The 144,179-nt window shown below is 48.2% G+C and overlaps 1 protein-coding gene across 1 annotated transcript; it reads right to left on the reverse strand.

Annotated features, from left to right (window-relative positions):
- Positions 1-4,496: 4,496 nt before the first annotated feature.
- LOC138565712 (uncharacterized) lies at positions 4,497-92,656 on the reverse strand. The gene is made up of 3 exons (XM_069642999.1): positions 92,483-92,656; positions 74,608-76,092; positions 4,497-5,383 (listed from the first exon to the last, which is right to left on the reverse strand). Exons 2-3 carry the CDS (start codon positions 75,611-75,613, stop codon positions 4,701-4,703), a joined length of 1,689 nt encoding a protein of 562 aa, XP_069499100.1. The 5' UTR covers positions 75,614-76,092; positions 92,483-92,656; the 3' UTR covers positions 4,497-4,700.
- Positions 92,657-144,179: the final 51,523 nt, after the last annotated feature.

Genomic DNA, 144,179 nt, shown 5'->3' on the forward strand with positions numbered 1-144,179 from the left:
GAGTTGCCGACAGAATGTATCCTGGAACATATTGTGCAGTCGGAGAGTGAAATGCAGCTGAATCGAACACATGTTCTTATACTCTTTCATGAGATTCCCTGTCTGCGATTACTAACATCAAAGGACATTGAAAGAGTGATATAGTGGATTTTGCTTCTACGATTATTGCAAATATGTTATGGTCCGAAGTCGACACCTTAAATTTGATGGGATACGAGTTAATCCTTTGGTCCATTAACTCCAATGGTGTATTTAAAGGTGGGAAGATTGGGGCCAAGGAGGCTGGGGGGGCATCCAATGGTCAGTTTGGGTCTTTGACTATGACTTGTACCAAGGACCAGTTAGTAAACGCCAAGTGGAAATCTTGAATCCTGTAAAAAAATGCCTCTAATAATAAATCTGACGATTGCTTTTGGTTACCACAAACCCTTGTGGTAATTCTAAAAGGTTGGGGGATAGGGGCATGGAGCTTTAGTGATGAACTGTGAGAGTCACTCACTCTCCTTTCTGAGCTGGAACGCAAGGGGATTCAGTAGCTTCACAGCTTCTGATGATCGCAGGGAATGTTGCAGCAGCATGATGTGACTCACCTTCAGGAGGTGTGCTTAACCAATCACACTACTACAGATGGGAACAGCATCATCCAACAGCTGGCTGGACGGGGACTGGCTGGACGGGGACTGGCTGGACGGGGACTGGCTGGATGCAATTAATAATATGTACTTAGAAAAAACATGATTTTGGGTTTTCTGAATCCTTGTATGGCCTCTTTAAAAAAAAGGATATTTTCCCCCTCCCAAAATTGCTGCTGAATATCTACTGGAATCCGCTCGGTTCTAGTCTGGACTTATTCTTGGAAATGTTGTCTGAGGTCTGTGAGCTCCTCCTGGCAGAAGAAAATGGGCAGAACATTCTATTCGTGGGGGATCTCAATCCAGAATGTCTGTCTAGGGGCCTCATCACAAGTTGGGCGGAGCGGTAACGATATTACTGCTGCATTTACCACTCCGCCCAATCAGGAGTTGGGTGGAAAATGGGAGTTTTACCTCCAGCTTTTTGATGCAGGTAAAAATCACAATTATCCACCTGTTTTCAGTGCTATTAGCGCTGTGCAATTGCGCTGGCGCTAATAACGCCAAGGAACCACCCATTGGGTCCAATGGAATGGGGATTTACCTCCCTCTCCCATAACTCTGCATCCGGCGCATATTGCGCCGGACCGAGTTGCGGTAACGCGAATAGTGGTTGCGGTATCCCAGCGCAATTAGCATGGGGACACCGCCCAACTCCTGATGAGGCCCTAAGTTCTTGGATGGGATCGGCTGTGAGGAAAGCCAGGTTAGAGTTAACAGAAGAACATTTAGAGATGGGCAACAATGGGTTGAGTTTTTTTGACAAATGGAACCAAAAGCTTGTGAATGGATGCGTGGAAGGGGATGTGCCACCCAGGATACCATGGAAAAGTGACGAGACGTGTTCCTGTATAGACTTTTTATTATTGACCTCTATGTGCAATTTTGTGTCTTGGACTCGTTGCTGAATGATCACAATATTTTGTCGGCAAACTTTAGATTAATTGTGTATGAAGATATAAATAGCTCATTTAGTAATCTAACGGCTCCGGGGAGAGGAAATAGCATTGAAATGAAAATATGTCATGTGCAGAATTTTAAACAAAAAGTGCAATTGTTTGATTTGCACTTTGCACCTTGCAAGTGATACTTCAGAATATTAACTTGCTTCCCACACAAAGGGAGTTAGGGCGAATACTCATCCCTTTGACCCAACTATACAGATTAGGAAAAGAACATTAAGAAGCGAGTTGCGTGCAATGGCTAAAATGACGGGATGTGGGATTGATTACCATGAAAAAGCGAGGAAGCTAAGACAGAGCTATAACTACTGGATTCAATCCTACAGACGTGTCCAGTTACAGACTGAAGGTGAGAGGATGTAACCATCAAGTATTGGCAAAAAAGTCTACATTTCTCAAATTCACAAGACTCCATGCAAAACAGCCCAATATTGGAAGGAGTCGGGAAAATCACTTTAAAAATCTGTATAGGGAATCAGAGAATATTATCCACCTGCCGACATTGGAATGTGCGTGGTCACTCAGGCTGAGCTTTGAAGACAATGGGCCTCACTACAGGTCCGGTGGTAACCGTACCAGTAAAATTGGCAGGTTGCCGCCGGACCGGTAAACAGTTACTGACGCCTGACTTGCTGGTAACACAGGGATATTAGAACCCCAGCGGCCAGAAAGTCAGGTGCCGATAAAATGTTGTTGCCCATTCCCATAGAGTCCTATAGTACTATAGGACTCAATGGGAATGGGGACCACCGAAGCTGGAAATTGCTTGATCCCGTATTGGCAATCTTGATACACTTACTGGCGTGGAATGTGTTCTTGCACCATGCCTGTTCAGTCTATACCCCTCAGATCTGGGGGATCGTTGTTGCAGTCTTCTTTTGCCCCCCATCCCCTAGATTCTCTACTTTGGCTGTGTGGTGGCTCACGTATGCAGATGATCTGATTCTGATAGACCACGCACAGATAGAACTGAGCATTCGCTGCAGTCCTATCAAATGTACGCTAAAAATAATACACTGGTGATAAACGATAAGAAAACAAATATAATAGGTTTTTGTAAGAATTTAAAGAAACCCATGGGATACACATGGGATCTGGACAGTCCCGTGATTTCCGCAGTGCCTGATATTTTATATCTGTGCTTTGTTATGCATGCCACTCACAACAAAAGCTGTGCCGTTTCAGGAGTGATAGAAAGGGCGGGTCTATTTGCAGCACAAATGAGAAAAATAAACGCAAAGTATTGTAGATTCTCTCCAACTCCGTTGATGCAGTTTTATAAGATGAAAGTTGTCCCCTCAATCTTATATGATTTGGAGATTGACTCATTGGCCAGGACTATAGATTGGGACAGAGTAGAATCTAGAATATGGGAGAAAGTGCTGAGATTGCCAGATAGCCTCCCACTTTCAGCCCCTGGATCCAAATTAGGTATGGCCACCATTGAGTGCTGGTTCAAATGTGTTCTTGCTTTGTTGGATCCTCTGGAAAAATAACTGTATGCTATAGGAACAACTTTAAGCAACGTGCATAATCTATCCTTAGAGATTTCTCACAAACCCCGGCTACTCTGACTGGTAACTCAGGGTTAGTCAAGAGGATTTTGTTGAAACAGAGTGGATGAAGACTATGGGGAAAGCCAAGACTTACAAACTGCATAATAGTTTATGCCAATTGGGAACTACTCCTGTTTATTTTTAAAAATTCCCCAACGCCTATTGGCATAGTCAATTTCTCCATTATAGACGTACATGCACCAGGAGGATCAAGTTACTCTACCAGGACAAGGCGCAGCCAAGCACTCCAGGATATTGACAACGTTGAGACTAGCTAGCCAGGGATGGGAACCAGATTAATTAACTCTTAATTGGTGGAGATTTTAGTGTTTGCAAAGCAATCTAACAAAAGTAGAGTTGGGGCGGAGGGATGACAGAAACTTGGCTGGGGTTTGTGGAGGAGGTATGCAAGAGGTTGAGAGCTGCCTCTTCCAGGGGAAAGTTAGAGGATGGATCTAATGTATTTGATTGTTGGAATGCACAGGGAGGTGGATATTGTGATGGTTATAGGAACATTGCAAGAATCTTAGGGAAGAGTGGGGCGGGGAAATGATTAACAGGAAAATAAGCAAGAGTTTGATTTGTTGTTTCTGTGAGTGGGTTGTTTCAGTAAAGGCGTGCAAGTGAGGGACCTTCTTCAAGAGGGTTTCGGGTAAAACACAAATCTGAGATGGAGCTTGGTCCATCATTTTCTTAGGATCCAGCACCCAATGCCATCCTTACAGTAGCAGTTCTCAAAGAATGCACAGATCTTTAGCAGTGCTTATATCTGAAACTTTTTAACAGAGATTACGAAACATCAAAGGTAAAAGCCATGAACCACTCTACTGCTTGGGCATATCGCCTTATAACTTCCCATCTAGCTTTCGTCTGGACCAATTCAAACATTTGAAATCAGCAACCCCAAAATACAGAACATGCCTGCATCTCGCCACTCTTCTCTTCACAGCGCAAGAATACACTCACGTTTGAAATCTTGAACCTCTCCAAGTAGTCCGTAGGGGCCACTTTCCTAAATAATCTTAAATCATGATCTGTGGCCAACATTAACTATATGGCTCCCATCCAAACAGCTAAGGGCAGAGAGACCCACTCAAACTGCTGCACCTAGGACTTAGCTTTCCATGGAACCCATGTTCCAAGGTTTGAGACCAAGGGTCTTCATGACAGCTATGGTGACTATTTACCCATTGCAAATCGCATTGAAAGCGCAACCTATAACTGGGGACTATTTAAAACAAAAGAAAAGGAATTGTTTTCGCCATTGCCACTATACCTGCAATAAGGCCCTAAGCAGTGCAAAGGAATGCATCCTCAAACTATTCAATGATTTTCAGTGAGAAAAGGATGTTTTTAGGATTTAATAGGAACTTGATGTAGGAATTTCTTTCCTCTTTAAACTGGTTAGAAAGTGATACTTGAATGCAATAAAACGGGTATGTCCATCAAAAATCATTGACTCCTTCAACAAACCAAAAAGGGGTGATCTCCATTGCCAACATCCGGCTGTTTCCGGACCGGCTTCATGCGGTACTCTCCCCTCAAAGGAACTATGTAAGAATGTCCAAAAAACTGATATGTCCTGTATGGATCCTCTGATGCCTGTCTAGACTGGACTTCTGAGTGTAGCTTTTCTCACATGCAGTGCACTGGAATGGCCTCTCTCCAGTATGGGTCCTCTGATGTTTGATAAGGGTGGATTTCAGAGTGAAGCTTCTGTCACATGCAGTGCACCGGTATGGCCTTTCACCTGTATGTATCCTCTGATGTGTGTACAGATTGCAGCGCAGAGTGAAGAATTTTTCACACTCATTACACTTATAAGGTCTTTCCCCCCTGTGGGATCGCTTCTCCAGGATAAGGTTGGACCGGTTAGGGAAGTACTTTCCAATGACCCTGCCCGGAAAAGCTTGCTCCTCGAAGCAGTTCCTCAAATGTACCATAAGTTGTGAATGTTGGGTAAAACGCTTTCCACAGTACGTGCATTTTTGGGATTTCTCTTTAATAGGGCATCCCAGGTGTTCGGTGATGTTGGATGGATATGTAAAGCTTTCCCCACTTTCGGTACATGCGCCGAGTGTTTGACTATCCAGCAAGCATGTTGATTTCTTGCCCCGTGCAGTGGACTGGTCTAGTCCAACTTCACAAACGTTTCTCTTCTTCCTCTGGACAGCACTAGCACTCCATCTTGGGTCAGCTCGCAACCTCTTAGTCTTGGTAATGGCCCATCTTTCTGTTGAAAAAAGAAAAGGATTACAGAATCTATTTTACCCCACTACACAGCACAAAGGTTAATTTGTGTTCAGTCACTAGAACGGATAAAACATTACAACCTCTACTGACGCAACTATCACAATGAGTAAAGGTGACAAACTGGGCAATTTTGAGTGTAATTTCTTATGCAATAAGTAACACTTAAAAAGGACAAACACCTTTGGTGAGCTACGGGTGAAGCCAACACAGTCTGTTTTTGGTTTTAATAAACTGCATTATTTGTGTGTGTGAATTATTTTTATTGTTTGGGACTTGGATCCGCTGTCAGCGTGAATGTGGCCTTTCACCCGTCAGTAATGCCAGATGGAGTACAAAATAGTGGAGAATGTCTACATATCTGAAGAATATGAGCAAGAAACAAACAAAGATTTTAGTTGCACTGTACTGACGTTTGGGAGTGTAAAAGAAAAAGAAATAACACGCATGTCTAAAACAATATCTTTTTTAGAGCTTGTAGACAACCCAGGGTCAGACAGCTAAAGTGGCAAATGTGTACAGGTGAAGTAGAGTGAACATAATTTGTTAATGTCAAACAGTGATTTCTGCAAAATAGGATTCATGGACTCTCCCTTCATATTACCCTTTTCTCAGCCCAAACCCTACCATGATAAAAGAGATACATCTGCTTGATACCAAATATTTAATAATCCCATCTTATTTTGCTGGTTCTCACATTACCATCTCCACAAAGGCCAAGAGCTGCAGTGTTATAGGAAAGCTGACCTGAGAACAAACTCTTAAACTGGAGTGGTCGTGAAATTGTGCTTCTTGCCACTCAAGTCTTATTGGTTGCGCAAAAGAACTACACAGCAACTAGGGAGCTTTCATTGCTTAACAGAATGTCCTCTTCCTCAGCCACTGAAATTTACAAATAATTAGAAAGCAGAAACTTAGAGATTTATTTTACATTCATTAGCTAAAAAGCAATGTTTTGTAGGTGTTTTTCAGAGAACCTAGAAGCAAATCAAGATTACAAGAGTCAAAAACATTTTTATATCACTGGAAAACACCCTCATCCGCAAATGGGTTACACACAACACATTTTGCTTACCATAACTCATCTGGATGGCAAAGCCTTAGGAAAAGACCCATTCCTTGGCAGAAGGAATAACTGCAGGCAAAAGTGGAATACTGGAAAACATGCTAATAAGCGTTCACATGCCACTAGAATGAAGTACTTCACAGGCCATGAGAACATGCCTCCCAGTTTGTGTCAAAAGAATGCATCACAATTGCGGCACCACAATGTAGAATAATCAGAATGTCTGTGCCACTGCCCATCATCATTACATTTCCCTGATAACAGAGCAGGGACAGCACTCATTGTGCTCACCCTTCCTCCTTCCAGCATAAATAAGAGCCTCAATGAGTACCCAAGGAAATCCTTCAAAGAAACTCCAGTAAATACCTGTACTGCCAGCAGAATAACTATGCAGTACCTGTTCCTGTAACCTGGAGTACCTGGTAGAAGCTTTACAGATGTGATTATTGAAAAGCCTCAGCAGTTGCACACAGGTAGAAACCAAAAGCTGCAGTATCCTAGACTGTTATTAGAGGTCTCTACCCATCAATGCAAACAAACAGCACATGTGCTTAATGGTAGTGCACTGCTGAAACATCAGACCGTGCTTAGGATAGTGTGTAATATGTCCTTCACCACCAACGATTGGGCCCGTTGCCTCCATAATCAAGTTCACTTGATTGCCTCCTCTCTCACCACCCTGCTCCTGTGATGACCTACACGACCAGCTGACAAGGAACAAGAACACACGAGACAGGCGCAACTGGGGATTCAGCAGTAAACCACCCACCGGGTATTTGCATACCCATAATACTTTGCATGAAAATATTTAAATCCTCATCCTGATATTATGCGACAGGTTCTGAAGAACCAGAAAACCCATGAATCTGCATATACACAATTATTCTGCAAGGTAAACATGATTTTTTATAAAATCCCCTTCCCGTAATGTGGTTGGGCAGGATTATACAAGTGCTCTATGATGCATTGATTTACATGTGATGTATGAATGACCAAAGCCCTCGATGTCTGTGCCGAACTATGCAGATTGTCCTAAAAGCAATTTTGTTTTTTGAATATCTATCACCCTAATGCTAGGCATGAGTGCTGCCAGGAATGTTTCTATATCCGTAACCCTTTGTAGGCCAAACAATTGATATGGTCCTGCTGTTCTCCCCTCATAGGGCAATGTTAACATGGTTAAAATAGGCCTAGCATTATATGTGCCTTCCCTTAATCCTTAGAGGGCAATGTTGACACTGCTAAACTAGGAAAGACCTAGCATTAGATGTGCCTTCCCATAATCCTTAGAGGGCAATGATGACACTGCTAAACTAGGAAAGGCCTAGCATTAGATGTGCCTTCCCATAATCCTTAGAGGGCAATGATAACACTGCTAAACTAGGAAAGGCCTAGCACTAGATGTGCCTTCCCATAATCCTTAGAGGGCAATGATAACACTGCTAAACTAGGAAAGGCCTAGCATTAGATGTGCCTTCCCATAATCCTTAGAGGGCAATGATAACACTGCTAAACTAGGAAAGGCCTAGCATTAGATGTGCCTTCCCATAATCCTTAGAGGGCAATGATAACACTGCTAAACTAGGAAAGGCCTAGCACTAGATGTGCCTTCCCATAATCCTTAGAGGGCAATGATAACACTGCTAAAATAGGAAAGGCCTAGCACTAGATGTGCCTTCCCATAATCCTTAGAGGGCAATGATAACACTGCTAAACTAGGAAAGGCCTAGCATTAGATGTGCCTTCCCATAATCCTTAGAGGGCAATGATAACACTGCTAAACTAGGAAAGGCCTAGCACTAGATGTGCCTTCCCATAATCCTTAGAGGGCAATGATAACACTGCTAAACTAGGAAAGGCCTAGCACTAGATGTGCCTTCCCATAATCCTTAGAGGGCAATGATAACACTGCTAAACTAGGAAAGGCCTAGCATTAGATGTGCCTTCCCATAATCCTTAGAGGGCAAATTAGATAGGTGGGTGTAAAGTAAACCAGGATAGACCAAGATATGAATACAAGCAAAAGGAAGACACTGAGATAACCGCTGTGGCTTATGCATTATGAATGGTTGAGAGGCTAGACAGTTTCTATGTGAGCCGCTAATACTCTTTTGAGTGCCACCCAGAAGGAACACTGGGCATGTGAACATGTGACAAGCCTAGAGGAAACATAGGTTTGCACTATGGAATGCCCTCAATGCCAATCATCCACATTATTTAATCAAAAGCTTCAGGTGTTTCACTGCTGATCTGGGGATTAAATGTTAAAGGGATTTGTACCGCGCACCGTCACCAACGGAGTTGGTCCCCAGGCGCTCTGGCGGATCTGCAAATGAGAAGGTGGGATGGGTTAGTAGGTGAAGCGGGAGTAGGATAGTGAGAGGAGTGGTGTTCTGTTGGCAGCTTCAACTCGGTATACACCGGGTGCTGAGCATCGGTACGAGTGTTGGCTCGATGTCAGTCCTCGTGTGCTGTTGGTGTTGCATATGTGTTGTTGCGCTGTTGTGAAGTGCATGCGGGTTGTTGTGCGAGAGATGGTTGTGTGAGATTGAGTGAGATAAGTCTGCAGAAATGCTGAGTTTTTTGTTAGTTGGTTGTATGAAGGTTGACAAAAGTTCAGAAATCTGTCCGAGTGTGGTAATCGCCAATCCTCCCCATTTCATCAGGGTGGGCAGAAGGGTTACGCCTGGCAGGGTTTGGTTTGTGCCGGGTGCTCCCTGTGCTGTTCTAACACGCTTTGTAAGTGTTCTGATTGCTCCTCGCCGTTCTATTCTAGCGAACTCTGTAGGTGTTCTAATGCTGATGGATTGATTAATGTGGGTTGGTTGTCTATTCTTCAGCTTGGGTGCTGGGCTGGTGTAGCGGACTCCTCTCAAATTCCTATCTAAATGCGTCTGCCGGTTTGGATATGGTACGTCCGGAGGGAGTGGGTGAGTCATTTAGGTCTTTTGTCTGGGGCGGAGTATGTGATCAGTCTCCGGAGGCCTCCTTTTTAGGCCATTTCCCATGATATTTTATGGTACGTTGTGTGGTCGGTTCTTTGGGTTCAGGGTTTGTCCATTTGAGAGTGGAAGCGGTTGGTGGTATTTTCGTTGTTGTTTTAATGGGGCTGGCATTCTAGTGCGTCGCTGTTGTGGTTATGCTGTGAAGAGCCATGATTTGAGTTGTTTCCTGAATGTTAGGTGGTTTGTTGTGTTCCGTATATATTCTTAGGTAGGTCATTCCAGGTTTTCAGTGTCTGACGAGAGAAAGAGTATCCTCCGAGTTTTCTTCTGTTATAGGGTTTTGGTTCCAGCCGGATGTCGGTGCTTGATCTCAGTGTTCTTGTCGGTTGATGTAGGCATAGTTTATCGCTTAGGAATTCTGCGCCTTGTTTGTGTATTGCCCTGTGCGTGATGCACATGGACTTGAACTTTATTCACTGTTTTAATGGAAGCCAGTGTTTTATTTTTAGCGCAGGTGTGATGTGTTCTCTTCTGGGTACCTTGAGGAGTCGTCTGGCTGCTGCATTTTGTATGCATTGTAGGTTTTTTTTAGAAGTCGCTCAGGCATGCCCAGGTATAGGCTATTGGCGTAGTCTACTCTGGACATGATCAGAGCGATGATGGCGAGTGTTTTGTTGGCAAACGACAGGAACAGTAGGATCCTTTTTGCTGCTCGCAAGAGGAAGAAACATTTCTTGAGTAGAGAGTTTACTTGTGGCTCGTTGTTATCCATCACAACACCTAGGTTTTTTTTACAATTGATGATAGTTCTGGTGTGGTGCCGAGCTCTCTTGGCCAGGGGATGTAGCCGATGTCTCCTCCCTTTTTTGAAACAATCATTATCTCTGTTTTGCCTGGGTTGATTTTGAGGTGGTTGAAGTTCATCCAGTTGAATATCTCACGAAGGCAATTCTCTAGTGTAGTGTTTTCTTCTCAGGTGTCTTGTATGTTGAAGATTGAGTATCGTCGGCGTAATTGTAGCATGTGAGGCCGTGTTTTTTGATGAGTTTGATTAGTAGGTACATGTAGATGTTGAATAGAAGCGGCAAGAAGGATGATCCTTGTGGAACTCTGCACGTGGGCTCTCTAGGTTTGGATTTAAAAGGTTTCATCCATACGGTTTTGGTTCTGTTTGTTAGGAAGGATTTGATCCATAGTAGGGTGGTGTCTGTTATCCCTAGTCCTTCTAATCTACTTATCAGGATGTCGTGGTTGACAGTGTCGAAAGCTGCGGACAGATCAAGGAGAATCAGGGCGGTGCTGTTGTCCGAGTCTGCGTTCGTTTTTAGGTAATTGAGAGGAGAGCCGATTCTCTTCCTCTCATTGGTCTGAAACCAACTTGTGCCTAGTCTAGTAGGCAGAGCTCTTCTACAAATTCTTGGGTTACTTTGTAGACGTACGTTTCTAGCAGTTTGGCTATGTAGGGTATATTGGAGATTAGGGGTGTCACGGTATTAGTTTTATGATGGTACGATAACCTTCTTGCCAAATGACGGTATATCATGGTTATCGCGGTATAGCAGGTGGAGTTAACCAATCTTAACAAATATTTTCTAAAAGGTCATAAATTGTCAGATTTATCATCACAAACAAAACCAGGCACCCAGGGCCAGAATTGGGCTTTTCAACATACTTACCATTGAAATGCCACCCCTTGCTTCCACCAAACACAAACATGTGTGGAGGGGGGGGGCCCTGCTGCGACTGGCAAAGCAAACTGAATAGCATTTCTTAAGTGGTCATTTAGGCTTTTAGCTCCCCCACTGGCTAATGGTGAAGATGAACATGTTGCCATCTTTATATCCTGCATGGCACAGATCAATGGAGGCTGATGGTAGTATACGCTTGTGCGCATATACACGCACGCTCTCTTTACGTTACAGCCTTTAGTTTACTTGAGGGCCAAAAGGTGTTCAGTAACCACAGACATCTTACCCTTTGGTATGGCAGCAGGGAATACCCACAGATGAGTGAATTTCGCAGTGTGACTTATTATAAGTAAATTCAATGATAGAACCTCATCCCCCATTGTCATATTTTTAGCAAACATTATCGATTACAAATATATAAACCCCAAAGCCGCCAACCCAAAGTAAACCCTTTTCTTTCTTGGCACTGTATTTATTCTTCCTATTGCTAACATACTGATTTTGTGTCAGGCACGTGTGGTTTATGGATGGCATTAAAAACTGCTCCAACTGATACTGCTTGGCAGATGGCATATCCAACAGTGCGCAGCACTTGCTTACTGCACCCTTTCCAAATCAGATTGAAAAGCACACTTAACGGTATACCGGTATAAACAATGTGACGGTTATTATTGTGCAATTAAGTGGTTCACAGTATCTTTAACGGTATACCGTTACATCCTTATTGGAGATGGGTCTGCAGTTTGATAGGTCCTCTACGTTTCCTGTTGTGTCTTTTGAGTAGTGGCTTGATGTACGCTGATTTGAAGGCCTGTGGTACTTTACCCGTTGAGATTGAGAGGTTGAGGAGGTTCCTGTGGTATTCCATGGGGGTTCCTTGTTTGAGAATTGTTTTGTATATGTCCGGGGGGCAAGGGTCTTCAGGACAGCCTGATTTGTTGCTTTAGTTTACCAGTTTGACGAAAGCCTCAACTGATATTACTGGGAAGCTTCGTAGCTTGTTTGGGTGTTCCTCGTCGGTGTCGCTGGGGTTTGAGCTGTGATTGCTTGGTCTGTTTTGTATGGTCTGTTGGATGGAGGTTATTTTGTTTTTGAAGTGGTCTATGTCATCACAAAGTTTCATTGATGGAATTGGTGTGTTGTTGCAGCTTGGTGGGTTTTTTATTTCGTTTATGATTTTGAAGAGTTCTTTTTGTGCGTTTGGTGCTCTGAAGATTCGGTTGTCGTAATGTTTCCTCTTCGCTTTTTGTATTTCCTTTTTATATATGAGTGGATCTGTTGTAGGAATTTCAATTTGTTTGCAGTGGTGTTGTTGGTCCTCCATTCAGATTCTAGTTTTCAGTTTTTTTCTTTTCATGGCTTTGAGTAGCGGGGTGAACCATTTTGCTTTTGTTTTCTTACGTGATGGGGTGAAGGGCTTTTCTTTGGCGATGTTGTCTAGAGTTGTTGCGATCCAAGTGTGGAGCAGGGCAACTTTTTTGTCGAGGCCTGCTTCTTCCATGGTTGATGCTTGTGGTTTGCCGAGTTCTAGGACCTCGGTTAGGTTGGAGTTTTTTATGGTTCCCCAGTTTTTTCATCATGAACAGTGGTTTTTCTTGTTGCTTTTTCGTCGGAGCGGCCGTAGTGATTATGAATGGGATGATGAGGTGGTCGCTCCAGAGTATTTGAATTGGTGGTGCCGTGGTGATGAGATCCTTGTTGGCAAAGACTGCGTCAAGTGTGTGCCCTGCTGAGTGTGTTGCTCCTTTGACTAGTTGTTGTAGGTTCATGGCTGCGGGTTGGGCGGTTAAGGATTTGTGTGTGGTTGTGGTTTCTTCGTCAAACCAGATGTTGAAGTCTCCGAGGATGATCAGATGATTGTACTTGATGGCTAGGATGGCGATTGCTTCCGTGATTGCGTCTATGAAAGTTGCATCGTAGGTTGGTGGTCTGTAAATCAGTATATTTCAGGTTAGTTTTGGGGTTTACTGATAGTCGTAGTATTAAGGATTTGCATTTATCGATGCTTAGTGGATCTTCCAATTTGATGGCCAGTTGTTCCTTGTGGATGAACGCTAGTCACCCCCCCTCTTTTGGATTTCCTGTTTGCTTGGATGCATTTGAAGTCTTCAGGCAGGCATTTGTTGAGGGTGATCTTGTAGTTGTCATCTAGCCATGTTTCGGTTACAAATAGGATGTCTATGCCTCCTTCTGATAGGCCGTATATTTCCGTTCCGTTGAATGTTTGGACATTGACCTTGCGTTTATTAAGTTACAGTGGATTCTCTGGGTGCGAACGGCGACGGATGCTTCTTAATTGAAGCGGTCCATTAGGTTGATAACAGGGCTATCAGTCCTGGTGTTTCTGCTGTGATGCTGCTCGGATGAAGATCAGTGAAGGCTTCTTCATTGAGTCCGATTGTTGGGTCGGAGGTAGCATTGTTGGCTGTCGGGGCTTCGCCGTATTGTGAGGGATGTTGTGGAAGTCGATGGTGCCCCTCTGTTCTTGTGATGTAAGGGGGTAATGGGGTTGAGCACTCCCACTCTCTTGTTGAGTGCTCCCATCTTTTTTCCGGGTGTTTCAGGAAATTCTTTGCATGTCTCGAGGTTTACGTGTTGAGGCGTCGGTGTTCCGCGGTTGTCGCCAAGGTAAGGTGTGAGGTATAAGGATTTTTCTCTTACAGATTTTGTTCAGGTTATGGTTGCGTTAGGCGCGTTTCCCAAATACACCGGCATAAACTGTCTGATCATATTCCAGGAAACTCCTCAAGACATCCATTATTTGTCTATTTATAATCCCTTTCGATTTTAATTTGTATTTAGAAGCAACAAAGACATCAAATTATCGAGATGCTTCTTCTGGGTTCTGTCAGTGTTGTGTGTTCGCGTCTCTTGTTGCACGATCTGGTTCTCCTTCTCAGCGTCCTTTTCTGGGTTGGGCCATTTTTCAGTTTAGGTGCAGGCGTAGTACGGTAGTTGGTCCTCTATGGTGTGTTGTGTAGGGGCAGTGATCTTGTTTTTTTCCTTCTCAGGGTACGCTGAGGTGCTTTCTAGCTCAGTCTGTCATTTCTGTCAGTGGGTAGGGTGCGTTTCCTAGGGGTGCACTGTCGGAGAGGGTTAGGGTGTTAAGCGGTCTGGTGGAATGGGATTTGGTTAAGCTAGGTAGTGATGGGTTTCCGGGATTAATAGAGTACTGAACTAAGCACAGTTAGATTGGGGCCCTATATAATGGGAGAAAGGCTTGCGCGTAGGAAAGTGACAGAGTTCTGGACCTAACACAGCTGGATTTGGGGTCAGCCGAAACAGCGGTACTAAGCACAGGTATGCTCGAGGGTCCTGCACCGTAGGGAGGAGGCCCACGCCTAGGAGAGCAACAGGGTATCAGACTGAGCAACTGTATTGAGGTCAGTTGAAGTAGTACTGTGTGATACCCAGCACAGCTGGATCTGAGGATCAGTTGAAACAGTGGAGCACAATGCCAAACACGGCTAGATCTGGGAGTCCTGCACAGTGGACGTCTCCCTTGGGTTCACCGCGGTGAGCCAGCCATGCAGGTTCAGGGAGGCATGCACCGGTTATGAGTGAGTTTGAGGGCGCAGCTAGGATTTACTAAGTGTCATGCAATGCAATTTGGACACAAAAGCCCAACTAGATTTGAGAGACCTGGTGGGAGAGAGAGACCTATCAATGCAATCTAAACATCACACAGTGCAATTTGGAGACAGAACCCCTGCCAGACCCGAGAGACCTGTATAGTGGGAGAGAGGCCTATCCATGCAATCTAAGCGTCATACATTGCGATTTGGAGACAGAACCCCTGCTAGATTTGAGAGACCTGTATAGTGGGAGAGAGGCCTATCCATGCAATCTAAGCGTCATACAAAGCGATTTGGAAACAGAACCCCTGCTAGATTTGAGAGACCTGTATAGTGGGAGAGAGGCCTATCAACGCAATCTAAACGTCATACAATTTGTAGACAGAACACCTGCTAGATTTGAGAGACCTGCACATTCGGAGAGAGGCCTATCCATGCAATCTAAGCATAATACAATGCAATTTGGAGTCAGAACCCCTGCTAGATTGGAGAGACCTGCACAGTGGGAGAGAGGCCTAATCATGCAATCGAAAAAACATCATACAATGCAATTTGGAGACAGAACCCCTGCTAGGTTTGAGAGACCCGTGTAGTGGGAGAGAGGCCTAACCAAGCAATCTAGACATCATACAATGCAATTTGGAGACAGAACCCCTGCTAAATTTGAGAGACTTGTATAGTGGGAGAGAGGCCTATCAATGCAATCTAAACGTCATACAATGCAATCTGGAGACAGAACCCCTGCTAGGTTTGAGAGACCTGTACAGTGGGAGAGAGGCCTAACCATGCAATCTAAACATCATACAATGCAATGATGAGACAGGACCCCTGCTAAATTTGAGACACGTGTATAGTGGGGGGGTAGGGGGGAGGCCTAACCAAGCAATCTAAACATCATACAATGCAATTTGGTGACAGAGCCCCTGGTGAACTGGAGAGACCTGTATAGGTCTAAACCGGGGAAAGGCGTCTGTGCCCGGCTAGATTGGTACAGTATTAGATAATGATTAAGTTCAAGGGTGAGGGAACGAGATGCAGGGGGGGAAGGGGGGGTTAATTACCTTCTTTACTTTGCGTTTGGTAAGTGGCTCCGAATCTAGGGTAGAGTAGTTGCTCTACTCCTGTTCCACGGCCACTGCTACCTTACTAGTCCTTGTAGATGATGGTTGACGGCTGATCACTGCTTCCCCTGCAGACACTTCCTGGGGCCGCCTCTGTTGGAGCCGCCCTTGGCCTTGGGCCTTTAGCCGCAGGAAGACCAGTGATGAAGGTCCACGGACCAATGGGAGCGGGACAGGAGGCGGGAGTGAAGAGATGCAGGAAGTGGTCGCGGCGGCCTGGAGCTGGTTTGGAAGGGCCTGGGGGGAAGGGGAAGCTGGAAGGGACGCTGCCTGCGCTGGGGAGCAGGCAGGGTCTTGGGTGCTACAGGGGCACGAGGTCATGACCTGGAGGGGCTCAGGGGGTCACCCACTCACCTGCACGGCCCGGATGAAGTCTCGGTTGGCATGTGTGAACTGTTTCCCCCCCATCTCTCCTTCCTTGAGAAATCACCACTGGCTCCCAGTAAAAAACTGGGTCTCATTTAAAAACTCTAATGATGAACCTAAAATGTCTTCACAGATAAGCTCTTGCTCAACACAGGATTGAGCAACACCACCTACCAAAGACCTATTCTCTGCTGATCAGCTGCTCATAAAACAGATACTCCAGTAGAGGAGACAGGGGTGCCTCAGTGATAGCCACAGCCGGTTGGAACCTCCCAAATACACCGGCATAAACTGTCTTATCATATTCCAGGAAACTCCTCAAGACATCTATTCTTTGTCTATTTATAATCCCTTTCTATTTTAATTTGCATTTAGAAGCAACAAAGACATCAATTATCGAGATGTCTCCATCTCAGTTGTACAGTAAACATATAAAAGGTTAGCAACAAGAACACATCCCAGTGCCATTAAATGACCAATCCTTAGGGTGAATAGCAGTGCTTCGGAATACACCCTCTCCAGTGCTATTCCTTACAGCCGATCCAACAAGCTTCAGCCAGAGAGGACCCTAGGAGTGGTCAAGATTCCATATTTGGACAATAAACTGCATGAAATGCTGGAAATAAATAAAAAGATGCGTCCTGGGAGGCTGGGAAACGGTGGTGCAATTTCAGGGGGACCAATATTTATAGTAGAGTTGGCTACACATCACGGTACGTTCAATCTGCTCAGACCTCTGCTCCAATTAGGACAAACAGTGAATACGTTGTAAAATGGACTAACATCAGAGAAGGTATTTCCCTTTTAGAATAAAGTATTGTCGTAAGTCAGAATCCGGAGATGGACAAGATGACATCTTTGGAAGTGTGGTTGTATTTGAGTGCAGCAAAAACCCTATTCTATCCCTATGTTTCTATGCCCAACACCAAGGACAAGAAAGCACCCAAATAGGGGCACTTCAGGAGGTCTGTCTGTCGTCTAAAAACAATCCTAGTCTGATTTCTGTCCCTACCGCTATAAACCAATTTAAACAAAAAAGGTATAATAACAGTCTTTTGCCCAAATGATGGAGGGATGGCTGGACACCAATAAATGTCTCTAGGGCTCCTCACGGGGTACACAGTTCCAGTACAATTCTCATCAAATGGCATTAGAGGTTCCCACCCGATGCACAGTACAAGTAAAGTGGACGACACATGTCTTTCCTTCCCTCAAGAGGTCTAGAGGCCGCTTTCACCCCTTCCATTCCTATCCCTCTCTGGGGTCTCGGATTTCATACCCAGGGACATCATTTGGTAGCTGCTCGGGTGTGGCCAGCACCATGTGGCTGTTTATTTCTGGAGTGACTGGGTTCTTGTTCAGGCCACTTAAAAAAAAAGTGGTTCCACAAGTGTACACTTTGAGCAGTAACCCTAAATAGGCTAAGAGAGTAGCTCTGGGGCAACGTTTGTTTTGGCAGCAAGGCAACGCATAGGTTCCAAACCCGGTCTCATGCTTAGAAACTGGTCTCCGGTATTAAGTGCTTTATAAAAGAACAATAATAATAAGAATGAATAGGAATAACAAATAATTTGTCTTTCTGGAATTCTATACAATAATTCCTAGACTCATTAAAGGTTTATTTCAGGCACACTTCAGGGGGTGAGTCAATGATTTAGTCTGTTCTTAAACACGTCAAATTCACAAAATGCAGACAAAAACGTCCAAAAAGCATTTAGAGTATAATAAGCATCCATTTTGGACCATGGGCCTCATCACGAGTCAGACGGTAGCCCTTAAATCCGGCGGTAACGGTACTGGCACCGCCAATACCGCTCCACCAGATTACGAGTCGGCACGAATACCGCCGGACCCAAAAGGAACCAGCGATATTACAGCCGCCGCAAATAGCGCTGACACCACAAAGCGCAAATACAGCCATATCACAAGTGCATGCACGGCGGTATTAGCGCTGCAAACCGGCACGAATACAGATGAAAATTACCCCCAGCCTCCAGCTGGAGGTAAATGAACCCAGGTGCCAGGAGTGAGCAAAATGCACACCTGAGGCCTATACAAGACACACCCAGTGTGAGAAACCTGAAGGTGTCTCCCTAGCTAGTCCCCGGGGATCTGTCATCCAGGTGGTCAGGACATAGCCATCGCTGTTGGATCCAGTTCCTGGGGGTGGACCAGTGAAGGAGGATCACCTAGATAGGGGGGGGGGGGTCGTTGGGCACCCATGGGTGAGACGCAGTATCTGTAACGCTCACCTGATTCCCGTAGAGGCGCCGGTCTTGACTGGGCGTATACCGTATCTTCAAAGGGGATGTGTAACACACGGCTGGCTCTTTGGGCTGGATCTCTGTGCACTGTATACCTGACTCGAAGGGTAAGATGTCTGCAGATAGAAAATATGGGATTAAGGAACTGGGTTATTGAATGTCTCTCTCTTCTTCCCTTTCTCTTCTCCTGTAGAACCCCAAAGGTTAACGCTCTCACCTTAGGTAAGTGAACGCCGTGCTCTCCATCTGCCTCGGGGCAGGGTGCTGTAACCAGTTTCTTCACTGGAGAAGGGAGCAGGCCTCTTGACTTCAGAGGACTGCTGTCCGTCGTTTACTGCATTCTAATGTCTTTAAAGTCTTTAGTAATGATGTTTCTTGTTTTGCAGGGTTCCGGCGATGGCGGATGACGGGCTGAAGTGAGTTGAAGATGGAGCCCGTGTGATGAATAGAAGCGCCTGGAAGCACGTAAGTAAGCGCTTGTTGCCTGCTTCACGATGCGCTCTAACTGTCTTTTTATTTTGCAGGTACAAGTTCGGAGCGGCTGCGGGTGCCGGAATACCCACTGGGTTAGATGTGGAAAGGAGTAATGGCACGTGAGTATTAAAGTTCCCCAATGTCTTTAAACGCACCTTGTTTTGTCTTTCAGATGCGGGATGCAGCGCCGAAGGCCTCCGGAGCGTGCGAAGAGTTGGTAAGATTTTGTCTTTCAGATGCCGGAATGCAGTGTGAAGACCTCCGGAGCGCACGAAGAGTAGGTAAGCCTTTGTCTTTCAGATGCCGGAATGCAGCGCGAGGCGTTGGTGACAGCCGATGGACCAGGTAAGTGAAGAGCTGTCACTGAAGACCGTAATGCTAACCTGTTCTTTCTTGTCTTTATAGGTGTTGCTGAAGACTGGATTCAGGATGGTAAGCCTTTTTCCTTAGGCCCAGGATCAGATGCAGAAGACACGATGAGCGTTCTGCTGCAGAGGATGCAGAATAACGCAAAGCAAGATTCATCCATCGGGTGTGGTTTAAATAGCCTCCTGTAGTGCTTAGGTGTCTCCTTCCACAGCCACGCCTAGGTAAGAAAAGAGTTCCTGCTTTCCAGAAGAGTTCCAGTGTTCTGAATCTAGGGAGTGGCTCCTGCCCCACCCAACAGGAAAAGTAGTTCCAAACAGAAGAGGATCAGAGGCTCAACTGGCAGGCAAGTAAGCAGCATGGTTTGCTGCAGGTAAGTCCACCCAAGCATTATGAGCCCGGCGCTTCCAGCGCTGGGACTGGGCATATTTATGAGCCTGGTGCCACTGGCGCCAGGACTGGGTCCAAAAGGTCCCAATTGGGACTGGTTGGCACTCAGAACCTGGGTTATGGATCTGCTTCCAAGGGAGTTGGGAAAACCCTGACCTTTTGGAAGCAGAGATCATGACAGTATCCCCCTTCTTCCAATACCTTTTCCCTACCCTACCACGAGGACACTCAAAAATACTGCCCTACCACCCCCCTTTTCCGACACGAACACTTTTGCACAATACGAAAGACAACGGACTAACACCATACCGGTCATGTCCCAGTACAAGGGTCAGGCAAAGTCAGGAAACTGACCAGAATCGCACACATCTGACAGCCCTTTCCCTTCCCCACAGGGATAAAAGGTTGAGCATGAAAACACATTAAGAGCAAGGCAGACCGCACGGGGAGACAGCTATCCAGACCCGGCAGTGCAAGAGAAAGGAGAAAGGCAGCGGGAACCGAGAGGGTGACAAGGAGTGAAGCAACCTCGTCCTTTCTGTCCCAGACCCGCAAAGCCTTTGTAGGATGAAACATAAAACCGTGAACAATAGCCCAAGTGTTTTGCAGCAGATGTCAACGGTACACGGAGGGTGCCTACTCTGATAAGTCGAGGCAAGGGCGACTCTTGCTACCGTGGTACTGGTCTTGTCTCCAGAAACAAGGAAAGCCAAGTGGTTCATCACAGCCGTTGAGTCGAGGGGAGAGCTGATAAGATACCGAGCTGTGTTGAAAGTCGCGAAGTGGCGCTTTCAAGAAAGTTTAATGAACTACAAAATTGTCAAGGGAAAACTAGCTGCAGAGGGGACCGGCACCAAATGAGTGCTGGCTCGAGAAACCCTGGTTGATACCCTGTTTATTGAAACTACAGATACCAGAAGGCAGATCCAAGTACAATTGAAAGTCTTTGACCAACAAACTGTTAAGAAGGCAAGGTAAGTGAATCCTGTACCAAGAAGTGAAAACCTTTGAAAAGTAAAGGGGAGTGAATCCCGCTAAAATTAAATGTGAATGTCAAGTGGCAGGAGTGAACCCAGACAAGGCATGCTGATAAAGAGGGGCAAAGTCCCAGGAAACTGTGCGTTAAAGGTGAACCCCGCAGAGGTGTGTCCATGAGAACTGTTTAAAAAGTAATTAAGATTTTGTGAAATAGAGGAAAGCCATAGTGAACGCGGTGGAGAGAGGCTGAGATTCGAGAGGGGTCTGCGCCCGGACGAGGGCGACCCGAGAGGATGTCTCGGGAGGATAGCGAGGGGCAACATGTTCAACTTGGAAGCAAAACAACACACAGAACCACAGGTTCGATCCCAGGGTCCGCGCTTAGAAACCTCTCGGTATTAAGCGTGTTATAAATAAACTATCATATCATATACCGAGGGGTGAAGCCATCACCCAATGTTAACATGAAACATAACTTTGAATTTGTTTGTTGGATATATTAGGCCTCAAAGGCAAGAGACTTTTTACTTGATGAGATTTTACCATCAAAGAACCAGATAGTTGGAACGGAACTGTCAGCTCGTGCTGAGAAAGATGGTGTGTGCTCTGCTCCAAGTTCCCACTGTGTCCCGTGCTGAAAACGTGGAGAAGGGAGATGCCTGGAAATTACATCCTGACTTATTATTTGTGAACAATTCTTTCTTTATTGAAAACCCTATCCCACACTCTTTCTACATTTAAGGATTTGGCAATAGTTTTTGTTTTTTAGTATCGGCCATTTATTTTTCTTTTTTTTTTTTAAACTTTGTTTATTTTAAATCAAGGCAGAATGATAAGTACAGACATTATATGCAGTGGTTCTATTGGCATGTTGAACCCCAGTCCTTTATCCCCCCTGCGTCTTCTCCCTCCTCCCTCCCCCTGGTCCATCCGTCCCATAAGCCCTGTAGGCGGGCTCCTCCCTCCCGGGCAGTCCGGATTGAGCCTCAGCGACTATGTGTCTTCCTCCGGGCTCTCCTGTTTTTTTAAGATCTAGTGGGCCCTGGTGGGTTAGTAGGTCAGGGCGGGGAAGCGCTGGTCGAATTCCAGCACTGGGGCCCAGATGTTCTGGAAGCGATGTAGAGTTCCCGCTTGTGCTGCCGTCACCTTCTCCGCTATCAGAATGTCCCAAAGTTTGGTCCACCATTGGGCTATGTGGGGGCCTTCCGGGGTTTTCCAGGTTCGGGCCACCACCGTTTTCCTTGCTAGTAGGCAGTGAGTTAGTAGTTTCGCTCTGGGTCCGGAGCGCGGGTAGGTCCCGGGGATTGGAGCACCCAGCAAGATCGGTTCTGGTTCCAAGGGAATCGTTGTTCCGGTAATTTGTGAGATGGACCCTAGGCAAGCTTTCCAGAATGGTTGGATCTTCGGGCAGTCCCACCACATGTGGAAGAAAGAGCCTGGGTGGCCGCATCCTCTACAGCAAGAGTGGTCCACCTGGGGGTTCATATGGTGAAGTCTGAGGGGCAAATAGTACCACCGCAGCGTGATCTTATACGCACATTCCCTATTGGTGATGCAGGTGGACGAGGTATGTGTTCTAGTCCATAGGTCAACCCAGGTTTGATCCTCTATCGGGTGACCCAGGTCCGCTTCCCATTGGGCCATGCATCGGGTTCTTGTGGTCAGGAAGTCGCTTAGAAAGCGTCTGTACAGGGTGGATACACTGCCGCAGGTTGGAAGGTCTCCCAGGGTGAGTTCTAGGGCAGTAGGAGGGCGTGTTGCTGCTTGCAAGGTTTGGGGATGCGAGCACCAGTGGCGTAGTTGGATATATGTGAATCTATCCCGTTCCTGGAGTTGGAACTTCTCCTTGCATTGGGCGAATGTGAGAGGTCTCTCCCCCATATATAGCTGGTCTATGGTCTCCAGCCCACCTTTGATCCAGTTACGAAAATTGCGAGGATTCGTACCCGGTGTGAACATTGGGTTATGAAAGACCGGGGAACGTGGGCTCAGTCCTCTTGGCACTCCCTTTCGTTTTAGCGCCCAGTCCCAAGTGCTAAGGGTGTGTTTAATTGATAGCAGGAGCTCTCCCCAATGGGTCCTGAGGGGGGCGGGATGTGTGGTAGAAATCGCAGGGGTAGGGGTGCCCGTGATTGTTCCAGCTCCACCCATCTGGGGCGGTTTGTCGTATTTTGTCAGGCCTGGACCCGGGCCAGTTGGGCTGCCACTCTGTAGGCCTGTAGGTCTGGGACCCCCAGCCCTCCCAATTTGGAACTCCCCAGCATAGTTCTGAGAGGGATTCTCGCTTTCTTACCTCTCCAGATAAAGTTCAGCATTTTTACTCTGGATCCCTCGGAGAGTTGGCTTGGGGATTGCCACTGGTAGTGAGGCGCATGTGTATAGGAATCTCGGAAGGAGGTTCATCTTGCATGCAGTGATGCGCCCGAGCAGTGAGATCTCTTGGGTCTCCCAGCGCTTCAAGTCGCCTTCCAGGTCTTTGAAGAGTCGGGGAAAGTTGGCTTTGTATGTCTCCCTTGGGTCAGCCGGGATGTAGACCCCCAAATAGGGGATGGCACTCTTTTCCCATGTTATTGGGCACATCTTAGTCACCGGTTCTCGTTCTGCTGGGGTGAGGCCAATACCCAAGGCGGATGATTTATCGAAGTTTATGGTGAGGCCTGAGACTTCGCCATAGCTGGCGATTTCGCGTATCGCGTGTTCGAGGGATGAATGGGCCTCCGATATCGTAAGCAAAATGTCATCCGCGTATAGGGCAAGTTTATGGTGTGTGGGGCCACTTTGTATGCCCTTGGTTTGGTCATTCCGCCTAATTTTTTGTGGGAAGGGCTCCATGGTGAGTGCAAAGAGCAAGGGCGACAGTGGACAGTCTTGCCGGGTTCCGCATGATAAGGGGATTGGGGCTGAGTTGTGGCCGTTGATCCTCAGGCTTGTTTTAGGGCAATCATAGTTAGTTAGAACCATCGTTTGGAAAGCTGGTCCGAAGCCGAAGGCCCCTAGGGTGTGTCTCATAAACGTCCAATCCACCCTATCAAACGCCTTAGCTGCGTCGAGAGCCACCAAGACTAGTTTTTGGGAGTTCCGGGAGGCGAGGTCCACCAGGTTCAGGGTTCTCCGGATGTTGTCACCTGCTGTCCAGTGTAAGATAAAACCAGCCTGGTCGGGGTGGATGATCTTCGGCAAGATGCGATTCAAACGGGTTGCCAGAATTTTTGAGTATATGTTCGCATCGATATTTAAGAGTGCGATTGGTCTGTAGGAAGTTATGCTTCTTGGGTCTTTTCCAGGTTTGGGCAGGAGGATGGTGGTTGATTCCTGCATCGATGGGGTCACCACCCCCGTTTCCCTGAAGGAGTTGAATAGGGTAGCTAGATGGGGGGTCAGTTGTGCTCTGAATAGTTTACAGAACCTGGTTGAGAAGCCATCCGGGCCGGGGGCCCGTGTTTTGAGTGATTTGATGGCCTCCTCAATTTCCTCCCCTGTGATGGGCTCCTCCAGTTCGTCTCTCGTTGCGTCGGAGAGCCGGGGCTATTCTGCCTGCTGCAGGTATTCCTTCTGTTGTGATAGGTTTCGTGGGGTTGCCTTCATGATTTGGGCCAAGTAATCTATTGCGAGGCGTTGCTTCTCGGGCTCTGAGTATAGTGTGACCCCGTTGGCGTCACGCAGGCCCATGATCGCGTTGATGCGTCTCTGCTTGGCTAATTTGGCCACCAGGAACTTGTTCGCCTTGTTGCCCTTCGCGTAATATGACTGTTTGGCCTTCGCCATTAGTTGGGCGGTTTGTTCCGCATAGTGGGCTTCCAGTTTTTTCCGTGCCGTAGGGATGATCCGTTGTGTTTTGGGGGACCAGACTTTCTCCTTATGGAGTGCCTCGGCCTCTCTTAATTCGTTCTCTAGGGCCGTCCGGGTCTGACGTCTATCTCGATGGTAGGCCGCACCTTGGGCTATCAGGGAGCCCCTGATTACTGCCTTCATGGCATCCCAGTTGTTCGCTAATGAGGTGTCTGAGGCTGGGTTTTCATTAAAGAAGTTTCTTATTCCTGTTGCGATCTTGTCTCTGGTGGCCATATCGTTGAGGATCGGGTTGTACAGCATCCATTTACGCGGGATGTTGGTGTTAGGGTTATGAACCCGGAGTTCCAGGAGCACTGGGGCATGGTCGGAAATCGCTCTTGTGCCGATGGTGACCTTTTTGACTGAGGGGAACGTATGCGGGGAGATCAGGAACAGGTTGATCCTTGAGAAGGTGCGATGGACAAAAGAGTAAAAGGAAAAATCTTTTTCGTCAGGGTGAAACACCCGCCATGAGTCTATTATTTCCAGAGTCCTGAAGAATCGAAGGAGGCTGAGTGCTTGGGCGAAGTCGCCTGGAGTCGGGGGGTGTGATCGGTCTTTGGGGGGGTCGGGAACCCCATTGAAATCCCCGCCGACAATTGTTTGGCCCTCCACAAAGCTAGCGAGAGATGTGCCCAAGGCGTCATAGAAGTGTGACTGTCCAGTGTTGGGAGCGTATACTGAGATAAGGGTATATAAGTCTCCCATCAGGAGGCATTTAATCGCTGTAAATCGGCCTTCTGGGCATATTCTCGTTTCCAGAATCTGTGGGTTCAAGTCTTTCCTGAAGAGAATCGCCGTACCTCCTTTTTTACTTGTGCCAGAGGCGAGGAATTGGAGCGGGAATAGCCGGGATCGAAGGCGGGATACATCTGCCGGCAGCAGGTGGGTCTCTTGAAGCATCGCTATCGCTGCATCTTCGTCGCGAAGTTTCAGTAGAATTGCCTTTCGCTTGTTGGGGGGAGTTCAGGCCATTAACATTCAGGGAGAGGATCCGAAGCGACTGAAGGTCCTCTGACGGCTCACTCTCCGTTCCTTGGGTTAGGGGGGGTCATGGGGTGGTGGTTCAACTGCCATGTCGGTTAGGGAAACTCTTGGTATCATCCTGCACTTGAGGTTTTAACGCGGAGCCCCAACGGGGGGCCGCAACTTTAACAGGGAGGTAGACCGACATTGTCAGTACAGTCATACCTAAGGCCAACATGGCCAACTGTCCCATCACGTATCGAGTACTGTGGGTTCCCAAGGAACAAGAGATGGAAAGTATCTTTGGGGTGGGTATGAACCATGGGTGTGGCCCGCCGCCACCGTGTTCAAAGTTGCAATCTAGGTGGCGGGTCCTGCTTCAAGCAGGGGTATCTGTGTCCCGGCTTACTTGCTGGCGGAGCCTGGGACCGTGGAAGCGTCCCCGTTCATCTCTTTCTGTTATTCCGCTGGGTCGACGACCAAGGCGTGCGTTTGGGTTTTGGAGAGGGAAGCGGTCCAGAGTCTTCGGTCCCCTCTGGGATTGGCGTGGAAGGATATCGGGGTGTGGTCGGATGTAAGATTTTCTCAGCGTCTTCCAAGTGGCTGATTCGGCGTAGGGTGCCATTATATGTGAACTGGAGAGCTGTCGGAAACAGCCATCTGTAACGGATCTGTTGCCCCTGGAGGAACAATGTCAGAGGCCGAAGCGCTCTTCTTTTCTGGAGAGTGAGTGGTGAAAAGTCCTGGTAGATTTGAAGTGGAGTGCTCTGAAAAGTGATCTCTTCTCCTTGGCGGCTGATCGCTGATATTGCCTCTTTCGTCGTAAAGAAGTGGACCCTGGTAATCACATCTGGAGGGGGGTCCGAATCTGTCCCACGGCGCGGGCGGAGTCTGTGGGTCCGGTCCAGCAGGAGCTGGGATTTGTCCAGATCCGGGAGTAAAGCCTCAAAGAAACTCCCCACGTAGTCCGCTAGCTTGTTGTCGGGGATAGAGGACGGGATGCCCCGAATGCGGAGGTTATTGCGACGTGCCCTATTTTCAAGGTCTTCATGTTTGAACTCCAGGATCTCGTATTTGTGATGCAGGGAATCGATAGATTTTTGCATTTCCCCCAGTGTGGTAGCGTGATCCTGGGAATGGTCCTCGATCTCTCCGAACCTCTGTTCGAATTCTGTGACCCTCTGATCCGTTTGGTCAACTTTAGCGGTGAGTTCCCAGAGGCAGGCGCGGAACTCAGATTTGATGTCCGCCATGAAGGCTATCAGGTCTCCTTTGGTGGCGAGAGCACCCCTATCCTCTTGTGGCTTCTGTGGGGTCAGTTTAGGAGGATCCTGTTTCTTGGGTTTCTCTGGAGCCGTGAACATGGCGGAGATATCTGTGCCCTTGCTCACCTTCGTCTGCCTCGACATGCTGCTCGTGTCAGGCGGTCTTAATTAAGAGAATAGCAGCGAGGCCCAGGACGGCGGGAGACTGCAGTTGGGGAGATTCGCCCCCTGACCCCCGCTCTGGACTAGATCTGGGTGAGTGGGCAGGGGCGCCCCAGGAAACGTTGGTATGGGAAGAGGGTCTCCGTCGGGGATGAAGCAAGATGGCCGCGGGGGTCCCGACTCGCGTAGCGGGGGGAGGGGTGGAAGCCTGCTCTCTTGGTCCCTCAGGGTGTATGTAAGCCGTAGCCGCCGAGGCAGCAACCCGGAGTGTTCTGGGTCGCCTTGGTACGAATCGGATGATTCTGTTTTAAGTACCGCTCCCCCTCTCCAGCGCCTCGGTTTTCTAGGGTCCCGCTACCGCCGAGTGCTGCTGGGTTCCGGCTTGGCGGCCATCTTGGTTTCTTCGGTCGAAGACGGGGGAGAAGTTCAGCCGGTAAATTCTGGTAGAACGCCTCCTCGGTCGAAGGCTATGTTTAGCCAGGTTGTGCCATGTCGGTTCCCGTCGCTTTAGATGGCATTGGTGACGCGGAACCCTGCTTAGAACCCCCGGAATTCGACAGCGGCGGCGGGCATCCCACGGGCGGCCTCAGAGGAGCGACCACATCGATGGCGCTCCAAGCCACGCCCCCCTATCAGCCATTTATTTTAACAAGATACCACAAGGACTGACTTATTTTCATTGGATGGTCGACGCTTGCCCCCATCTTAGATTTAGGTTTAGATCGGGCGTTTTTCTAACCTGCATTCAGTTTAATGAACACCCTTGAACTGTGATCACTTACGTCAGACTTTACTGTTGCCACCCAGAGTTCCTTACACCAGGCCCCAAACACTGATTCCAACACCATGCTGCCATTCATCGCTGCAGGCTGAGACGGACAGCTGCTCATGCTGCGCCGGGAACTTGAGATGCAGGCCAACCAGGCCAGGGCACAGGGAGCATAGGGGGGCGGAGGGTGAGGAGGGTGAAGAGGAGGAGAACAGCCCCAGCAAGGCGAGCACCCATCCCCAGAGTCAGGCTATCACCCTGGGCCCTCAAAGACACCCAGCTAGTAACCGAGTACTGCCTGAACAGGAAGACCCTCACTGAGCTGCTGGCCACAATTCATGAAGACAATGGGAGCAGGATTAACATCGGAACAGCCGTGCCCCCACTGGTGAAGCTGGTGCCAGTTCTGCAGTTCCTGGTGACGGGCACCTTCCAACACTCTGTGGCCATGATGCACGACATGGCACAGCCCACATTCAGTGCAGTTCTGCACCAGGGGCTGGATGCCCGCCAGCACCATGTCAACCGACATATTGCACTGCCCACCACCCAGGCCCAGGTCAACGACATGAAGGCAAGGTTCCATGCCACCGCACACCTGCCTAACGTCATAGCAGATATTGACTGTACCCATGTTGCGTTGGTGGCGCCCTAGGCCCATGAGGCTGTATACAGAAAACGGAAGCACTACCACTCCCTCAACGTGCAGGTGACCTGCGGGCCTGACCTCATCATCACCCACTGCTGTGCCTCCTACCCTGGTTCCACCCACAACTCCATGGCCCTACGCAACAGCACACTGCCAGGATACATCGAGAGGCACAGAGGACAACAGACCTGGATTGTGAGTGAGTACAACCCCTGCCATATATGTACAGTGAAGCAGCGGAACAAAAAGGGGTGTGTGTGGCAACACATGAATGAAGCAAGGCATGACAAGTGGATGCACCGACAGCACCAGCACCAACGATAGGGGGCATCCAAGGGGGCATGATATATATATATGATATGATGTGGCATTTATAACGCGCCTGTACACAAGTGTTTCTAGGTGTGACAAGACAAGGAGAGAGAAACAAAGGGAGGACAAAATAACGATTTTACTAGGCATTGTGTCTTTCAGACCGCGCAAGTGCTGGGAAGAGAAAAGGGGAGAAGTGCCAGGGGGAGGGGAAGAGGGAAGTGCAGTTAACTCACAAGTGCAGCCAGCAGGTGGCTCATAAGTGCAGAGGAAAGGGACTGTAGGGTTGCAGATACAGACCCATAAGTGCTGGGGAGCCCGGGGGCATTGCGAGGGCAACTGAACATGCAGGAGCCTGGGCCCAAGTCCAGAGGGTGACCAGGTGACCAGTGCGCGCAGCAGTCAGGTGCATCAGAAGGGAAGAGGAAGAGAGAAAGCGGAAGGGAAAAGGAAGGTCTTGAGTTGGGGGTGGATGAGCGAAGGAAGATGTTTTGGAATAGAAAGTTGGAGGTAGAGCGGTCCCAGGCCCCAGAAAGCCTTGTGGACGACTCAGAGGGTCTGTAACTTGATCCTAGCAGCTACGGGAAGCCAGTGAAGATTCATGTACGCGTCAGACACACAATCTGACGGACATACACTGCTGCTGACACAAAGACACATCATACCACAATGCTCAGGAATGCAGTAGCACCCACCAGCATATCCACCCATGCCAAAGCCATATAGAGTCACCTGGGACATGGCACAGAACACCCACCACATAGACACAGGATGCATGTATAGGCAAAGGCATGCATGTCACCATACACAAAGGCTTCAGTGACAGCACACATTGCATAGGCGGGATGGACACATGCATGCACACGTTGACCAATGTCCAACACACAGTGTGTGAGCATACCCATTTATGAAACCAATGACAGTGTTCCACCCAATGCAGGTAAGTAACTCTGGATATTCAAAGCTGGCATGACTGATGACCCCTGTGCGCGGGTCTCAGGAGGATAGCTCCGGAGCAACATGCTCGCTTTGGAAGCAAGACGACACAGAGCAACACAGGTTCGATCCCCGGGTCCGCGCTTAGAAACCTCTGGGTATTAAGCATGTTATAAATAACCTATCATATCATATCCAGGTACACGGCACAAGACCGCCTACGACCAGGCCCACAGCCGGACCCGTGTATGCATAGAACGCACTTTTGGACTCCTCAAGGCACAATTTTGTTGCCTAGATCACAGTGGTGGAGCCCTGACGTATGCCTCGGACAAAGCAGGCAAAACAGCTCTGGTGTGTGCAATGCTCCATAACATTTAAGGAGGAATGTGCCACTACCCCACAACGCAGACATACCATACCCAGAGGAAGAGGCTTAGGAACAGCATGAGGCAGAGCGGACACTAACAGGGATGACGTGAGGGAAGGGAGACAGGCCCGGCAGGCACTAATAGACAATTCTTTCTAGAATACCCCGTCGCACTCCACTACCAGCACTGCGAATAAACTGCACATGAGCAGAAGCACGAATGCCCATGCATTTTTTTCATTCAACTAACTTTTATGTAACATTTGGCTTAAATGTACCCCCTCCCTCGCCCACCACACACCAGCACACAATACCACCACGCCTGCCCTATAACCGCCCCCCCAAAGTGTCCATGCCATGGCCATCCAGGCCAACAGTCAGCATGGCAATCACTGCGGCTATGCGCTCTTTCTCCGACTCCCAACAGCCGGTGATCTTGTGCACAGCTGGTGCAGGGATCAGTGCCTAGGGATGCTCCTCGGTTGGGTTGTTGACCGGGAATTAAGCCTGCACCCTGCAGCTGTTGCTGGTGGAGCACATTGCCCTCATGGATCTGCTTAGCAAGGGTTGAGACACCCTCTCATCTCCCGCACTCATTGCCCAAGCGCTGTCAGCGCTACGGCTCATTCAGTAACGACCCTGCAGGTTCTGCACATTTCTGCGGGTTCTGTACATTCCTTCCTGTTGCACCCTGGATCACATCCCGGATTTACTGCACATGGTCTGAGTGGGTGCGGCCGGTGCCCTCCATCTCCCTTTGTCTCATTTCCATTTCCCCCAGCCTCTGACTTACCATACCCAATGTGGTTGTAGGCTGCGTTGGTGAGGGGGTACATCGCTGGGGTGTGCTGTCAACATGTGAGCCAATGGAGGGGGTGTCCATGTCCGGCTCGAGGGTGTGCAGGCGCCGGCGGCATTGTGGTCTCTGGGAGCTCTGACTGGGTTGTCGGCCATGTGTTGTGCTACGTGCAGCTTGGGGAAGGGAAACCCCCCAAATTAAAATTGAAAGGTTTGAGCCCGGCGGAGGGAAACCTGTATGGAATTGTGGTAACCAGAAGGAAACAAACTTTTGTGGAACTGTACTACAAGCTAACAGGCGACCCCGGCTGGAGTGAGAGAAATCAGATAAACTAGTGAATTTTCATGTCGCAATGTCCAAGTATGCAACCTTAGCCCGTGATACAAAATGTGGTGAAGGGAGTTTAGTCAGCCATACTGACATTTCTTTTAAATACTGATTTTTCCTTTTTGCATTACACATTTATCATATTAGAAAGAGGGCAGCCATTAGGTTTATTAGTATAGGCCATTTTATTTTCACTAAGGACTGACTAGGACTGTAATACTCCCAATCTTAGTTATAGGGCAAGATAGGAGTTTTCCATCCCCTTTTAAACCATCAATAAAGGTTTTGAAAGTTGCAGCTCTTTTGTCAGTGTCTACGTATGATACGAGAGTGCCAAACGTTCTGTGAACCTAAAACCAAGGTAGCTGCCTCTAACACGCTCCGCAGCTGTGGACAGTCTGCCTTAAAGGACTACACAAGCCCACTGAAGAAGCTGGGAGAAGTACCTCAACAAACATCTACCACCATCCACCTTAAAGGACATTTGCAAGCCAGTCCAGTTCCTCGATCCGCAACCAACTGCAACTCTGACCGTTGTCAAGCCACAGTCGCTTAAATGCATCCGAGACGTCTCGAACCAGTGCTTCAGAACAGCCGATCAGCACAGAGACGATTCCCGACTCCGAGCTGCCGTGTAGGTCAGGCTGCAGTCGTTCATCTAGCTATGCTCGTCGAACCATCTTGCCACCCGATACCCGCAGCTTACTCACATCTCGAACTCTGTCACAGAAGCATGCCAAGTGCACTGAAACCGACATGCCCCTGTGGAGCACCAAGAACACCAACAGCAAAAGGTACATTGTGGTTCTGTCCCCCTGGCCCTAGAGATATTTTAAGACCGTTTTCCACCTTTATGCTAAAGCCAAGAAACCCCATCAAACTGTTGTGGTTATTACCCATACAGACTACCTTCCTGTCAGTATCCAGAGTGCATCCCTTTTCCTTCTTTGAAACGGTCTGTCCTCTGCATTCCTAACAGAGTGGGCTGTATTTCATAGTGTTGTTAGACTGTATGTTGTGATAAATGATAAAGTCGATATTTGTATACAACCTTGAATGGACACTCCTTTTATCATTGGGCAATAATTGTATTTTTGCTGTGTTGCAAGTAACCAATGATCTAGGACCTTTAGAGGAGATAAGCCTGCAATTCCGTCAATGTTACCAAAATTGCACAAGGAGGTTTATAATATCAATTGTATGCTTATTTAGTCCAATCTGTTAGGATCCATTCTGGTGTATTAGAGGTATGGGGCTGATTTATGGTTTAGAAACGGATATTGACCCCTAGACTAGATTACATCATTTAATAACGAATGACTATAAAATGAAAAATATATAATGAAAAAGCATAACACTTTGGAGGGGGGGGGTCTCCCCAAAACCTCTGTTTCCCTGAGCTACTACATGAGCTTCCCATATACATTTTCGTTATATAATTTTCGTAATATAGTCATTTTTATTAACTTTTCATTATAAAGACTGTATACCCTGGACTACTGGTACCCTGGAACTTGTCACACCTGGCGTCAGGGACCTCTCTCGTGTTCTTCCCCTCTGTGCCCGGCTTCCCAGGGGGCTAGCTCTCATCTCGCCCTCTGCTCTCCAGCTGGTCACTGCTGCTGAGCCTCTACGCCTTTGAAACTCCCACCAAGGATAATTATACTGCTTTGGGCCAATCACCAGTCTTAGGAGACCAGACTTCTCAGACATAATCCTTGTATTCGGAGTCCTTCTCCTCGTCCCAGTAGCAGCCATGAAGCTAGATGTCTGATATTTGCAAGTCTTTGGAATCCCATAGTTGTCTAAGCCAGATTAAATGCATTGGCAATTAAACATGTCAGTGCTATCTGAACAGGTATAAGAAGGATTTATAGAGGAAGAAGGTGTAGAATGAATTACATCAGATAGATCCTGTGTTCTCTGATAGTGTCAGTCTTTTTCGCCACAGGGTAATCTCTTCTCCACATGACCTCCTCCCTGTGCATAACCTGCAGGGTAATTCTTTATACTGTGTATGTACTTCCGAGATGTTCTGGGAGAAGTCTCCCCATGGTGAGGAAGGGGCTCCATCCTCAGATTTGTCACACTCTGGAGTTTCTCTGGAACAAGGCTTCACTGGTCCGGACCTCGGCAGGGGAGCCGGGCATTCTGTGGACTTCTCAGAGTCTCTTCCCACCATGCTGAATGTGTGCACTCCACCTCTGCCTCGCCTCCCAGGAAGTGGTCTTGTCTTCAGTCCTGTTGCGCGAGCGTCTTCCTGCTCTGTAGCCTGCAGGCTCCTCCATATCTCCTAGTTCAACCATTGTTGGGTCTCTTATGTTCTGTGCAAGAAGTGGGTGGGGTACCTCCCCACCATTCTTCGCCTGGAATAGAAGATGGTGCCTGCAAGGATTCAGAAACATACCAACCATCGGCGTAAAAAGGAGTATGTCATTACAAACATTAATTCCCCATGTAACTATAATGAAGGTGCAGATCCTGCACCAGACAGGAGGGGGGGGGGGAAATCGCACTTACCAATTGCAGGAATAAAGGGGAGGTGGGGGTTGGCCGGGACACACACCTAGAAGGGAACACGGGGGGGGGACACTCTATATACTGGATAATATGGACACAAGGGAACCTGCCAAATGAAAGACTAGCAAGGCGAAACTGCAGGTAAGCCCATTTTATGGGGGCACCACTGGTGGGCCTCGCCTCATGAGTCAAAGTTTCACACGCCCCCTGCACCATGGTTGAAGGAGGGGAGAAGCAGAACACAGGATGCTGGTCTCCAGCAGTCCACAGTCGCTGGGAACAGCGCCGGGTAATGTAATCAAGGTCGCCGAGTCAGTCCCACGACTATTCGTGGGAGCTGGGGCAACCAGCCAAATCCAGAGAGGCTCTAGCATGGCTCTGAGGTGGTTTCAAATTGCCCCTTGGCCAGTGGATATGGGAACAAGGATGCAGAATGGAGGGGCGCTCCAAGAAGAGCCAATCAGACGGTAAGATTTGGTGTCCCTGGAAAGTAACAAGCCCACAGAGTGTTCACAATAGTATTTACGAAGGTTAACATCCGGTAGGTGCCATGTGAATGTCTCCCTTGCCACTGGTTCAGGGTGCCTCGTGTTCCTTCTTTTCTGGTGCTGACCAATGGCAGACAAATAAAGACCCGGAGGTCAGAGCAGTTATGTTATAACTAATTGCAAACTGTTTGCGGGGAAGAGCGGGAAGCAATTTGGCACCACACGCCAAACAGTGAAACTGTTTCTATTTGTAAACACACTGTATTTGTATTTATTTGGTTTTATATAGCGCTTTACTGTATTAGTGATATAAAAGTACTGTCCGCTGTGAGCCAGTTTGTCAGCTCTCATCAACCAGTTATGTTCCACTGTGCTGTTTGATTTATACTTGCCCAGCTGTAATAAACAGCGTTACTTCTTGACTGGTGTGCGCACCTTTTTGGACTACTATTGGTAACTTATTTATTGCAGGCCTTAATTGACCCTGAATAAATTTTTGTAGGCCTCAGCGAGATCCTAAGTTCTCTTGGGTAATTGAGGGTATTTTTCGGCTGCTCATGCTAGGGGGGCGGGTTTGGTGATTACAGACCTGTTCCACGTGCAAAACCGAGGAGGCCCTAAAGACGCCGAGCTCGCGAAGGTCTGCCTGGTCCGGAGTGCCGCCAGTGCTCGGGGGGGGAGGAGTAAGCCTGCACTTAGCACTTAGCCTCTTAGACCCACAAGGGAAACTGTGCAAGAAAGCACTGTCCCGTGGTTGCATGCCCTGTAAGGAAGACATGGTATCAAGAATTGACAGACACACGTGATCACACTTCAAGGGTTGATTATTAAAATGTATGGGTAGGTTGGAAAACGCCTAATCTAAACCTAAATCTAAGATGGGAGCAAGCTACGACCATCAAATAATAATAAGGCAGTACTAGTGGCGTCTTGTCAAATAAAAAGGCCTCTACTAAGAACAACCTATTGCCAATACTTACAACTAATACAAAAGGGTGTGGGATAAGTTTCACAAGAAAGAAAGAAGTGTTCACAAATGATAAGTCAGGATGTGGTAGGTCTCCCTTCCCCACATTCTGAGCACAGCACATGCTTGAGCTTTCTCAGCATGAGACGACAGTTCCAGCTTCAGCTATCAGGACCTTTGGTGGTTACTCCGAGGACCTGATGTGGTCAAAACAACAAACAAAAGTTATTTTTCGTATGCTCGTTGGGTGATGACTTTTTCACCCTTATATACCCCTTTTTCGGGCCCATATCCGCAAACAGTTCTCAGCGATATCAGGCCCTTCGGTAGTTGGTTCTCTTGTTTCCGATGGCCTGATAGGTTCAAATAACAAACAACAAAAAGTTCCTTTCCAATTGTACTAGAGGTAATGATTCCTCACCCCTGGGTCCTACTCTTCTGGGCTCAGACCCCCTTCGATTATCAACCTCTGGCTTATGTTCAAAAAGATTTCTGGTTTGCCTTCATGGGTCGGTGGGTGATGTCTTTTCACCCTTGGATCCCCCCTCTTCCGGGCTCAGACCCTTCTCCATTGTTTGCCTCCCTCCGTCGGGTTCAATGCGGCTTTTCACAAATCTCAATGACCTTGTAAACGGTTCACTGTGGACATCCCTCTGTCGGGTTCACCTTTGTCAACACACTGTTCATTGGGACTTTAGACTTCGTCCAGTTCTGTAGACATCCCTCCATCAGGTTGACTCTTGCCAATTGTACGGTTCCTTTATTTCCTTTAGTTTATATTCATTTTCCAAAGACTGGACTGTACAGAGGATTTTGCAAGACCCCTGTATGACCACTTCAACCTCTCTTCGGGGCTCTCCTACGACTTCTGGTATCAGCAGTTTCATTTTCTTATTTCCCTTAACAATTTACAGTTTTTTAAACTTTCCTCAATGTGCCACTTTGCGACTTTCATTCAACACAGTTCTGTTTCTTTATCGGTTCCCCTTCGGCTGTGATGAAGCGCTTGGCTTTTCAGTATATCTGTAGCCAAGGCTGGTAGTGGGCATCTCCCGCTGTCTTGCTTATCAGCGTAGGCATGCTCTGTGTACCATTGACATCTGCTGCAACATACTTGTTTGCGGTCTTACAATTCCTTCCACTGAGGTCTTGCGGGTCTGGGACAAAAAGGGCAAGGTCGCTTCTCTCCTTGTCAGCCTCTCGCCACCTTTCTCCTCCTCTTGAACTGATGTGCTTGGATAGCGGTCCTGTTGTGCGGTGTGCCCTGCTTGTATTGTGCTCTTGTGCACCACCTTTTATCCCTGTGGGGAAGGGAAAGGGCCGTTGAGTGTGTGATCCTGGTCAATTGCCTGACTCTGCCTGACCCTTGCGTTGGGACATGTCGGGTAAATGGCTTTGGTGTTTGTACGTCGTCTTTTGTGGTGTGCCAAAGTGTTTGTGTCGGAAAAGAGGGTTAGGGGGGCACAGTGTTTGAGTATCATATGTGGTAGGTTGGGGAAAAGGTGTTAGAAAAAGGAGGATACTGCGTCTCAGCCGTTGGTGTCCCACTTCCACTACCCGAGTACCCCCATCCAGGTGATCCTCCCTCACTGGTCCACCCCTAGGAACTGGATCCAATAGCAATGGCTGTGTCCAGGCCGCCTGGATGACAGACCCCCAGGGACTAGTCAGGGAGACACCTTTATGTTTCTGACAGCCAACAGTGGGCGAGGGATTGTATTTTTACGGTATTTAGGATGCATCCTCAGAGTGGGAGGACGATCGGCCGTAGTAGTTGTAGATTTGAGTACATGCAACCCCCAAAGGGAGTGGAAGTGCGCATGTGTGGGCACCACTGCATTAGAGCAGGAGGGGAGCGTAGTAAGAGGTGAACCCCCAGTAGACGGGAGTTAAGCATAGAATCAGCAATTGTATAGTTGCATCATTTAGGGGAGTCGGGTGTCTTTTATATTGCGTGGTTGGTGAAGAAGTAGTTCATGCACACATAGTAGTAAGTGTTCATATTGCTTTTGTGATGTTGGCCAAGGTGGAAGGGTCATCGCTGACAGGTACCTGGTGCATAATAGTGCGCTTGGCATAGTAGCGGTGGGCGTTAGAAGGAGGAGTGGAGGTGATTCAACGCCTACATTTACTAACATAGGGGAAGGTGAGCCCGTGGAGATGGCCGTTGACTTACTAACCTGCAGTGAGTGGGCGGGCCTGAGGAGAAGGCCAGTGTGTCGGATGAGAGTGCCTGGCTGGGACTGTGTAGAGGGCCAGAGTGAAAGAGGAAACTAAAAAGGGGGATGAGTGCCTGAGGGTGACATGTGGGTGTTGCAGAGAGAGAGGTAAAAAAAAGGGAAAGGATAGCAGAAGTGGAAGGGGGGTGTCTAGGGTAATTAGGGTAATGAGGAAGAGCAGACAAAAGGGGAGGGGTAATGGCCTATCAAGATGGCCCCCTCGACCGTGTGTGAAAAGTTGCCCAATACCGCAATAAAATAGTGAAGTATAACTTTTAGTGGGTCCAGGAGATTGCGGCTCAGTGGTTTCATGCACAGCCCGGGAATGGAACGTTCGATAGTAAAATAATAAACATGTTTTCATACTTATTAACAAAGTACAAGGGCAGGCAGAATATACGGGGGCTATGGAAACTGTATGAGGAAAAGAAGGGGGGCAAATTAAGGAGGGAAAGGGGACAGAGGACGGACCTCATGCAACATTATGGCACACGGCTGGGTACACAAACGCGCAGTGGGAAAGCCTGGAAAGGAGGGGGAGGGAGAGACAACAGAGAAAAAGAAGGACAGGGACAGAAGACAGGAGGAGGCATACAAGAGGGGTGAAAGGAAATACTTAGCGAATATTGAGAAGAACACGCAACAACAGGTGGATGCATTGTTTAACGAAGCAGAGAGGGTGATCAAGGAGGAGGTACAGAGAAAAACCAGAGATAGGGGGACAAGGAGACATTTTGTCGGGAAGAATAAAATTCAAACTAGATGAGGAACAAGAGGGAGAGGAGGGGATAGAAGGAGGGGACAAGAATAGTGTAGCCTCAGATGAGGGAGCAGAGGAAGAGTGTAGCGACGGAGAGGATGACGAGTGGACCCACAACAAAGATGGAAGAAGGGGAAGAAAACAAAGAAGACGACTGGACAGCGATGCGTCTGGTAGAGACTGGTCAACCTCCCTTCGTAGTAGGAAGGGAAAGGTAAATGCAGGTCTGGCTCAGGTCACAAAAGTGGGTGGGGGACAGGACCCAGGACAAAGCAGATGCTATTGCTCCAAAAGTGGAAAGGGGATGCACATTACGTGCCATGGCACACAGTGGACAGAGACAACCTAATATGCAGCCTACCCTCCCTTGTGGCAGAGGCCAGCAAATGGATGCAGGCGCTCGAGAAAAAGACAGCTTGGGTGACGGTGGCAATAGGGGATATGAAACGTTTATTTGTTACCATAATAGGAGAACAAGGGGACAAAATATTGGAACAGGCAGGGTACAAAGGGGTGAAATTAAGCACCAACGCTCACGATGGTGCTCCATTCAATAACCGTCGAGCACACGTATGGGAGGTCCAGAGAAGCTATGACTCAAGATGAAACCTGACGAGGACCCCGCAGGATATAGAAAACAAGTACAGGTTCTCTGTATGCAGGAAACACAAAGGTGTTGGGACATGTGCATACCCTTGTTTTACCCTGGTCCCTGGATTGCCAATGGGCATCCAGGCATCGTTAGACAAGATTGTGGGGATAGAAGCGAAAGGATGGCCAGAGATACAGGCAATAATAGTGCACTACTAGAAAACGAAGCAGGAGAGTAAGATGCAGGCGGTAGAAAATACTACAAAGGCAGAAAACAAATTGGTGCAAAAGAAACTGCCACGGTATACCATAGAGGGGGCAATGCTTGTACCCGCCACTGCCGCATTGGCACCCGCCCATCAGGTAGGGTTTCACACGGGGAATGCACCATAGCAGGGGGGATACCTTCTACCACAGAACATGCCACAGTGGGGAGCCCTGCAGCAGGGAAACTACATGCAAAGGGGGGGTTCTCTCCAATGGGGAAAGGCTACTGTAAGGAACACATGGTGGCAACAGTAAAGACAGACACAAGTAATCACAGTTCAAGGGCGTTTATTAAACTGTATAAAATGGGTGAGAAAAACGCCTAATCTAAACCTAAATCGCAGATGGGAGCAAGCCACGACCATCGAACGATAAGGCAGTACTCTGTGGGGTGAAATGTAGCCCCGGATGCCATAAATAAAGAGTCCAGAGTCACCAAAATAAAAAGCCAGCGCAGAAATGATGCCGGACATAAGGCCTAGCGAATCCAAAAAAAAAAAAGAAAGAAGGTGGGCCTAAACCTCCGAAGGGAAAGAAAGACACATAGCAACAATGTCTGACAAATCTATACAAAGCTGGACCCACACATATGGAAACCGCAGTGCACAGTATCTTTAATGGGATGCCAGAATTGTGTTTTCAAGCAGCTGCAGTGAAACAAAGCATTTTACATGACAAATAAATAGAAGCATGCCATTACGATTTTCCCTCATCTAGACTAAAAATATGCTCAGAAAAATATTTTTCAGACTTTCATAATGTGAACTTGGTTTCTGCCTATCACAAGCTCATCCACACAGAAAATTTTAAAGCAACTCGCACAGATTTTTGGAAACTGGGTGCCTTATGAGAGGTCATTTAATATGCATTCATGTACGAGTTCACAGGCTGTTTGCGGCAAGTTAAATGGACGGTCATTTGTTCAGATGTGTAACTGAACTCCAGGGCCCCTTTGTTGCCCTGCACATTCAGGCCTAGCTGCCTTCATTCATCCAAACTATTCCTTAAATATACAAGAAAAGAATTACTTCTTAGATCAGAAATGCGGGGAAGACCACATAAGGTTAGGCCACAAGTCCCATAAAAAGTGTGTTGGTATGGCCATTAGAACTTGAAGGGGTGAACTAATATAAACACAGTTCCCTCTGCTGACGTATGTGCCTAACAGGGGAAAAGTGAAACTTAAAGAAAGGTCAGTGTCTTATCAATTGAAGAGTGAAACTGCACATTGCTTTTAAATGGAAGAATCACATTTTATTGCATAACATGGACAACGGACAACAGTCATTGTAGGCTTTATTAAATTTGACAGTCAACCCCTTCTAACCATGCTAAAATGATTTTGGTGGAATAAACACAACTAAAGTTATTAAAGAAAATGTGATTTGGGCCTTCCCGTGATTCCCAGAGATGCAAAAGTTGATAAAAGCATGCTAATCGTAATTCATATGACGCCTGTAAAGTGGCCTATTTTTCACTGATATGGTTCCAGAGTAAATTAAGAAAAACTGTAGAGAACATATTAGTCTCATCTGATTCACCTTAAAATATGGTTGTCAAAAATGTATTCATACATGTTAAGTTTTGGAAGTTAAGGGTACTTGCCATATGTGAGATTTCTAGGACCTAAAAGCATGCCAAGCCCACCTGTCAAAGCGGGATGATGAGGCTCTCTCCTCCCACTGCTGAGCCAAAGCACTTCCCCATCCCCTTGTCCTATCAGCACACAGGTGGGAGGGGGGTATGGGTATTCAACCAATCCCTTTTGCGAGAATCATGACACACTGCTGATGTCATTTGCCCTATAACTAAGCCAGTTTGCCTCAGAGCTGTGTTCTTCCATTAATTCCAAGAGGGGTCCTGCTGCCGAAATCTGGCAAGAAACATCCCAGCAGAGAGAGGCCTAATCTTGCAGTAGAGACAGGAGCCACAGAAACTGCTAGGGATCCCTTGGAAGGAAAGAGCGGAGATCCTTGACTGACCCCCTTGCCGTCCAATCAGTGTGATCAGATGCTCCCTGATGCCCAGTCCAGACCTCTCCTGTAAGTAGAAATAACCCAAAAAGATCTAGACTGTATAGACTATATTTTACAGCAGTGTTTCAGTTATTTCCTCATTGAAAAATCCCCTGTTGGCCTGTTTAGATCCTTAGCATATTTATCAAAGTAAATCAATTAATTCCCCTATTTAATTCACAGGATCTGTATTGTTGGCATTCGAAACCAACAATCTTTTTCCAGTGTGATGTGAGCCAGAAGAATAAACACCCCATATATGCTTCTAGGTGTGTGCACTAGTTGTAAAAATGAAATTCCCCATTGGTCCCCTTCATGTTAAACCTGAAGTGGGAAGCCCAGTAGTACCTGGGCATATACAAGCTTCAAAACAAAAAAGTGTCCCCGAGTTCCCATTGTGCTCTATGAAATGAATTTCCAATTAGCATTTTCCTTCTCCCACTGCAAACGTGCCAACATCCCTGCGTATCCCTGTGCTCTAAAAACGAATTTTCGCATTTGCATTTTCTGTCCCACATTGCAATTATACTAAACATCCCAAAATCGATTTTCCCATTTTGCTATGAAAAATAAATACTGTTCTATTCTTCTGTTTTGCTGGGTGATTTAAAAGAAATTAATTGTGACAGTATATCTCTACGTTGTCGCTATATGTAAGTCATTGCGTTTTTGTGTTGCCACAACATTAGTGGCGGATGTAATCTATTTGTGATATTTGGCTAAATAAATACATTAATAAATAACTTCTTAATACACACTGGCCTAGTTCCTAGTCCATTATGGCACCGGGTATTTGTTTGGGTTGTGTGCGAGACGGGTTGGAGGCCTCACCAAAAAGAACCTAATATCAACCAAAGCGATTCATTGTGCACCACATTCACTGCAGGGGAAGGAGCTCCCTGACTTGGGTATGACCGTGTAATAAACTTCTACAATCAGTGGCATCTTGTCAAATAAAAAGGATCTATACTAACACCAATCCTTACCACTAAGTTACAAAATAGTGTGGGATATTGTTACTCAGAAAAGAAAGAAGTGTTTACAAAATGATAAGTCAGGATGGTATAACTGGGGTCTCCTTTCCCCACATTTTTACTATGGAACAAGGGGGACTCTCGAGCACAGCACACTCTTGGGCTCCTCCAGCATGAGCTTACAGTTCCTTTCCAAAATATCAGGGCCTTCTGTGGCCAAGTCTCTTTTATACCAGGTCTCTTGCCTTTACAACAAACAAAGTTCATTTCAGTAATCTTCCCGTCAGGCGATTTCCTTTCACCCGTGGATCCCCCTCAATCAGGTTCTGATCCTTTTTGTAACCTTGGCTTTCCTCAGTCGTGTTCACATTTACCAGTTTCACACAGTTCACTTATTCATAATACCTTGCAGGATTCACTAGCTCCCAGTCAGGCTTTCTCTAAAGTCCCCAGTCGGGCTTTCCCCATTTATCGTTCATACAGCATTTTCCTTCAGCCGGGTGCACATGCCTGTTTCACACTGTCTTCGTGCCTCCCTGCACCTTCCATCTGAGGCCAGCACCTCCCTGATTGGCTGTATCACGAAAGATACCAGCCAACCCAACGCCGGTAGGCGTGTGCCGGCCCCTTCTGGGAAGGCACTGCAGGCAGCTCCCCATTGCCGGACTCGAGATCTTCAGGCATCACAACAGCCCACCGGAGCAGGAGCCACCCCCGACCTCTGCAGGAGCAGCATGCTGCATCCAAAGGGCAGCCTCCCACCAAGGTATGCTGACAATGCTACCCCCACGAGCATTTGCTTTATCTGTATGAGATGCTCTTAGCCCAGTAGGCGCGGCATCTGACGCCATTTATTTGGATATGCAAGAGCTTCAGCCCGATATCGCTTATCTGCCACAATTAGCCCTGGCAATTCTGATGTCCACAATAGCGCCATTGTTGCACACGAGGCTCTAGCCAATCCAAGATGGCCACCCGTGTAGCTTAATTTCTTTGTGCCTCCCTGTACCCTCCATCTGAGGCCAGCACCTCCCTGATTGGCTGTATCACGAAAGATACCAGCCAACCCAACGCCGGGAGGCATAAGCCGGCCCTTCCTGGAAAGGCCCTGAGGGCAAGGCCAACAACTGTCCAGAGACTGTCCCGAGCTGACCAGAGCCCAGGGCCATACCCCCTGCTCGCATCCTATGAGGCTGTGAGTAATCCATGTTTGTCTAACATACTCCATCTGCACCCTCTATTTACCTATCCACTCAAACAGCTCCTTCCATTGTCAAACTGGATATTAAATTATGCCTCCTATTGTAACGATTGTATGTATATTGGCCTACGCCAAGTCGCACAAAACTGTACGTGAATAACTCTCTACGGCAAGCTCTTGACCTTAGAAATTGATGTAAGCCGCCATCCTGAATCAAACCGCCATTTTAGGTTCTCTTGCTCTGTAAAAGTCACCCCGTACATCAAAATGGTGGACAATGCCATTCCAAACAGAACCGACATGACCTCTGTACAGCTAATGTATAACTTGCCTGCAAGCCACTTGTTAGGGTCGTGAACTGAGACCATGTCTTTCTGTTGACCTGCATGTAAATGGATTACCTGTATCAACGGAACTGATCTATGCACATACTAATGAATAAATTAGAATTGACCTGGCAGAGACCCTAGACCAGTAATATATTCATGGAATGGTTAACCCGCGAAGGGGTTGGACAACAGGCTGGAGAAATGTATAAAAGCCTGAATGTCCCAATGTACAGTCTCTCACTGAATACATCGAACCCCGCTGAAGTTTGTTGTGTTGCACTGAGGGCCGATAGCTATCTGACCTGTCATTGACTTTGTCATTGCTTGACCTTAAAATAAAGTAGTTTGTATGTTCCTTTGTAACCAGTGTTTGGTGTGTTTCCTTTTGGTTTCCCGGCCTCATATTATTTTTCCTCTTTTCACAGTTGGCGCCCGAATATGGACCCTCAAGATTGATGCCGGACCATTGAAGGTTGACGCATGCTATCGGACCGGGATCGGACGGTGTGATACTACGGGCCCGACTGAACGAGACGCGACACCTCTACAGATCTGCACGATCCGATCCTTGGACGATAGCCGTGCGGTCTGAGACGGCATCTTGACGAGAGTCCACTTTTGAGGCGGGCAGATTTGCCGAAATCACCAAACACAAGGTAAAATTCATTAGGTAAGTTCTTTGATAAACCGTACGGTCCTCCTTAGGTTTGGTCAGGTGAGTCGTGACCCGACTCTTAATTTAACCCTGACAATTTGAATTTGGCGCATTGTATCTGCAGACACAATTATTGACCAGGTAACACCAAGTTTTTGAGAAATGCCTGGGAAATTGTCTAGCTGCTTTAGGGCATTATTCCGCAGCGATCGACAATCTTTGGAATTTAGCCGCCCGGCACCACAGGAGGGGCCACCGGCGTTTACTATGTATTGTAAACATGGCATAGGAAGTGTAGTATTTAATTATATTTGGCACAGACAAACCAGACATGCCTCCGAACTTCAGTGGCCAATCAATGGTAGTTTTGAGATCCCTCGTATTGAGTACTTAGAGTCGGTCTTGTTAAAGAAAAAGGCCAGACCTGCAGCATTTGATGTTCTACAGAATTGAAAAAAAGAAGCATTGCAGCAGCTTAAGAGTAGGGAAAAACATGCGCGCCGTCATAAAACGAACGCTGAAAAGGCGTCGTTATATGATCAGGACAAACAGTCTGAGTCAGTTAAGAATATGGATAGGGCTTTCTCAATCGGTATTCAGAAAATCTATCCTTCTAAAGACCTTCATGTTTCTGACAAGTTTCTCGACAAATTGTTAAATGAGCGAAGGCCTGGTGCCTCTGCACCACCTCCGTATGATCCTCTTCCTGTTGCTTTGCCTCTTCCTGCTGTTATTCCTGCTCTCCATGCTCAACCTGTTGCTCCTAATATTCTGGCTGTTCCTCCGCCTGCTTTACTACCTCTTCCCATTGCAACAGTAATAACACCTCCATTGAATCTGCCTGCACCTCCAATCCCGAGTGGTTCTGTACCCACTATAGTTGATCGGGGTGCGGGGGTCGAAGGTTGTTACTCGTAATACTGTCCCTACAGATAAAAAGCGGGATTTGTTTGCATGGGCTAAGCATTGTATGGAGAGAGATGATCGAGCTAATGTTTTTGCCACACTGTCTAATTTGGATAATTTTCCTGACAAAAATGTTTTTATTGAAGGTTTAGGGATTCATTTATGCGTAATGTGGGGTAAATTAAATAATGTGGATCTCCCACAAGGGCTGAGGGATCTGAATACTTTAGCACTATCAAGAGATACTGTAGAGAAAGTACATGAGCATGTCGAGAGGTTGTTGAGTATAGGAGAGATTTGGAGAAGTTACGGAATGAGGATGACGAAGAGGAGAGTATGTATGTACAGAAACAATTTCTTCCGTGTCGTAAATGGGCATCTGAGGAAGCACACATTTGTACAAAAGATGCGATTAGATGGATTTCGGATTTATCGATAACTCCGGTTGAGGTATATGACACATATAGTCAATATACGCTATAAATGCAGAGGAAGGGGATTCAGGTAATGGTAGAGTACCTGCAGGATGAATGTGTGAAGAAGAATGTTAGTTGTCCCACAGAGTTACTGGGTATTTATAAGAGAGCTTTTTCACTTGACACTTCGACTGCCTTAGCGCTCGATTTAGCTCTGTTGCTTAGTAAGCGTTCGGAGTTGCCTATATCTCAGTTGCCTATGAGAGAGGTACCACCGACATTTGTTCCAAAAGTTGAGATTGCCGCTAATGCTGCAGCAGGTATAGCTGCTGTGGACATTCCTGCACATTATGTATCACAGTTTGTTCACGTCCCGTTTTCGCGACAGGAAGTGAACACTATTAGGCAATCTATTCCCGACATTAGGAAAAATCCGACAGGATTCTATAAAGAGATAGAGTCCGTCTTGCAGTCCTCAGTGTTCACCCTAGGCAATATTGACTTGTTATTCCCTGTACTCCTGCCCGTAGATTTGTGGAAGCAGGTTAGAACAATAGATGATGCACCTGGGTTGGGAGATAGGTGGGCTAATATAACTAGGCTTGATGGGGAAAGGCCAGCTGGTGAGAGACCGCCTCAGGTGATACTCACTTTGCCTGACAGAATCATTGCGAAATTAAAAACTATAATTCCCGAAAAAATAATTATTTGGGACAAGCTTACGGCCTGTGTCCAAGGAAAATCTGAGGGTGCCACCGAGTTCTTTAATCGGTTTGAACAAGTATTCTCGGACTTCAGTGGACAGGATTTAGGCACAGAATCTGGGAAAAGGTTATTTGTGGACAAATTTGTGCGTGGACTGCTGCCTGACATCCAGTCACAGATTATGTCTTCCGAGAGCACTTGGCAGGCGAAATCCCAATCAGAAGTACTGCACATGGCTCAGTACTATGAGAACCGTGTCAACAATGAAAAAGATAGAGTAGAAAAGAGAAAAGGAGACTTAAAGACTAAAGTATTGTTACAACAAATTGTTAGAGGCCCCAGAGGGGGTAGTTCGCGGATTAGAGGTCAGAATGTTCCACAAGGGAATGTGCCCTTGGGGCCTGTGAACATTAACCAGTGTGCCTATTGTTGCCAAGAGGGTCATTGGCGTGCACAATGCCCTGTCCTTCGACAGAGGTCGAATAACACATTTGGGAGTATGGGTAGACGACCCAGAGGTCGCCCCGGGGTGGGGGGCCCTGGTAGAGGTCAGTTTTCACAGGATCCTCAGCAACCTTTTTTACAGGACAATCAGACTTCGAGTGTGGATACTAGAAACATATTCGATCACCCTTCTGCTGCTTACCTCTCTGAGGAGCTTCTGTCATGTCTCGCTGGCGCCGCGGCTCCCTTTGGCGGCGCTGGAGATTGCGGACTTTGTCTTTGTTTCCCTCTCCCAGCATGGCTCCTGTTACTATGGGTAGCGGTGCAGTGTTTCCGTCTTCAGTCAGACGTCCTCTGACGTCACCATGCTGTTCCAGGGATCCCGGATATGGTGCAGCGGAACCACAGCTCAGCGCGTCGCTTCTCTCCCCAGACGCTCCGTAAGTTCGCAGCTAGGGTGCATGTTACCTACATCCTCGCCTTTATACTTACCTTCTCTCTCACCTACCTACAGACTTGTGTCCTTATCCAGCCTCCCACTTCCGACATCCGAGACTCCTCAAGACTCTTCGTTAGTCACTCCCTTCCAACACGCTGGGTACAGCTCTTTTCTCACTTCTGTCTGATTTTTTCTAGGACTATACTTCAGCTCATACCCTGTTTGTTTAATTAGAATACAGAAGCAGTCAGAGTCCCGCGAATAGAATCCTTCCTGCGTTGAAGAGCGGCATACCGAGGATGACTGGATCTATCCTGCTACATCTTCGTTCCGGCAGGGTTTTCTCCCCCAGGAGGGTTTCCCTGGGATCCCTCACACAACCCCTTTTTCCCTTTCTAGGAGAGGGGAGGTGTCAGAGTCCCTAGGGGGCTCCCCAAGTGCCTCGTTGATTGCTGCACCATCAGGTTAGTGATTGAAATTCTTACAGCTTCCTTCTGATGATATTCTGTTTCGTTAAGATTGCCCGAAGCAGGGTTTGGAACCTACACCTATTCCCGTTAGTCAGAAAGGTTCCTACGTTGAAATGGTAGTGGGAAACAGGAAACATCAGTTCTTGATAGACACTGGAGCACAGAAGTGCTCCATTGATCATTCTCGGGTTCCAAACATTCCACTGTCAGGGCAAACCAATGTCTCCGTAGGGTTTTCTGGCACACCAGTCATTTGTCCCGTTTCTTCGCCGGTACCTATTTCTTTGGGTCCCTTTACGGACCATTGTCCCTTTCTTTGACTTCGAATTGTGGAGAGAATTTGTTGGGGTTGAATCTGTTGAAGGAATTAAATGCGGTAATTCATTGTTCATCTGATGGAGTGCGTTTGACGATTTCACCACAGCAGTTTTCTGTTTCACAATTTTTGACTAGACCTTTGCCACCAGAATTCAGTAATGTCCCGGAGTGTTTGTGGACGGCTGACGACAATGATGTCGGTGTTCTACAGATTGAGCCCGTTAGAATAGTCTTGAAACATGGTATTAAGCTGCCACGTATTCCGCAATATAAGATCTCGGTTGAAGGTGAGCGAGCTTTGAAGAGCATCGTTTCCCATTTTGTGCATCATGGGGTGATTGAGAAAATTACAGGAAGTTTGTGCAATAGTCCGATCCTACCCGTGTAGAAAAAAGGCGATAATGCTATTCCGTTTCGTTTTATAATTGATTTGCGTGCCATTAATAGAGTTGGCGCTCCACAATTTCCAATTGTGCCTGATGTGACGACGATATTAACTATGATTCCAGCTACGGCTACTTACTTTAGTGTTGTGGACCTGAAGAATGCTTTCTTCAGTATTCCTATACACAAGGACAGCAGATATTTGTTCGCGTTCACCTTAGGGGGACGCTCGTTCACATTTACTCGTGCACCTCAAGGTTACACCGAGAGTCCTAGCATTTACAGTAGGGCCTTGAAAGAACAGCTTGATACTCTTGAATTACCCCCTACTTGTACGCTGCTTCAGTACATTGACGACTTGCTTTTAGCAGCAGATTCTGAGAGCTCTTGTAAAGAGGGCACTGTATTGTTGCTCATCCATCTAGCTAAGCATGGTCACAAAGCTTCGCTTAAAAAGTTTCAATATTGTTTCCAGGAGGTCGCCTATTTAGGCTACCTCCTGTCAAAGGAGGGAAGAAGATTGACACCTGAAAGAATAGAACACATTTCTGGCATGTCTGTCCCAAGTACACAGAAGGAAGTCAGAGCCTTAATAGGTATGGCTTCTTACTGTAGGTTATGGATCCCGAACTTTTCACTAGTGATAAAAACCGATGTTGGCCTTGACAAAGAAGGGCATTTCTTCGCCATTGCCATGGAAATCGGAACATCAACAATCATTTGAGCTTCTCAAGACTGCATTATGCTCTGCACCGGTTTTGGGTACACCAAATTACAACAAGGCCTTTGTGTTGTTTGTGCATGAATGTGATGGATGTGCTTTGGCTGTATTAACGCAGGAACATGGAGGGAAGAATAGGCCGTGCGGTTACTACTCTTCCGCCCTTGATCCTGTCGCATGCGCTTTGCCAAGATGTTTGCGAGCTGTCGCTGCTGCCGCGTCTGTAAAACAGAGTGAGGGAATGGTCCTAGGCCATGATCGAACCCCGATGGTGCCTCACTCTGTAGATGTTCTATTGAACAAAACCCAAGCGCAACACCTCACTTCCGCACAATTGACGAGATATGAATTAATTTTGTTTGCTCCCCACATACAAATTAGGAGGTGTTGTGTTCTTAATCCGGCTGAACTCCTACCTTTCCCGCAAAATACTGTTTGCGGTGATGATGAGTCACATGACTGCCTGTATAATACTGAACAAGAAACGAAGGGCAGAATTGATCTTAAGAACACTCCTTTGGATAATGCGCAAGGGGAGCTATTTTGTGATGGCTCCTGTTTCAAACTTCCGGATGGTACATCCACAGCTGTTTATGCAGTCACTACATTGAGCACGGTTATAGAGACCAAGCGAATTACACTCAACTCCGCGCAGGCCGCAGAGATTATAGCATTAGCCCGAGCTTGTGAGTTTTCTGAAGGGCTAACAACTTTGGGAGACTTTGGTCAGAGAGAGGGTTTCTAACTTCACATGGGACCAAAATTCAGCATGGCCCCCTGATAGCACAATTGCTCTTGGCGCTCGCGCTCCCTAGTCAGTTAGCGATCATGAAATGCGCAGCGCATCGCAAGATCACAGACTATGTAGGAAAAGGGAATGCTTTTGCTGATCAGATAGCCAGACAAACTGCCACAGATCTTCGCACAGAAATGTATGCTCTAAGAGAAACTAGGGATGTCTATGTAATGGACGAGGATATTGGGTCTGTGCGGGATATCCAAGCTGATGCCACAATGGAAGAATCTAAGAAATGGGCTGAAGGCTTGGGGACATTAGATGATGACGGGTGTTGGGTGGACACAGTTGAAGGGAAATGGTTACTTCCTAATGCCTACATAGTCATGATGGTTACTATGGCACACAGTCCCACACATGTGTGTGCCCAACAGATTACGAGAAAGTCGGGGTAAATGATAAGATTTTGAAAATTGCTCAGCATTATGTCCAAAATTGCATGATTTGCCTACAGCACAATGTGGGGAAAGGGACGGTAACTCCAAGGGGTAGCTTTGGGCCTCCTTCTGTCCCATTTGAAGTGATTCATTTTGATTTTATTGAGATGGAGCGGTGCAATAGTTTATAGTTTGTGGTCATTTGCGCCTTCAGTAAATGGGTTGAGGCTTTCCCTGTCAAAGATGCTACAGCCATTACCACTGCAAAAATTTTGATAAATGAGTACTTCCTGCGGTTTGGGTTGCCAAGAGTCATCTGGTCGGACAATGGTCCACATTTTGTTGCTGCTGTAATTTTACAGATATGTACGGCACTACATATTGATAAGCAATTTCATTCGGCTAGACATCCTCAAAGTGCCTGGTTGGTAGAGAGACATAACGGTATCCTAAAGAACAAACTCGCTAAGACGTGTGCCGGTACCAAACTAAAATGGGCGGACGCCTTACCGATTGTGTTATTAGCCATGCGCACTACCCCTCAAACTAAGACTGGGCTCTCTCCATTTGAGGTGGTGATGGGGAGACCTGCCAATATCTGGGGTCTTCCGAAACCTAAAGCACTGAGAAATGTTGAGAATGTATTGCTTTCAGACTACTGTAACCAGTTGACTAAAAATCTGTATTTCATTTATCATCAGGTACGATCAGCTTTACCTGTACGGTATGAGGGCCCAGGACACAACATCCGGCCTGGAAGCTGGGTCCTGGTGAGAGCATACGAGCGGTCTTGCCTCGCGCCTCACTGGCGGGGACCATTCCAGGTCTTGTTGGTCACCCAAACGGCAGTGCGGGTGGCTGGAAAGAAGAACTGGATACATGCGACGCATGTCAAGAAACTTCCTCACCCGACGCCGCACGTTACAGAAGAAACAGAACCCCTTGCTAACGTTGCAATCGATGATCCTGAGGCAGCAAATAGCACTGAGTGAGTCGGAGAATCTCTCTGAGCCCGTGGGACTTGGGGGAACTGTCCATTTTGTATCCACACTCTTTGGAAAAGTCATTCCCGGAAACCATTGCTGCGAATTCTGCAACTTCCGTTGCCTCTGATACGTTGCTTCCCCCAGGAAGTGACGTTACCTTATTTCCGGATCAAACAGTACCGGGAACCACCAGATATAATCTTCCATGGAGAAAATAGACCTACAGCACGGTTCGACTGTGCATTCAAAAGAAGGAAAGGATCATCAAGGGCTTGCTTTTGCCCAAATTTGAGAAAGGGGGTTCTGACGGCTTGGGTTGGGGAAGGACTAAGAAGCCGCGCGACCGGGGGGTCGCCAGCAACAAACATTGGGGTTTCCATCCAAAGACTACAATGCCTGCCACCGCTACTGCCCGTATTGGACTTGTAAATAAGGGGGTGACCAACTTGGACAATGAACAATGTGCCTGGGCCCCGAAAACATTTTGCTGTGTTTTGATGATAATAATTGGGGTTTTTATAGTAACTGCTTTAGGATTCTGGTACGTTGAGGAGATTTATCCTCTAGAGCCTCTTTTGCCAACTGAAATTGCACCTACTGTTTTTACTCCTTTTGTACACCTGCATACTCTGTCACCTAGGGACTCTCAGCATAGACAGAAGTATCACAATAATACTATGATGCTGATTATGAATTTGACACATGCCATTTTTAACAAAACCAATTGTTGGGTCTGTTCACATTTACCGCAACATGGGGCTAAGGGGCTAGGTTGGTATATTCATCCCTTACCTTTGACGACTGCTTGTTATGCCTCTCTTAGAGCACTGTTCTTTGGCCGATGGAATGATAGCACCTCAGGGAACTTTGATGGAACTAATTTGAATGATTTTGAGAAACGTGTTCTGACTCCCCTGGGATGCTCGCTTTTCGCAATAGGAGCAAACTCAACGTTGTTTCAATTAGACCTTCTGATAGACTATCCCGTCCTTTCCAATCATTAGTTTTCTTTAAAATGGCTCCGATAGGCAATAAGGATGCCGTGCCTCCTCCTTACTCTGTTAACCATAGCCCCGATTCAGTTTCTTTCTGCATACAGAGGAATCGTACCCGGTCAATGGGAGATTTTAAAGGCTGCGCCAACGTTGCAAATTTGACTGGTGAAAACAGACCTTTGTATGTGGGCGAACCGGTCTATTTCGTTTGCGGTAATATAGCAATTCCATGGTTGCCCAGGGATTGTCAGGGAACCAGTTATTTAGGGATCCTGTTACCTGGGGTATTCATAGCAAGCACTTTGGAAGTTTCAAAGGCTCGTCCACGACGGGACGAGAATGGTGATACCCCCGCACAAGTGATGGGAGATGTAGCGAAATCAGTTGTGCCATTTTGGGGGCAGATGGCAAATTCCGAAGACATCAGGAGTCTAGCGAGAGTACTGGAGAGAACCATGAACCGGACTACAGATATACTCTATAACATGACATTAGAGCAGAAAGCGATAAGATTAGTAGCACTCCAGAACCGGATGGCATTAGATGTCATTCTGGCTGAACGTGGTGGAGTATGTAAATTAGTGGGGTCCGCTTGCTGTGTTTTTGTACCAGACTCCTCCCCAACCATTTTCAAAGCAATTCAGAATCTGCACGTCCTTAGCTCAGAAGTGCTTGTTCCCGAGGGGAACTGGAATCTTAGTGCTTGGTTTTGGGATTTCTTGCGATCTTGGGGTTGGAAGGTACTTTGTTTTGTTGATCATTTTGGGAGTACTGCTATTCCTTTGTTGTTGTATCCAATGTCTGCCTAGTATATGTTCGATGCTAGAGGGATGTTGGGCTCAGCCGATAGGTACGATAGGACACAAAGTATATGCCCCGGATAAAACTTCCAAGGAGTATGTGTTAAGAGAGATCTTAGTGAATGACCCAATGGCCATAGATATCTCTGACAGCGATTCAGGGTGTATGGACGATGACGTATGGAGTTACTTGCAAGGAGATCAGAAGTAGTCTTAGCACTTGGCATAGGCCAAAAGGAGGGTTTGTCAAACTGGATATTAAATTATGCCTCCTATTGTAACGATTGTAGGTATATTGGCCTACGCCATGTCGCATAAAACTGTACGTGAATAACTACGGCAAGGTCTTGACCTTAGAAATTGATCTAAGCCGCCATCTTGAATCAAACCACCATTTTAGGTTCTCTTGCTGTGTAAAAAAGTCACCCTGTACATCAAAATGGTGGACGATGCCATTCCGAACAGAACCTGGTCGACATGACCTCTGTACAGCTAATGTATAACTTGCCTGCAAGCCACTTGTTAGGGTCGTGAACTGAAACCTTGTCCTTCTGTTGACCTGCATGTAAATGGATTACCTGCATCAACGGAACTGATCTATGCACATACTAATGAATAAATTAGAATTGACCTGGCAGAGACCCTAGACCAGTAATACACCGCGGCCCAATAACCCTGCTCCTATTGCACACCGTAACTATCACATTGGCGCAAGACTGCCCCCACCAGCTTACCCCACAAACAAAAGACCTAGCACAACCCACCTGCCAATGGGGAAAAAGGAAACCCATGCTACGTATAATGCATGAGCGCCCCATAGCATTGTCCAATACACCAATGTACATAACTATGCTGCCACCAGGGTATAAACCCTGTACTCGTAGTGTCCCAGGGGAGTCCTGAAAGCTGTTTTCCATTCGTCTCCTTCACGTATACGAATCAGGTGGTACGCCCCTCGAAGATCTAATTTGGTGAAGAGATGTGCTCCTTGGACTGCCTCAATAACGTCTTTCATTAAGGGCATAGGATACCCGTCTCGTATAGTCAGACTGTCCAGACCTCGATAATCTATGCAGGGCCTTAGTTCTGTGGTCCCTTTTTTGGAGAAAGAAAAGCGGTGCCCCTGCGGATGATGAGGATTCTCGTATGAGGCCATTTTGCAAATTGGTTGACAAGTTTTCCCACAATGCCTCCTTTTCGGGTAGTGATAAAGGAAACATCCTTCCAAAGGGTACTTCAGCCTCTGGAATCAGATCGATTCTGCAGTCTTCCTTACGATGAGGAGGGAGATTCCTCGGTTGGGTGTCTAGCAACACGTCTTCATAGTCCAGGTACTGGATAGGAATTGTATTAACACTGAGGACGGTATTTTGTATTGTTGGGAGTACACAGGATAAGGCGGGTTCATTTTCCAAACACTGTTGAGAACAATGTGTGGATCTGAACTCTACTGTGTTGAGCTGCCAGTCGATTTCCGGGTTGCGTTTTCTGAGCCATGGTATGCCTAATATGACTGGAAAATGAGCCGCTCGGATAAGATCAAAAGATAGACACTCCAAATGATTTGGCACTCTGACTCGTAGTTCCTGGGTTTCCTGGCTGATGGGTCCATATGTCAAAGGTGTGCCGTCAACGCCTTCTACTGGAATCAGTCTGATGTTGGGGCGTCGAGGTAGGTTGTGTTCATCAGCCCATTTATCGTCTACAAAGTTGCCTGCAGCCCCACAGTCCAACATAGCCACACATTCAATGGGTTTGGTAGAGTTCCAGTCTAACGTGATCCACCATCAGAGTGTTAATGTTGATCAAAGCTGGTTGAGCATTAGCACAGGGATGCATAGATGTCTCCCCTTCCTTATCCCTGTTCAAGGTTGGGGTCTTTCGTTTCCCTGCTTTCTAGGAGGAACTTCGGGGCAATCTCTCAAAAAATGTATGTTGCACCCACAATACATGCAAAGTCCAAGATCCTTGCGCCTCTTCTTTTCGTTGGCTGTAAGTGGTCCTCTAGCAGTTACGATCTGCATTGGTTCTTCGGATTGAACCTTTTCAGTGACTGAGGGTAGGCTAGTGAAAGGTACAAAAGACCTAGGCTTTTTCTTCTCAGCTTTCCACTCCGACATGCAGAATTCTATCTGTAGTACCAATGACACAAGTTCCTGAAAGGAAGCAGGTCTGGCTACTCTGGCCAGTTCGTCCTTTATGTCTTCATGCGACCCCGACGGAAAATAGCCTGCTGCGCTGTCTCAGGCCAACCTGCTTCTGTTGCCACCTTCTGAAAACAGGTAACATATGTTTGTATGTCGGAACTCCCTTGACGTATGTCCAACATGTTCTCAAAGGTGGAGTATAAAACTTGTGGTCTCTCGAATCTCTCCTTGAAACGTGCTACAAAGGCTCCATAGTCATTTAGAGTTGGGTCTGAGTTAGTTACCAGTGGGGTGGCCCAGGCTAGGGCGTTACCAACTACGTTTGAAATTAGAAATCCCATCTTTGTCCGTTCAGACTCGTAAGTCTTGGGCCGAAAAGTATAGTGGATCGTGCAGGCATCCAGAAACTCTTAATCTCCTGGGGTTTCCGTCAAATTTACCACATGGTAGAGATATAGGAGGTAGTTCTCCTCTGGAATCTTCTCTCTGTTGTCGTTGTTGCCTCAATGCGGTATTATCCGTTTTTAGGGCTTGTACTTCAACCCTAAGGGCTTGTATGGCATTAACCATTTCCTGGTATTGCTCCTGGCTTGCCATCTTTACTGGGCGTTGCAATCTCTCAGATTTCACAGGTTTATCACTCACACTTTCCTTACCACTAGCCAACTCCTCACCTGATGATTCTGTGTGTGTCTTTACTGATTCGTCGGACGAGCTTTCCAGCTTTTCTCTCCAGGCAGTCGTTGTCTTGGTCTTGATGGCCTTGTTCTTTCGTTTGACGAGATAGGGGCGGGCTCCCCTGGAGGCCACCTTGCCTATGAAGCTATTAGCCTGGCAGTGGGGAACTCCAGGGAGCCCACCCCAAACCAGGGAAATGCTTTGCCGAAAAACCCTGGAAGATCTTGTAGCTGAAGTAAGCAGTGGTGGTTGTAGTTCTCCAGATAGACAGTTGTAGGTGTGCGCTGGTATCCGGACTCCAATACCCAGCATACACGAGTAGAAATGTATAGTTCCAACGTACTCAGTTTCAGAATGTAATAAACTACACTACCCAGCAGGCCACTGGGAAGCAGAGCCGCAATGTCCAGTTCCGGTGTGCCTGAGGTCAGAGAGTACGGAACCACAATAACCAGCATGCACTGGTAAGTATTCGTAGTGGATTGAGGAAATGAGATCCAGTGTGGAACAGCACAAGCAGCACAGAACTCCGGTGCACTGAAACAAAGTAGCGCTTCCAGCCAAGAGCGTCTGATGTCAGTTGAGACGCCGAGGAAGGAATGTGTTATGCTCACCTGGTATCCACGGGGACGCCACCCAACCGTATGGACACTGGTATCCTTCTCTGCAGTTCCCAGATGCGGCCAGTGGGGGAGGTTCTGCCTGTAATACAGGAGGGCTATGTTTAAGACTGGCCAACTGGGGTAATTAGCCTCCCACCACCCCGTATGCCTTCAGCCCCTCTGGGGCCTGTCCTCACCTTATTGTTGATTCAGGTTCAGGTGTGCTCTCCGTCCTGCCTTCTTGGCAGGGGCGCGTTGTCCTTTGTGGGCGGATGCGATCTAGTTACTTCACTGATGCCGGCCTCTTTGAAGTCTTTCAGGTAGGGCTTATTGCTGTTCAGAGAGTTGGTGCATTGGCTGAATTGGCTGAATTGGCTGAATTGGTCTCGCCGGTAAATGATGGTGTGTAATGAGCGCTATGATGAGGTAAGTAGGCTCTATGCGCAGCGCAGTGATGCCTTGCCTTTGCTAACCTGTTTTCTTTTCTTTTCCCATAGATCGGAGTTCCCCAGGGTGTGGAATTCCGAGGCGATGCTGGTCGAGGGGCGACCTGCTAGGTAAGCTTTTCAGCACAGTTCGTTATGTTGTAATGTCTGCAATACCTTGTTTCTTTCCTTTTTGCAGATCTGTCGGTCCGGGAGACACGCTGATCCTATGAAGCTGTTCACAGGAGCTGTGGGTAGCTAAAGATGAAAATTGCAGGTAGGATGCTGCTGCTAACAATGTTCCTTTTGTCTCCTTACAGGTGCTTTTTCTCCGAGGTTCGCGGGTATAGCTGGACACGGTGAACGTCACGTTGCAAGATTGCAAAGTAACGCGAAGCGTGTAATCCAAGTCGGGTGTGGTTTAAATAGTTTCAAGAAAGTCGTCCAGGTAAAGTAGTCCCTAGTCTACCACCTAACCTACAAATCCAAGGAGCCAAGCTATGTGGATGCCTCCATGTTTGTTGGCAGTTTCAAAATAAAGTAGTTCCCCAAGCACATGTCACCACTGTGTATGAGTCTGGCGCCATAGGCGCTAGGACTGGCTCCAAGAGGGCCTAGGAAGTGGATGCCAATGTTTATTGAAGACCCGAGCCAAGACCTCTCCTGGCCCATGGGCTTGCCAGAGGGGTTTTCAGATGTGGGTCGTGACAGCACTTCCCCCCCCCCACCCAAGGCCCCTCTCATGGCGTTTCTTCTGTCTGGCCCAGGTTTAGTTGGGAAGTTTCAATTATATTTTCTGATTAGACGTGGTGCATGAATGTTCTCACAGGGTTCCCAGGATCTATCTTGGGGTCCAAATTCCTTTCTAATCGATTCGATATTATAGCTTGCCCCTAGAATACTTAGAATCCAGGATACCTTGGACTTCGAATTCTGGTTCTCCGTCAACAAGTATGGGCTTTGGTGGTGTCTCAATCCGTGTACCAGGCTGCATTGGCTTTAAAAGGGACACATGAAATACCGGATGGATTTGTAGATTAGGTGGTAGATCTAGTTTGACGGCCGCTGGGTTGATAATTGTCTTGATGGTATAAGGCCCCAAGTACCTGGGTTGAAAGGTCTGAGTTCCCTTGATGGGTACGAATCTAGCGGCCAACCAAACCTTGTCTCCTACCTGATAGTCAGGGGCTTTCTTCCGGTGTTGGTAAATTTCTTTTGCTTTCCCTTGGCAAGAATTGGATTTTTTGAAAGCCTGAGTGATGGTGGTGTGAAGAGTTTTCACTGCTGGCATTTTCAAACTGGCTGGGAGATCCAGTTCAGAAGTACGTGGGTGTCTACCATAAAGGGTATAAAAGGGCGTTTGTCCCGTACTTGAATGCAAGGCATTGTTATATCCATACTCGGCTATCCATAGTAAGTCTTTCCAGTTTCTTTGTTCATGGTGCAACATGCACCGTAAATACTGCTCGAGAGTCTGATTGGTCCTCTCGGTTTGACCGTCCGTTTAGGGATGATTACTGGTAGATAGCCGGACGTCAATCTGCGCCAATGCACAACACTTTCTCCAGAAGTTGGAGACGAACCGGCTACCTCGATCAGAGACCAGCACTGATGGGAAGCCCTGTAGTTAAACAATACCTTCCAGGAACACTTTGGCTAAAGTGGATGCGTCTGGGATGCCTTTGAGCGGAATAAAGTGTGCCATCTTTGAGAATAAGTCCACGACTACAAGAATGGTATTAAATCCTTGACTGGGAGGTAGGTCAGTGATGAAGTCGAGGGAAAGACTGTGCCATGGAGTGGGAGGAATGTCTAATGGTTGTAGAAGACCAGATGGTTTTTGCAACTTATTTTGTGCGCCGACTCTGCAGGACTGAATATATTGGATGATGTCTTTACGCCAAGCAGGCCACCAGAAGTTCTGTTTTACCTTAGGTAGAGTCTTGGTTATCCCAGGGTGCCCTTCGATCAGTGAATCGTGATAACCTGAAATTATATGTTGTTGTAACTTCTTTGTGGGTACATACAGACGATCCCTAAAAAAGGGTAAGTGGTCCCTGATGGAATATTGTTCTCCTTGCGCTTGCCATGCAAGGAAAGTATCAAGATTCATGGTCGGTTGAATCTCGTTTCTTAGTTCTGCTTGAGTTAAGGCGGTCGTGAGGCCTAAGAGTTTGTCTTCAGGTATAATAGGTACTGGGTCTTGAGTTGTATATACTATGTCATCAGTGCCCATACGAGATAGTGCATCAGCTTTTCCATTCCTGACCCCTGGTCGAAATGTGATGACGTAATCATGTTCGGCGAAGAAAAGGGCCCACCGCAATTGGCGCGAGGACTGGGTTTTAGATGTTTTAAGATATTGCAGGTTTCGGTGGTCTGTGATAACTGTAATGGTGTGTCTAGCCCCCAGTAGGTAGTGCCGCCAGGCCTTAAAGGCGGACTTGATAGCCAAGAGTTCTTTGTCAGTGATGGCATAATTAATCTCTGGAGGGGAGAATTTTTTTGACTAGAAGGCCACTGGGTGTAGCTGGCCAATTTCTGTCTCTTTCTGCGAGAGGACAGCCCCCATTGCCATACTGGAAGCATCAGTTTCCACGATATAAGGGAAATCTGGACGAGGATGTTGCAGGATTGGCGCGGAGGTGAACCTTTTCTGGAGTTCTTGAAAATCTTTTTCTGCTTATTCGGTCCAGGCAAACTTTTAATTGTTTTTTCGTAACAATACGGTGATTGGGTGTACAACCTGAGAGAAGTCTGGTATGAACTGGCAATAGAAGTTCGCAAAGCCCAACATGCTTTGTACCCCTTTCAATGACGTTGGTGATGGCCATTTCAAAATGGCGTCTATTTTGTGCACATCCATCCTGATGCCTCCTGGAGTAAGGATAAAACCAAGAAACTCAACTTTGTTGACGTGAAAAAAACACTTTTCAAGCTTTGCATATAAACGATGTTCACAGAACTTGGTGAGGACTGAACGAGCGTGCCCGATCTGATCTTGTTTCGAGGTTGGGTACACTAAGATATCATCTATGTACACTAGGGCGCAGACATCATTTAATTATCTCAAGACATCATTCATGAAATATTGAAATGCTGCAGGAGCGTTGCATAACCCAAAGGGCATGACTTGATCCTCGTACAAACTGTATTTGGTACGGAAAACTGTTTTCCATTCATCTCCGCTTCTGACTCGGACCAGGTGGTACGCTCCTCGAAGGTCCAATTTGGTATAAATCTGGGCATCTTTGACCTGGTCTAGCATTTCAGGGATAAGTGGCAAGGGGTAACGGTTCTTCAAGGTGATCTGCTTTAATGTGCTGTAGTCAATACAGGTCCTCAAGTCCCCTTCTTTTTTCGGTACGAAGAACAAAGGACTGGCTGCAGGGGACTTCGATGGACGGATGAATCAGTTTGCAAGGTACTGGTCTAAATAAGACTTCAGATGAAGATTTTCAGGTTCTTTAAGAGCATAGATTCTGCCGCAAGGGATTTGTGCACCAGGAAGAAGGTCAATCTGACAGTCATAGGGCCTGTGCGGTGGCACTGTGTTTGCTTGGTCCTTCTGGACTACATCCTGGAAATCGTGGTATTCCTTAGGCAAGGTATTAGTTACTCCTAGGGTTGATGCCGTTGCTCAGGGAGTCGTAGAGATACTGAAGGCAGGTTTCTGTTCTTGCTAACAGGCTGGGGAGCATTCGCTGGGTTGTGAGCAACTAACCATGGCATCCCAAGTATTAACCGGAATTGAGGTGCCTTGAGGAGATCGAACGAAATAAATTCCCGATGTCCGTCCTGGCACAGCAAGACTACCCCCGCTGGGCACTGGGTTACGGGTCCGGAAGCGATTTCTGTCCCATCCACCGTGGTTACCTTGTCCGTAGTTGGCTTGGAACATAAGGGAAGCCCCATCTCTGCTGCCAGGTATTGATCTATATAATTCCCAACTGCTCCGCTGTCGATGTATACTTCAACGGCATGCATTCTTGACGACTGTTGGTTGTTAATTAAGATCACTGGTATTGCAAAGTGTGAGGTCAGTGACTCTTTCCTCTCACTCGACAAACTGACCTCTACGTTTGCCGAGTTGGGTAGTTTTCCAATTTCGATTCCTTAACTTCATCTTTTTCTGTAGCCCTGATGATCTTCCTTGGGGGTTTTACTGGGCAGTACTTCAGAAATGTCCTGATTTTCCGCAATACAGACATAGTTGTTGTTGTCTTCTTTTATCTCGCTCTTGTTTTGTTAGTGGAGGTCGTACCCCTCCGATCTGCATGGGCTCCACAGTGTTTTCTTGCACTCGAGTTGCGTTGTCTCTTGGTCGAACATACATGGCCCGAGGGTCCCTTTTGGAACGGTCTGCTTTTCGGTCTTGCAACCGGTGGTCTAGTTGCACAATCAAATTTATGAATTCAGAACAGTCTCTGGGAGGATCAACCACTTGGGCTAGAACGTCTTTTAATTCGCCTCATAAGCCCCGATGAAACAACGTGGTTCTTTTGTTTTCAGGCCACCTAGCTTCAGCAACCAATCTGTTTAAAGTAGCAATGTACGTTAATAAATCCCCGATTCCCCTGTCGGAGGGAAAGGAGTTCATTGTCTACTGCTTGTTCTCGGGTATGGTGAGCAAAAAGCTTTTCCATTTCTCTCTGAAACCCCCCAAAGTCATGTAACTAAGGATCATCATGGGTCACCAATGGCACCAACCAATCTGCTGCGCTACCACTCAGGTATGATAAAACAAAGGCTTCCCGAGCTTGGTCATTTGGGAATGCTCCAGGCCTGCAAAGAAAGTGAAGGCGACACTGATTCATGAAAGCTGCATACTTCCGTGGGTGGCCTGCAAACCTCTCCGGTGGTGCCAGAGGAACTGTTCCCGGTAACATGATCTGTACCGGAGTGGAGGTAGCGGATGGCATGGTGGGGTTTTGCATCGTTGGATTGCTTCCAGGTAGAGACGTCTGTCCTGCCTGTGATTGCAAGTATTGCCTGCTAATCTCTTCAGTGCGCTCTTTGGTCACTAATAGGTCTCTCTGGAGGGCATTAGTCTCTTGTTGGACAGAATGACCCTGCGCACGAAGTTCCCTTAACAATTGGGCCAATTGATCTAGTTCTGATGTCTCCATGGCGCCCAGGTGGATTGATTTGGCAGGCTTCGCGTTCTGTTACGCTCACCTGGTATCCACGGGGATGCCACCCAGCCGTATGGACACTGGTAACCTTCTCTGCGGTTCCCAGATGTGGCCAGTGGGGGAGGTTCTGCCTGTAATACAGGAGGGCTATGTTCAAGATTGGCCAACTGGGGTAATTAGCCTCCCACCACCCCGTATGCCTTCAGCCCCTCTGGGGCCTCTCCTCACCTTATTGTTGATTCAGGTGTGCTCTCTGTCCTGCCTTCTTGGCAGGGGCGCGTTGTCCTTTGTAGGCGGATGCGATATAGTTACTTCACTGATGCCGGCCCGTTTGAAGTCTTTCAGGTAGGTCTTATTGCTGTTGTATATTGTTGTTATTCCTGCATGCCTTTATTGGTTTATAAGTCCAGTGTTGTGCATTGGCTGAATTGGGTCTTGCCGGTAAATGATGGCGTGTAATGAGCGCTATGATGCGGTAAGTAGGCGCTATGCGCAGCGCAGTGATGCCTTGCCTTTGCTAACCTGTTCTCTTTTCTTTTCCCATAGATCGCAAAGTTCACCAGAGTGTGGAATTCCGAGGCGATGCTGGTCGAGGGGCGACCTGCTAGGTAAGCTTTTCGGCACAGTTCGGTATGTTGTAATGTCTCCAATACCTTGCTTCTTTCCTTTTTGCAGATCTGTCGGTCCGGGAGACGCGCTGATCCTAGGAAGCTGTTCGCAGGAGCTGTGGGCAGCTAAAGATGAAAATTGCAGCTAAGATGCTGCTGCTAACAATGTAACAATGTTCCTTTTGTCTCCTTACAGGTGCTGTTTCTCTGAGGTTCGCGGGTATAGCTTGACACGGTGAACGTCATATTGCAAGATTGCAAAGTAACGCGAAGCGTGTAATCCAAGTCGGGTGTGGTTTAAATACTTTCAAGAAAGTAGTCCAGGTAAAGTAGTCCCTAGGCTACCACACCCAAAACACTATACTGCATAGCTTGGTTCCAAGGAGCCAAGCTATGTGGATGCCTCCATGTTGGCAGTTTCAAAATAAAGTAGTTCCCCAAGCACATGTCATCACTGTGTATGCGTCTGGCGCCATAGGCACCAGGACTGGCTCCAAGAGGGCCTAGGAAGTGGATGCCAAGGTTTATTGGAGACCCGAGCCAAGACCTCTCCTGGCCCATGGGCTGCCAGAGGGGTTTTCGGATGTGGGTCGTGACAGAACGCATGCAGGAAGGCAGCGCCGAGCGCGGCACAACAGCAGGGAGCAGCACACACAGATAAACAATTGGAACGGGAGAGGGCTACCGTGGGAAGCGGTGAAAGAAAGCGACGGGCTGACAAACAAGGAAGGAAGGCAAGGGATCGCAGAGGAACAATGGGAGGCAGAGAACGAGCGTTGTGTAACTCACGTAAGCAGCAAGTTGCAACGCACAGGTGTTCTCATTTCCCAAGTACTTCTAGGGGTAACAACTAGACCGCATCTTGCAGTGACAGAGTTTTTAGTCCTTCATCCACATCGCCCATCTGCTCCATACTTTCCATGGGTGATTATATGACAGAAAGAGGCACACTGGCTCCCAGTCAAAGAAAGAGTCCTCTTTAAAGCACTTGCCCTCACCCATAAGTGCATCCACCTCACTGCTCCACCCCACCTCTCTGAGAGAATCCACCACAGTGTATCCACCAGACCGACCAGAACTCCATATCCAAAGATGCTCACGATCCCTAGAGTCAAGAGAGCCAGAGCAGGCGGGATCAGCTTCCCGAACCTAGCAGCCCTACATTGGAATGCCCTACCACCACCCTGAGAGCAGAAGTCTCCCACCTAGCATTCCGTAAGTCGCTGAAAACTATGCTCTTCATCTAAAACTCATCCAAGAAAGAAACTCTACTCATTCTCAGGTCTTAGCTAATATCCTATCTCAATGCGTATAAAATGTAAGGAGAATGTACCACAAACCTAGAAAGTAACTGTAAGCCTGCTATGTTTTTTATAACATGTATGTAACTTTTTGTAACTAAGACTGCCACAAGTAACAGTGCCGCGATGCATGTGCGCTATATAAATGTAAAAATAAAAACAGTGTCCTGCTTCCACTCTCTGAAGACCCCTTATCCAGGTGATCTTCCCCACACTGGTCCAGCCCCAGGAACTGGATCCAATAGCGATGGCTGTGTCCTGGTCTCCCGGATGATAGATCTCTGGGGACTAGCGGGTGAGATACCTTCATGTTTCTCACAGTACCCGCAATGGGGAAGAGGAGGAAGATAAGGGGGAGCATGGCATAAGGTTTATGGCCCATGCTTCATATGCAGGAACATGTTGCTTGAAAAAACATGTGTTTTTCCAAAATGCACCAAGCTCAGGCACACGCAATCCAGATGGGTCAGCAGCAAAGGATTTGTCATGGCACAACGGCTGTGGCAGCAGGTGCTGCCCCACCCGGCCCAGCTACAGCAGTTGACCCTGCTGCAGGAGCCACAGTAAGCTCAGGTGAGGCCACCTAATGGGGGAATGATGTCTAAAAGCATAACACAACACCCGCACCAGCTGCGGGAAGTACAATGGTATTAGGACAGAAAGTGGTACCCCGCTGCACCGGGGTTAGCATTGTCGGAGGAAAACCTTTCCCTTTCCCACAGAGTGACCCGCAACAATAGGGGGGCCCACATAAAGATTGAGCTTGTCCAGTCCTAGCAGTAACTGATGGCCCTGAAGAGGAACCCGAGGTAGCAGTGAAAATAGGACCAAGAGAATTCACATTTCTCATAGATAGAGGAGCCACCAAATCTTGTGTAATGGAAGGGGGATTCCCAATATGGAACAAAGTGATAGATACGCAGGACTTCTCTGGGGCGGTGGTGATAGTTCCTGTAACAAAAGACTTCTCGCTAACAATAGGGACAGCAAATCGTAGCATTATTGCATACCAAAGACACCCCGATTAATATACTAGGGAGACTTGCTCAGTAAACTGAATGCAACAATATTAACTGAAAAAGGGATGCATGCTCAACGCCAGGCATCTACAGCACACGGGTGGCCGCGCTCCTTCTGGAAGCCCTTGCTCAGAGCACACTGCAGAGCCAACCCATGTATCCTAGCATGTTTGGGGTATGGGGTTGAGATACTGCTGGGATGGGTCCCGGGGATACAAGGGAAGGTGTTCCTATTGGCTTCAGAATAAGTAGTCAAACCACAGTGCCAGACAAAAAGGCACCTCGATAGTGCTACAGCTTGAAGAGGTAGTGATATGCAAAGACATGGTGATCCTAGGCAGGACGGACGATGACAACATGGAATAATGTAGGGTGCTATGCACAGACTTAACACTAACTGTAACAGGAGTAACGGGTGAACAGTTGTTCTCCGATGGGGAGGAGGAGGGAGAGATGGTATTCCAGCTACAAATACCCTGCCCAATGAAAGTGGTAGAAAAGCTGGTGCCGATACGCACACAAGTGGTGAAATGGGGGAGCAGACACAGACGAGGATCTCAAAAAGGTTCCAGAGAGACTATGGACCAAAGGACCCCATGATGTAGGAGTATTAAAAAGAGCAGGGGCTGTGAAGATAAAGTTAAAAGAAGGGGCGCTGCTGCTCCGAGAAAAGTAATAGCCATTGTCCAGAGAAGCAGATGAGGGGATATACTTGATCCTACACGCGCTGTGGTAGCATGGTATAATACAGAAATCCACATCGCCGTGCAAAACGGCGATATACCTGATCAATCAAAGGGTACAAGACTTAGGCCCTCTAAATGATGAAGCAGAGTTTCCCCTGGTATCGAACCTCGCTACAATATTGTGCAACATTCCAACAAAGGCAAAGCACTTCTTTTCCATCTCACTACACACAGCATTAACATATCACCGAACCCGATTTGAACATACTAGGTTGCCCCAGTGGTATTGCGAATCACCTAGCATTTTCAACAGAGTGATACTAATGGATCTGCACAATTTACAAATGTCAAGCACAGTGATACAATTGGCCTCATCGAGTTGGGTGGCATCCCTTAAATGCAGCAATAATGGCGTTACGCCGTGTTTAAGGGTCTGTCCGATCACAAGTCTGGCATGTTAACCCCAAGCTCAGAGCTGGGGGTAATCCCGCTGGGGAAAAGGCCCATTTTCAGTGTAATTACCGCCAGCAGTATTACAGCACAGTAATTGCGCCGATAATTCACCATTGGGTCCAATGGGGAATGGAGAGTAACGGTTAGCGCCAGACGGGTGGGCGCTAACACAAATAAAGTTAGGCGGTTTCCCAGTTGGGATACTCCCCCCACCCCCCCCCCCCAACTCATGATGAGGCCCAATATGTTGACGATTTGTTAGTGTACAGCGAGACTGAGGAACAGTGTAGGGCTGATTCGGTGCATCTCTTAACACTACCAGCAGACAAGGGGTACAAGGTGGATAAGGCAAACCTACAATACTGCCAGGAGGAGGTTGTGAACTGTTGGCAGAATCATGTGCACTACCATTTGGGAAACCTACACACAAGTAAGACTACATGTGTAAGTACAATTTCACCTTTGGTACAAGCCTGTACTACACAGTAATGTGGTAGCAGTAGCGGAGCAGCCAGACTTTATCTTAAGGGTAAAGTGAGCAGTAGAACAGGTTACACAAAAAACCAACAATTACAGTGATTCAAGCAAACACTTACTCTAGGTTTCTTGGTAAATGAATATACATTTATTTACGTAGTCAGTTTGAAAACATTACACTAGCAAGAGCAGCTCAATATCACAAACTAATAAACCACAAATACACAGCCGATAAGTAAATGAACAAGTTTAGCTCCCCTGAAGAGGCACTTCAGATACTTTCAAATGGGGTAAAAAGGCAGCACAAATACTTGCATAGGCAGGGCAAAGGGTTTCAGTTAACTACAACCAGCATTTCTTCTCATATGCCTGGGCCAAAGTCAATGGTTCAGAGTCTTTTTATAGGATAGCACAGTTCTGGTAGATAACGGTTAAGTCTTCGTCACAGAGTTTAGAAGAATCTGGCTAGGCGAAATGTTTGACAAATGTTTATGGAAGGACAAGCCTTCGAAGTTGAGAAAGTTTCCACAAACTTTCGTAATGGCCGAAAAGATTTCCTGGACCGCGTCCGCACAGTACCTTTGTATTGAAGAAGAGCTGTAGCTGAGGCAGTTGTTCCTGGCAGTTCGAGCAGATCTCGCTGTTTCTGAGCTTCAATCGTGGGGACAAGAAGGACGACGTCGGGAGGATTTTGCACTGCCCAGAGATGAGGCCAAAAGCTTAGCAAGACATTGGTTTAAGGTGTGAGTGCCTTAAAGTCCACGAGCTGGTTTCCTTCCCACTGGCTATCCGGTTTTCAACAACACTCTGATGAAAATTCGACCAGATGGGGACAGTGTCCAGGTGGCTTGCGAGTTGGTTGTTCCCAGCAAACTCAAGGGAAGAAGTTAACCTTGAAGGGCTTGTCTGTCCATGGAGTTTCAGGCAATTCGGGCCTGCAGCAGGGCTTCACCAGTCGTCCAGGAGTTGCAGAAGTCCTCTTCCTTCAGCTCGTCTTCGGCTCTTTCGTTCCAGTGGTCGACTCTGCTTTCCAAGTCCCAGAGACCTGCTCTTTGCAGTTTTCCCCCATTCATTTCAGCCTGGCTGTCAGTCAGCAATGAAGCCCGCCAAAGGCCAACGGACAAAGGGACCAATCATGATTTGGCGAGCAGAGACAAACACAAGAAGGTCCTTTCCTAAAAGAAATGGTGAAAAAAGATGACCGGAGTCTGTTTTTACAGATAGGTCTGGGGCACCATATTGAAAAACATGGCCGACCCGATTTTTAGCTACCGTTGTTCGCGGTCGAGAAAAATCATGGTAGTGTGACCTAAACCACTGCCACTAGCCATTTAAAGTAATAAAGGGTAACATTTTACTGTTACATGAGTGTTTTGACTCAGGGGAAGCTAGGCAACCCCTCCAGCACTCTATAGGAAGATAGTGTGTGCTGGGTCAGTAAATTTAAAGAGAATAGTAAAGTCAATTTAACTTTACATGCTCTGGGAGATAGTAGTCAGTCCCAGAGAAGGTATTTAAACCTTGGGAAGTCTGAAATACATCCCTGTGCCACTGCACTGAAGGTGCTGTGTGGCACACAAGAAAAATATGATGCCTATGGAGTTGTTTTAAAACTCCATAAACAAAGAACCCAAAAGTAAAACACACATTAAAATACATGGACGAGTGGGAAAAAAGGCTCACACTCTTCCCAGGTAAAACAAATCAAATCCTAAAAATCCAGCAAAGTTTCTGGGGGTCTCAAAGGTAAGGGAAATTAGCAAATATTGAGAAGTCTCCCTAACATGAACTTGAGGCAAATCATTTCCATCGAAGGACGCAGGATAACACAGGAAAGGATGGAGGCAATTCACCTGACTGCATGTCCACGCACGTTAAAAGAGATGCAACATTTCCTGGGGTTATGTAATTACTGCAGGGCATGGGTTTTTGACTACTCTACATTTACAAAACCCTTACTGCAGGTCCTTAAAGAGGCAAGGAGCAAAGGGAAATAACATGGACAGCAGAAATGATTGAGAATTTCACTGAATCGAAATAAGCATTGGTACATGTGCCAGAGTTGGCCACACTTAACTACAAAGAGAAATTCTACTTGTTCTCACACTCACACTCACTATGGCTCAGTGATGACAGCGGTCCTCACGCAAAAGAAGCCGCAGGTACACAAAACCTTGGCTTATTATAGTGGTGGCCTAGACCCAGTCATGCAGGGACATTTCCCCTGCGAACAAGCGATTGCTTGGGAACATTCACGCATACTACTCAGCCACACCAAAACCAGTTTGTGGATTAGGACCAGACAGTCCCAGCTCACATCCTGGCAGCAAACAAACATGACCCTCCAGTAGCCCACCAAAAGCTTCTGCTTTCCCGGGCACTGGAAGTCCTCATAAGGATTTTCCTGGCCTCTCAGGCCTGGAAGAAGGCTAAAGATGGCAAAAGGACAAGTGAAAAATCTTGTGGCACTGCCATGTTTGACCAGTAGCCAAACGTGGTAAACGCAGTAAAGCAAAAACAAAAAGTTCCAAAAAGTGGGAAAAAAAGTCACTGCTACCACCAGCTTATCCTTTTAGCACACCTAGAGTAACCAAAAAAATCCTCTGCGTGTTAGTCTAGGGCAAAACAAAAATGCACCCCATTCTACTGCAGTGTAAGCTGCATTGTACAATTATAAAAAGTTACCACATGTTAAGTAGTAACACACTAACAGGACTAAGGGAAACAAAGTTTCCCAGTACTGACAGCCTGAAGGACATGTCGTTTTCCACATGACATTTGGGCAAAAGCAGTTTGTAAAAGGTACAGGTCAGATTCAAAAATAAAAGCAAAACGTTTGGAGGTTCCATAAAGATGGAAGGAAAGGAGCAGTAAAGATAAATCTTTCCCAACAGTTCTTGCCTGGCGTGCGCTCCTTTTTTGGACTACTTCTACTGCCCCTTAATACATAAACAACAAAACAATGAGTGTCCTGGGATAAGGGAGGACAACACATATCTATATTTAGGCATTGCCTGTTCCATGAGGGAGAGAAGGCGGGGTCACCTGCGTGGGATCCTGCTTGCCCGGTCCCCTATGAGGTGTTAAGCAGAGCGGTCTCACCTAGTGCAAAGAGGGGGTCTCCCCCTTGGGGAGAGGGGATGAATTCCCTGGTGGATTCTAAGTATATAACCCTATTAGAATCTAGAATCACCTCTGGCCAACCCCTCCCAACCACCAGACCAATGAGTAAAGCATATATATATATATATATATATATATATATATATATATATATATATATATATATTTATTACACAGCCACAGTTATGGTTCAGTTGCTGTTTCCAGAGGAAGAGCACTTTTTGGGTGGCTTATAGCTCTGCTTCACTTGGACGAATCCTCACCAAACTTTGCAAAAATGTATATGGGCCACTCTGAATTTCTTTGCAAACTTTCGAGATGTTTGGTCCAGGGACCATAGACTGAATGGGTGAAAACGTTGCGCACGGCTACAGGCCAAACCACTGGACGGATTTCAACCAAATTTATGGCAGGGGCTTGGTCGCGAAAGCATGCTTTTGTAAATTTTGTGACAATCCATCCAGTAGTTCCCTTAAAAACGATCAAAAAAGTATGTCTCCACAAATTAGTGATATCTATGTCTGCTCCGCGGTCACACTTCCCTGTTCGCTCCGTGGAGAAGATTGCAATTGGCTATTCCGTGGCGTGCTGGCCGTGACCATGTTGCGCTTTCACTGATTGGTTGTGGCACAGCGTGAAGTGCGTCTTAATCTTTCGATACGTCCGCCATGTTTCATTTGTTTTCTGTTGAACGCGGACATCGCTGCTAATATACCTAAACGAAGAAGACACCAATGCACTTGTTACACTTATGGAACACTGTTTCAAAGGGTGAGCGTTAATGAGACTTGGTAGTAGAAAGTGAAACATTGAAGTATTCTTGTTAGCACTGTCGTACGATACAGTGAAACTTGCTACTCATTGTACGAAATGAACTTACTACGTCCATTTTACAACACAAACAACATTACTGCGGTCAGACTGGCGGGAATCTGAGGCAGCCACCTGCTCTATTTGGTACACACAGCAGTTCCGCGCGTGTACGGGAGTAGCGGTTCTCATGAATGGCCGCTGATATGTTGTTGCAAAATGAGAATGTATTTGCATTCGCAGTGAAGGCCACTTCATTTTCGGTTTGAAATACGAGGTCAGTACGGCCGCATATTTGTCGACAGCCATAAGGGTCAATTGTTTTTTAACCGTGAGGTCCAGGGAAAGAGCAGAAAGAATGTAGGGAGTAACAGTTAGAAAAACATATCGTTTGATAAGGTTATGCTTCAAAAACGTTTGCACCAACCATGATATATTAGTTACACTACTGTCTGACTGCAGCTAACGCAATGGAGCCGGTCCACATCATGCAAGTGTATTTTTCCCGCCTATATACCCAATTGACATTAAATTTTACTTTAGGGGGAAAAAATATTTTTTCCGACTGCATTACAAGGTTTACGTGCCGTTGATTTTTTTTTCCCCCATTATGGACATTGCACATTGTCGCTGTTTGCAGAGTGCCGGTACATTTCCCCAAATTAAATTATTATTCAGTAGTAAAATTATGTGTTACAACTGTTTTGTGCCGAGGTTGCGTATTGATATACATTTCATTTACGCTTTTCCCCTGAGATACTTCCTTTCCTATTGCGATTGTCACGGATTACAGCTGCAGAGTTCCGCCTTTTTTAACCATCAAATGCAACTGTCAATTACCGGTTGTCTGTTGGTCATATTGCACATTGTCGCCGTTTGTAGGGTGCCAGTACATTTCCCCAAATTAAATTATTCTTTACTAATAATAATACTGCAACTGTTCATTACCGCTTGTCTGTGCGTTATAATTCAGTGGGATGATCGTGTTGGACCTCTGTGTCCGTACGCTGCTGTCGCAATAAAAAGTAACATTCCATCCTTTCTGGTGGTGTAGATCACAGTGCTTGACGTCGTCTTGCACATCAATGTGGGAGGAAAACGACTACTGTGGCGGCAACGCTCACTTTCTTTGTGTGAAAGAAACCAACGTGCCCATTACCATTTTCATTGTCGACGAAAGACAGAAACAAACTACTTGTATGTAAATGTGCATAGGGCAATCATTTCGCACAGTTCATTGTGAAACACAACTACATTACTAATTGGTTAGGGCGATGATTTTCCTCAGTTTATTGTGAAATAAAACTACTGTACTAATTTTGAAATGTCAGGGCAAGACGCGGTATTCCCCCCATTCCAGTGCATCCTTACCCGACATCTCCTCTGTCATTATGGGATATTATTGCCAAAAACCCATTTGCCATAACACTACATTTACCCACCATCATACACTTACCCCCTTCACCCTGACAAAACCCCACATGGTTTTTCCATGATTCCCCAGAAAAACTACAATTCCTATAATCCCTCCACAAGAAGGAGTGCTGCCTTCTTGCTGGGCCTGTGAGTTCAGGAAGGCTGCAGTATGGAGAGGAAACTGATTCCAGGCAGCCAAACCAGGGGCAGCTAGAAACTACCTGGAAGCACCCAAGCCAGAGCTCCCCCCCTGGGCACAAAACTAAAGCCCAGGCCTTTGAGGGGCAGATGATAAGACCCTGACCTCATGGGCATCTCATTAAGGCCCACTGCAACTCCCAAAATCGTCAAAGGACCAAAAAGGAGGAACTAGAGAAAAGGGAGCCAAACCAAATGTTGCATTCTGGGACTGGAAGTCCAAAGAAATTTATTCGGCGAACTTTGAGAGGGGTCTGCGCCTGACTGAGGGAGACCAATCGGTGAATTTTAAGAGGGGTCCGAGCCCGACTGAGGGAGACCCATCTGTGAAATAATGCAATTTGAAGCTAGGGGGAAGGAACCCCTACAGAAGACTGCATTGCGTTTCAAGGATGCCAGCGACCCTACCGGGTAAACAGAGTTGGGGAGGTGAGGCCAAGCCTATGGCAGTAACCTTGACTCAGAAATTTCGAACTCCAAAGGCCAGAATGGAATGTACACAGCTGGGGAGTTGGGGAGTGACATGAAATGCCAGTGTGTGTAAAGCAAAGATAAAAGCTGAAACAATATATTGCATAATTGAAGGCTGCAACATGTGGATGAGATGCGAAGGAAGGTAGACCTGCAGTGAATGTAAGCTGTGAAATCAGTGATACTGAGTTGCGGAGTGGTCCGGCGAAAGGAAGTAGCCCATTCGAATGCCTCTGTGAAAGGTGAAGTGAAAGGTGAATGTTGAACTTTTTGTGCCTTTTCATATCAAACAAAGTAAAAGTAAAAAGACATGCACATTGGAAAGTCTTTGACATTTAAGAAAAGGTCCGAACCCGCCTGAGGGAGACCAAAAGCGTGACTGCAGAAAAAGGTCTGAGCCCGACTAAGGGAGACCAAATATGTGATAAGTTAGGGGAAGGGAACCCCTGAAAGTGCTGTCTTTGAAGGGTCCGAGCCTGACTGAGGGAGACCTATTGTAAACTTGTGCTTGAGAGGTCCGAGCCCGGCAGAGAGAGGCCCATTATAAACTGTGAACCTGCAAACGTATGAACTTTAAACTCTTGAAGAGAAGGAACTTTGTTTTGGTGTACCAAAGGCATTCGGCAACTAAGAGACTATGTGGAAAAGGGACTTTACTGCAGAAGGCCCTGGCCTATGTCCTGAACTGCATCCTCGTGCCAGACAAGCCATAGTGTGTTCCAAAGCTCAAGTACACAACCTTAAACAGTGCTGAAAATGTGGGAAAGGGAACCTCACTATTCAGTCATCCTGATATATTACTTTTTGAACACTATTTTTCTTTGCATACACCATTTTCCCGCACATATTTGTTATAGCGTCAGGGCAGGCAATAGGTTTTGTTAGTGTAGGCCATTTTGATTTGACAGACACTAAGGGATAATGTTATTTATCATTTGATGGTCAAGCATGCTCCCATCTTATGGGGCCAGATAGGTTTTTTCTAACCCATACTGTTCAATAAACACCCTTGAACTGTGCATCATTTGTGTGTCTATCTTCACTATTCCTTGCATGGGGTAGGACAATGAGAGAAATGTAGGGGAGGAGGGTATAAACCACTTTGCCTTACTGAATAGGGTGTCGAGATAGTTGTTGGTTATGAGGTTGGTGAGGTTTGTTGTGTGAGCGACTGCTGAGTAGGCGTTAATAATCATAACACGGTGGATGTGAAAAGTAGGCACGAGTTGCAGAGTTGTGCCAGGGATATTGATGTGATTCACCTGGATAGCTGTCCGAGGCTGCTTTGGGCTTGAGCTATGTGATCCCAGAGATGCATGGTGATGTCCACCAGGGAGAGTAACTAACCAGTGGCTCTTTCCAGGCCCCAACAGGAATTGCCATTTTCTTTGTCTGCCCCACAGGACAAAACATGAATTGCACTAAGTTTGCTTTTCGCTTCAGATGCACGGGGGAGGGAAGTCTGGTGATAGAACAGTTAAGAAAGCAAAGGAAGGGCAGGGGCTAAGCAGGTGGGTTTGGAAGAGGTCACATGACCTAAATCCACAGGTACCGGCTAACCAATTGTAAAAGAGTTGAAGACTGCTTAAGAAGTAAAAAGAGGGAAGGGGCAAAAGAGCAGCAAATCAAGAAGGGACAAGTAGATTAGCAGTGACTGGCAGCTGGCTGGGGCAGAGGTCACGTGACCAAGAGCCATTTGGTGGCCATCTGCGCTTTGGAGACAGCCGTTTGTTTAATAGTCATTTTGTGCTGATATTGTGTCAGTTGCAATTAGTCCATTAAAACATTACAACAACAAAAATAATCATTTGGGACGAGTTGAGTAGTGTTGAATATGAAGAGGAATTCTGATGCCCGAATTGGTCCCAGTTGATGTGCATTGCCCCTGCCTACTGAACACCATTCTGGTGGCAGTCTGCACGGTGCCAAAACTCTTGCAGTGCAGGAAGGGACGCCATGCAATACATAGGTGCCACATAGGCTCCTGGTGTCCATCTTCACATCCCACATATTGTAATCCCCACTTGCCTCATCCGTTAACCCTCTACAACGTATGCAGGGCTCTGCCGCTTCCTAGGGAGATTTGCACTGCATAAAATCCCAAACTACAAATGCATAACAATTGATGAAACATACGCACCTGGGGTGGCTTTCAGAACGCTGGATTCTATAAAGACTACATAAAATCCCAAACTACAAATGCATAACAATTGATGAAACATACATGCCTGGGGTTGCTTTCAAAGCGCTGGATTCCCAAACTACAAATGCATAACAATTGATGAAACATACATACCTGGGGCGGCTTTCAGAACGCTGGAGTCTTCATTTCTGGTCACCAATGAGGCTGTGAAGACGGCTCCATCTACAGGAAGTGTATCTGATCCCAGGGAGGGCAACGCATCAGATGAACAATGCCCAGTAGGACACAGTGGTGTGAAATTGTGCTCCTGACCGGCAAATGGGTCATCGGGAGACACTGGTTCTAGCTGATCGTCTTGATCTACATCATACCCAACTGGTACCACTGGTTCTAGCTCGCAGTTCTGCTCATCAGGGTATAATGGTTCTAGTTTGCAGCTCAGTTCTTGACTCGGTTCATCAGAAAACCTGCTCTGACGTACTTGCATCTCTTCTTGCTCCTGGTCATCAGGACAGAGTGGTTCGAGCTTTTGGCTCAAACTGAGGTTCTGTTTATCTGGGAACATGTCTTTAATGCACTGGTTGTGTTGCTGGTCATCTACATTGGGGAGGACTGGTTGCATGCACTGGTCCCATTGTTGGCTGCGCTCATCAGTGAACACGGTTTGTGCACACAGAATGCGTTGGTGCTGGCCACTGGTCATTCCTGGTTGTACACAATGGTCCTCTTGCTCTCCTACTTCCGGAGGAAATACCGGCTGAAGGGACAATCCCATCTCCCCTGGAAATGTGCTGACATTACTGTCTCTGCTTCTTACTGGACTGGGAATCTCAACTGAAGCTACATTATCCTTCAAGTAGTTCTCGGCCCTTGTTAGCCACATTTGTTTCATGAGCTCGGCAACCTTAACGGGCATGCCCGCCATGGTATTCTGTAAGTGATCAATTTTTTCTTCAAGACGCTGTAGTGTGGCTAAGGAGACCATGTTTGGTACTTCCGAAACAGCAGGCACAGATTCATGGATCCACAAAGCACCTGCGTTCCTGCTGGATGCCGCCAGAATATTGCATTTGCCTGCTAACAAGCTGTGTGCTTCATGCGCTTGATCATTTTTGGGGTCATGGTCCTGACAGGATATTTTCAATATGGTGTCCGGCATTGATAAATTCAAACCCTCTACCTGCCTTCCCTTGCCCAGAGCTGAGCCTTTAGGTTCTCTGAGGCTCCAGGGCTGCGAGATTCGGTCTGACTTGCAGAGGCTTCAGGCTGCGAGAGCTGGCCTGGCTCGCAGAGGCTCCAGGCTGAGAGAGCTGGCCCGGCTTGCAGAGGCTCCAGGCTGAGAGAGCTGGCCCGGCTTGCAGAGGCTCCAGGCTGAGAGAGCTGGTCCGGCTTGCAGAGGCTCCAGACTGAGAGAGCTGGTCCGGCTTGCAGAGGCTCCAGGCTGCGAGAGCTGGTCAGGGTTCCAGACGATCAACGCGAGGAACAGCGATTTGCCTTGGATCTTGTAGCAGTGTAGTTAAAACCCTTCTGCCTGGTGGTGTTGCTCTTGGAGGCCCAGATAAGTACTCTAATTATATATTTTCTTTTCCCCCGACACAGATTTTTGATTGTCCAAGTTGCTGTCCAAGTCGCAGGAATCTAAAAAGAGGAAACATTGAAAAGAAGGTTTATAACCAAACTGCCAGAGTAAATAGGTCCAAATGCTATGGTATGTCCCCTTCCCATGAACCCTCTTTTCCATATGTATCCATTCAATAAATAAAAATGAGTTGCCTTAAATAGAGCATGCACTGTGACAAATCCAGGGAATCCTCCCCAGGGGGGAGTCACCCCCTTTGGGACTAGGGAGGGGAGCCTACTATGCAATACCCTCCCTAGTGGAGGGAAAGTGGTATCCTAATGATGTGAGCCCCTCCACCCCTATGGAGACATGGGATGACAATCTGGACGAGCATAGTTGTGTTTGGAAGAACAAGGCTCCTACTGTAAGTAAGTGAGGGGAGGGAAACCGAAATAATAACAGTAAAGAAACTGACGTTAGGACCTGGCATGTCATTACAGGAGGAACTTTGAACAGCGTGGAAGACGTCATCATTCATGTGTCCTGATTAGCCCTATGTGGAATCTGAGTGAGTACCTTCGTGACAATTTGATTGTTTTGTTCATAGGTACACAATCGCAAGAGCATCGCATTTCCACTAAAGGTTAGTGCAAGTTGGTTTATTGGTGTTTAGTTAAAAAGAGAGGAGCAATCGGGTCCTTAAATGTAACCCTATAGGTGTTTATAGGTAAAATTGCGGAATTTGAATATCAGAACAGTGAACATGCCCAGAGGATGGACTTGTAATACGAAACGCGTTGGCAAGATTTGGCAGAGTTAAAAGTAACATCAAAAGACTGGCTCCCATGATTGAATTATTTTATGTCTGGCGAATTACAGGGCAAAGCACTAATAGTGTAGTTGTGAACACCAAAGGAAATTGAGTTTAATGAATAATGTATTTTTTTTTTTTAAGTATCGCTGTACTCTGTGTGTAGTTACACATTTATTTTTGTTTGGAGTAGAAAGCTAATCCCTGGGAAGAAGAGCAATTGTTCATGAGAAAGGCCTTTCTGTTGAATTTGAACTTTTTGTGTTGAACTAGTACATTTGATCACTTGGGAAAGTCAAGAACTTGTTGTTCGTGAGAAGAGCCTTTTTGTTGTATTTGAACTCTTGTGTTGAACTTGAACATTTGAGCACTTGGAAAAATCAAGAACACCCTTTGTAGAGTTTTAGAGTGTGAGGGCCAGAATAGGATTACATACACAGGATGGATATTTTGTTTGGAATTCTTGACACTGGAGAGACTCAGTAGTTTTGGTTTGAGGTAGGGAAATTCCTCTTAGAATAGGGATCGTGAGGCATTTTCCAACACCACTTATAATAAAAGTTTATAACAACAAATATGTCACCTCTCTGTCTGTGTTTCATTTCTAGCACCTCACATATGGTGTCAGGCGTGGGATTCTGTCTCAGTTGATACAAACTTGGGAACCCATCAGAATCTTAAGATTAAATCCTCCATATAAATCCTTAGATGATTGTGACAATAAAACGTTTACAGAGAGGAATTTATAATTGATGTTTCAACAGATGAGATAATGTTTAATAACAATAAATATTAAATGTCCCATTCCTGTTGAATATCACGGCTTTTACATCAGGGACGCACTCTAGTAAATACCTTGAGATTATCAGACTGTGCAGTAAATCCAACAGCAAAATCAACCTTTTTATTAAAACCCATAAGGATCTTCCGCCAATAGGCTCTTTGGGAATTACGCCAAGTTTGAAAAGACTGTTGAGAATTCCTACAGAAAGAAACCAAATAATAGAAGAATAAAATCCAGGCGTACCATATACCCAGATAGTTCAAGAGGGGGTAGAAATATCTCCAGAGATAGAAGATTTTTTTTTCTTTTCTTAGAATATCAAATAGAAAGAAGAGATACTCAGATTTCAGAAAGGGAGATCGGCTTCTCTGAAGAAAGTTTTGTTGAAGACATTGTGAGCAATCCTGCCCTGAGTATTACAATGAATACCATAGAGGACCTATTAACTCAATTAACAGCCCCCTAAATCAGGCAGGAACTAGATTTAAAGCTGGGTTGGAACAAATTATTAAAGCGCAACATAGACCCATCTTACCCCCCGTGGTATTACAGCCCGATAAAGGGGAGGAGTTACGATTGGTGTTAATTAACTGAGAGGTTGGCGCAGCAGTTTCACTGGGGAATGGGGGGTCTGGTGATTTAAAAACCTGTTATCTAGGACCCTCGCTCAAATTCATACCAACTTTTAAATCCCTTAGGCACAGCAACATTTGATGAAATAAAACAAGGCCTACTTTAGAAGGTGGAACAAACAGACAATTCTTATAAACAAAAGGTGAGGGAAATTAAGTTAAACCCCAGGGATCAATAGAAATAGGGGCCCCAGTGCAGAATGACATCTCTTTGTGGCTTGAAAAGAAAACATTATTGCCTTACTTATTCAATCTCGCTTTGGAGCCGTTGTTGGCCTACATACGTGGGGAACGGGGCATTAGGGGTCTGAGGTTTGGTCATAAAGAAATTAAAGTTCTTTCATGTGCAGATGATATGGTGGTGGTTCTCGCGAATCCCGAACGGGGTAGTGTAGTTCTGAAGAGCATTTTTCATAAGGTGAGTAATTTATCGGGACATAAGATTAATTGGGATAAAACTGAAGAATTTCCGATTACTAAGGACTTGTGTAAGGGATAATTTTTCTGATTGGAATTGTAGATGGACTGAAGTATTTGGGTGTTTACCTGACCAGGGATGTTTAAAAAATGGTGGCATTCAATGTGGGGAAAATAGTAGCTAATTTAAGAAAAGATATTAGGAGGTGGGAGCGTTTGCCGATGGGGATTTGGGCTAAAATCAATATAATCAAGGTGACTCTTTTACCGAAAGTGCTTTATGTCATGCAGTCCTTTTCAAAAAACAAAATGATTGCTGCTATTGACCGAGTTTTTCAAAAATGTCTGTGGGGGAGAAGAAGAGGCTGAAGATTTTGAAGTTTATTTTGATGCGCAGTACTAAATGTGTCGGTTTTGGGTAACCAGATTTGGAACAATACTATAAAGGGTTTCATCTGAAGAAAGCAGCACACTATTTGACAGTGGGGAATGAGTCGGAGCCCTTTTGGATGTTGATTGAAAGAAATAAAATGTATGGATTTAAGTTGAGTACTGTTGCTTCAATGGGGAGACTACCTGGGAGGGATAGTAAGCTACCAACTATTGCTGTAACGAGGCAAGTTTTGATTTGGTGGTTGAGTATTTTTCATGGGAATATGTATCTCAATTACGGAGCCTCTATTTGGCTTAATCCAAGCTTACAGATTGCCAATAAACTCATAGATTGGAGGAGTGGGGTCTCAAAAGGGATTTTGTGTATTGGGGATGTGATACGGGATGGCTGTATGTTAACATTTGAGGAGTTTCAAAGGATGTTTCATTTACCCAAGAGGGAAATGAATAGATTAGTGACATGGAAAGTGCCATTAAGTGAGAGGTTGGCTATGCTGATGAGGCCATTAGAGGAGGTGCCATCGGATAGTAAGATTCTCATGTCATCACCATGGATGGTGAGCACATATATTAACTTCATGCCAGTGAATTCTGCAATTGTTGATTCTGGGAAGAGAGTATTGGAGAAGTGGAAAGAGGAATTGAGATGTGAGATTACAGAGAAGGAATGGGAAATTATGTGGGGTATGAGATATAGAAGCAAGTTGGATCTCAAGTTGCGACTAATTCACCTGAAAATATTGGGGCGTTTGTATTGGACACTGTTACGTGTGTGTAAGTTGGGACTAGCTGACAATGATTTGCATTGGGGGTGTGGGAAGAAGAAAGGGACTCCAATTCATATGTTGTGGTATTGTTCTCGTGTGTTGGACTTCTTGGTAGGAATATTAGATAGGCTAGATGCGATATTGTCCATAAGTATTCCTAGGATGCCTTTGCAGGTGTTGCTTTTGTCAGGTAAGGGACGATGCAAGGTTGCTCGAAGATATGGGTAGTGGATTGATAAGGTGCGGTAAAGCAGATGTTGATGGTATGGAAGACAAGGAAAAAGCGTAATGAATTGGATAAATGATGTGTTGATATTGTCTGAATTTGAAAGGGTGATGTTTCAAAGACAAGGCAAGGAAGATAAATATCTAACTCTTTGGTCACCATTTAATGAATTGTATGGTGAATGAGTATCTGAAAACTGTTTAAATGTATAGGTTTTAATGAATTGGTAGTGAGCACGAGTGTTGATCTGGGGTCCCTCACCTCCCCTTTTTTTTGTGTTCAGTCTTAGTGTCTTTGTATTTGTTCAGTGGTTGGGTTTTGTGTGCGAGGGGATTATGATTAGGTATATATGCATAGAAGGAGTAACTGAAGCTATCTGAAATATAGTAATTCTTCATACATTGAATTGATTTTAATATATTTACCTATGTAATGCGGAGTGATGAGAAATGTACTCTGTTGGACTTTTGGTAATGTATTGTTGAGATATTTGAAATTATTCAAATAAATATTGGAAGAAAAAAAAAAAGAAAAGAAAGCAGCAGAGGTGAGAAATCCTCACACAAGAGCAATATATGAATTTCCTACCACCCTATTTACAAAGAGCCATTTTACAATTGAATAAACCCAGCCTGGAAATAAATATCGAAACAGCTAAAAATGATGCTGAAGCCAATCGGCACTTAAGAATAATCCATCGAGGGAGAAGAGTAAAAATACTCAAAAGGGTTTTCCCCATCCACTATATCCCCTAGAGGATAGAAAAATCACACGGGATAGAAATCAAGACAGCTTTTCCAAAACAGGAATAAAAGAACCTATGAAAGATGGAGAAAAGTTATAACAGTAGATAAAGAAAATGGGAAAATAAGAATTGAAGGTCTACCCTTTAGATCAACCCCAACAGCAGGTTTCTCTTCTGGACAAACTGGGCATCTGGCCAAACAGTGCCCTTTAAATAAAAAGTGGAACGTATGTAAATTGGTTATATGACTGGGAGGGAATGGGAAGAAATGAACTTCCCTGAAGAACCACCTCTAGAAAACCAAAGTAACTACTTTTGTAGAGTAACCCCTTTTAAAGCTCACAAACCTGCAATTAATAATGGGATCCAGTTAAAGCTTTCATTGACTCTGGCAGTAGACAAACAGCAGTTAGGGCTGACCTGATTCAGACCGGAGGGTTAAAAAGAAGAACACCAGTAAGAATATCTTGTGTTCACGGGGAAGAAGAAATACATCACCAGATCCCAGTGACAATTCAGGTTCCGTGTGAGACCACCCAAATTATACTATGTCCTAAGAGAATAAGCAACAGCGCAGCAGCAAAATGTACAAACTTGGATAAGAGGAAAAGGATTCAGGCCATTCCAATATGGCCAGAGCTGGACCTACAAATCAGAAGCCCATCTTTGAAGAATGCTCCAACAATTCAGGTAAGAACATGAGGAATGGGCAAGGTTTCCACTAGATATGCACATTCACCAATGGGCAATCACACACAAGACAGACATGCTAACGCTGTGTTGGCCAACTAATATGGCAGGCCTGACAAATTGCTAAATACTAGGTCCACCTACACAGGATGTGTACTGGGTCTGCTGTGTGCAGGAAACTGGGCTAAGCCAGTTTAAATCCCCAAAGGGCATGCACGGCTGAGCACAGGGTGAGGCCATGAAAGCACAACAGCCATTTAAACCATTTAAGCCTGCCTCATGGTCCCCGCACACAAAGGGAGGAGCCAAAACAAAATGCCAAAGAGTAGGCGTGTGGGAGCCAGCCAATCCACTCCTTCCAACACTGAGCGGGAATGGACAGAGAAAGTCTGCATTCCAAGGGAGCTGCTGACTCGCCGGCTTTATGAGTGCCATTGGTAAAATGTCTTGTGTATGTGCTGTGGTGTCGCGCAAAGCGCAATCTGCACAGGTGAAGGAGTAGTGTGTTAGAGGGGAACATGGCAATTTTAATGTTTTTTTTAATATAGTTTCATTACTAAAGTTTAGACGCTTGCAGTATCACAAACACTGGATGTACCGCTCTGGTTTTGTCACTTGTGGGGAGATCACACTCTGGACTCTTCAGCTTCTCCAATTGTTTTTAGGGTGCACACATTTGTTATGAGAGGTGGCATGCGGATGCACCTTAAATTGGTTTGTTTGTTGTGGTCTCTGAAATTGTCACCATTCTTCGGTCTTCACAATATTGTTCATTTTTATTTTTTCCCCTTCCCTCTATTGCCATCTATGGTTTGTTCTGATTCATGTTCATCCATGCCTGAATAATACAATCTTGTGCAGGCTTTCCAATTGTTGGGAAGAAATGTGTTTTCACACAACCTTTATTTTGTGTTGCTAGATTGTATCACTTTTTTAATTCTTGTCCTTATATACTGTCACAATTCCTTCGGTGAATACTGATATGATGTTTCTTATGTTCGTTTATTTACTATGGGTCCCATGACATATTGTTTGCATGCATAACATCACCCATTATTGTTACTTATATCATAACAGCCCTGAAGAGGGACTTTGTTCGAAACATGTGTAGGCTGTCATATATCAAATAAAATATACTGTAAATCAAAATGTGCATACTGGTATCATCCGCCTACCAAATCTTGGAAGGCTGACACGCTTTTCTGTTTTAAGTCCATCAGGGAATCTGACCTCATGGTAATAATACAAAAAAAAAACCAGGCCTCCCCCTGATGATCCCTTGAATTATCGTCCTATCTCTAACTCTCCCTTTCTTCTTAGGATTCTTGACAGGGTTGCTTACATGCAGGTGCTAGCTCACCTGAGAGACACTGACATTCTGAATAAAAGACAATCTGGCTTCAAAAAAAGCATGAACGGAGACTGCATTACTGGATTTAAAATCTACACTTCTCCGCCACATGGACCAAGGGAACACCAGCATGCTGATGCTGCTGGATCTATCCGCCGCCTTCGACCTGATACACCATACGGTTTTGGTCTCCAGGTTGAGGGACGTGGCAGGTTTCTCTGAGTCAGCTGACTGTTGGGTTAAATCCTTCCTCTGAGAGCGTCAGTGGAGAGTGAGCAGTGATTTGGCAGATGCTAATGCCCTGGAACTGACCCAGGGAGTCCCACAGGGAGCTTGCCTGTTCCCATTCGTCTATATCATCTTTACGGTGCCTTTTCTAGATTTCTTGGACATCAACAGCATAGAATTTACAAACTATGCTGATGACACCCTTTGTATCATCCCTATCACAGGCGCCTTCTGTAACGATGAAATAAACCTTAACAGGATCTATGATCTCATTCATAATTGGATGTGCCTCAATGGTTTGGCATTAAATGCTAGTAAAACTGAACTTATGCTTGTACGTACCAGTCATACCATTCGGAAGCTTGTAGCTAAGTACACTAAACTTCTAATCGGTGATTGTCCCATTCAGATAAAAAAAGGTCAAGACACTGGGAGTCTAGCTGGACTGTAATCTTAATATGAAGGTGCATGTCAACAGTCGGCTGGCCTCGTCGACATACTACATTAAATGACCGTCCCTTCCTATCTCAAACCAGTAGGGAAACACTAGCAAGGGCCTTGATAAGTTCGAGAATAGACTACTGCAGTAGTCTTTTGATTGGTATACCCAATTGTGATCTAAAAAGATTGCAAGTACTGCAAAATAATGCAGTCAGAGTCGTTTTAGACCTGAGGAGATCAGATCACATCTCAGAGGCCAGAAGGGAACTACATTGGCTTTCCATTAGGGAAAGAATTTTTTTTTCCACTACTGTCGATATCTTTTAACTGCTTAAAAACTCTGTGCCTGGCTATCGAAAGGATGAACTCGTGATTAAGACTAGTAAATATAACCTTAGATCTACTAACAGCCATTTACTAACCACTCCCATTTGCAGACTTAGTCAAGTCAAATGCACCTTCCATTCTATAGCTCCCAGCGCTTGGAAGAATTTGCCTGACAAGCTTAGCGAAGAAACGTCTAACGGAATATTCAGAAAGGGCTTATAAACCCATCTGTTTAACTAATGTGCTTCTCTGACACTGGTTATGTGAGTTTATTCTCACTTCTGACTCCTGGCTCTCTCTTAGCATTACTTGGCCTCACTGTTACTGGAACTGTTTGTTGTTTTTGTCAGCGCCCTTAAGCCCCCAGGTCAGTGACTGTGCTATATAAATTATTATAAATAAATACATTTGGAGAGATCAAATAGAATATTAACAGCTGTTTCAGCAAATATGCATAACAAAGAGATTTCATATGAATACTCAAACTGAGCTCAGGCTACAGGAGACCGAACTTCTTTGCGTTACATTTGATTCATTTGGTAATATAATATTTTTATTTACACAAGTTCTCTCCAATCTAGGGTTGGGTTCGAACACCCAACCTTTCTGTTGACAAGCACAACATTAACGGACGGCTTGGGAAATGTTTACAAAGGAAGGCCTGTATTTGCACATGGAGCAACAGCTCTTATTTTTAACATTCTTATGGATAGCCACTGCTGATCTTACTTGAATCCTCATAATATGCCTTTTGGGAATATAACTAAGGAGAGAAATGAACTTGGGATTGATGCTTCCATGAGGAAAGCTGATTTTTACCTTGTGGAATCCAAGCCCCATAATTCCCAAAGTACTGGGACGAGGAGGAGGGCTGCAGAGGCACAAGACTGCAAGTAGCAGCCTAATGGTGTTATGGACCCGTACCCGAGGGAGACGGGGAGGTATACATGGCTCCCTCAGGTGCAGCCATAGATAGCAGTAGTTGGAGGTAGAGTAGTCGCGGTACCTCCACACTGCAGCAGAAGTGGAGAAGAGCAGAGACACTGGGACCACTGTCGTGTGTCGGGCAGTTGGTCCTGAGAGGGTCTCTTCCTCCAGAGACCTTGATTGCAGAGGTCGTGCAGTGGGATGCACGGGAGGCTTTCCCCCGAAGACTAAGAGTGCAGAGGTCACGTGGCGGGAAGTGCAAACTTTCAAAGCCTCCCTCTTAGTAAGTCAGGCTCTGGTGGCCGGCGAGCACCGGAGAGCCTGTGGAGCAGAGAGCACTCCTTTTCGTCTAGTGTGCGCCACAGGGCACTAAAAGAAGCAGGTTTCCAGGACGCGCCGAGCAGCAGAAGACTTGAAGGCAACGGGGCAAACAGACACACACGCCTATCCCAGTAAGTTCACTATTGTGTTGTGACCCCATTGCACTGCGTAATAACCCGCTGGCCAAGCCCAGGTGCCTTAAATATGGAACTAATATAGAGAGTGAAGTGCCAAAACAAACATTTTGAATACTGAACTGATGTGAAGCTGAATAATGATCCGTTTGAAAACCAAGAGGATTCAAAGAGAAGGTGGCACAGTAAGAACTTGACAAACAGACCAGGAAGGTAGGAATGTATTGATGTGGATCAGAATAATTGCCAGCAACAAGAGAAGGCAATATAACGAGAAACCAATACAAACAACTATTGCCAAACAGGCCGCACAAAATCCCCTCGCCGGCTTGCATAGGCAGGTACTTGTTGACAGGTTGTGTATCGTTTTCGTTCCACTAGAACGGGTGGGGGAGTCTCTTCAGGAAAACTGCACCGTCCATGAAGCCTCTGGGTAGCAGCAGTGCACTGTGCCCAGCATTTCAATGTTCTGGCATCTTTCAACAACGTTGTTATGTCTGTAGGGTTCAGTGTTAAGAGTTTAAATCGCCACCCACTGATGAACGATATACACTGCTCCTTGATAGTGTTGCAAGCGTCACACCAGCATGTCTTTACTATGAGCATATCGTTTGCAGACAGTGGGCCTCATTACAAGGGTGGCGTTCCCGTAATGAAGGGTGCCGGTACGGGACCGGCACCATTAATTACGGGAGCGCCGATTACGAGGTTCCCTTTGCGGGACTCGGATCAGACGTCTGGTAAAAACAGATGTCTTTTCTGGGTCCCGCGAGGGGAAGAGGAAGGTAATAACGGGCCAGTTGTAATGTGCCCATTATTACCTCCCTTCCCATTCCCATTGAGCACTATGGGGGCTCGAATGGGGATGGGTCCCTGCAAGGAGAAATTATCTGGTCCTCCTATGTCGGAATGACCCGGTAAGTCCTCATTGCAGGAACCCGGTAATGGAGCCTGGTTTGGAGGCAGCCATGGTGCCAATAGCCCCATGGCTGCCTCCAAACTCGTAATGAGGCCCAGGGTCATTTTAGTCTGTGGCATTTTTTGGTGCAGTAATTGTCTGTGTAAGTACCGTTTTCTCTGTGCTGCAATTTAAAACTGACTTGATGTCTGGAACTTGTTGCAGTCAACATTGACATCTTGTTTTTTCATTTAGATCTATATTTTGCATGCTACCAAAATTGCGTCATGTTGCTAATAGTGCATAGTGCTAAGACGCAACCCATGTGCACCCATTGCATCGTTAGAGCTGAACACAACACACTTTTCTTAAGAGACTCAGGTATTGCAGTCCCCCCTCAGGCTGGACTCCTTTGCTTGTATCCTTTTCATTGCACCCTACCATAACGATCCACATCTAGAGATTACCAGAAGGAAAGCTGATCTTGGCTGGCCCGTTGCATTGCTAGGCCCAGAAACGCAAACCTGAGATCAGTCATCCTTGGTAAACAGGTACATAACTCCACCTACCCACTGCTGTTGGGTGATTTCTCACATCTGTTTTCAAAGCAACACTGTCATTTTCTTAATCCCTACTGCCCTTTGCCTTGGTCTACCGAGGAACTGTGATTCAAATGCTTCGAAAAAGCAACACATACATAAATATTTACCAGACAGTCAGGGTAACAGACACAGCAATCACGGAAGCCAGACAATAGGGACATGACTGTGTGGGTGTGAATGGGGTTCGAGGGCGAGCAACAAGAACAAAAGTAAGGAAGCACTGGAGATGCATGGCCCGTGGGAGCTGGAAACACAGCGAGGAACATGCAGCTCTAGCAGGACAAGAGGGTGGATGATTGGCAGGCAGGCAAGAGGGTGGATGATTGGCAGACAGGCAAGAGGGTGGATGATTGGCAGGCAGGCAGACAAGTGGGTGGGTGGTTGGCAGGCAGACAAGAGGGTGGGTGGTTGGCAGGCAAACAAGAGGGTGGGTGGTTGGCAGGCAAACAAGAGGGTGGATGGTTGCCAGGCAAACAAGAGGGTGGATGGTTGCCAGACAAGAGGGTGGATGATTGGCAGGCAAGATGTTCACTGAATGGCAGGCAAGAGGGTGGATGGTTGGCAGGCAGATACATTAAAGCAGATTCAAAGTGAGAAGGGTCAAAAATCTTACCCAGAGCACAGATGAGCAAACAAACCAGAAGCGCCAGGCAAAGAATCAATGTGAGAAAATATGTCACATCAGAGCTTTTATTTGTCATTATAACAAGCACTTAAGATGTGATCACAGATCTTTGAGAAGAACAGGTACCATCTCTCAAACATTCTGTCAGCCAGCGTTGGAGACAACTACACTCAGTGGGTCAGTCACCATCAACCAACTCCCTCTCAAAAGGACAGTCCTCAAGAAACTCTTTAAATACCCTGACCATGGCAGTGGTACCCAGAGTGGGGGCGGGGGGAGGTAGAAGCCCACAAAGCATGGTATGTGGGCCGCCACCACCCCAACGATTAGCTCTGAACATATACAAATCCCTAATCTGTGGAAATTACTTGCAATGCAAGCTGCTATGTAAAATCCCAGCCATTCCAAGTGTGCGGCCACGTGACAGGATGCACCGTGTCTTTGTGGTACATGCATCTGGGTTCTGCAGGGAACAGAAGATCCCATACTAATGCATGGGAAATGCGTATGAGTGGGTACAGCGGGCGGGGGGAGGGTCTTGTGGGTATAGGTGAATGGTGCCAGGCATGCTTATTGTAGGATTTTATGAGGCAAACAATCAGCAAGCTTCATAGAATGTTAGGCGAGCACATTGCATGCGCACGATGTACACACAGAATGGATCTTTGGCACCATGTTCAAAGGTGAGCCTGAATCCTCGCAGGCTGTGTCGGAATCACGAAACAAAGCCTCGTTGTTGAATAATCCTCCCCCATGGGAGCTAGGGCAGAGGTCTTTGAGCTGCCAAAATGCAACCCAAGATGTAGGACACAAGGGCCCACCAGGATGATGGCCGTCCCATTTGAACTACAAGATGCCCATGAGCAAAACCCTTAAATCCTTCACTATTTAGACTGATTAGTGGGACCCGCAGCAAACCCCGGCCTGCCCCCCTGGAAGGGGTAGCTGATAGGGGGAGCAGAGGACAATAAAGCCTGTGATTTGTGCCGGGAGAGCAAAGGATGATTATGACGGGAAGCATGATGGGGGCACCTGTGTGTCTGGGAGGAGAAAAAGGAGGCTTTATTCGCAAAGACCAGTCTGACGTCAAAGTTATCCACTGAGCTCATCTTGACGGCCAGGTGCACATCACGTGATTAGGTCTTAGGGCTGTGTTTTCGGAAACCTAACCAATCATTTTACAGTAATCCCAAGTGTTTGTCGCCCACGTGTGAAGATGTTGGAGTCAGAGAAGACGTGACCAACGAAGTAGGGGTCTATATGTGATTAGTAGTATGTAAATAGGCGGCAGCCAATGAGGGTGGGGGATGAACACTATATTGTAAAGGTCACAAATGATGATTTTTGCAGTTCTAACATGCTGTCTGCTTTGAGGAAGAAGAGAGCGATCTGCAGCAGTGGACTTATAATACTATGTTGCTGTTTCTTTTTGGTACACAAATAAAGCTCTTATTCATCTCACAAAAGGGTGCACCGAGCCCTTTTCCCCTAGAGGGTTGCTGTTTCTTGGTCTGGTTGTCGAGAGGTACTATACACCTCTCACATGAGGCCAGCACACACTTCATGTTCGAGTCCTCAGCTGGGCCAATTCAGGGTTTCATTCTTCTGAGGTTGATAAATTGAGCACTATTAAGTGGGGCAATAATAACCCGTCAGTACATCCCAAGTGCTGTGTTGCCACTTGCATTGTTATGAAGGGTAAATGACAGGTCTAACAACTATGCAATGTGCGTTCGGCTGCCAGCACCAGCAGCACTTAACATGGTGGCAGTATTTGCCTGTGATCAATATCTGTGGAGTTTTGTCTGTAACATGTTTCATGAGTCGCCATGCTTTTCCAGTAAAAAATAAAATGTGGCGATTAGTTTTGATATTAAAAAATCTAAGTAACATTAGTCATCACGGCTATGAAAATGCAAGTAGACGGCACTAGTAATGTTTCTTCAGGTGGCCTCCATGTTATTTCAGTAAAAAGAAAAGTGCCATTCAGTTTGTGCCTGAAGTGTATTCCTTTAAGGTCGAGTAGATAAACTAAGTGACTCGACTTGCAGGTCTAGCAGGTTTTTAAAGATGTACTGAGGCCTGCCAAAGCCAAGAGAGAATAACAACACAAAGGCAAGTTAAAAGGAACCAACATTTGCAAAGCCAAGAGAGGGCAATTAAGAATCCAAGTGTTTGTAAATCATATTGCCCATGTGTAAACAAGGCTATAAGAGAAACTGCTTAAACCCACATTGTCAAAGCCAAAGTGTAAGAGAAAACTATTGACAGCATTTGCTTAATGCAGTAGCGGGGAAACAAGTCGCAGGAGAGGGTCCTTCTGATATAAGGTATTCAGGAGGAGTGGAACATAACCTGGATTGGATTGTGTGTGGCAATCACAAGTGCGTACCAAACAGCTTCAATGTGTTTCTTGACTTCCCAGAAGAAACACTGAAACTGATTTTGTGACGCAAAATGCATTGCTAACTTGCGAGAAGCAAACCTTTACCACAGAAGTACTTGTAGTAGTTAGTGGTTTCATCTTGTCCTGGCAGGAGAGTACACCAGGGCAGAGGATCTTGTAGTCATAGACCTGCAGGTGAGTGGACCATGTGGAAAGCATTGAAGCACTGTGGTGTGGATAAAAGTCTCGAAGAAGAAGTGGCCGGACCACTAAGGTATTCTTTTGTGACCCGTTGCAGAATCATCCTGACAAATTATTATTGCTGAAATAAGTGTTTAGTGAATTGTTGCAGGATTATCCTAAAAATAACTTTTTGTTGATCCTAATGAATTATGGAAATATTCTTTGGTTTATGAGAAGAAGTTGCTGTGAACTCTTTGTCACAAGAGGAAAGAGGAACAACTTGTTGAACATTTGTGAACTGTTATTGAATTAAAGTTGGAACAAAAAGTACTGCATTGGAACTTCGGTGTAAAACAGGATTTCCTTAACCTTTTGAAACTGTAAACAGAATCCTGCTTGAACTGGGACATGGGAATTGACCCAGATTATACGGAGAGACAATTATCATGTAGTGCACATTACTGTCAATTCTGTTATACTTGAACTGCCATATGTTACCTTGTCGAGTTGTTGTATGTACAAGTGTGAGGGACAGAAGCCTTTTGTTACAGTGTTTCCTTTAGTTTATTTTGATAGGCAGGGAAATCCTCGTCAGGGCAGGGATAGTGAGGTCTTTATCCCAACTTTTGAGTTAATAAAATGGCATCTTTTTGAAAAATCTTCACAAAGATTTGTTGTCCAACCCACATTTCTGACCCATCACAACAAGCTATGTGCATAAGCACAGCCTGAAAGCATTCACCAAAATTAACAGTTTTAAAAATAGGAGAACAAACACAATCCTAGAAGCACACAATCACTACCACCATGGCCCCATTAGCTACCAGGCACTGCCTGCAACTTGGCTTCCACTCAGGCCCGGCATTTCCGCATGATGGTTGAGGGGCCCCTCGCTTAAAGCGGAAAATAGTTCTAGTACCTGTGGGTTGCATATATTATCAGTTCTAAAAAAAATATATACTCAGGGGTTAATAGCCAATGATGATCACGACATGGCCATTCAGGATGGAGCAAAAACATTAACGGGCTAATTCATGGAAATTGAGCGCCGAAAAACTGGGATTTGTGCACCATTCTGCCTGCAAATCCCGCCATTCTGCCCACAAATCCCCATTTAACAAATGGGAATTTGCGGGCAGAATGGCACACAAATCCCAGTTTTTCGGCGCACAAATTCCATGAACCAGCCCCTTCATGCGCACTGAAATGCTATAAAGTCTTCTTTTTCAGCAAGGGGCTGATGTGGAGGACCCGGTGTTAAAAGACAAGGTGATAATAGCACTTCTGGACTAGCTTTCACCCCATTGTCATTTAACACTGGTTCCTCCATCAGCCCCTTGCTGAAATAGGATTCATAGATTTTCAGTGGGAATTTAGCGTTTTAGTTCCCGAGTGTATTTTTTTGCTTTGTTGGACTTGCGATATAAGCTTCATTTGCTGGCAGGCCATCAGGGAAGTGATGGCCTGAAGGGCTTCAGCAAATGTAGCTTGTAACCATACCTGCCTAACCTCTGGGTTTAGCCCAGAAACTCGGGGTTTGTACACTCTTCTCAGGGGGGAAAGAGTGTGTAGTCTCTGGGTTTTCCGGCTGTCCACACGAGGAGTTATTTTTAAAAATTCATGCGGGCAGCTAAACAGCATTTCCTTCCAGAAAGAAGGTGTGGGTCGGATTGTTAGCGACCAGGCTATTTTGAAAAACATGCTAAGTAACTGATGGCACAAGTTACGAACTACTGAACTTTCAGAACAAACATCATGGGATTTTAACATTGCAATGTGATGTTCGATTAAAAAGAAGAAATAATGACTACATAAAATGCTTGATTGTCTATGTAAAAACTGCAAGCCTTATCAAATGCAATAGTTTATGTATTTTTTTGTAGGATTACCCATTTCATTTTACAAAATAACAATGTGGGTCTCATCACGAGTTGGGTGGTATCCTACGTCCGGGATACCACTGGAGCTATCAGCATTACCTCCAAACCCCCTGGCGCTATAAGCACCGGATCACGGGTTTGGTGGAGCGGTAATTCCCCATTGGGCCCATTCGGGAATTCCCCATTGCCCATTGGGCTCAATGGGGAGTTTTCAGCGGTATTAGTGTGCGGTAAAAGCACCAAAAATCATCAAATTCGCTGCAGATTTACCCCCAGCTCAAAGTAAATCCTGCTAAACCCGTGATTTGGCAGACCCTTAAATGTGGCGGTAATAGCGTTACCTCCACATTTTGGGTTACCGCCAAACTCGTGATGGGGCATTTTGTGTGGGATATGTTGGCATTGCCTTGTGAATGTGTGGGGAGGCATTACGGCGACATAGACCTCTGGGATTTTCATTTTTTAAATCTAGACAGGTATGCCTGTAAAGCGAGTGCTGCAGAACGCACATATAAAGCCACAAAACGAAAATAATACAGAACGGAATCTATTGCCGTGTTTATAAGACGGCTGACTGGCAACCTGGGGGTATTTGCTGGGGGCCCCACCTGAGGCTGGGGGCCCCTTTCAGCTGAAAAGGTTGAAAGGCCCTGATGCCGGTCCTGTCTCCGCCATCGAAGACAATAGAAACGCTCGCACCTGTTTGCGTGTCTTCCCTGGAAGGAGATGCAGCCGGGCACTGGATGCAAGAACCCTCCGATTGGACAGTTCCTCCGCCGGCTGCGGCACGCGAGCCTCTGGCTGGACTTCCGGGCAAAGCCTCATTGACACCGGAAGTGAATGAGACCCTTTCACCCGGAAGCGAAGAACCGCTTCTAAAACCGAAACGAAACCCTTTAAATTTGCGAATGATCGAAAACCACAGGGAGGCCCTCGGCCTCTCTGCCTCCTGGAGATCAGTGTCTCAGGCAGAAGCAGCAGAGCGCCGATCAGAGCTCAGGAGGAGCTCCCCCCTCCCCCACCAGACACCTGCCCCTTCATTGCAGTGTCACTGGAGAGAGGGAGGAGTTGATATATTTCTGCCATACACCTTCACTTAGCAAACACAGCCTCATTCATTTCCCCTAGAGCAATGAGTGAAGAGAGCAAACAGAAATCATTCCTGTTATGCAGTTACAACTTTGAATAAAATACATGAATAAATATACCAAGGAGCATATAGGGGAAATTATGAAGATGGGGGGATTTCTGCTGTAGGAGAGATTGTGACTGTCCCATATGAACTTCAGAAATGAATATGCCCCGGCAGCCCTGGGATGTCATGTCCTCCATGCCCCGGCGGCCCTGGGATGTCATGTCCTCCATGCCCCGGCGGCCCTGGGATGTCATGTCCTCCATGCCCCGGCAGCCCTGGGATGTCATGTCCCTCGTGCCCCAAGTGTTATGTCCTGGCCGGCGGTCACGCAGCCCAGGCAGACCAATGCTGGGGGCACCCAGCGGCCATGTCGGGGACCAAGGTCAGCCCGTGAGCACACAGGCTCCTCCTTGACCTGGGGGCACCTAGGCCAACACCAAATCCGGTGCTGGCGTTGCCCAGCAGGGGCACCAGCGCCTGCATGCAGGGTTGCCCAGCAGGGGCTCTGCAGACGGGGGGTAGGGGTTCATCGGGGCAGTGTTGTCCAGCAGGGGCACAGTCCATGTGAGGGTCCTGCAGCAGCAGGCCCTCCACCTGCTACGCAGCGCCAGCATCACGCTGCATCAATGACTCACCCAGCAAGCAGGGCACCATAGTCTCAACTGACTAGCCGGAACTGGCTAGTCCCTTTTATTGTGTAGCTCACATGGTCACTGACATGTGACCTCCGTACGAGCCCTGGGAGATACCATGCTCCCAGGAGGGATGACACACCACACCAAGTTCATTTTCCTCAGCTGACTTTTACCAGGTTTCCCTTTCTCTCCTTGGCTGATGCCTCAAAGCCGCGCTTATCCAGGATGGTGAAAAGAGGATGATGAGAAATTGTATTGAAACAGGTACGTTTTACGTGTGTGTCTAAAGCAAAGAAGCTGTTCTGTGGGAGCATAGGTCTTTCAGGAGGATGTTCCAGAGCTTGGTTGCTTGAACTTGAACAGAGTGTCCCATTGCTCTAGAATGCTCAGATCTAACGATATCTGCAGGTGATGTATAGATGGATCTAAGAGTATGTCAGAGCGGAGTTAGACTGGAATTTGTTTTGCAAATATTTTGGGCCTGTTCCACTAAGAGTTTCAAATACAATAATGAGTGATTTTAACCATATTCCTGCTGAAACAGGCAACCAGTGTAGTTTGCAAAGGACAGATGAGATGTCTATTCATTTTGGAATGGTAAAGGGCTACTAACGACTTCTGGTTTCCGAATATGGTAGTATTGGTTAGTAAGAAACAGTTGCTTATCTGTAACTCCTGTTCTCCAGCATTGGTATATTTCAGGGATTCACATGCTCATGAATACGATTATACAGCAGTATGTACACACAACTAATAGGAGGCGATATAGCTGTACAGAAGCAATTGAACTCATCTCTGGAACACTCACCTTATGCAAATAGATTATGCATCACTGCTTGGCGGACACAGGACTCCTCCCTGGAATACCTGTCAATGCAGTAGAATCTCGTGACGAGCATGGGAATGCCAGACAGGATACTGTGTTAGAAGTTATGAATTTGGTGAAATGGCAAGTTAGTGGCAATGCAAGATACACCCAGAGAACCACCTGGAAAGGAATGACTTAGCCAGGGCGTTGCCTTTCTTTTCTCACGGGACTGAATGTAACAAAGAGTTCAGATGTTTTTCGGTACTTCTTTGTGCGTGCGATATAAAACTTTAAACAATGTTTGACATCCAGCAAGTGTAAGGCCCTCTCTATTGGCAAAAGTGGCAGCAACAAAGAAAACTGGCAGAAGCAAAGCTCTGTTCGTGTGGTACACCAAATGAACTTTTGGCATGAAGAACGGATTAGTGCGCAGCACTACTTTGGATTATTGAATCCAGCTATGGCACTTTACAGGAGAGGGCTTGCACTTCTCCTACACGCCTGGCAGATGTAATGGCCACCAAGAAGGCACTGTTTCATGAAATAAACTTTAACGGAGCCCAGTGAAGAGGTTCAAACAGAGGGCCCATTAACATGGAAAGAACAACACTGAGTACCCACGCTTGCGCAGGAGCTTGAACAGGAGGATAAGCATGGAAGAGTCCCATAAGGAATTCCTTAACTACCCTGTGGGACCATAAAGAAAGCCGACCAGTAGTGTGAGTGAAGCGAAAAATGGCCATTAAATGTATCTTAATGGATGCGTGTGCGAGTCCCGCTTTTGCCAGGAACAGGAGCTATAGTAACACTTGCGCATCCTTAATCCAAAAAAGGGTTGAGCTGTTGTGATTGACACCAATCTGGAACGCCCTTCCGCCTCATTTACGGTTAATTGACTCTCATGCAGCCTTTAGAAAAGCTATCAAAACCAGGCTTTTTTTTTGACAGTCCACATGTACTATCCATGTTCTGCATGATTCTGCTACTTACTACAATGTACCTAATTTTTCCCTGTTGGGTGGCATTTTTCGTCAAACCCTGATTGTTTCCATGTTAATGTAAGTAAGCATACTGTACTAAGTAACTTCTGCTGGGCCACATTCCTTTAACCCTTCATAGCGCCTTGATGCCTTTGGGCTGTAGTGCGCTCTATAAATCCAAAAAATAAAACAAATAAATATGGTAAAACGTTTCCAGTCGTGCTTGTAGCACAATGATGTAGAGGGCGACCAAGCTTTTGCAAGAATATTTCTGCATTCTAGAGGTAAAGCGAAGCGTCCAAATGTTTGGGCAGCAGGAGCTAGGCCGTCAAATTTAGGGATGCTGGATCATGATGCAGTACTGATCCTCTGTCTCTGGAGAGGAGGTCCAACAGAGAACAGAGCCTGATGCAAGGAACTACCGATAGATGAAGTAGGTCAGAGTACCAAATTTGCGATGGCCATGCCAGGGTGGTTAAGATCATCTTGCAGCTGCTCCGTTGGAGTGTGATTAGCACTCAAAGTGGAAGTGGAGGGAACTGTAAAGACTGGAGGGGGTGTCTGTACTTCTGCTCTCTATATGGTAGAGGAGAGGCCCCAGCCAAGATTCTCTATTCTGTAGCTATGGTCGAGCAATCAAGGCCTAGCTTCTCAGGAGGTGATGCCGGCTGGTTCTTAAGTACAGTGTAGTCCCCAAGCACCCACAAAGGAATGTCCGCACACTGTATCGGTTAAAACACAGTCTTTATATAATTAATATTCAAGGTTATGTACACTATCACAATAACTCACTTTGTGCTCAGAAAATCAACAATGGTAAATATATACAGTTCTACAGTGGTACCACAAATATTATCAGATCTCATTAAAGTGCATCAACTATACTGTCAAAATGTCACACAGATCAATAAAGAGAAAACCAGCAGTAGAGAGAGGAAGGAAAGCAAGATGGTTGAACAATTGGCAGAAGGCTGGCCCCGTTCCACTAGACCCAGTTCTGTGTGGAGATCCCCCCAACTGGGCAACCTGTAAAGCAAAGATGTATCACAAGCCCAGTCCATATATTGTTCTACGAGTCTTATTTCCCTCTACAATAGTTCTACAGCCCCAATGTACCTGGAATTGTAGCGTTCGTCGTCGGGGAATCGACGGCCCTTCTTGAGTGCCCTCCCTTTAAGGCAGGAGTCACGGGTCGTCGAACGTCCGGCGGAGAACAGGGTGAACTATGGTGGTGAAGTGGCAGCTTCATTCCTAGCGTGGTCGTCGACATCGGAGCGTTGGCGTCCTGCAAGGAAGAGGCGTGCGGGGCACCTCGGTGACGGTAGTTCTGGACCGCAAAGAGATGTTGAAGAACTGTGGCCCAGCAGGGGCGTCGAGTCATCGGCGTTTCTGTGGTCTTTAGGTGGCAGGAAACCCACCGGTGGATGCTCCTCGGCGCGTCGGCGGTCGGGCCTTCTCCAGCGGGATAAAGCGGGCGGCGATGCAGACGAGAGCGTCCTTGGCTCAAATTAAGTTCTTAGGCAAATGGGAGCACGGTAGCTCCAGTTGGCGATGGCGGTCGTCGACAGTGGCTAGCAACAGTCCGGGCGCTTCTCTTTGGGATTCCGCGGCAGTCCCTGTCTCCGGTTGGCAGCCTGTCATAGGTCTGTCTACCAGGGAGCTTTGGCAAAGATCAGCTGGTGCACGATGGTCCCTCGTAGCTCGGGAAGAGGGCGCCTTACCAGGTCCTCTCTGGGTCAGTTCTTGGAGACACAGCAGCTTTCAGATTGTGAAGGAGAGCAACAGCAATTATTCTCTTCCAGCAGGGCTTCATGGTTAAGCTTCAGTTTCACTCCAGTTACTCTTCAGCTTCTGAACACGAATTCTAGCAGTGAGAGGCCCCCAGATATACTAGTCGATCTCCCATTCATTCTGCTGGGTCACACTCAGGCAACCAATCGGTCAGAAGGGCATTCATGCAGGCAGGCATCCAATCAGGTGCATAGTGCATTCAGGCCATTCACTTCTCTCCAGACACTGACAACAAGTTATGTGTATTGGGACAAGTACCCAGCCATTCAACGCTCCACACTGCATTCATACCAGTTTCGGGCAGGGCTGTCTCAGTCATTGTGTCAAACACCAGATACTAGACACCAACAACACAGAATGTGTATTCGTCACACACTCCATTCACCCAGGTCCCACCCACAGGGTGTACCCACAACATACAGTCACTGGGAAGGCTCCAGCCAGTCTGGACTGGACTTCACAACAACACCATATATGGAACTTTCACCCAACAGCCGGTCAGGGGGAAGGGACAGAGTCAGGGCTTCCCAGGACTTTGGGAAAGCAAGGTAACAGGCAATAGAAAGCAAGAGGCTCTGAAAACAATTGTGTACGAGCGTGATAGAAATAAAATATCAATCAATCAAAAAGAGGCCACAGGGGCCATTTTGTTTCCTATCAGGAATCAACTGATTCCAATGGCAGGGCCTGGGTATCCCAAAATGGAGGATACTCAGAGCACCTGTCAAATTCAGCATGGAGCTGCCACCAGCCCATACCCTGCTCTGTGGGCCACACCAGCCCATACCCTGCTCTGTGTACCCAAAAACATACACTAGGGGCACAGGGTTATACCCCCACCCACGGGTGCCATAAGGGTATCCCATGGGTCTGTACACCAAACCAAAAGAGAGAGCAGCACCGCCAGGAGTCCCACATGAACTCCTGCACGGAAAACACGACAGAACACATGATAAAAAGCAGTAAAGGACAAGGATACGCAGGCCCTGTCCCTCTGATGCATTTCCAGCATCACAGGAACGCATAGAGGAACCAACCTTCTCATGGAATGGAGAAGGGATCCCCCAGACTCCCTTCTTGAGGATAGCAGCTAGCAAACTGGGGCACGTGGAGTTCTGTGCCATGGCAAACAAGTCTATTTCGGGGGGCAACCCTACGGGCAGAAGATGTAATGAACCTGGCTATGTTGGAGCTCTGGTTTGTGGCCCCATGCAGAGGCAATCCACAATGGTGTTGTGGATTCCAGGTAGGTTAAAGGGAAGGAGATACATGTTTTGGGATGATGGCCAGTACCAGATCGCCTGAGCTTCCTTGGACAGTATCAGTGAGCGAGTGCTGCATTTTTCCCGATAGAAAACATGGTGGTCGTGTTGTCAGTGAAAATGCGAATCACCTTGTTCTGGAGTTGTGGTTGGAATGAATTTAAGGCCCAAAACACTACTGTTAGCTCCAAGACATTTATGCATAGGGTATTGTCTTTGGGAACCAATAGCTCTCTGGTGTGGTGTTGGCCCGTGGGGCCTGCCTACACCTCCAGGGAAGCATCAGTGGTGACTGTGACCTGATGAACTGGGAGGCGAAAGGGAGCACCTTGTGTGAGGTGCTCGCGATGATCCCAGCACTGTAGAGCTCGGCAGAAGGATGGCATGAGGGCAATTTTTGCCCTTCCAAGAACCTGATACCGGCTTGAAGCCTGTAATGTGGAACCAATTGGGTGCAAGAGGACGTCATGTCCAACAGAGACTTGATGGAGCAGACTGCAGTCACCCTTATTGTGGACAGTTGTCAAATCTTGTGGAGTATGGCTGTGACCCTCTCCATGAGGGAGTAGCAAGACATTCTAGGGTGTTGAGCCGTGAACCCAAGAACAGAGCCTTCTGAGATGGCGATACTTATGACTTTGGAAAGTTGTTGGAGAACCCTAGAAAAGTCAGGCACAGAATTTTCTCCTCAGTGTGTTGCAAGTCTAGCAGCTGAGAGAGGGCACGTATTAGCCCATCGTCTAGGTATGAGTAGACGTAAATGCCTGCTTGGGGAAGGTGGGCAGCCACCGGCGCTAGGCATTTCGTGAAGACTCTTGGAGCTTATTTGAGGCCCAAAGGCAGAGCCTTGAATTGATAATGCTTGCCTTCGACTATGAATCGAAGGAAGTCTCTGTGCTTGCGATGCATGGAAATGTGGAAATAAGCATCCTACAAGTCCAGAGAGGAAAGGAAGTCTCCCTGGTATAGTTGGTTGAGAACATGTTGAAGCGTGTCAATGCAGAACCTTTGTGATTTCAGGAACCTGTTGAGCTGCCTGAGGTCTAGGATGGGTCTCCACCAACCAGAACTTTTTCTCAACAGGAAGCTTTGGAGTACGTTCCGGAGCCCCGGTGGTGTTATTGTACGGTTTAGATAGTTCCCCTTTTTAGAAGGAACTTTACCCCTTGCAAGAGAAGTGGTAGATGTAGTTCTCTTTTCTTTATGGGAGTGATGGAGGTGCATTTTCCCTGAAATTCGAGGGTGTGACCCTGTCGAATGATGTTGAGCACCCATTTGTCTGTGGAGATGTCTCCCCACTGCTTGACAAATTGTGACAACTGGCCCCCCACTGTGGTGCTGAAGTGGGGGCACGGGTCCTGGCACTAGTCAGGCCTGCTTGGGGGTTTGTAGTTTGGAGGAAGATGCATACCTTCGCTGAGTACCCAGTGCGCTTGCGACCATCCCCTGTACGCCTCCTGCAAGCTGGTGCGAGACAGCTGATGGTAGGAGGCCCTGTCTGCCTCGGCTGTTGCAGGGTGCCTAGGGATTGTGCAGTATCCTTATCAGCCTTGATGGCCTGTAGGATGTTGTCCACCTTCTTCCCAAACATGTCCAACCCATCAAACGGCATATCCACAAGTTTGGTTTGCACCTTAGGACGAAGGTTGGTCACCTTGAATCATGCCTGGCGTCTGAGCAACGCTCTATTTCCCATTTGGCGAATGCCGGTGTCCACGATGTCTAGTGCAATAGTAATGGCATGCTCCGAAGCAGCCTCCCCTTCCCGCAATAGCTTTATAGCCTCATCTCTCTTAAAATCGGCAGAAAATCCAAGATAGGACCCATCTTGTACCACAACTCACAGTCATACTGTGAGAGGATTGTCAATGAGTTGGCATCTTCGACGGCTGTATCTGCTGTGTAAATGACCCTTTTGCCAAAGGCGTCTAGCTGCTTACCCTTCTTATCAGGGGGTGCCATGCATGGCAAAGAAGGGTTGGCTGATCTCTTCCGTACAGTCTTGATTCCACTGAGTCTGGGCAGGGCTGGGTGCAAAGGAACTTAGGAGCCTCATCTGTCACCTTCTACGTCTTCAACACAAAAAAGAAAGAAGCCCCCAAGTTATTTCACAAATTTAGAATAACTGGAAATTAATTTTGCAAAGTAATGAAAACCTCACACACAGCCTCGTTTTTAGAAGAACCAGGTTTTTTTGATCAATTAATACTTCTAAATGTTATCAAAAGATCAGGAGAATTACCAAACCCACATGATGAAGGGTGACATGTGTTGCATCCCGCCTCCCTCCGGGTTCTGCTCCTCCTCGGACTGCTAGGCAGTGATGCTTACCCTGGCGCTTAATGCAACACCAGCCCCAAGACCGCATCAGACTACATTTCCCATCAACCCTGGCGCCCTGTGAATCTCGTGAAATGTTGCATGCTGTGCATTCCACGTCTCATCCGGAAGTTCCCTAATTATTCATGCCGGGATCACAGAACTGTGTTCCTAAACTGTCAGGTATACTCACGGTACGGTTGCTTCGTGTTTGATGCCTTATCCTGTTTTCCTGTCTCCTGATCTGATTCACCAACCTTTTGGCTAATGCTCCAGGACCTGCCTCAGGGCACTCCCTTGTTGGAGATTCCATAGTACACCAACCTGACCTGCATCCTCTCTGGAGACATCCAGACTCTCTTCGTCCTTACTGGCTGGAGTATTGCTGCAAGTAGGTTTCCCATCTGGTCTCACAGCAGAACAGGTAAGAGTAGGGTTGTCTGCGGGTGACACGGGTGGCATGTTGGGAATATACAAAAGCAACACTGAATACGTGTATATCTTTTTCCTCCCTTCTAGCTCTGCTGTTTGCTCCTGCCTTTTCACCTGACCCGTGGCCTGGCAGGTTTGACATTCTGCAGGCTGCGCTCTTGTGGGAAAAGCCTCCCTTCCATCCATGGAAAGAGACCCCAATTTCCCACAGGTTCCGGGGTTCCTCGAATGTCCTCGGTCCGGACCAGGGTGTCTTTGATCCTGAAAACAGGATATTCACATCAACAGAGAAGTAGTACATTTGGTTCTTCGCCCCCTGTCCCTCACACAGTAAATTCATTATCCGGTGAGAGATATTTTTAATCGTTCAACATTCATACCACCAGACTCTCATTAACAATCAAACTCTCACATGCCATCACAAATAATACATATATAAAAAACAAAACCATTGCAAAGGCAAAAGACACAAAAACTGCATTGCTCAATTAGGAGCTGAACATTCTAGTCAGCTCCCCCCATCTGTTATACAAAATACAGCAGGCGTTGGCAATTATGAACACTCTGCGACATTACTCAGTAAGACATGGCGGTTCATAACATTTCGCACCTATGTCACAATCATTTTGTGGGACGAGGCCTAAGGCACTTACTGAAAATGGATCATAGAATAATCAACAACGTGTGCCAACTTGAGTTTCGGCCGTGGCTGTGACAATTCTTTTTTATAGTCACAAAGGCCTTTGTAGAGTAACCTCTAGACGCTCACACCTGAAAAAAAATAATACAACCCACTACAGAACAATGCCAAGCACACCTCTTGCAAGGAGAACAAGGTTTAATCTCACCAAAATACAAATACGTGCCAACAAAGAACTCTGCTGCCACAGAGTGCTCTGACTAAATTAGTATAAATGATAGTTTTTAAAGGCACAAAGCATCATAAGTGATGTACATCACATAGGTTAGAAATCAGGATAGCTGGTTAGTGCAGCACTATACATAGGCCGCCTACCTCCTAAGGAATGCCAAGCCATTGGTCCCAGCTTTACCTACGCATCTTCTTCCATGTGGGGTTCTTCTTTGTACATCATCAAGCGCGAAGCTCTTAATTGGCAATTACTACAATTCAATGTATCTCCTATCTTTGGCCTAATCTGCAACTGGTAACTCTAAACCCTGCTCGATCCCAGACGGGTCAGCACTGTTCCAGCTCTTCCCAGCATGGGCTTAAATGTTTTACTTTGCCCCGTGGCACCTCGCAACACAAATCACAGGGACCCCGGGTGCGGTGGGCTCTCCTTTCTGCTGTGATCCTGCTGATGAATTAGTGCATTAACATTTTTATGGTTGGTGGTCTCGAGTTGACCAGTACACTGGAATGCTAGGGTTTTGGGGGCGGGAGGTATCTGGCCACTTTAACGTAGTATTTGTACTAGAGAAGCTTGGAGGCATTCTCTCTCCTTCTCGTGGGATAACATTTCAGAGGGCGCTCTCGTCCCCCCTCACGGCCTTGCAAGGCACATTCCTTCTGGGAGGCATGTACGACTAGTATGAAACAGTGAGAAGTGTATGAATCTCCAAGAATGTAGCCTGCTACGCAGCTGCCTACACTATGGCCCGGCCCCGCATGCACACACTCATTTCTATGTTTTGGGCCTAGTCCTGATGCCCTTGCTGCAGTGCTGCGCTAGGCCCCAATTTCAAAATGGCTGCTGATGGCTTTTCACTACCAGTGTGATCTATAGAAAAACATACTATGATCTACCGCTAACTCAGCTTCATTTACACTCCCTACCCCTACAACCTCTTTCAGTCCTTACGAGGTGCACTTATGCTTCCGCCTTACCCGAAACCTCTTGGGGGCCTGGGATGATCGTCCCGCTTCCCATCACCTGCTTCAGGGTAAGGAGATGGGAGCATGGAGGGTGGTCAAAGGATACAGTCGCAAGGTCCGGTGGAGGTCCATGAAATGTGGAAGGCTTGGCTCTGGACCTGCGCAGTGTTGTATATGCTGTTCCGATCGATATCAGCGGCAGCTGTCATGAGGCACACGGGCTCAAATGGAGCTGTCAGTATTCCAATCTGCTGGGACGCTGCCCGGCTATGTGATTCCTATTGCCTGGTGGAACTTTCTACTTCTTCTCCAGGCGATCCTTTTTTGGAGGAGCCGAGAAGGGATTTTTCATCACCAAAAGGCAGTCTTCCCAGACTAGGGATTGTGACCACTGACTTCCTGACAGCTTCACGTCTTTGAAACCGGAAACCCTCTTTCCGCTGTTCCTCTAGAACCAGGTTGAAAAGCTTAACAGCACGTGTTATGAGTGCATGGAAAGAGCCTATTTCATCTGGCGATGAATCACATGAAGGCAGGTCGTGTGTCTAGCCATCAGCCGGGACTAGGTCGTCATAGTCCGTCGGACTGTTTGTGGCTGTGTCTGTGTCATCAGGACCAGTGACAGTTTCGATGAGCGTCTGGTATGGAGAACTGAGAAACTGGCTGAGTTGGAACTAAATCCCCTCTTGACGGTAATGCTAGAGGGCTCTTACTAGGGGAACTGTGGGGGGCCGGAGGAGGTACACAAGGTTACAGTTCTGTGACCAAGGTCTGCAAGGTTGACAAAATGTTGAGAAAAAGGTCCCTGGGTGCAGCTGGAGAGCCCAATGGAACAGCAGGCATTGCAGTGGGTGGAACTGCAGGAATTGTAGGAGGCTAAATTGGCGGATGGCGTATTGGCAGGATAGGATGAGTCTGATCAATGATTTCCTCTTGGTCTGAGAACAGGACCTCCAGAGGCCCTTCATCTGAGACTACAACACCTTGCAGTAATGTATTAGGTGGTGCAGTTGCAGTGGACACAGAAGGTGCCAGAGTGAAAAGTGGCTTAGTCTGTGTGGGAAAAGACGATGCTGGAGGCATCTCCTTGTCCACACTAGCACCTCTGTGAAACGTAGCACTTGCTGGAGCTTGCAACTATGTTGTCAATGGTGCTGACAACAGCCTAGGAGGCAAAGAAACTGGCCAATTTGATAGAGACGGTAGTTGTGGCAGTAGCCGTCGACAAGGCCATCATCAGCGGGGCAGTCGTCGGACAATAAGGTGGCCGATTTTCCTTGGCTTGTGGACAATCAACGGGGTTATCGACAAGGTTATCAGCGAGGATTTTGATGATGATGACAATTTATGCCTATGGCTCATGGGCGGAGTAGATGCGGACGTCCCCTCTCCAATTAGTGCGTCGAAGACGAGGGTGTCTTCAGAACTGTGGACTTGGTAGTGGAAGTCTAAGCAGTTGTAGACGGGGCCGACAATGAAGTGGATGGTGTTATCAGTATCAAAGGGGGAACAGTCGAAGTGTGAGACTTGTGTTCCTTTTTAAGTTTCTTCGCCAGGGAAGGTTCTTCATTCGATCTTGACCTCTTAGATGAGGGAGTACGCTCTATGGGCCTGCCGGTACTGGCAGAGGCAGGACTGCAGACTGAGTCCCCCTCCTCTAACCAAGCCACCAATCTGCAGTGTCTGTCCTTATGAGTTATCGATGATAAGGACTGGCCGATGCAGCAATGGTCCATGTCATGGTCCGAGTTCAGACAATTCAGACACCGTTGTTAACGGTGCCGGTGCTCCCGTGTCCCCATTCCCATGGATTCCAATGGGACTACATGTCAATGGCAGCTAACAAAATTACTGGCACCCAACTTCCCGGCCAGCGTACTCGGAATCGCCTGGTGGCACCGGGAAGACAGGCACCAGTGATTTTTTACAGGTCCTGCGACACCCCGCCAATATCACAGGCAGGGTTACCTCTGGATCCGTAATGAGGCCCATGGCCTGCACAGTAACAGGGATAGAACTCCATTCTAAATTCAACTTTAAGATGGCCGCTGCTGTGGATGAACAACCACTGTGTTCCCAGCTCTCTCCGCGCTGCCTGGGAGCTGATTGGGCGGTGCCCTGGTCATTCCCCCATCTCCCCTGCAAGTCGGGAGGCAAAGCTGGCCTGTTATCAAGGCCTGTGTTTAAGGCTTCAGCCCTTTGTCTTTGCCAGTCTCAGCTGGCGGTGCTGCAGTGGCACCTCTAACACTGGAGCCTTGTCCATGCTCCTCTCTGCCCCCAAGGCAACACAGCAGGTAGAAAGTAAGCCTAATGCTTTGCGCCTAAACCGCAACTTCTACATGCCGGCATTATTATCATTATTATTATTATTATTATTATTTTTTCATTTGTATGAGTGCACAAAGCCCGGGGGCATCAAGGCGCTGGTTACAGATATATTACGTACGTTTTCATAAGATTAATTAAAGAGATGGGTCTTTATGCGTTTCCGGAAAGTGAGATAAAATGGCCCAGGGTGTAGATGCAGGGGTAGATTGTTCCAGAGGTTGGCTGCCATGGTAGGGAAGCCGGAACCACTGGCTCTTTTGCATCCGAATCTCGGTTTGACCAGACAGCGGCTCTGGGTGGATCTTAGAGGTTTGGATGATGTATGAGGAGTAATATTCTAGGTTAGGTAAGATGGGGCATTGTTGGATATACATTTATGCAAAGTTGAGAGGATTTTGAATATAATCATCTCTATGACGGGGAGGCAGTGTACAGATATCCGCGCTTCAGAGATGTGGTCAAATTTGCTTAAGTCCAGTACTGCCCGAAGAGCCTTGTTTTGTATGACCTGGAGCTTTTTTATGTTTTTGTCAGATGAGCCGCAAAGCAAGGCTTTACAATAGTCCAATTCTGAATCTACAAGAGCTTGTGCGATGGTAATCTGCAGATGAGGTGATGTGGCTGATTTGGCGTGACATTCTTAGTAAGGCATCAAGGTAGACCCCTAGAGTCTTTGCAGATGGTGAGACTGGAATTTTATGGCCATCAACGGTGAAGAACCTGAATGCTGAGTCGAGGTGTGCCAAGGTGGGTGGAGTCCCAACTATGAGGAGCTCCGTCTTTTCGTCATTCAAATATAGACTATGTTGGGCCATCCAATGTTGAATTGTTTCGTAGATTTTGTTTGCGCTCTCAGTTTCCTGGTTATAATCACCCGAAAGGGGAATGAGGATCTGGGTATCGTCGGCCTAGTTAGTGAAGGTGATATGCAGGGCGTCAAGGTGGTTAAATAATGGTTTGCTGTAAATGTTATACAAAGTGGGCGAGACACATGAACCTTGGGGCACACCGCAGGATATAGGAGTGAGTATGGCTGACGCTTTGCCGGAAAAGGCTCTGGAAGATCTGTTGGCCAGGAATGAAGCAACCCAGTTGGCTACTTTGGGGGAGAAGCCTCCAACCTTAGTGAGGTGGCTACAGAGGGTTTGGTGGTTGACTAAGTTGAAGGCCGCTGATAGGTCCTGGAGGAGTAGGAGAGAATGGTTTACTGCATCATTGGCCTCGTCAAGCTGATTCTTCAAATCAAGGAGTGCTGTTTCAGTCCCATGGCGGGGCGGAAGCCGGACTGGCAAGGGCAGAGGATATGGTAGGTTTCCAAGAAGGCTTGGATTCAGAAATAAGCTACTTTATTGACGATTTGTAGAAGTTGATGGGTCTATAATTGGTGTGGATAGTGACATGATATGGCATTTATAACGCGCCTATATACAAGTGTTTCAAGGCGCGACAAGGCAAGGGAGGGGGAATCAAAGGGAAGACAAAGACAAACAATCTCACTAGGTCAGGTGACATTGAGTTCGCACAAGTGCAGGGGAGGAGGGGAGGGTAAGTGCAGGGGTAAGGGGGAGGGCAGTGCAATACATAGGATCAACAGCAAAGAATAAATAAAATAATAAGGCAATGTCATGATGCCTACCCCCGGGCAACCGGACCAAGCCCATCAGCCCCGGGAGCAGGCATCCAGGTGCTTACTAAAAACCCAGCAGCCCCGGCTAGGGGCTGTCTGGGTCCAGTCCTGGCACCATTGGCACCAGGCTCATAGAGGAAATCAGTCCTGGCACCATAGGCGCCAGGCTCATGTACATTACTTACCTCATACAGACCATGCTGCAATGAAGTCAAGCCAACGTGAGGCCTGAATGGGACTACTTTACTTCAGGGACTATTTTTTACTCGGGTGTGGTTCTGGGGAACTTCTTACCTGGGACTACATTGAAGGCTATTTAAACCACGCCCGAACAGCAGCACATGCTTTGCGTTATTCTGCATCCAGCAGCGTAACGCTCATCGTGCCTGCACTCAGCATCCAGTCTTCTGCCACGCCCGCCTCGAATCCAGAGCTCCTAGAAAAAGAAAGGACATTATTTCTGCACGCGTCGCATCGCCAGCTGCAGCGCCACTCCATACCCACCAGTCCTCACAGCATTTTTCGATTTGGCGCTGCCTCCATCATTTTCCTCGCCGAACTCCAGCATCTAGGGGACAAAAGAAATATAAGGTGAGCCGAGAGAGCCAACAAATACAATCACTTTTTACCACCATAGGCTTACCTGATTTACCACCGGAGGCATTATTCTTTAACACCCCACAACTTGTTACGCAGCACCTGTAAGGAGAGAGAAAACAACAAGTTAAATACACGCATCTTTTCCGGACAGTGTTGGGTAATACAGACTCTTACCTGATCGCCATCAGCTGCCACAAGACAATCTTCTCTTGGACCCAGCTGCAACACAAGAAGGGAATGGGACAAGAGTGAACATCGGACATATTGAACTCTTTGGACTTTATACTTACGGGTTCTCGCCAGGAACCTCAGAGTCAATATTCATCCGGAACTCTTCCAATGCCTTCGAACCAGTGAAGTAACTGGTATCTACGCGCCCCTGCATTCCACGCACGATGCAGAGCTCATCCTTCAAAAACATAAGGTGAGATTACTGAAAGGGAATATCAGAGGTGATTAGTGGGGAGAACAGTGGGGTGCCATTACTAGAATCCACGGGTGGCTAAATCCCTTTCTCCACTTGCAGGAGAATACTTCTACGGGTCAAGCAGACGAGATTAGGCGGGCCAGTCCAGTCTGTCATCTCTGCACTACGCTTCACGTTGGAGGAGACCGCAGCTGTCCGGGTCCGATCGATGCCCCTGTGGGAGCCAGGTGAGCATAACAGGCAATAGGTAAAAGTGCGGCCAGCTAGTGGCAAGTGCTGGTGTAAGTGCAGACATCCATTGTCAAGGGCTGGTGGTGACCGTAGGGATACAGAAACAACCCCCAAGTGCAGGGGTTGCCAGGGAGGCAGTGCAGGTGTGCAGCTGGCAGGGAGGGGACTTGGGCTCAAGATGATCAGAGGGTAGCCAGGTGACCAGTGTAGTTTCAGTCAGGAGTTCAGCAGGGGAGAGGAGGAGAGAAAGAAGAAGCAACGAGAAAGGCCTTGTGGTGGTTCCCCACATGTTTCAGGGATGCAGGAGGCCTGTTTCAGAGGGAGGCCCCAGCCGAAGAAAGAGATCTACCACCAACTCATTGCTAGTAGAAGTGATTGACCCTGGGGGAGTTGGAGGCAGATGAGCGAAGATATTTAGGAAGAGAGGGTTGGAGGTAGTGAGGCCCCAGGCCCCAGAAGGCTCCAAGGAAGGTTTCTTGAGGAGGGGGGTGATCCATGACTCTTTAAGGCAGGTCGGGATGGTGCAGGAATTGGATGAAGAGTTTACAATGGCGTTGATAAGAGGGATCAGAGGGTCTGTGCATTCCTTTACCAAAGTGGCAGGGCAGATTTATCCCATGCAGAGGAATGGCTTTAGGCCTGCGATAATGGTAGGTAAATCAAGCTCTGAAATGGGTTTGAATTTGAACGGTTGGGCGATGGGGGTCGAATTGCTCTGGGGATGACCTGACCCATTTGCGGAGTAGCTGACGAGTTTAGCTTTAATAATAATTAATAATTTAGCATTTATATAGCACTACAAACCCTCAGGTATCTGAGCGCTGCTTATTATTACCCACAGTTATCGACCTCGGAAGGATGAAAGGCTGAGTTTGGCCCTGCCGGAATTCGAACATGCGTCACCAGGCTCTTCGCAGATGTCAAAGCGAACACTCTACTCGCTGTGCTATCGGACCAGAGATTTAATTTTAACCTGAAGTTGTGTGCCATTATTTGTTAGGGTTTCTTGAATTTTGTTGCACCAGTTAGTGTCTTTAGTGATGTTAGAGGGAGGGGTGGCTTGGAGGGATAGGGATAGAGTCGTTAATGCAATGGTGGTCAGTCCAGGGGCAAGGTGTGTTAGAGAGGATGGAAATGTTACAATTATGGTCGAGAATCCAATCAAGTGTTGAGCCATGCATGTGGGAAGGGTCTTTGACAGGTTGCGCGCATCCAAAGGCCGTCATGTTTTGGTAAGAGATGCCGCTTCTGAGTCTGTGGGGTCATTGTAACCTAGATTGAGATCACCTAGGATGGTCAGCTGGGTGGATGTCTGTAAGTTTGTCAAGAGGAGTTGGGAAAGGGTTTCTTCACATGAGGCTAGAGGGCCTGGTGCCCGGTAGATGAGGTGTAGTGCGTTGGTGGAATTAGGTGAACAGGCTAGTTTGGCTCAGATGATTTTGCAGTGTGGTATTGAAGGGGGGCTTATAGGTTCGAGGGCCAGGGTAGTTTTGTGAATGAAGGTAACTCCTCTTCCTTTGCCTGTGGGTCTATGTTCTCAGATGATAGTGCATGCGGGTGATACTGCAATGGATAGGGCTGGGCCAGATGTAGGAGTGAGCCAGGTTTCAGTGATGGCGATGATGTCAGTGTTGTTGGATGTGATGAGATCATGAATGTCCACAGGACCTTGATCAGGATGCAAGAGAGTGTCAAGGAAGGTGGATGTGTGGTGGATGGGTTGAGGTTGGTGGCATTTTTTATGATATGCAAGGGTGAAAAATTGTGAAGGTGGCATTGAGTTGTGGTGCGATAATGGAGGAAGGAGTTGCGGTCTGAAGGTCCCATGAGTAGGCTAGGTGAGGTGTGACGGGGAATAAGTACGACTTGAGAGATGAGCAAGCCGGTTTTTGCCTGTGTGTGGCATGGTGAATGTGGGTTTCCTTCGTTGTGTTGGGGTACGTGTTGATAGTGAGATCAGTGGCAGGTTCTCTCAGCAAAGGGGTGGGAGCTTTGGAATTAATTCCCTGATGCACAGGCTAGCAGTTCACTGGTGCGAGGGAGCAAGTGGTTGCAATGGTGTGTTTGTCATCCAGTAGTTCTTGCGCAGGAGCATAGTGGTTAGCTAGTGTGTCATGGGGATGAGTGTCGGTCCTCCTACGGCCCAACCATCTGGCACCACAGGAAGGAAGTTCGTAGAGGGAGGGGGAGTATAAGGGTGTGGTGAAGAGTGTGGCTCAGGGAGGCAGGAGGACATCAGAGGATACGCTGTTAGGTAGCATAAGGGCAATGATCCCTAATGGTTTAAGCGAGCGTTGCCAAAGAGCAGTCGTTGTGTTGTCAGGTAAAGCCATGTTGAGGCTCTGTGATGCAGTGCTCAGGGGCTGGGACTGCAGAAGCAGATGTGGGAGGAAGGGTGTTGGGCGTACCTCCTCTAGATAGGTGCTGGTGGTAGAGGGATATTGTAGCAGGACGTCCAGAGTAGGCGTTTTCAGGCACCACAAGGTGCTCAGGGGAGTTTGGGGCTGCAGATGAAGTGCGGGAGGAAGGGTGTTGGGCGTACCTCTGCTAAGTAGGTGCTGGCTGTGGGGGGATGATGTTGCAGGGCATTCTGAAGGATCTACATGATCCAAACGCGGCTGATTTGCCCGTGGCCGGAAAGTTCGCATGAGAAAGGTGCGAACCACCAAAGGTTTGCACCTTTCTCATGCGAACACACGAACATACGTACATACCCACACCCCCACCAACACCCACAACACACCCATGACCCCCCCCACCTACCCACAGCCCCAACATAAACAAACCCCACTTACCTTTTTCTTCACGCTGAGTCCCTGCGGCGCCAGTTCCCTTTCCCTTCCATGATCGGGAACCGGCACTGCAGGGCCCTTTTTGTTTTTTTTCTTTTACTGTGGCTGCAGGGGTTTCTCCAACAACCCCTGCTCACTATACTTTGAAGTATAGTGAGCAAAGTGCTGCGGGGGACATCCCCGCAGCCCCAGTTTATTTAAAAAAAAATAATTTCACGGATGTTCTGCGGGGGTGTCTCCAGCAACACCCTGCTCACTATACCACACAGTATAGTGAGCAGGGTGTTGCGGGGGACACCCCCACAGCCCCTGTTTAAAAAAAATGTATTTTATTACTTACCTGCAATGCTACCATCAAAGGTTCGAACTTTTGGTGTTGGAACCTTTGGTGGTAGCATTTTTAGACCTTTTTGTACATGCGACCATTTAGATACGTTCAAAACGTACAATACCATTCTGAGCAGGCGTTTTCAGACACAGTGAGCCGGTGCTCAAAGGAGTTTGAGGCTGCAGAAGCAGGTGCAGGAGGAGGGGTGTAGGTCGTACCTCCGGTGGGTTGCAGAACAGTTTTGGGCATGACGGTCAGGCTACCTTGTAGGGCGGGTAGCACGCTCGCATTAGAGTATCCTCCGACTTCAATCTGGCAGTTCCCAGGGGGATTGGGAGATTGAGGTGTGTAGAGGGAGACTGCATGTGGCAGAGTTTGGTTAGGTGGAGGTGTCTATGGATGTCATTCAAGGAAGGGAGGGAGGAGGAAGGAGGTCATAGAAGATTCATTACTGAGTAGTAATTGGGTATAAAGGTGCACCATAGCTGTAGAGAAGACACTGCAGCAAGTTGCGTATAGGCTCTTCTTGCCTTCGGGTGGATTAGTAATAGGAGGGGCCTGCTGGATGTTGACAGGTCCGGCATCAGCACGGCAGTCATCTAGTCAGGGGGCAACTGCTCTGCTTCAAAGTTCTTGATTTTCCCTGGCCTTTCCGAAAACAGTTTGGGAAAGTCTTCTTTCACTACCAGCACTCCTCCTGTATTGACTGTTAATACTTGATCTTCCGTGCTGGGATCTAATTTGATCTTCAGCTTGGCTTGGTCTTCCCACCCTAGGACTGCTGGGCCTTCTTGCGTGAAGTATACCCTTGTGGTGGTCCCTCTTCCCTTGAACTCCACTGTTCCTTTGAAATACCCTAGTATATTGACGCACCTCCAAAGACGGTGGGTTTGTGGCATGTGCAGAGAACTTGAACCATATCGGTGCCTATCATTTCTTTGTAGGTACGTAGAGGCAGTATGGTCAGATCGGAGCCTGAATCGGCCATAACTCTCGTCTCCATGCCGTTCACTCTGATTGCACAGTGGGGCTTTTCCCTCCGGGCTCATGAGCTGTTTTCCATTGACACTGTGGGTCTCCCTTCTTCTCCAAGTGAGGATTCTCCTTCCACGTTGTGTTCTGCATTTATGTTTGCAACCTTTTTATTCCGCCACCTGCATACCAGTAAAAAATGTCTTATTTTTTTGCACAGAGAGCACTCCTTGTCTTGTGCTGGACATTCTCTGTTGTTAGCTAACTGTTTGGTGCTGGTGCATCTGTGACACTTTAGTGGTTCCTTCCTTCTCCACTTCCCTTCTCTTGTGTCCTTCCTATTCCTAAAGGTGATCGTCTGGATCTCTGTTGGGCCGGAGCTTCCTGCATACTCTTTCCATAGCCCTGCGGTTTCTTCCGCTGCCCTCGCAATCTCTATGGCCTTTTCCAGTTGGAGTTCCTTTTCCAAAATAAATGTGTCCTGCACTTTTCTGCCGTTGGTGTGGACTGTCAACATGTCGCAGTGCGGCTAGTTCATGCAGCTTAGGAACGCAATCATCTACGGGTTCTGATGCTTCTTGTTTGTGACATTAGAAACGTATCCTGTGCTGCACCGTATTTTCTTTGCTGGCAAAGTGCCTGATAATTCTTCTGACAACCTCTTTGTAAATGTTGTCGTTCTCATCCCCCCCTGCTTCGGGCATAAGGCCTGTAAACACTTGTTGACATTCTACCCCCAGTGTGTTTAGTAACATTGCTTTGTGCCTTGCTGCTGTGTAACCCGCACCTCTAGTGCTTCCAGGTAAATTGTGAACAGGGGTTGCAGGCCTACTGGTGTTTGCAGAAACTGTGGGGGCGGTGTTGCTCCTTGCACTGTGATATGCGGGTTCCAATCCTGAACCTCATCGCCAAATATGTAGTATAATAACGGTGATTTTTCCAGCTGGATTTGACAACTTTATTAATTGTGGTTACAAATATGCAGTTAACACTGAAACTGAGTTCCTTAAATTTTAATGGGCTGGAGGGGTATGTAATGCAGGACAGAGGTGTCCCGTGCTGCTGTGATTTGCTGTGGCAGTCTTGACTCTCTTTTAAGGAGCCAACGCTGGGAGTGCCTCCCACCCAAAGCCAGCCCCTGCATTGTTGTGCCCACAAATGCGAGCTGCCTTGTCAGTGTTCATAGACCCACCTATTTTGATTTGCGTACGGTCTCTGCGCCTTTCAACGACAGTATGAGAAATAATGTATCAGCCAACACTGCTCTCAGTAGCATATGCATTCCCTCCATTAGTGTGCCTTCAAAGGCTACCTCCAACCATTATGGACGTGCTATTGCTAACTGATTGAAAATGGCTAACAGCCCTATTTATGTTGACCCCTGCACTGCCATTAAGCCTTGGAATGCCTCTATGCACATTTGAGTTGACTTCCAATGTTATATCCACTGAAAATGAGCACTGCCCCATTTATAGTGCCGTCTATACTTCACCTAAGAAGGTAAGCTCCGGGTGCAGCATGCCTGTTAGTGCCGTCTGTTCTAAAAACGTACTCAGCCCTATCTATTCTGCCCCTTGTACTAACAAGTCATCTAGGAATCCTAGCCCTTGCAACTATGTGCCTGCAAATGTGACCTATTCTGTAAATGTTAAAATAGTCTCATCTATGCTGCCTCTTACACTGGCACTGCACCGTTGAATGCTAGTCTACCAAAACGTTCCTACTAATGTTAGCTACTACAAATCTGTTCAGGCCCTGTACAGCTACCCATAGCATTGACTCTGATCTCTGGAAGACCCCTACCTCTAAAAATGCCCCTACAAATGTGTGCTCTCCCCCTGAAATTCACCAAGACAACCATCATACCCCTTTAATTAAGGTATCCGCTGCCGCCACCAACTTGTCCAGTCACAAAGAGCCAGGCCCTATCCTCTTAGTTAAGGAGCCTTACAGGACCTGTGCCCTAATCAATGTCCGATCCTTATCAGCAAACGCCCTCGAGATCAAAGACCTGCTCACCTCCAGTAACCTGGATGCCTTGCCATCTCGGAAGCCTGGCTTCACCGATCATCAGGTCCTGCCCTCTCCCAAGCCATGTAGACATTCTATCCCCCACACCTACCTGCACTATCTCTATCCCCCTTATTTAACGCCCTCCTGGCCCTACACTAAACCTCAAAGACAATCTCCTCCACATCATGGGAGACAATATCAAAGCCTCCTCCAAAATCATCCTCCTGGGAGATTTAAACTTGGGCCTCAATGAACCTGAAGACCTTCAGTCCTCCTCACTATCCAACGCCCTCAAAACTTTAGGCTTCAGGCATTGCGTCAACAACCCCACCCACATGAATTGCAAGCCTTAAGTGCCAGATCTCGGCCAGATCTCGATCAGATCCAATGCCCCAAATCCATGGTCTAACAACCACATTATCAACTTCTCCATCACTCACCCAAGGAAACCCAAGCTTACTGGCTTACCACTACCACCTGCGCTTGCACACAGTCGCGTAAGCTCATAATGGAACGTATCTTGCCTTGGCTGGACACGCCTAACCTTAAACCTCCCTTATCAAATGACCCTAATACGCTAGCAGACACATATGCCTGAACCTTAACAACAGCAGTAGACACCATTGCCCCTCCTAGCTCCTCACAGAGCCAAACCTGTCAAACATTCGAACTCATAGTTCACCCGAGACCTCCTAGAACTTCGGAACAAGAAATGCCTTGCAGAATAAACCTGGCAAAAAAAAAACATCTGACACTTCGAGAGGGGAATACAGCAAGATATCCGAGCTCTATAAGCTAGTGATCATCTCAGCGTATTCCACCTGCTTCAACTCCAGAATTGGCAATGCCAAGTCGGATACCAGAGAGATCTTTACCATCTTTAGGGAACTTGAGATCCCTACTCCCCCGACCCCTTCCCAAGGATGAAGCCTGGTGCACAAACATCCTAATGGCGATGTCAGCAAAATTGACACTCTGAACAAAAAAATCCTTAGTAATCAAGTCAACCAACACACACCCTCTCATGCCTCAGCCAATATCACCACTTTGGACCTCACAAACCTCTTGATCCCTCAGTTTCACTTTAAAGTGATCATGGAGTTAAAAATCCTAGCCATCCTCAACAGTCTAACACCCTATAGGTGCAAAGGAGATGTATGTCCTGCCTCCATCATTAAGGACTCACCAGATGTTCTAGCACCTTTCATTACTACAATCATAAATGCATCCTTCTCGGCAGGCATAGTGCCCACCAGCCTCAAGCAAGCCTGGGTACTCCCCATTATAAAAAAAAAACCCTTAGACCCTACAATTCCTAACAACTACAGGCCTATCACTACAGTCCCCTTCTTACTGTTAATCCTAGACTGAACTGCCTATCTGCAAGTTCAGCACTTCCTCGGATTCCGCCCAGGCGATGCCACAGAATCAGCCCTGCTGGACCTAGAAAATCAGCTGGATGGGATCAGGGATAAGGGGAAGCCGGCCCTTCTCCGTCCTCCTGGATCTGGCTGCCGCATTCGACTTGGTCGATCACAAAACCCTGCAACACCACATTATTACCGCACCCAACTTCTCTGCTGAAGCTACGACCTGGATTGCATCCTTTCTTGATGGAAGAGTCATGAGAGTTGTTAGGGAGAATTCTCTTATAAGGCTCATTTCTCAAACCTAGTGAGTCCCCCAGCAGCTTTGCTGGATTTTCTGGGGTTTATTTTTTTCTCCTGCCAAGAGTGAGACTCTTTTCCTCCCACTCTTAGGCATGATTTGAGGTATGTCTTTGACTTGTTGTGTGCTTGTGGGCTATGGGGTCTTTTACTCCATAGGGTATCATCTGTTTTTGTGTATGTGTTACACAGCACCCTCAGTGCAGTAACACAGGGGTGTCATAGTGACCCCCAAACATAGGCTCCATACCCTGGAACTGACTTCTGTCTCCCAGGGCATGTAAAGTCACCATTGACTTCACTTGTCCTAAATTGTGAACAGAACCAGTGCAAACCATCATATTGTGGAAGTGCTGGAAGGGGTTAATTATATTGCCCCTGGGTCTGTTTTGAAGGGGGCACTGTCCAGTGCCCCCTTATCAAGTTTCTGGCTGGTGGCAGTGGTTACTACGCAAAATATTCCAACGGAATATTCTCTATGGGATTTTCCCATTGATTTTAAACGCACCACTTTTTGGTGCAATGTTAAAGATACCGCCAGTTTATTTATTTAATATTAAATTAACGGTTGGGTCTTTTTGCCAGAACTCTTTTATTAAAATGGCGTTCGTGTCCGTCTCTGTAACTCTGACCAAGGTCGAGCCCTTTGTTCCACTTTTTGGCCGGCTTCTCCACAGAAGCCTCCAAATGGTGCCACGCTGTCTGGGTTCCACAGGATGGGTGGGAAGGGGAATTGGCACCCCAGACTGCGTTGCCTTAGCAACTCAAGTCACACTCGATTCTGATTGGCCCAGTGGTGAGCCTCCCGGCTCACCACTTAGCATGTTTGAGTGACAGCTAGGCTGTTGAATGGGGGTTTTTCTGCATAAAAGCAGGGCCTTTGGGACTGGAACAGAAATCGCTAGAGGACCTAAGAATCCGAAGAGGGAAGAAGCTGAGCCATCTGCAACGACGACACCACCGGTGAAGCCCTGCTCCAACTACCTCACCACTTTCCTGACGACAAGAGAAGATCTTCTGCTGGACGAGTCTTCTTCCTCTGAGCTGGTGGGACCAACCAGGTCACCCCTTTCGCCTTCCAAAGGTGTCTCTTGGTCGAATCGCCCGTGCCAAGCACCCCGGCGGCCGGATAGCCAAGCTTCACCATTTTGACCGCGAATAAAGGAATGCACCTTTTTATCGACGGCTGGTTTCATCCCTGTGCAGTGCAATGACTCCAGGTTTCCTCCTCGACGAGATCCTCTCTTCCCCTGGTCGAAACAACGAACTGCCATCACTGCCAGGAACAACTGCCACCGCTGGAGCTTCGTCTCTCTTTAAGGTACTGTGTCCTGCCTGGCCTCCCTTTCTTCGGTTTTCCCAAGGTGACCCTTAAATCCTTGGCTTTCCAACTAGGTTGGCCCCAGACCTTCTTGTATCACCCCAACCTCTTTTTAACATTCTGCAAAGACTTTTAGTGCATTTTAAACGTGTGATCCTGGGCACATTTCGGTTTGCTCCATTTAAAGTGGGCCTGGCCTATGTACTTTGGTTCTACAGTGTATGGTGCCTTTTTTCCCTTGTTGAGAACTCCTAAAAGTGTTGGGACCTGTTTTATTTCTATGCTCTGCCTTTTTCTCTCCCTTTAACTGAACTATTGGAGTGCCATCATGTTATGCGCTCACATCTGTTTAACAAATCGTGGTGTTTTAACCCTGACTTGTCTAATAGTTATCAAGGGAGGTGTATATACTTTACCTGACTGGCCCTCATTACGACCCTGGCGGAAAGTGACTGACCGGACCGCCACAGCGTAAATAGCGTTTCCGCCATTGCACGAAGGAGCAAAGTGCGGCCCATTCCGACCCATCGGGCACGAGCACCACGGCATGGCGGAAGTGCAAAGTCCGCGATGGCGGAAATGACCCCAAAACGGCCCACACCACCGCCGTACGGCGCCCTAGGTGCAATACCGCCACCCATCACAGCGGACACCGCAGTGTGCGCCTACCGGAAAGTACGGTGACCGGAAATATACGGAAACGGAAGTTAAAACATGGGCCCGGAACGGGAAACATCCCGCCGTACACCTATAAAACCACTAAAACCACACAACCACTAAAAACACTACCCTGAGACACACCCCAACACGTCATCCACCCTAGCGAAACCAAGAAAAATGGGAAAAGTAGCGAAGAAAGCGTGCGACCGCAAGCGGCAGGTCCACTTCTCCCGTGAGGAACTCACCGTGCTAACAGAGACCCTCCAGGAGAATGCTGCCGTCATCTTCTCCACGCAAATGACCAGGACGGCACTTGCAAACAAGAAGGCCATATGGGCTCTGGTGGCACAGCGGGTAAGTGCGGTGGGGACCGCACCCCGCACCCCACAGCAATGCCGAAAGCGATGGGACGACCTGCGGATACGCGTCCGCAGCATACTCTCTGCCAACCGCAACATTGCCACAGCCACCGGGGGAGGTCCTGAATCACCCATCAAGTTGACCCCCTGGGAAGAAATCTGTGCCTCCACCATCGGAATGGAGAGCATAGAGGGAGTCGGAGGGATGGAGAAAGGAGTGCAGACATCCGAAGATTCAGGTAGGTGGGCCAGATAAAACAATGCCAAATCCACAAAGTCCAACCCTATGAAGTACCATGTGTCCACATAGTGCAACAGAAACACATGTCCAGGAGAACGTCCACACACATCGGCCTGATAGCGCACGTTAAAACCCACAATAAATACATAAATAATTAAAAACCCCTAAAACACGCACTACACGTGCAGCAGGCACACCCTAACTGCAGGCTGCCATACAACTGCACCCTCACTCCACACACAAATGGCCCCGACCCAAATCACCCTCAGGTACCACCCCAATGCATGTGATACAATGCCATTCCAATTCCCACAGACCCATCAATAACCCTCGCCCTCCTTTACTCCACCACAGGGTCCGATCCAAACGACGAGCTTCAGGACACCCCTACCAGCACACCTGCAAAGAGGGCCAAGACCAACGGCCAAAGACCCTCCACCTCAGCTGCACGCATCAAGACACGGCAGCAGCACAAATCAGGTGGCAGCACAGAGGAGGGAACATCAACAGGCACCCCAGCAGCCAGCATGCCCACACCACCACCACCACAGGTCCCCCCAACGGATGCCACAGAAGGCACTGCCTCTGGTGGCAGCAGCACCATAGGTGACACCCCATTGATGGCAGCATGCTCCGACACAGAAGACGGGGATGTCGAAGACAGATCCATCCATGACCTGTCCCAATCCCCCTGTCTGTCCCATCCCGTACAACATGAGGATACCACGCAGGTGCACCCACAAGACGACGACTGGCCATCCCCCACAAGCCCTGTGGCAAGGCAACATGAGGTCAACAGCCCCTCTGTGACACCCCCGCAAGTGGCCATGGCCCAGCAGAGGCAACAGTCCCTCGACCAGTTAATCGTGCAACAGCAGCAACTGGCCACGCTCCTCAAGGACCATGCCGATGAATGTAGGGGCACTAAGGCAGACATAGAAACATCAACTGAGACACTTAGGGCAGAAATGGAGAGAGGTACAGAGACACTAAGGGCACAAATGGAGAGTAGCACCGAGAGCCTGAGAGTCCAAATGGAGAGAAGCACCGAGAGCCTGAGGGGGGAACTGCATGCGACGTCCAAGGACGTATGTGCCGAACTTGCCGCAGTGCGCCGTGTGCTCACTGAGCTCTCGCAAACCCTTAGGGACATGCATGGACGTGAGCAGGCAGAGACATCATCCGTTGCAAGTTCCGTCCAGGGCAGCCCCCAACGTAGATCTGGGAGGAACCTGCGCTCCACAGGCAGGGGTGCCCCTGATACCCGCAGAGGGGGCTTGCAATAGCGACTGCCCACTGACAACGAGCATCTGTGGACACTGGTGTTCGGGGGGGAGGTAGGAGGGTGGAGGGGGTGTGTTGGGCTCACTTGGGTGGCGGGTCGATAGGGTGTACAACATGATATCACATATGCCATAAACAGTGCACGATCAACCAATGAGATGTGTGGACATTGATCTTTGTGTACTAGGCCATCATAGGCGTACAGTCCATATTGTGCATGTCCCAGACACACACAGTGCCACGAGTCCCGTGTCCATGTATCAGCCACCAGGCGTGAGTGCTAGAAGCATACATCAATGAGATGCTGACGAATGTCACGGCCCTCCGGTGCCTCGCAGACTCCTTGAGGTGCTGCCACATCCCCGCCCTCATCATGACCATCATCAGGTGCTTGCAGTTCTGCGTCAGGGGGCATGGGCACATTTCTACGTACGCACATGTTGTGGAGCATGACACATGCCATCACCATCTTTGCAACCTTCTCATGGCGGTACAGGAGTGCCCCGCCAGACCTGCTGAGGCAGCGGAAACGACCCTTCAGTAGGCCGAATGCCTGTTCAATGACTACACGGGTACGTGAGTGGGCATGGTTGTAGTCCTCCTCATGCTGGTCCCGTGGGTTCCGGACTGGTGTGAGGAGCCATCTCTTCAGTGGATATCCAGCATCACCTGTATGTGGACGAGAAACGTATGATGTGGAATGCCATTGCTACGTACGCACACCCCCCCCCCCTTCCTGCCAGGTCATTGCCGAATCACATACCCCACATTATCATGCATGTAATGAGACTCACCGAGTAGCCAGGATCTGTTCCCTGCGTGTCGCTCTATGTAGCGTGGTATTGTAGAGTTCCTCAAGACCATAGAATCATGGGTTGATCCAGGGAATCTGGCACAACAATGTGTAATGATCCTGTTGGAGTCACACACCATTTGTACATTCAGAGAATGAAATTGTTTTCGGTTGCGGTACTGGGCCTCCATGGCATGTGGGACGACCAATTCCACATGGGTGCAGTCGATGGCACCAATGCAACCCGGTATGCCGGCAAGTGCATGGAATCCCACTTTTGTGTTGGTAATTTCCTGCTCCGAGCGTGGTAGGGAGATGTAGTCGTCTGCGTGCTGCAGGAGGGCATCGAGCACTTGCAATAGTGTCCGTGAGAACAGTGGCTGAGAAATGCCATGCAACTGTCCGACTGTGTGCTGGTAGGTGCCTGTGGCCAGGAAGTGGAGTACAGACACCACCTTCAGTAGGGGTGGGATGGCGGTTGGGCTATCTATCATGCTGACAAGGTCAGCCTGTGTCATGTCCACAATGGCGGCTATGGTGTCCCGGTCCAGACGGTAGAGGGTGTGGATCTGCTCATCAGTGAGGTTGAACGGATGTGCTCGGAGGCGTGGGATTGCGGGCTGCCTGCGTGGTGGTAGTGGCTGCGCTGGCGGCCCTTGCTGGCCCTGCCTTGGCCTCCTCCTCCTCCTGCGTCTCCTCCGTGCGGCCGGTTGTAGTTGGTGTTCGTCTTCTTCTTGAAGTTGGAGTACTTGCAGTGCTATCAGGTCCCCCAGGGCCAACATCGCGAGTCCTGCCGGTAGCATTTCGGTGTGGTTGTGGGAGGAGACTGGCTGTGCAATTTATGTGTTTTCAGGCTGTATGGCCTCCACCTGTGGTGATTCATTCCACCTGTGCAAACTGCTCTCCCCTTTGGCCGAGCACGTCCCGCACACAACGCTGCAATTCGGGGAATGGCATCTTGCTATTGCAATCATGTATTTGTACCCGATGGCCGTGTAACATTGGTTGATATGTTCATTCTGCTATGGTCCCATTGTTTCACATACTATCTGTGCAGTCGCGAACAGACTTGTGAAGGGTCAGTGGTACGTAGTACTCGAGTAACGGTGGGCCCTCATGCATCACTGTACCGAGTTGCAACGACGGGCGGGGCGTCCCATTTGTGGGTGAAGGCAGTTGCCATTTTCACACACAGCCGCACTAGATGGATTAATTAGTCATTTCAAACGGCCACAGATGCTTCTTCGACGTGATGTTGCAAATGAGGAATTCGAAGGGCGGCGCTTTCGGTTATCAGCTAGCGGCGAGGAAATGCCCACAGGTCTGACTGCAAATATAACGTACTATTGTTCAATGTCCTTGGGACAGGGGCCATGGCGAGGATGCAATGATTGATATGAATGGTTTGGGATGCGCAATAGCGACGTGGGCGATGAGGCCGGACGTTCCCAAATACATGTTACTTCACAACACTGGCATTACGGGCTGGGGCACTGTGGATTTTGCAGGCTGCATAACGCACAGACTCAATGGATATTTCTAATGTTATGTGAGTAAATATTCAGGCGTTTTAATCCCGGGATGAGGGAATGATGAATGGATGCATGGGCAGGTGATTTGATACAGAGTTTGCCATGTACAGGGCTTCTTGGAATCTATCCGCCTCCCCTGCGCTATGTGATGCAGGGCTGCCATAGTGGGACCATCGTCTATCTGGCCTTGTTGAGCCCTCCCTGTCTCGACGCGCCCTCAGACACTTGTGTCCATGCACGTTACCAATCCCATCTGATGGATTCTGTTTTGACAGACGCATGCACAGGTACACTCGTTTGTGATGGTGTTTACACCTCGATATAGATAGTTATGAGTCGCAAGTGGTTTTTGGGTGGTGATGAACCTTTGGAGTGGGCTAGCATGCATATGGCTGTGGATTTAGTGTGATCATTGAAGTGAGTTGTTCGAATGTAGTTCTGATGGCCATTCTGTTCTTTTTCTTTTCTTTTGGTTGACAGGTATCTCCTCCCCTTTTGCCACTGCCATCTGTATGCCACTCCTGCAGATGGGTTTTACTCCCGACACCTGCTGCTTCGTGTTAATCAGTGGAGCAGCATTACGATCTTATGGGACGATCGCCAATGGGCCACATGCCCTTACGCAGTACTGGTGGCTCGGAGCAACATTTCGGCCTTTCAGCTGGACTAGTGCCTCCCCATTGGGACGGCCCTGCGGTTCTGTGCGCTTCAATGTTGCCTTTTCGTACGTGAATGTGGCTCTGTGTACCATGATGGAACAGGGCGTCACACAAGTAGTGGCTGGTCATTTCTTGCGGATGCAGCCCACAATGGTGAAATGTGTTTTGGAGTTCATGGCCTGATGGCTGTATGGGCTTGGTGATTTTGTTGTGCATTAAATTTCTATTCTGATTTGGCCCGTGTAGCGTTCTTCTTTGCAAGTGATGTGGCATATTCCTATTTGGGGAGCGATGTATTGTGAGGAGATCTGCATTGGGTTCCAGCTTCGGAGTTTAGTTGCGTGGTACTGTACTGGACGCGTTTGCCTACGAAGCCCGTGAGGTCAGGGATGGGGGCTGCCAATATGACTGTTTGAATGTTGTCATGCTCAGGGGCGGGGGATTGGGTTTTGTGTAACAGATGCCGGTCAGCCAGGTGGACTGGTAGAATGATGTGATTTTCGGTATATTGCTGGTCACAGGTGCCTGTGTTTGCGTGCGTTTCTTGGTGGGGGACTGTGGTCATGTCCATTGGGATGGCTTCTTTATTCGTGCCATCTGTGCCCTGCAGCTCCCATTGGCCCCTCTTGTGTTTCATTTGTTCGTTGGCATGCATGGGTGACTTGTGCATTTCAATGGTTGCATTGTGACTTCATTGCACCTACGGGGAGTTGTACTTTGTGGGCAGGGAGCGGTGTACAGGCACTCAGTGGGGCCGTTTACGGTTGATTCGCGATGCCGTACCTCTCACCATGGCGGAATGGTTCATTCCGCCATGCTTGATGGCGTTAGGTACATGTCCGCTAGGGTCGGAATTAGCGTACCCTTGCGCCATGGTGGTGTTTACGGTTTGGCATGGCGCGCGCGCGCGTGCTTGGTGCAGTTAGCGTTGGCGTTCACTACGGTGTCGCTAATGGCTTTGTACTTTGCGGTGACGGGTCATAGTCGCACCGAGCGCTATTCGATGGCGGTATTGCATTTCCGCCATCGTTTTCCGAATTCCGCCAGGGTCGTAATGAGGGCCACTGTGTTTTAACTTGCTTTTGATTGAGAGTGCTAGTATATTGCCTAAAGTGTGTTTTAAATAAATAATGATATACTTTTTTTTTTTTTTTTTATTTATTTTTTATTTGCGTTTAATTGTTTTACAATTTTTGCAAAAACTTTCTGTTGGCTGTTGTTTTTCCGCCAATTATATTGCGAATCCTTGGTTGCTGAAATTAAAATTCTCCCTGTTTCTATATTTCTTTCTTTAAAATCCATGTTTTTCTGTTTTTTTTTTTTTTTTGTTTTTCTTTGTTTACTCTCGACTTAGTTTTTCTTCCAGTTTTAGACCTTCGAAGAATTTAGCTGTTGCTACTGTCAATGTTGTGGATTCTCCACTCATTAGCATGTTCCACCAGTCTTCATCACTGGTGGTGAGATGTTTCATTTTGTGTGGTCGTAGGTAGGTCGTTCTGAGACTATTTGTACCTGGGCAGTAAAGAAGTAGATGTTGCACTGTTTCGGTTTCTAGGGTGTCACAGTACCGACAGTTTGTGTCTCGAACCTGATTTCTGAGGTATAAGGTATACTTTTTATACAAAGCTCTGGTCAGTGTTTGTTTGCTCTACTGTGTTTTTAGCTCTACTGTGTATACTCTATATACTGCCCTACTCTTCTTGAGAGAAGTCTGACTGCTCAGCCACAGCTACCAGGTAAATCTGGGTGGTGCGGACTGCTACCAATTGGGTTTACTGTTTACTCCTGTAGACTTAATCTTTTTGCAGTGCTCCTAAGGGAACTGCACAGGATTCTGCCTAACAAGAGTGTTTGCAGAGAAAGCCAGTGCCTCACTATCCCCTATCCCATGTGGGGTACCTCAAGGATCATGCATATCCCCTACATTATATAGGATATAAGATCTTCATCAGGCCCCTCTTTGACATCCTGGACTCCATCGACATAGCCTACACCAACTATGCCGATGACACCCTAATTCTCCTCCCACTCACTGGCAATTATGTGCCTGACTCCAATACCCTCAATGACACTCCACGATCCAGACATGGATGGTGGCAAACTGTCTGTGCCTAAATGGGTACAAGACGGAAATCCTGCTGGTTGGATACCCAGCAGCTCTAAAAAATCTCAATGAACAATACTCTATATTGATGACCTCCTGGTCCCTGTCTTGTCTTCAGTAAACACCCTAGGAGTTTACCTCAACACCCCCCTCTCGCTGTCCCGCCTTCTTTGCAGCTTACGCAACCAAACTGCTAAATGCCTCGAGACCTTTCCTATCCACAGACAGTTGCCTAACCATCATCCGAGCAGTCATCGACTCGAGGCTTGACTCCTGTAACGTCCACTTCACTGGCACCTCATCCAGAAACCTTCAGAAATTGCAAGTCATACAAAATAATGCTATTCGAGCAGCACTTAACATTCCCAAACAAGAACATATGTCCGCTGCCAGGAGTGCAGTTCACTGGCTGCCCGTCCCTGAATGTATAATTTTCAAAACCTTGTCTATCACCCATAAGTGCTTGTCTAATACTGCCCGCCCCCCAACCTCTATCAGAAAATGTCCACAGCCCAATCACCCAGACCAACCAGGACACCCTATGCTCATCACCTCCTCCTACCAAAAGTCAGACGGGCTAAAGCCAGAGGTTCAAGCTTCCCATATATTCCCTCCCCCCTACTCTAAGAGTGGAACCGTCATACTGGGTATTCTGAAGAGCCCTAAAAACCTGGTTGTTTGATTAGACAGTGATGTTTTTTTCTCTGCACCTGTATTTCTTCTTCCTGCATAATACACCACCTGAATGTAAGTAACTGGCATCTGTAACAGCGCCACAATGCCTCAGGGTTGTTTGCACACTTTATAAGTGAAATAAATGTATACATAACATTGCTTTAATATAACTGAGGATTCCCAGTCTGACGACAGGAAATATTCATGAGCATGTGAATCCATAAAAAGATCCAATGCTGGAAAAATGGTCCTTGGTTATAAGAAATGAATTCCTAGAAGAACAAGTTACTTACCAACTCGTAACGTTCTTTCGACTGGACGCGATGGAAGTGTTGCTTTCGGCCAGACAGCCAGCAACAAAGTCCCTGTACCATTGCCGTTAGCGTAAGATTTGCGACTCCCAGCCTTCCCATCTCAAGAATTTCCCATGCCATTGCAGCTTTCGTTTCAACAAGGCTAAGTGCAGTCAATGTTGTATTATGGGCACGTGTGCCACACGTGAGGAGGAAAAAACATGAACTGAAGCTACGGGCACCGTGCGTCCTACTTATAACTGCCGATGACGTCACCCTCGACGTAGACCTTCGAGGGACATCGACCCGACGCCACCGACGCAGGGCGCCCTCTGCCAGAAAAGTTTCCGAAGCAGCACAGCTGTGGACATTACATGTCATAGATGTGGAATACGTTGGACACAATCCATTCGGAATAATGTGTTTTGCGTAATTTCTGATTGCCAGATGGTTTGGAAAAAGATCAAAGCAGATGAGGGAGTGGTGGAACCATTGCTGTGTGTGAAGTATGGCGCTAGTTACATTTATTTCTCATCCGGCCCCTGAGTCAGCCTTCTGTGAAATAGTTTGTTGAAATTCTAAGGCCGATATCATTGACCATAGTTGAGATGCAACCGATCTGCAGGATTATTGAATCTTAAATTAAAATAGCACATGACTAAAATGTGTCCTCTAAGAAGCCTAATCGGGGGCAAAACGTCCAGTAAATATGACATGGAATTGAGATGTACAGCTGGAGAGCGGTAGATAATCAAGCAGTGTAGAAGGGTAGATTTAGAGAGGAGTATTCCTGTGCACAAATCACACCCTTGAATATACTGACCTGAAACTGCTGATTCAGCAATGATTGATATATGATTTATGTGCCCCCTCCTCTTCAGGGAAAGTTCAGGAAATAGCAGGCTAGAGTGGGCCTGCAGCCTGGTGCTACTGAGATTACAGGGCTAGAGTGGTACTGCAGCCAGGTGCTACTGAGATTACAGGGCTAGAGTGGTACTGCAGCCAGGTGCTATGGAGATTGCAGGCTAGAGTGGTCATGCAGCAGGTGCTATGGAGATTACATGCTAGAGTGGTCCTGCAGCCAGGTACTATCGCTATTGCATGCTAGAGCGGTCCTGCAGCCAGGTGCTATGGGGATTGCATGTCTACAGTGGTCCTACAGCCAGGTGCTATGGAGATGGCAGGCTAGAGGGGCCCTGCAGCCAGGTGATATGGAGATGGCAGGCTAGAGTGGTCATGCAGCAGGTGCTATGGAGATTGCAGGCTATAGTGGTCCTGCAGCCAGGTGCTATAGAGATTGTAGGTCTAGAGTGGTCCTGCCGCCAGGTGCTATGGTGATTGCAGGGCTAGAGTTGTCCTACGGCCAGGTGCTATGGAGATTGTAGGCTAGAGTGAGCCTGCAGCCAGGTGCTGTGGAGATTGCAAGGCTATAGTAGTCCTTTAACCAGGTGCTATGGAGATTGCAGGCTAGAGTGGGTCTGCAGTTAGGTGCTATGGGGATTGCAGGCTAGAGTGGGCCTGCAGCAAGGTGCTATGGAGATTGCACGCTAGAGTGTTCCTGCAGCCATGTGCTTTGGAGATGGCAGGCTAGAGTGTGCCTACAGCCAGATGCTATGGAGATTGCAGGCTAGAGTGGTCCGGCAGCCAGGTGCTATGGAGTTTGCAGGATAGAGTAGTCCTGCAGCCAGGTGCTATGGATATTGCATGCTAGAGCGGTCCTGCAGCCAGGTACCATGGAGATTGCAGGGCTAGAGTGGTCCTGCAGCCAGGTGCTATGGGGATTGCAGGTCTACAGTGGTCCTTCAGCTAGGTGCAATGAAGATAGCAGGCTAGAGGGGCCCTGCAGCCAGATGCTATGGAGATTGCAGGTCTACAGTGGTCCTGCAGCCAGGTGCTATGGAGATGGCAGGCTAGAGTGAGCCTGCTGCCTGGTGCTACTGAAATTACAGGGCTAGAGTGGTACTGCAGCCAGGTGCTACTGAGATTACAGGGCTAGAGTGGTACTGCAGCCAGGTGCTATGGAGACTGCAGGCTAGAGTGTTCCTGCAGCCATATGCTATGGAGATGGCAGGCTAGAGTGTGCCTACAGCCAGGTGCTATGGAGACTGCAGGCTAGAGTGGTCCTGCAGCCAGGTGCTATGGCTATTGCATGCTAGAGCGGTCCTGCAGCCATGTGCTATGGGGATTGCATGCTAGAGTGGTCCTACAGCCAGGTGCTATGGATATTGCATGCTAGAGCTGTCCTGCAGCCAGGTACCATGGAGATTGCAGGGCTAGAGTGAGCCTGCTGCCTGGTGCTACTGAAATTACAGGGCTAGAGTGGTACTGCAGCCAGGTGCTACTGAGATTACAGGGCTAGAGTGGTACTGCAGCCAGGTGCTACTGAGATTACAGGGCTAGAGTGGTACTGCAGCCAGGTGCTATGGAGACTGCAGGCTAGAGTGGTCCTGCAGCCAGGTGCTATGGAGATTGCAGGCTAGAGTGCTCCTGCAGCCAGGTGCTATGGAGATTGCAAGCTAGAGTGGTCCTGCAGCCAGGTGCTACTGAGATTACAGGGCTAGAGTGGTACTGCAGCCAGGTGCTATGGAGACTGCAGGCTAGAGTGTTCCTGCAGCCATATGCTATGGAGATGGCAGGCTAGAGTGGGCCTGCAGCCTGGTGCTACTGAGATTACAGGGCTAGAGTGGTACTGCAGCCAGGTGCTACTGAGATTACAGGGCTAGAGTGGTACTGCAGCCAGGTGCTATGGAGATTGCAGGCTAGAGTGGTCATGCAGCCTGGTGCTACTGAGATTACAGGGCTAGAGTGGTACTGCAGCCAGGTGCTACTGAGATTACAGGGCTAGAGTGGTACTGCAGCCAGGTGCTATGGAGACTGCAGGCTAGAGTGGTCCTGCAGCCAGGTGCTATGGAGATTGCAGGCTAGAGTGCTCCTGCAGCCAGGTGCTATGGAGATTGCAAGCTAGAGTGGTCCTGCAGCCAGGTGCTACTGAGATAACAGGGCTAGAGTGGTACTGCAGCCAGGTGCTATGGAGACTGCAGGCTAGAGTGTTCCTGCAGCCATATGCTATGGAGATGGCAGGCTAGAGTGGGCCTGCAGCCTGGTGCTACTGAGATTACAGGGCTAGAGTGGTACTGCAGCCAGGTGCTACTGAGATTACAGGGCTAGAGTGGTACTGCAGCCAGGTGCTATGGAGACTGCAGGCTAGAGTGGTCCTGCAGCCAGGTGCTATGGAGATTGCAGGCTAGAGTGCTCCTGCAGCCAGGTGCTATGGAGATTGCAAGCTAGAGTGGTCCTGCAGCCAGGTGCTACTGAGATTACAGGGCTAGAGTGGTACTGCAGCCAGGTGCTATGGAGACTGCAGGCTAGAGTGTTCCTGCAGCCAGGTGCTATGGGGATTGCAGTCTAGAGCTGTCCTGCAGCCAAGTGCTATGGAGATGGCATGCTAGAGTGATCCTGCAGCCAAGTGATATGGAGATTGCATGCTAGAGCGGTCCTGCAGCCATGTGCTATGGGGATTGCATGCTAGAGTGGTCCTACAGCCAGGTGCTATGGATATTGCATGCTAGAGCTGTCCTGCAGCCAGGTGCTATGGAGATTGCAGGTCTAGAGTGGTCCTGCAGCCAGGTGCCTTGGATATTCCAGGGCTAGAGTGGTCCTACAGCAGGTGCTATGAAGATAGCAGGCTAGAGTGGTCCTGCAGGCAGGTGCTATGGAGATGGCAGGCTAGCGTGGCCTTGCAGCCAGGTGCTATGGAGATTGCAGGCTAGAATGTCCTGCAGTCAGGTGCTATGGCGATTGCAGGTCTAGAGCGGTCCTGCATCCAGCTGCTCTGGAGATTACAGGCCCAGAGTGGTCCTGCAACCATGTGCTTTGGAGATTGCAGGCTATAGTGGTCCTGCAGCCAGGTGCTATAGAGATTGTAGGTCTAGAGTGGTCCTGCCGCCAGGTGCTATGGTGATTGCAGGGCTAGAGTTGTCCTACGGCCAGGTGCTATGGAGATTGTAGGCTAGAGTGAGCCTGCAGCCAGGTGATGTGGAGATTGCAAGGCTATAGTAGTCCTTTAGCCAGGTGCTATGGAGATTGCAGGCTAGAGTGGGTCTGCAGTTAGGTGCTATGGGGATTGCAGGCTAGAGTGGGCCTGCAGCAAGGTGCTATGGAGATTGCACGCTAGAGTGTTCCTGCAGCCATGTGCTTTGGAGATGGCAGGCTAGAGTGTGCCTACAACCAGATGCTATGGAGATTGCAGGCTAGAGTGGTCCTGCAGCCAGGTGCTATGGAGTTTGCAGGATAGAGTAGTCCTGCAGCCAGGTGCTATGGATATTGCATGCTAGAGCGGTCCTGCAGCCAGGTACCATGGAGATTGCAGGGCTAGAGTGGTCCTGCAGCCAGGTGCTATGGGGATTGCAGGTCTACAGTGGTCCTTCAGCTAGGTGCAATGAAGATAGCAGGCTAGAGGGGCCCTGCAGCCAGATGCTATGGAGATTGCAGGTCTACAGTGGTCCTGCAGCCAGGTGCTATGGAGATGGCAGGCTAGAGGGGCCCTGCAGCCGGGTGCTATGGTGATTGCCGGCTAGAGTGGTCCTGCAGCCAGGTGCTATGGAGATTGCATGCTAGAGTGGTCCTACAGCCAGGTGCTATGGAGATTGCATGCTAGAGTGGGCCTGCAGCCATGTGCTATGGAGATTGCATGCTAGAGTCGTCCTGCAGCCAGGTGCTATGGCTATTGCATGCTAGAGCGGTCCTGCAGCCAGGTGCTATGGGGATTGAATGTCTACAGTGGTCCTGCAGCCAGGTGCTATGGAGATGGCAGGCTAGAGGGGCCCTGCAGCCAGGTGCTATGGAGATTGCAGGTCTAGAGTGGTCCTGCAGCCAGGTGCCTTGGATATTCCAGGGCTAGAGTCTGCAGCAGGTGCTATGGAGATGGCAGGCTAGAGTGGCCTTTCAGCCAGGTGCCCATGGAGATTGCAGGCTAGAATGGTCCTGCAGTCAGGTGCTATGGGGATTGCAGGTCTAGAGCATTCCTGCAGCCAGGTGCTCTAGAGATTATAGGGTTAGAGTGGTCCTGCAGCCAAGTGTTATGGAGATTGCAGGATAGAGTGGTCCTGCAGCAGGTGCTATGGAGATTACTTGCTAGAGTGGTCCTGCAGCCAGGTACTATCGCTATTGCATGCTAGAGCGGTCCTTCAGCCAGGTGCTATGGGGATTGCATGTCTACAGTGGTCCTACAGCCAGGTGCTATGGAGATGGCAGGCTAGAGGGGCCCTGCAGCCAGGTGATATGGAGATGGCAGGCTAGAGTGGTCATGCAGCAGGTGCTATGGAGATTGCAGGCTATAGTGGTCCTGCAGCCAGGTGCTATAGAGATTGTAGGTCTAGAGTGGTCCTGCCGCCAGGTGCTATGGTGATTGCAGGGCTAGAGTTGTCCTACGGCCAGGTGCTATGGAGATTGTAGGCTAGAGTGAGCCTGCAGCCAGGTGCTGTGGAGATTGCAAGGCTATAGTAGTCCTTTAGCCAGGTGCTACTGAGATTACAGGGCTAGAGTGGTACTGCAGCCAGGTGCTATGGAGACTGCAGGCTAGAGTGTTCCTGCAGCCATATGCTATGGAGATGGCAGGCTAGAGTGTGCCTACAGCCAGGTGCTATGGAGACTGCAGGCTAGAGTGGTCCTGCAGCCAGGTGCTATGGAGATTGCAGGCTAGAGTGCTCCTGCAGCCAGGTGCTATGGAGATTGCAAGCTAGAGTGGTCCTGCAGCCAGGTACTATGGAAATTGCAGGGCTAGAGTGGTCCTGCAGCCAGGTGCTATGGGGATTGCAGTCTAGAGCTGTCCTGCAGCCAAGTGCTATGGAGATGGCATGCTAGAGTGATCCTGCAGCCAAGAGATATGGAGATTGCATGCTAGAGCGGTCCTGCAGCCATGTGCTATGGGGATTGCATGCTAGAGTGGTCCTACAGCCAGGTGCTATGGATATTGCATGCTAGAGCTGTCCTGCAGCCAGGTGCTATGGAGATGGCAGGCTAGAGTTGCCCTGCAGCCAGGTGCTATGGAGATTGCAGGTCTAGAGTGGTCCTGCAGCCAGGTGCCTTGGATATTCCAGGGCTAGAGTGGTCCTACAGCAGGTGCTATGAAGATAGCAGGCTAGAGTGGTCCTGCAGGCAGGTGCTATGGAGATGGCAGGCTAGCGTGGCCTTGCAGCCAGGTGCTATGGAGATTGCAGGCTAGAATGTCCTGCAGTCAGGTGCTATGGCGATTGCAGGTCTAGAGCGGTCCTGCATCCAGCTGCTCTGGAGATTACAGGCCCAGAGTGGTCCTGCAACCATGTGCTATGGAGATTGCAGGCTATAGTGGTCCTGCAGCCAGGTGCTATAGAGATTGTAGGTCTAGAGTGGTCCTGCCGCCAGGTGCTATGGTGATTGCAGGGCTAGAGTTGTCCTACGGCCAGGTGCTATGGAGATTGTAGGCTAGAGTGAGCCTGCAGTCAGGTGCTGTGGAGATTGCAAGGCTATAGTAGTCCTTTAGCCAGGTGCTATGGAGATTGCAGGCTAGAGTGGGTCTGCAGTTAGGTGCTATGGGGATTGCAGGCTAGAGTGGGCCTGCAGCAAGGTGCTATGGAGATTGCACACTGGAGTGTTCCTGCAGCCATGTGCTTTGGAGATGGCAGGCTAGAGTGTGCCTACAACCAGATGCTATGGAGATTGCAGGCTAGAGTGGTCCTGCAGCCAGGTGCTATGGAGTTTGCAGGATAGAGTAGTCCTGCAGCCAGGTGCTATGGATATTGCATGCTAGAGCGGTCCTGCAGCCAGGTACCATGGAGATTGCAGGGCTAGAGTGGTCCTGCTGCCTGGTGCTACTGAAATTACAGGGCTAGAGTGGTACTGCAGCCAGGTGCTACTGAGATTACAGGGCTAGAGTGGTACTGCAGCCAGGTGCTACTGAGATTACAGGGCTAGAGTGGTACTGCAGCCAGGTGCTATGGAGACTGCAGGCTAGAGTGGTCCTGCAGCCAGGTGCTATGGAGATTGCAGGCTAGAGTGCTCCTGCAGCCAGGTGCTATGGAGATTGCAAGCTAGAGTGGTCCTGCAGCCAGGTGCTACTGAGATTACAGGGCTAGAGTGGTACTGCAGCCAGGTGCTATGGAGACGGCAGGCTAGAGTGTTCCTGCAGCCAGGTGCTATGGGGATTGCAGTCTAGAGCTGTCCTGCAGCCAAGTGCTATGGAGATGGCATGCTAGAGTGATCCTGCAGCCAAGTGATATGGAGATTGCATGCTAGAGCGGTCCTGCAGCCATGTGCTATGGGGATTGCATGCTAGAGTGGTCCTACAGCCAGGTGCTATGGATATTGCATGCTAGAGCTGTCCTGCAGCCAGGTGCTATGGAGATGGCAGGCTAGAGTTGCCCTGCAGCCAGGTGCTATGGAGATTGCAGGTCTAGAGTGGTCCTGCAGCCAGGTGCCTTGGATATTCCAGGGCTAGAGTGGTCCTACAGCAGGTGCTATGAAGATAGCAGGCTAGAGTGGTCCTGCAGGCAGGTGCTATGGAGATGGCAGGCTAGCGTGGCCTTGCAGCCAGGTGCTATGGAGATTGCAGGCTAGAATGTCCTGCAGTCAGGTGCTATGGCGATTGCAGGTCTAGAGCGGTCCTGCATCCAGCTGCTCTGGAGATTACAGGCCCAGAGTGGTCCTGCAACCATGTGCTATGGAGATTGCAGGCTATAGTGGTCCTGCAGCCAGGTGCTATAGAGATTGTAGGTCTAGAGTGGTCCTGCCGCCAGGTGCTATGGTGATTGCAGGGCTAGAGTTGTCCTACGGCCAGGTGCTATGGAGATTGTAGGCTAGAGTGAGCCTGCAGCCAGGTGCTGTGGAGATTGCAAGGCTATAGTAGTCCTTTAGCCAGGTGCTATGGAGATTGCAGGCTAGAGTGGGTCTGCAGTTAGGTGCTATGGGGATTGCAGGCTAGAGTGGGCCTGCAGCAAGGTGCTATGGAGATTGCACGCTAGAGTGTTCCTGCAGCCATGTGCTTTGGAGATGGCAGGCTAGAGTGTGCCTACAACCAGATGCTATGGAGATTGCAGGCTAGAGTGGTCCTGCAGCCAGGTGCTATGGAGTTTGCAGGATAGAGTAGTCCTGCAGCCAGGTGCTATGGATATTGCATGCTAGAGCGGTCCTGCTGCCAGGTACCATGGAGATTGCAGGGCTAGAGTGGTCCTGCAGCCAGGTGCTATGGGGATTGCAGGTCTACAGTGGTCCTTCAGCTAGGTGCAATGAAGATAGCAGGCTAGAGGGGCCCTGCAGCCAGATGCTATGGAGATTGCAGGTCTACAGTGGTCCTGCAGCCAGGTGCTATGGAGATGGCAGGCTAGAGGGGCCCTGCAGCCGGGTGCTATGGTGATTGCCGGCTAGAGTGGTCCTGCAGCCAGGTGCTATGGAGATTGCATGCTAGAGTGGTCCTACAGCTAGGTGCTATGGAGATTGCATGCTAGAGTGGGCCTGCAGCCATGTGCTATGGAGATTGCATGCTAGAGTGGTCCTGCAGCCAGGTGCTATGGCTATTGCATGCTAGAGCGGTCCTGCAGCCAGGTGCTATGGGGATTGAATGTCTACAGTGGTCCTGCAGCCAGGTGCTATGGAGATGGCAGGCTAGAGGGGCCCTGCAGCCAGGTGCTATGGAGATTGCAGGTCTAGAGTGGTCCTGCAGCCAGGTGCCTTGGATATTCCAGGGCTAGAGTCTGCAGCAGGTGCTATGGAGATGGCAGGCTAGAGTGGCCTTTCAGCCAGGTGCCCATGGAGATTGCAGGCTAGAATGGTCCTGCAGTCAGGTGCTATGGGGATTGCAGGTCTAGAGCATTCCTGCAGCCAGGTGCTCTAGAGATTATAGGGTTAGAGTGGTCCTGCAGCCAAGTGTTATGGAGATTGCAGGATAGAGTGGTCCTGCAGCAGGTGCTATGGAGATTACATGCTAGAGTGGTCCTGCAGCCAGGTACTATCGCTATTGCATGCTAGAGCGGTCCTGCAGCCAGGTGCTATGGGGATTGCATGTCTACAGTGGTCCTACAGCCAGGTGCTATGGAGATGGCAGGCTAGAGGGGCCCTGCAGCCAGGTGATATGGAGATGGCAGGCTAGAGTGGTCATGCAGCAGGTGCTATGGAGATTGCAGGCTATAGTGGTCCTGCAGCCAGGTGCTATAGAGATTGTAGGTCTAGAGTGGTCCTGCCGCCAGGTGCTATGGTGATTGCAGGGCTAGAGTTGTCCTACGGCCAGGTGCTATGGAGATTGTAGGCTAGAGTGAGCCTGCAGCCAGGTGCTGTGGAGATTGCAAGGCTATAGTAGTCCTTTAGCCAGGTGCTATGGAGATTGCAGGCTAGAGTGGGTCTGCAGTTAGGTGCTATGGGGATTGCAGGCTAGAGTGGGCCTGCAGCAAGGTGCTATGGAGATTGCACGCTAGAGTGTTCCTGCAGCCATGTGCTTTGGAGATGGCAGGCTAGAGTGTGCCTACAGCCAGATGCTATGGAGATTGCAGGCTAGAGTGGTCCTGCAGCCAGGTGCTATGGAGTTTGCAGGATAGAGTAGTCCTGCAGCCAGGTGCTATGGATATTGCATGCTAGAGCGGTCCTGCAGCCAGGTACCATGGAGATTGCAGGGCTAGAGTGGTCCTGCAGCCAGGTGCTATGGGGATTGCAGGTCTACAGTGGTCCTTCAGCTAGGTGCAATGAAGATAGCAGGCTAGAGGGGCCCTGCAGCCAGATGCTATGGAGATTGCAGGTCTACAGTGGTCCTGCAGCCAGGTGCTATGGAGATGGCAGGCTAGAGGGGCCCTGCAGCCGGGTGCTATGGTGATTGCCGGCTAGAGTGGTCCTGCTGCCAGGTGCTATGGAGATTGCATGCTAGAGTGGTCCTACAGCTAGGTGCTATGGAGATTGCATGCTAGAGTGGGCCTGCAGCCATGTGCTATGGAGATTGCATGCTAGAGTGGTCCTGCAGCCAGGTGCTATGGCTATTGCATGCTAGAGCAGTCCTGCAGCCAGGTGCTATGGGGATTGAATGTCTACAGTGGTCCTGCAGCCAGGTGCTATGGAGATGGCAGGCTAGAGGGGCCCTGCAGCCAGGTGCTATGGAGATTGCAGGTCTAGAGTGGTCCTGCAGCCAGGTGCCTTGGATATTCCAGGGCTAGAGTCTGCAGCAGGTGCTATGGAGATGGCAGGCTAGAGTGGCCTTTCAGCCAGGTGCCCATGGAGATTGCAGGCTAGAATGGTCCTGCAGTCAGGTGCTATGGGGATTGCAGGTCTAGAGCATTCCTGCAGCCAGGTGCTCTAGAGATTATAGGGTTAGAGTGGTCCTGCAGCCAAGTGTTATGGAGATTGCAGGATAGAGTGGTCCTGCAGCAGGTGCTATGGAGATTACATGCTAGAGTGGTCCTGCAGCCAGGTACTATCGCTATTGCATGCTAGAGCGGTCCTGCAGTCAGGTGCTATGGGGATTGCATGTCTACAGTGGTCCTACAGCCAGGTGCTATGGAGATGGCAGGCTAGAGGGGCCCTGCAGCCAGGTGATATGGAAATGGCAGGCTAGAGTGGTCATGCAGCAGGTGCTATGGAGATGGCAGGCTAGAGCGGCCTTGCAGCCAGGTGCCCATGGAGATTGCAGGCTAGAATGGTCCTGCAGTCAGGTGCTATGGGGATTGCAGGTCTAGAGCATTCCTGCAGCCAGGTGCTCTAGAGATTACAGGGCTAGAGTGGTCCTGCAGCCAAGTGTTATGGAGATTGCAGGATAGAGTGGTCCTGCAGCCAGGTGCTATAGAGATTGTAGGTCTAGAGTGGTCCTGCAGCCAGGTGCTATGATCATTGCAGGGCTAGAGTTGTCCTGCGGCCAGGTGCTATGGCGATTGCAGGCTAGAGTGGTCCTGCATCCAGGTGCTATGGGGATTGCCGGCTAGAGTGGTCATGCAGCCAGGTGCTATGGAGATTGCAGGCTAGAGTGGCCCTGCAGCCAGGTGCTATGGAGATTTCAGGCTAGAGTGGTCCTGCAGTCAGGTGATATGGAGATGGCAGGCTAGAGTGGTCATGCAGCCAGGTGCTATCGCTATTGCATACTAGAGCGGTCCTGCAGCCAGGTGCTATGGGGATTGCATGTCTACAGTGGTCCTGCAGCCAGGTGCTATGGAGATGGCAGGCTAGAGGGGCCCTGCAGCCAGGTGATATGGAGATGACAGGCTAGAGTAGTCATGCAGCAGGTGCTATGGAGATGGCAGGCTAGAGCGGCCTTGCAGCCAGGTGCCCATGGAGATTGCAGGCTAGAATGGTCCTGCAGTCAGGTGCTATGGGGATTGCAGGTCTAGAGCATTCCTGCAGCCAGGTGCTCTAGAGATTACAGGGCTAGAGTGGTCCTGCAGCCAAGTGTTATGCAGATTGCAGGATAGAGTGGTCCTGCAGCCAGGTGCTATAGAGATTGTAGGTCTAGAGTGGTCCTGCAGCCGGGTGCTATGATCATTGCAGGGCTAGAGTTGTCCTGCGGCCAGGTGCTATGGCGATTGCAGGCTAGAGTGGTCCTGCAGCCAGGTGCTATGGGGAATTCAGGCTACAGTGGCCCTGCAGCCAGGTGCTATGGAGATTTCAGGCTAGAGTGGGCCTGCAGCCAGGTTCTATGGAGATTGCATTCTAGATTGGTCCTAGAGTCAGGTGATATGGAGATTGCAGGCTAGAGTGGTCCTGCAGTCAGGTGCTATGGGGATTGCAGGCTAGAGTGGGCCTGCAACCAGGTGCTATGGATATTGCATGCTAGAATGGTCCTGCAGTCAGGTGCTATGGAGATTGCAGGCTGGATTGTGCCTACAGCCAGGTGCTATGGAGATTGCAGGCTAGAGTCACCCCGCAGCCAGGTACTATGGAGATTGCAGGCTAGAGTGGTCCTGCAGCCAGGTGCTATGGAGATTGCAAGCTAGAGTGGTCTTGCAGTCAGGTGCTATGGGGATTGCATGCTAGAGTGGTCCTGCAGTCAGGTGCCTTGGATATTTCAGGGCTAGAGTGGTCCTGCAGCCAGGTGCTATGGAGATTGCAGGGCTAGAGTAGTCCTGCAGCCAGGTGCTATAGAGATTGCAGGTCTAGAGTGGTCCTGCAGCCAGGTGCTATGGAGATTGCAGGCTATAGTTTTCCTGCAGCCAGGTGATATCGAGATTGGAGGCTAGAGTGGTCCTGCAGCCAGGTGCTATGGAGATTGCAGGCTAGAGTGGTCCTGCAGCCAGGTGCTATGGAGATTGCAGGCTAGAGTGGTCCTGCAGCCAGGTGCTATGGACATTGCATGCTAGAGTGGTTCTTTAGCCAGGTGCGATGGAGACGGCAGGGCTAGAGAGGGTTCGCAGCCAGGTGCTATGGAGATTGCAAGCTAGAGTGGTCCTTTAGCCAGGTGCTATGGGGATTGCATGCTAGAGTGGGCCCGCAGCCATGTGCTATGGAGATGGCAGGCTAGAGTGGTCATGAGTCAGGTGCTCTGGGGATTGCAGGATAGAGTGGTCCTTCAGCCAGATGCTATGGAGAGTGTAGTGCTAGAGTGGTCCTGCAGCCAGGTGCTATAGGGATTGCAGGCTAGAGTGGCCCTGCAGCCAGGTGCTATGGAGATTGCAGGTCTAGAGTGGTCCTGCAGCTAGGCGCTATGGAGATTGCATGCTCGAATGGCCCTACAGCCCGGTGCTGTGGAGATTCCATGCTAGAGTGGTCCTACAGCCAGGTGCTACGGGGACTGCAGGCTAGCGTGGGCCTGCAGCCAGGTGCTATGGAGATTGCATGCTAGAGTGGTCCTACAGCCAGGTGCTATGGAGATTGCATGCTATAGTGGAACTGCAGCCATGTGCTATGGAGATTGCAGGCTAGAGTGGTCCTACAGCCAGGTGCTACGGGGATTGCAGGCTAGAGTGGGCCTGCAGCCAGGTGCTATGGAGATTGCATGCTAGAGTGGTCATCAGTCAGGTGCTATGGGGATTGCAGGATAGAGTGGTCCTTCAGCCAGATGCTATGGAGAGTGCAGGGCTAGAGTGGTCTTGCAGCCAGGTGCTATGGGGATTGCAGGGTAGAGTGGGCCTGCAGCCATGTGCTATGGAGATTACATGCTAGAGTGGTCCTACAGCCAGGTGCTAGGGGGATTGCAGGCTAGAGTGGGCCTGCAGCCAGGTGCTATGGAGATTGCATGCTAGAGTGGTCCTACAGCTAGGTGCTATGGAGATTGCATGCTAGAGTGGGCCTGCAGCCATGTGCTATGGAGATTGCATGCTAGAGTGGTCCTGCAGCCAGGTGCTATGGCTATTGCATGCTAGAGCAGTCCTGCAGCCAGGTGCTATGGAGATTGCAGGTCTACAGTGGTCCTGCGGCCAGGTGCTATGGAGATGGCAGGCTAGAGGGGCTCTGCAGCCAGGTGCTATGGAGATTACAAGTCTAGAGTGGTCCTGCAGCCAGGTGCCTTGGATATTCCAGGACTAGAGTGGTCCTGCAGCAGGTGCTATGGAGATGGCAGGCTAGAGTGGCCTTGCAGCCAGGTGCCCATGGAGATTGCAGGCTAGAATGGTCCTGCAGTCAGGTGCTATGGGGATTGCAGGTCTAGAGCGTTCCTGCAGCCAGGTGCTCTAGAGATTACAGGGCTAGAGTACTCCTGCAGCCCAGTGGTATGGAGATTGCAGGATAGAGTGGTCCTGCAGCCAGGTGCTATAGAGATTGTAGGTCTAGAGTGGTCCTGCAGCCAGGTGCTATGGTCATTGCAGGGCCAGAGTTGTCCTGCGGCCAGGTGCTATGGCGATTGCAGGGTAGAGTGGTCCTGCAGTCAGGTGCTATGTGGATTACAGTCTAGAGTGGTCCTGCAGCCAGGTGCTATGGGGATTGCAGGCTAGAGTGGTCATGCAGCCAGGTGCTATGGAGATTGCAGGCTAGAGTGGGCCTGCAGCCAGGTGCTATGGAGATTGCATGCTATAGTGGTCCTGCAGTCAGGTGCTATGGAGATTGCAGGCTAGAGTGGTCCTGCAGTCAGGTGCTATGGGGATTGCAGGCTAGAGTGGGCCTGCAGCCAGGTGCTATGGAGATTGCATGCTACAGTGGTCCTGCAGTCAGGTGCTATAAAGATAGCAGGCTAGACTGTGCCTACAGCCAGGTGCTATGGAGATTGCAGGCTAGAGTCGCCCCACAGCCAGGTGCTATGGAGATTGCAGGCTAGAGTGGTCCTGCAGCCAGGTGCTATGGAGATTGCAAGCTAGAGTGGTCCTGCAGTCAGGTGCTATGGGGATTGCATGCTAGAGTGGTCCTGCAGTCAGGTGCCTTGGATATTTCAGGGCTAGAGTGGTCCTGCAGCCAGGTGCTATGGAGTTTGCAGTGCTAGAGTAGTCCTGCAGCCAGGTGCTATAGAGATTGCAGGTCTAGAGTGGTCCTGCAGCCAGGTGCTATGTAGATTGCAGGCTAGAGTTTTCCTGCAGCCGGCAGCTAAGGAGATTTCAGGCTAGAATGGTCCTGCAGTCAGGTGCTATGGGGATTGCAGGTCTAGAGCGTTCCTGCAACCAGGTGCTCTAGAGATTACAGGGCTAGAGTAGTCCTCCAGCCAAGTGTTATGGAGATTTCAGGATAGAGTGGTCCTGCAGCCAGGTGCTATAGAGATTGTAGGTCTAGAGTGGTCCTGCAGCCAGGTGCTATGGTCATTGCTGGGCTAGAGTTGTCCTGCGGCCAGGTGCTATGGCGATTGCAGTCTAGAGTGGTCCTGCAGTCAGGTGCTATGTGGATTACAGTCTAGAGTGGTCCTGCAGCCAGGTGCTATGGGGATTGCAGGCTAGAGTGGACATGCAGCCAGGTGCAATGGAGATTGCAGGCTATAGTGGCCATGCAGCCAGGTGCTATGGAGATTGCAGGCTAGAGTGGTCCTGCAGTCAGGTGCTATGGGCATTGCAGGCTAGAGTGGGCCTGCAGCCAGGTTCTATGGAGATTGCAGGCTAGAGTGGGCCTGCAGCCAGGTGCTATGGAGATTGCATGCTATAGTGGTCCTGCAGTCAGGTGCTATGGAGATTGCAGGCTAGAGTGGTCCTGCAGTCAGGTGCTATGGGGATTGCAGGCTAGAGTGGGCCTGCAGCCAGGTGCTATGGAGATTGCATGCTATAGTGGTCCTGCAGTCAGGTGCTATGGAGATTGCAGTCTAGAGTCGCCCCGCAGCCAGGTGCTATGGAGATTGCAGGCTAGAGTGGTCCTGCAGCCAGGTGCTATGGAGATTGCAAGCTAGAGTGGTCCTGCAGTCAGGTGCTATGGGGATTGCATGCTAGAGTGGTCCTGCAGTCAGGTGCCTTGGATATTTCAGGGCTAGAGTGGTCCTGTAGCCAGGTGCTATGGAGATTGCAGGGCTAGAGTAGTCCTGCAGCCAGGTGCTATAGAGATTGCAGGTCTAGAGTGGTCCTGCAGCCAGGTGCTATGGAGATTGCAGGCTAGAGTTTTCCTGCAGCCGGGTGCTATGGAGATTGCAGGCTAGAGTAGTCCTTTAGCCAGGTGCTATGGAGACGGCAGGGCTAGAGAGGGTTCGCAGCCAGGTGCTATGGAGATTGCAAGCTAGAGTGGTCCTTTAGCCAGGTGCTATGGGGATTGCAGGTCTGCAGTGGTCCTGCAGCCAGGTGCCTTGGATATTCCAGGGCTAGAGTGGTCCTGCAGCAGGTGCTATGGAGATATCAGGCTAGAGTGGTCCTGCAGCCAGATGCTATGGAGATTGCAGGCTATAGTTTTCCTGCAGCCAGGTGATATGGAGATTGCAGGCTAGAGTGGTCCTGCAGCCAGGTGCTCTGGAGATTGCAGGCTAGACGGTCCTGCAGCCAGGTGCTATGGAGATTGCAGGCTAGAGTGGTCCTGCAGCCAGGTGCTATGCGGATTGCATGCTAGAGTTGTCCTGCAGCCAGGTGCTATGGACATTGCAAGCTAGAGTGGTCATCAGTCAGGTGGTATGGGGATTGCAGGATAGAGTGGTCCTTCAGCCAGATGCTATGGAGATTACATGCTAGAGTGATCCTACAGCCAGGTGCTAGGGGGATTGCAGGATAGAGTGGTCCTTCAGCCAGATGCTATGGAGATTACATGCTAGAGTGATCCTACAGCCAGGTGCTAGGGGGATTGCAGGCTAGAGTGGGCCTGCAGCCAGGTGCTATGGAGATTGCATGCTAGAGTGGTCCTACAGCTAGGTGCTATGGAGATTGCATGCTAGAGTGGGCATTCAGCCATGTGCTATGGAGATTGCATGCTAGAGTGGTCCTACAGCCAGGTGCTATGGCTATTGCATGCTAGAGCGGTTCTGCAGCCAGGTGCTATGGAGATTGCAGGTCTACAGTGGTCCTGCGGCCAGGTGCTATGGAGATGGCAGGCTAGAGGGGCCCTGCAGCCAGGTGCTATGGAGATTACAGGTCTAGAGTGGTCCTGCAGCCAGGTGCCTTGGATATTCCAGGGCTAGAGTGGTCCTGCACCAGGTGCTATGGAGATGGCAGGCTAGAGTGGCCTTGCAGCCAGGTGCCCATGGAGATTTCAGGCTAGAATGGTCCTACAGTCAGGTGCTATGGGGATTGCAGGTCTAGAGCGTTCCTACAACCAGGTGCTCTAGAGATTACAGGGCTAGAGTAGTCCTGCAGCCAAGTGTTATGGAGATTGCAGGATAGAGTGGTGCTGCAGCCAGGTGCTATAGAGATTGTAGGTCTAGAGTGGTCCTGCAGCTAGGTGCTATGGTCATTGCAGGGCTAGAGTTGTCCTGCGGCCAGGTGCTATGGCGATTGCAGGCTAGAGTGGTCCTGCAGACAGGTGCTATGTGGATTACAGTCTAGAGTGGTCCTGCAGCCAGGTGCTATGGGGATTGCAGGCTAGAGTGGTCATGCAGCCAGGTGCTATGGAGATTGCAGGCTAGAGTGACCATGCAGCCAGGTGCTATGGGGATTGCAGGCTAGAGTGGTACTGCAGTCAGGTGCTATGGGGATTGCAGGGTAGAGTGGGCCTGCAGCCAGGTTCTATGGAGATTGCAGGCTAGAGTGGGCCTGCAGCCAGGTGCTATGGAGATTGCATGCTATAGTGGTCCTGCAGTCAGGTGCTATGGAGATTGCATGATAGAGTGGTCCTACAGCCAGGTGCTATGGAGATTGGATGCTAGAGTGGGCCTGCAGCCAGGTGCTACAGGAATTGCAGGCTAGAGTGGGCCTGCAGCCAGGTGCTATGGAGATTGCATGCTAGAGTGGGCCTGCAGCCAGGTGCTATGGAGATTGCAGGCTAGAGTTGTCCTGCAGCCGGGTGCTATGAAGATTGCGGGCTAGAGTGGTCCTGCAGCCAGGTGCTATGGAGATTGCAGGCTAGAGTGTTCCTGCAGCCAGGTGCTATGCATATTGCAGGATAGAGTGTTCCTTCAGCCAGGTGCTATGGGGATTGCATGGTAGAGTGTGCCCGCAGCCATGTGCTATGGAGATTGCAGGCTAGAGTGGTCCTGCAGCCAGGTGCTATGGAGTTTGTAGGCTAGAGTGGTCCTGCAGCCAGGTGCTATGGAGATAGCAGGCTAGAGTGGTCATGAGTCAGGTGCTCTGGGGATTGCAGGATAGAGTGGTCCTTCAGCCAGATGCTATGGAGAGTGTAGTGCTAGATTGGTCCTGCAGCCAGGTGCTATAGGGATTGCAGGCTAGAGTGGGCCTGCAGCCATGTGCTGTGGAGATTACATGCTAGAGTGGTCCTACAGCTAGGTGCTATGGAGATTTCATGCTAGAGTGGGCCTGCAGCCATGTGCTATGGAGATTGCATGCTAGAGTGGTCCTTTAGACAGGTGCTATGGAGACGGCAGGGCGAGAGAGGGTTCGCAGCCAGGTGCTATGGAGATTGCAAGCTAGAGTGGTCGTTTAGCCAGGTGCTATGGGGATTGTAGGCTAGAGTGGTCCTGTAGCCAGGTGCTATGGAGATTGCAGGCTAGAGTTGTCCTACAGCCGGGTGCTATGGAGATTGCAGGATAGAGTGGTCCTGCAGCCAGGTGCTATGGAAATTGCAGGCTAGAGTGGTCTTGCAGCCAGGTGCTATGCAGACTGCAGGATAGAGTGGTCCTTCAGCCAGGTGCTATGGGGATTGCATGCTAGAGTGGGCCCGCAGCCATGTGCTATGGAGATTGCATGCTAGAGTGGTTCTTTAGCCAGGTGCTATGGACATTGCCTGCTAGAGTGGTTCTTTAGCCAGGTGCTATGGAGACGGCAGGGCTAGAGAGGGTTCGCAGCCAGGTTCTATGGAGATTGCAAGCTAGAGTGGTCCTTTAGCCAGGTGCTATGGGGATTGTAGGCTAGAGTG

Source organism: Ambystoma mexicanum, chromosome 1p, assembly GCF_040938575.1.
Source record: "Ambystoma mexicanum isolate Mex_15411 chromosome 1p, UKY_AmexF1_1, whole genome shotgun sequence".
NCBI lineage: Eukaryota > Metazoa > Chordata > Amphibia > Caudata > Ambystomatidae > Ambystoma > Ambystoma mexicanum.

What these genes read in the sequence shown, in the direction of transcription:
- LOC138565712 (XM_069642999.1), bottom strand. Translation starts at nt 75,613, where the DNA reads ATGCCGGACACCATATTGAAAATATCCTGTCAGGACCATGACCCCAAA. An exon ending in CGTTCTGAAAGCCGCCCCAG is followed by an intron (nt 5,384 to 74,607) that starts GTATGTATGTTT and finishes TTTTTTCAACAG; the next exon opens with AAAGATGGGCCATTACCAAG.